Genomic DNA, 138,168 nt, shown 5'->3' with positions numbered 1-138,168 from the left:
ACAGGTTCCACTCCCCCAAAGACTCAGAAAGGTAACAAGTGTGCGAACATTCCCGAAGTTTCTGGTAGGAAAGGACCCCGCCCCTTAAGTGTCTTAAACCGGAGTTCCCCAGACCTGAAGGATTAGCAATGAGACCCTAGAATCTGTGATTATGTGGGGACCACCTGAAGCTGCAGCCAGCAGGCATTTTAACAGGCTCTGGTCTGGGAGGCCTTGGGAGTCTGCACTGGCTGCAGGGACTTGAGTGGTCACGGCTGGGAATGGCCTTCAGCAAGGCCCCGGGCAGCCTTGGACAAGGTTCCAAGGGTTCATCTGGCCCAGCCCAGCCACCTGCCTCCAGCTCTGGGCTCTCTGCTCGTCCTGTTGATGCCCCGAGAAATGAATATGGGAGTCATCATTAGTTCATTCCCAGAGAATGTGACCCCTGCCCCTCTACTGGGACAGCTGGGGGAGGAGGAGATAGGGTGACAGGATAAGGTCCAGTCTGGTCCAGCCAAAAGAAGGCAGGTGCCTGGGACCTGGAACACACATACACACACACAAACACACACATACACACACACACACACACACACACACACACACACACACACCTACCTCCTGTCAGCTATCACAACAAAACCCTGGGCTTTACTGAGGAGGGCTTAGCAGCCCTGGGGAGTAGAGCCCTTCCTGCCTCCTGTCCCGTTTCCAACAGCTACGGCACCCTCACCCACCCATCCATCCCTCTGCCCTACTTATCCAGCACTCTTGGCAAAGGCAGGGCCACCACGGTTTCCGTTTGTTTCTTTCAAATTGTTTCCATGTTCCCTTGACTTTGCTCTCTCTTAGTTCCAACAATTAAAAACAAAACAAAACAAAACAAAACAAAAAAACATGCGTACTTGGCTTCTGAGTTTTTAGCATTATGTATGGTGTGTGTGTGTGTGTGTGTGTGTGTGTGTGTTGCGTTGCAGTGCACGTGTGGAGGCCCAGGGCAACATGTGTATGGCGTTCAGGTCTCTTCTTCCACCATGTGGGGCCCAGGGATCAAAGAGAGGCCTTGAGGGTTGGTGGCATGTTCCCTTGCTCTCTGAACCATCTTACCAGGCAGCCCCCACGCTGCCGTTACCCTGCTGACACCCGGATGAAGGTGGAATTACCAGGCCTGGCTGAGTTCTAAACTGGATTTCACAGTTGGCTGAGAAAGTTGAAAGCAGAGAGAGAGCTCAACTCCCAAAGTCTCATCCTAAGACCTGCCCATGTATGCTGGAATGAACTCGGCCCCCAGAGAAGGAAGAGACATCCAGTTCCTGGCCACTCCCAGCCAGAAGTCCCCCTGTGACCTGTCACTATTTTAGGCTATTCAAAATCTACAGTTTCTACTCTATTGAGCCCTCATAGTTTGGTGACAGCCAGCTGGCTGGGAGGTAGGCCAGCATTCACATAAGGCTCACCTCCAGGCAGAGCCTGTGGTAACAACCAGAAAAGCATGTGGCAAGTCCAAGCCCTCCCCTCCCAGCTTCTGCAGCAACCACAATCCACAGGGTCTCGTATTCCCACTACCTGCCTTGCAATGTTTACATAGTGTCAAGGAACAAACAAGCCTATGTCATTTAAGCTACTGGGGTATGGGGAGTTTATCTTTTACATCATGGTCCAGCTCACCTTGACTGATACGACCTCTGAGACCCACTGGCTTGATGTAGAGACATCCTTCCGGGATGGCCGGAGCTCCCTTCTGGAGATCCGACTCCCGCCACAGACCAGCCAAAGTTTTCAGTGCCTGATAGTAGAGGGAGGAAAATCAGATCCAGACTACAGCCAAATTTCAAGTGTTGCCAAGCTTGGTCTTGAGAGCAGGACATGGGAGGTCCTGTTCTTGGCCACAAGGAGCAGAGGGAGGAGCTGAACCCTCAGGCTGAGCTCTCTCTATACAGAGAGCCGGAGACTGAGCTGGCAGTGGGATAATAACTAGGAAAACAGCAACCTTAGCATGCCACCTCCCCCCAGCATGCTTTACAGGGAAGCAGGGACAAAGGTGGTCAGTCAGGAAACCAGTCTTGCCCCTGTGGCCAAGTGTTCAGCCATATTTGTAAAGAATATTTATTTTTAGTTATTCTTGGACAGTTTCAAAGATGTAAACAGTGCAACTCAATCATGCATACCCCAACGACAGGCTCCCAGGAACCACCGAGTCCACTTGGGGCTGCCGGTTGGAATGTTGACTGTTTCAGATGGCTTGATCTTATATAGGTCTTGTGCAAGTAATCATAGCTTCATTGAGTTTGCGGGTGAAATAGGTCATGCCATGCCCAAAAGACAGCACTTCTCCCTATCCTCTGGTTCTTACATTCCTTATGCCTCCTCTTCCATGATGTTCCTGAGCCTTGCAGTGTGTGTGTGTGTGTGTGTGTGTGTGTGTGTGTGTGTGTGTGTGTGTGTGTGTGTGTGCACGCGCGTGCGTTGAGATAAATGTCCTGCTTAAGGCTAAGCACTCAATAGTAATTTATTCTCAGCACTTTGAAAAGTGAGTCTCTGCATTTACCAGTGACCACAGCAGAGAGAAGTTTCTCTGGCCAGATTGAGGGCAGCACTAGTTTACGAAAATAAGTATCAACAGTCAGGCCGGGCGTTGGTGGTGCACGCCTTTAATCCCAGCACTCAGGAGGCAGAGGCAGGCGGATCTCTGTGAGTTCGAGGCCAGCCTGGTCTCCAGAGTGAGTGCCAGGACAGCCTCCAAAGCTACACAGAGAAACCCTGTCTCGAAAAACAAAAACAAACAAACATCAACAGTCAGAAAGCTTGGTTTATCTATGTCCTAAAACCAAAGCTTGTTGTGTCTTCAGCAATACAGTCTCACTGTCTAGTTCTGGTAGGCAACCAAGAGTGATGGCAATAAACTATGCTTTGGGGGAGGCTCTGGGGCCTCTCTGGAAAACAACTTTAGGGAAGAATCCCACGCCTGGCACTGAGATCTTCTCAGACAGCTCTGAGGCTTGTGCCTGAATCCCTCGTGTTACCACCCTTGCCATCTTTTATGCTCCAAATGTCTGGACACTTCTTGGACCCCTGAGTAGTCAGTGTTTGCTGGTACAGGCCCTGTCCATACGGCCTCCAGAAGCCGAGTGAACTCAGAACATGCAGGCCATGGCCAGTGTGTACATGCTAAGGTGTTAATAATGTGTGCATGCAGCTTCCATACCACAATACGGAATATAAATGAGGCTTCATAGCGTGGGATGCAAAGGCGCACATACCCATCCATCCCCCTGTGGTTTTCATGCTATCTTCAGTCCCACTTGGGGTTGTAATCCCCTCCCTCACTAGGCCTGCCTGCTGGGGCAGTCCTTAATCAATAGCCTTTACTACAGAGCGAAGTTAGACAATGACCCCTGGACCTCCTCTATGGGCACAGCCCTCTACCCTGAGGACCCAGGCCTAGTAGGAAGGACCTACCCACGAAGGCCACCAGGGAGTCCAGAAGAAAATGAAAGGAATGGCAGGATTTGTGTGTTGCAGAGGCTCCAGCGGAAGGGCGTGCTTCCCCATGAGAAGGCCCGCACTGACTGGACACGTTGGCTCATGACCACATGCTTCTAGAATCTCTCTCTTTGACAGTGTCTGTTGCAATATTGGACTTCTTACAACACTGACCTTGTGTTGCTCCATCTACACTGTAAGAGCCCAGAGACCTACGGTGTCTCTGCAGGCCCCAGACAGGCCAGCTGCAATGCCGTGGCTGGCCCACATGTATTAGCATGCTTCCTCTGCTAGCGGGAAGGTTTCCCCCAGCAGGGCAGACAGCCACTGCCTCAACTGGGCAGGAAAAGGGAGGCTCCCACCTTCGTGTGGCTTCAACAGCTTGCCCTGCTGGCCTGTCATCGAAATGCCAAAGCAGCTTCTTCAAACGCTTCATTTTTCTGGGCTGGATCCAAGAAACTGTTGGACACACAGGGACTGTCAGTCACTTTCTCAGCTTCCTCCTCAAGAGTGTCTGTGTGTCAGAAAAGCTGTTATTAGGAATGTAAACACGGCAGACACACACGGTCGAGCAGAGATGCAAGCCCTCTCTGCTGTCGTCCAATGTAGTCTAAGGTAGAGTGTGCGCCTCAGAGAGCCCGGCCTCTGTAGAGGTGGTGAAGATGGCCGGGCAACGCTGAGCAGTGTGCCAGACAGAAGGCCTGCAGAGACGGCTATACCACGGTAGCTCCGTGTGTGCACAGGCCTGAGGACGGCCCCTTCACTGTCGTCCCCAAGACAGGAGAGGGAGTCTCTGCCTTCTAGACAAGTGGCTTCAGCTCGGGAATAGATTTCTAGATGTTTCCACTGAAATAGGTTCTTGTGAAGAAGCCCAGGCTCCCTGCCGTCCATCCAGTCTGCTGTCTCCCCCATGCAGCACTGTCCAGGCCTCTCCTTTGACTTCCCAGGAGTGTGGAGAAAGAAGCAAAGTGGAGGCTGGCGGCAAGGCCAACTGAAGGGCATGTTAGGAGCCAATGGGGGGATGAGTGGATCTTCTCACAGGACAGGACAAGCCATAAATCACTGGCCAGGCAGTCCCAACAGCAAGCAACTTATCTCCTTACAGTTCTGAAGTCCGAGTTCAAGCACCACCGGGGTCTGTTCCTGAGTGGCATCTCTCCTTTGCGCAAGGCTATCTCATGAATAATAAAAACCCAGAGACAGACATTGGGGTTCAAGCTGAAGATGAGAGAAGCAAAGCAGCCAACCAGTAGCTCTTACCTCTACCAAGGGCTGGGGAGATCCTCTCTTCTCTGTGGCTGGAAACTAAATCTCTCTGGAGACCCTCTGCTTCTTCCTGATATATCTCTCTAGTGCTGGGATTAAAGGTGTGAGCTCTGTTTCTCTTTTAGACTGATTCCATCTGGTATAGCCCTGGGTGGCTTTGAACTCAGAGAGATCCATCTATCTGCCTCTGTCTCCTGAGTCCTGGGATTAAAGGTGTGCACCACCACTGCCCAGCTTCTATAGCTAACAGGTATGGCTGGCTTTGCATTCTGGTCCTTCGGACAAGCTTTATTAGATCATAAACAATATATCGCCAGAGAAGGCTTCTCTCCCACTGCAAACACCTGTGGTGTTCCTCCACTTGGTTTAGAAGACACCACCGAGACAACGGTAAAGGCCGCCTCTGGGGATGTCTGGGAGGGCTTTTCCCTATCTGGTTGGTTCCATGAAGATCAACCAGTGGTTGAATCTACTGAAAAATCTGATTTTTGATTAGAGTACTGAGAGGTGACGGGAGTCAGTCTTGCTGGACAACGTGGGCACACTGGGAATGGGGGGGTTTGAGTGAGGTGCCCCCCCCATAGTCCGAGACACTAGAATACTTGGTCCCCAGTTGGTAACACTGTTTGGGAGGCTTAGGAAGTGTGGCCTCGTTGAAGAAACTATGTCACTGGGAGTGGGCTTTGAGAGTTCAAAGGCCTTGTGCCATTCCCAGCATGCTCTCTGCTTCCTGCTTGCAGTGTAAGAGGTGAGCCCCCGGCTTCTGTGTCAGGTGCTACACCTGATCCTCCTTTAACTCCACCATGGTGGATCCCGTCCCTCTGGAATCGTAAACCCAATAAACTGTGTCTTCTGCAAGTTGCCTTGGCCATGGTGTTTATCACAGTCCTAGAAAAGTAACTAATACGGAGGCATACCTTTGAAAGAATGCCCTGCCTGAGTCTCAGCCTTTCTGTCTCTGTCTGTCTGTCTGTCTGTCTGTCTGTCTGTCTGTCTGTCTGTCTGTCTCCTCTCTGTCTCTCTCAGTCTGTGTCTCTCCCTCTCTCTGTCTCTCTTCCTCTCTGTCTCCGTTTCTCTCCATGTGTCTCTCTCCCTCTCTGTCTCTCTGTCTGTGTCTCTCTCCCTCTCTGTCTCTCTGTCTGTGTCTCTCTCCCTCTCTGTCTCTCTCAGTCTGTGTCTCTCTCCCTCTCTCTGTGTGTCATAGATGAGCACCCCTGCTCTATCTCCACTGTGATGTTCACCCTCACAGAAACAACAGAGCCAGCTTTACTCCAGGCCGAAGCCTCAGAAATTCAAAATAGATTCTCACTCCCTGGAAATTTTAAGGCTTTTTGTCATTCATAGCTATAGAAAAGAAAAGAAAAGAAAAGAAAAGAAAAGCCCACAAGATTACTTCAACATGCCTGCCCCGAATGCCCTTCTAAATACACTAGTCAAATTGGAAGGCATTCGGGTGCAAGGGTCTGGGTGCCAGGATGATAACGGGTGGGCTTCAAATGGTTTATTTTATGTGTGGACATGATTAGGTTGTGGGATACCCAGATGTCTGGTAAGACATTACTCTGGGGGCCTCTGGCTGGGATTAACTCCTAGACTTAGAAAACAGACTTCCCTCCTTGGTGTGGGCGGGGCCTCATCTAGTGAGCTGAAGCCAGATGCGATAAAAAGATGGCCCTTCCGCAGCCAAGAGAGACTCCTGTGGCCTTCAACCTTTCTTTTGAACCTGACCTAAAGCAGTTCGCTGGCCCTGAGAACTGTGGTCCACATCCAGAAATTACAGTCAGCTCTCACTTGCAGAAGCATCCTGAAGGTCTGTGACTTGCCAGTCTCCATGATCATGTGACTTGGTGTTTTATTAGCTAGTCATCCCTGCTGTCTCTGCCATCCTCTCCTTCTCTCACCCTCTTGCCTGTTGGTCCTGTTTCTCTGTGAATTTGCAGGTCCTGCCTCTAAGAAGTCACACTGTGAAGCACTAGGGGTTAGGGTCTTACAGAGGAATGGAGGGGCACACCACTTAGCCCCTAACAAGCAGCCCTTTTATGGAGGTTCAGGTGCCAGAGTCGGCCTGGCTTATCTGCCCCAAGGCAAGGATGTGGAGTAAGGGGAACCCTCTCCCATTGTTGATGGGAGGGAAAACTTGTATAACCATGTGGAAACCAATGTGGTGGTTCCTCAGAAAACTGGGAATTGATCTACCTTGAGACTCAGCTATAACCACCCTTGGGCATGTACCCAAAGGATGCTCCATTGGTGTCAGTGAGCGGGATGACTCCATGTCCCAGACAGAGAGGTAAACCTGCCGCCACAGCCTACCTACAAAAGAAAGTAAAAATAAAGTAATAAAAAAAGCCACAAGAGATAAAAAATACACAGAGAATCTAGATACTAAATGCCATACTGCTGTCTTTACATTGTTTGATTGCCGAGGAAAGACTTACTGCCGCTAAAATACATTTGATTATAAATGCTGCTAAATTAATCCAACTTATACATTTTAAAAATGCTTTGACTTCAAAATTTAAGTCTAAAGACAGGCTACTTAGAAATAAAGGTTTTGCTTGTATTTCCACAGAAAATGAAAAGCTGTGGATTCCTTCCAGACTAATATGGTTTGATCAAGCAAGACCCCCTGAAGCTAAGATGATACAGCCTTACAGACCACAAAAACAAGGACTTGGTCACGTTTCTATGTTTTATCATGATCCCCATCGTATAGGAACATCGCCCCCAATCAGCAGGAAGCAGTTTAGAAAGAACGACGTCCATATTCCCAAATATTGTTTATAAATGTTTGTTTTCATTTATATGGGGTTGGTTATAAATGATAATAAAAACAGTCAATTTTTTTAAAGAAAAAAGGGGAAATAGGATATAGGAATGAATACTTTGCATTGGTATAGATTTTCATTTATTGATACAACTTTAAGGTCAATTTTGTGATATGTATGTCTCCTCTTGTTTAGGTATTGTGTTTGTACAGATCTTTCACCTATGATAGTCAGAACTTATAAATAGGTTAGTTAGGTTTTCTAGATATACAGAGATGTATTTGAGATGGATAGTTATTCTTCAAACCTTTCAAAGACCTACAGAGATATGGCATTTAAATGGTTTAGGGTTTATCTTGGCAGTGAGACACAACTGCTCCTGGCACACCTATTATGTCAGAAAGGAGGATGGGCATCGAAGAAACTCGTTATGGAGTTTGCTTTCAACATGGCAAGATTAGCCATTTGGGCAAGAAACTGCTCTTGCTTGGACTGTTTGTTGCTGTATAAACTGGACATGCAGGACCCACAAGAAAGTGACTGCTGAACTTACAAAACAAGACAGTACTGAAGGGTTCCTGTTGAAATGGAAAAGTGTGCCAGACACACTGTGGCCTATGGGGTGAAGATGGATGCCCCAACGTTACAGAGAAACTTTGGGCGACTGTCCAGGTAGTGAGATGTCTCTGTAAATTCTAGAGTTTATATATTATCCTTCTGTGGTCTTTGATAGAGTTGAAGACAGATAGTTATGGTTATAGTTTTCTTCAGTTATTATAAAAGATGAGTTATCCTTTTTATTTAGACAGAAAAGAGGAGATGATGGGGAATGTACTACTGTGTATGTTTATTTTATTGATTGTTAAATAAAATACTGTTTGGCCAATGAGACAGCAAGTTAGACGGGACTGGAAGTCAAAGAGGATTCTGGGAAATGTAGTAGAGAAGTGCTGATCCAGGCAGGAAGTGACATAGCAAGGAGACTCATATTTAAGCGAAGGAGAAACAGGAAGGGTCCCTCTTTTCCCCTTCGCTCCTCCTCCAGCGGCAGGATGTGATCCACAGCAAGGAGGGACGCCAATAAGGCGTCCGATAAGATAAATCTTATAAAATATATAGATTTATGATAGTTAAGACTGAGCTAGCAGATGAGAATCCTAGTCACTGGCCAAGCAGCATTGTACCTAATACAAGTTTCTGTGTATTCATTTGGGCCTAACTCGGGCAGGTGGCTGGCATAAAGCGTACATGTGGCGGTGGTGCATGGCAGCTTTTGGCAGAAAGATTTATCGTAACACTCCATCATATCACAAAGTCACTAGCGCAGCTATGTTCATAGCAGTATTATTCGTAATAGCCAGATACTGGAAACAACCTAGATGTCCTTCAACCAATGAATGGATAAAGAAAATGTGGTCCATTTACACAATGGAGTATTAGCAGCTGATAAAAACAATGACATCATGAAATTTGAAGGCAAATGGATGGAACTAGACAAAATATCATCCTGAGGGAAGTAACCCAACCCAGAAAGACAAACATGGTATGAACTCACTTATAGCTGGATATTAGCTGTTAAGTATACGATAATTATGCAACAATTCACAGACCCACAAAAGCTAAGTAACAAGGAGGACCCAAAGAAGGTTGGGATCTGCTTGGGAAGGGGACATAGAAGAGATTTTGTGAGTGGACTTGGGGCAGGTGGCATCAGGTTGGAGGGGAATGGAGAGAGTACTAGGAGAGACGGCTGGAATTGGAGAGCATTTGGGGGTGGGGGGTACGACGTGAAAACCTACTGCAGGAGAAACTCCCGGTATTCTATGAGCGTGACCCTAGCAAGGATTCCTAGTCATGGAGGATTCGAAGCCCAAACCAGCCATTCTCAGCAACCAGGCAAGGCTTCCAGGAATGGGACTGGGATGCCAACACAGCCCCAAAACCTGACCTCCAATCTATCCCACTTGCAAGATGTCCTGGAGCAATGGAGACACAGACTTGTGTGAATGGCCAACCAATAACTGGTCTGATTTGAGGTCCACACCACGAGAGGGCACCCATGCCAGACAATGCCTGGACGACTGACTAACCTAGAGACCTTTGATAGAAAAAAAAATCAACAAACTGATTCCTAGTGACATTCTGCTGTTCTCACAGATCAATGCTTAGCCCAGTTGTCATCTATAATCCTGGGACTACAGAAGCTGAGGCAGAAAGGTCCGAGTTTACCAGCCTGTGCCACACAGCAAGTTCCAGGCCAGTTCAGGCCATATAGCAAGACATTGTCTAAACCAAAGCAAAACAAAAGTTATTTCCACCAGCAGTCAAAGGGTTACTCCTGGCAGCTACTCCTCCAATACACAGTGGCCAAGCCATGAGTGTCATTCTGGGAGTCCTCACTGTAACAGTAACAGAGGAGCATGGGGGAAGCCATCTCCTTCCTGAATGTTCTACCCCTCACTCTGGTAGTACTAAGAAAGGAGCAGTGGGCAGTCTGCACATCTGGGCCCGGGAAGTCAGGCTTGAGTGTCGCTCTAGAGGGCTGGATGCATGTGTTTAGCCTCCGGGAGACAGAAACATGTTCTTGTCGGTATGTTGGCATCTAGATCCCGGAACTGCCATGATGCTTATGTTCCCCGAGCTCTCTTTCGTCTGAGGGACACGGGGCTGGGGGCAAGGAAACACAGGCACTGAGGTGTAAAAGTGAGAAGCCAGCCCCAGGTTAGGCAGGAAGACCCTGTCAGACAGTGGCCACGGGCCTGGGAAAGAGCCTGGCTGTATTCTAAGTTTGGTGGGAAACTTCGAGAGACTGACAAATTCTACAGTTCTCCGGGGCTGTGGGGCCCTTTGGGTGGCTGGTTCTTTACCTCCAGGCAAACACTCATGTCTGTGCCCACAAAACACGCTTCCCTCCACGTTCAAGGACTACTTAACATTTGAAAGGCAAACTGCATTCAGGAGCTGTATTAATCGCTTTCCTTATTTCGGCAACAAAATGAATTACAAAAACAACTTGGGAAGGAAGGACTTACTGTACCTCACGGTTTGAAAGCACAGTCCACCCTAATGGGGAGGGCTGGATGGTGGGAGCATGAGGCAGCTGGTCACATGGCCTCCACAGTTAAGAAACAGAGAGGTGAGCATAAACACTGGTGCTCAGCTCCTTGTCTCCTTCTTACTCTGTCTGGGACCCCACCCCCACCCCAAGGCATAGGATGGGGCTGCCTGTAGGCAGATCAGCTCTGTTCCACCAGCCACTTCCCAAATAACCACTCAGGGTCTTATTACTAATTATAAATGCTTGGCCGACAGCTCAGGCTTATTACTAACTAGCTCTTACAACTCAAATTAATTCATTTCTAGTAATCTATGTGCTGGCCTGAGGCTCGTGGCATTTACCTTTCCTGCATGTCCTGTTTCCTTTCCATCTGGCTGGCAACTCCTCTGACTCCGCCCTCCTTCCCAGCATTCTCTCTACCCCCAAAAGCCTTCTTAGTTATCGGACAATCAGTTTTTTGTTAACAACGAGAGCAACACATATTTCCAGTGTACAGAGATTGGTCCACGGCAGCTGCTTACATTCAAGGCGGGGCTTACCTCAGTCAAACCTCACTGGAGGCATGGGTAGACATGCCCAGGGTTTGTTTCCAAGGTTTGGGTTGACAATCAAGACTTACAATTACAGGATTACATCACAAAGACACTTGCTCAACTATGTGCATAGCGGCTTTATTCATAACAGTCAGAAACTGGAAACAACAACCTAGATGTCCTTCAAGTAAAGGGACAACCCTAAACTAGCCCTCCTCCTGTCCTTAACCTCCCATAGCCACTGCCCCAGCCTGGTGTTGACAATCTACAGTTTGGAGTTGGCTTAACTGACCTGGCACCTCATCCCCTACCCTTCGCTCCTGCTAATCCAGCTGGCCAGCCTTCATTTCCCCAGGCCTCTACCCCTCCCATACCTCAACTGAGGGTTCAGAGGCAGCTGTCTCTCATTGCCCGCTGAGCCTGCCGCATACTTTTCTTTCTTCCAAAATCCAACTCAGACCCCCTCCTTCCAGAACCTTCTATGAAAGCTGTAGCCCTCCTCTGTACTTCTGCAATTTCCAGACCCTTTTCCCTCTCCTCCACTCTTTCTGATGCTCTACTCATTTGGCTACCTTAAAAGCAGGTATCACGGCTTTTCTTTGATACCTCTTGCAATGCTTAGTCAAGATTTCCTCACTGAACAAGTGAGTGAAGGGATATTATTTAGAAAAGCAATAGCCAGCTGGGTGGTGGCAGCACACGCCTTTAGTCCAGTACTTGGGGGGCAGAGGCAGGCGGATCTCTGTGAGTTTGAGGCCAGCCTGGTCTACAGAGCGAGTCGCAGGACAGCCTCCAGAGCTACAGAGAAACCCTGTCTCAAAAAAAAAAAAAAAAAAAAAAAAAAAAAAGAAAGGAAGGAAGGAAGGAAGGAAGGAAGCAAAGCGATAACCTTCTGGGATAAAAGGCGTCATTCTAAAACCTAGAGAAAAAGCTCCAAGTGCCATCATAAGATCCCAGAGTTGGAAGTAACAGAAGCCCACACAGGTAGTCGTAAATCTTGGGTGGCATTATTTCCTGTACTCACCTTCTCTCGTGGCTGTAACCAATGACCACAACAATAGTAACCTAACACAAACGGGTCACCTCCGCATTCCACAGTCCAGAAAACTGACGCTTAGACTGGGCTAAAAACCACCACCGTATCAACAAAGCTATGTTCCTGGGAATTCTAGGAATGAACCCATTTCTGTGCTTTTCTAGTTTCTGCGGACTACAGGAATTTCTTGGCCGGCCACCTCTTACCCCGTCCTTGAAGGCAGACACACAGAATCTCTCTGGCTCCGACTGGTTCCACGTACCTCCACCTTCCAGTTGTCAAGACCCTCGTGATGGCCTTGGGTCTGCCTGGGTCCCCCCAGACAAACTTCCTGAACTCAGCTGCCTAGCAACCCTCTCTCCCCATTGCCACATAACCTAATGTGTCTGCAGGTCCTGGGTATTAGAACACGGATAACTCGGGTGGAGGTGGAGACTCCCTTCTTCCTGCTGCCCCTCAAGGTTTCCATGGAGGCATGAGAAAGGCCCTAGAGTCCAGAGAGGGCCTGAAATGATTCCCAGTAGCCAAGCAGACGACTGTTCTCTTCCTCGAGGCATCTTCTGTGCTTTCTCTCTGCAGACCTATTCCTCTGGCTTTCTACTTTAAAGCACACAGTGCCAGCTCCCAAGCGGCTGAGCCTGGTTGGTTCAGACAACTCTCTCTGACCTCCTCTACTCGTCTGAGGCTCCGGGCCAGCACTTAGGACAGGCCAGCTCTCCCGGAAGGAAGGGCGGGCAGCAGCAATGCTACCAAAACTGCAGGAGATGAAGCCACCCGGTGCCAAGGAGGAAGGAAGAATAAAGTACACTGGCATCTTCTAACAACTCCACCCCTCCAAGTCACCTATCCTCCCCTCCCACCAGGGCCCCCAATTCCTGCTAAAGTCTCCAAGTGACCGCAATAGGGGGCGGTGGAATTGAGGTGTCAGTCATTGGACTGCCATTTGGATCACTCAAGACATGCCTGTTAGCTTTGCCGGGTCCAAAACTCTAACTTAGGTCTGACTCAGCCAGAAGACAGAATCAGGGAGGAGAGAGCAGCCACATTGATGCAAGGAGGCCCCTGATTTGCTGAGTGCACAGCCCCAAAGCAGCGACGTTTTGTGGGGTTTTGTGTCCCTCTTGTTTCTTTGCTGGTTTGTTTCCTTTCCTTTCCCCGTAAGGCCCTGGAACTGCTGGGCAGAAATAAAATACTTCCATAGACGAAGCTTTTGGAGACTATCTTTCTGTAAACGCGAGCTTGTATTCATTCGTTAGGGTGTGATGACCCTCAGTTTCCCCAAAGCAAAGCCCATCTTTTATAAAACGTCATAGTCATACTGTACAGACGTTGGGAACATCTGACACTGGTGGCCTGATTCTTCGGGGACTGGCTTCTTCTGAGTTTCCATCCTACTGTATCGCAAGTGGCCTCTCCCGGGACTGACACTCTAAGCGGGGCTCCACCATAAAAGGCAAACGGAACAGCTGTTTCTAGGGCTGATGCTCGACGAGGAGCAATTCCACATCGCCTTATTAATTCCAGCTCCCACGGGCACTGGGCACGGTGACAAATGTGGGGTTCAGGAACACGTTGAGACCCTAAGGAAGCAAACAAGGGCTGTGTGTAGGATCACAGGGAAGAGAGATCCCAGCAGAGGCAACTGGATGGGCAGAGCTGGGGATGGGTGGGGGTCTTAGGGTCCAGGGATGTGAACAGAGCCAAGGGGAGCAGAGGGAGCCGGGCTGCCAGAGGACCAGGAGGTCACCGTGCAGGACTTCACGGCCAACCTGACAACCTTGAGAATGACCTTGGTAAGATCCTAGCTTCCATTTGGAGCGTGTAGATGTGTAAGAAAGTAATTGAGGGCCGGGCGTTGGTGGTGCACGCCTTTAATCCCAGCACTCGGGAGGCAGAGGCAGGTGGATCTCTGTGAGTTCGAGGCCAGCCTGGTCTACAAGAGCGAGTGCCAGGATGGGCTCCAAAGCTACACAGAGAAACCCTGTCTCGAAAAACAAAAACAAACAAACAAACAAACAAAAGTAATTGACAGAAGACATGTACCAGCTCAAATAACCAGTGAGGTTGGCCCCCTTGGAGTCCACACAGGACACACCCAGACACCAGATTCTCAGCACAAAGGGGATTTATTGCCCCAGAGGGACAAGCAGAGGGTCGGAGGGGGCTACAGGCAGACAGAAGCAGCCGCAGCAGCAAACAGGTGTTTTTGTTTGTAATTTGCGGAAGTGGGTTTTAAGGAGGAAAAGGGGGTGTGTGACAGGGAGGTGTGGTAAATGCTGGACATATTAGCCAAATAATGAATTTTGTTTATTTACTTTTTTTAAGATTTATTTTTGTAGCTGGGCTGTAGTGGCGCACGCCTTTAATCCCAGCACTTGGGGGGCAGAGACAGGCATGGATCTCTGTGAGTTCGAGACCAGCCTGATCTACAAGAGCGAGTTCCAGGACAGCCTCCAAAGCCACAGAGAAACCCTGTCTCAAAAACCAACAACAGCAGCAACGACAAAAAGATTTATTTTTGTTTTATGTGCATTGGTGTCTTGCTGCATGTGTCTGTGTGAGGGTATCAGATGCCCTGGAACTGGAGCTAAAGACACTTGTGAGCCATCACGTGGTCGCTGGGAATTGAACCTACGTCCTCTGGAAGAGCAGCCAGTGCTCTTAACTGCGGAGCCATCTCTCCAGCCCCAAATAATGAATTTTGATAGTTGGACTTTTGGTATTTTTGTCTCAACCATAAGTCAGTGGCCAAATAAAGGAATGGACCTTGGAGACTGGCTTTAGGAATGTGAGCTAATGGTTTAGCAAGGGTGGGGGAGGGTAAAAGGCAAAGCCTGTTGGCGCCATATTTGCCATGTTCGGGTCTGCCAGTGTCCTTCAACCAGGACAGAGTCCTATTGGGAGAAAGACTGAAGTGAGGACATCTAAGAGCATAAGGGCCTAGGACAGTTAATCTTCATTGTCAACCTGACAGGATTCGGAATCACCTCAGCCACAAACTCCTGGGTGTGTCCCAGGGGGCTTTTCTAGAGAGGTTTAACTGAGGAGGGGAACTCAGTGGTAAATGCCTTCTGCATCCTCACATGGGCGGAGATGCTAGACAACGGAGGAGGCAGGGAGCCGAGCACACCCCTCCATCTCTCCATCCTGTCTGGAGATCCAATGTGAGCAGCCGCCTCACACTCCAGCCCCCAGGCCTTCACTGCGGGGACTGTGCTCTCCAACTCGGAGCCCAAATGAACCTTTGCAGGGATTTGGTTACCACAAGAGAGAAGTAGCTAATTCCACACCCTCTGTAGCTGGAGAGCAGACAGTAACACCTGTGGCAGCCTGCGCTCGCTGAGAGTGATTCACTCATTGGTGAGAGGGTGGAGGTGTGTGAACAGACGAGGTGGAAACTCTTTCATTGCCTTCCCCATCTGTGCCGGAAATGATCGGGTAACTCGGGTGATGAGAGCCAGGTACCCTGGCCTGACTCCGCTCCCACCCTCAGGGACGGCTGAGGCTTTGGAGTTCGATGAGTCTGGCTCTCACATCAGCACCGCACTGCCAGGAAGGCAAGTGGGAGTTAGCTGTGTGTGAGATGTCATGGAAACCAGCAGGCCACCAGATGAAGGTGGAGGGAAACCAAAGCTCAAAGCATAGGTGAAGCTGACAGGGGCTAAGGCGGGGCTGAGCCCAGGGCTGGGGGAGAGCAGGAAGCATTTCCAGGCAATCTAGGCATAGAGTTTGGCTACGGAAAGAGAAACAGGCAGCTACTCAGACTGCCTCAGTCGTATCACACCTAAGGCCGATAGCTTTTATGCAAACCCAAAATACCAGCAATTCTAGCCCCCCACCCAGACAGGGTTTCTCTCTGCAGCTCTGAAGCCTCTCCTAGAACTCACTCTGTAGAGCAGGCTGGCCTCAAACTCACAGACATCCATCTGCCTCTGCCTCCCGAGTGCTACCACTGCCCAGCTAATATCAGCAATTCTCAAAAGCACATTTCCAGCTGGCGTTCTTCCTCGGGATAGAAGTGTAAATGAGGTAGTCCCTGGCTTTATGAAATTCTGATTCTATCACAGAAAACAGCCGTGAAAATAACAAGGGGAGGCCAAAACAGAGGGGGTCCTAGCATCACTTGGGGGTCAGGAAGACTTGTGGGAAACCAAACCTGTGGATTAAGATGGACAGGGCTCCATCGGGAGGCTAAAGGGAAGGACTTGTGGACAGGAGAGCTCAGGGGGCCACAGCTACACTGGGAGGGACATGGCAAGCCCTGTCAGTTCATATCCCCCAGGGTGACCCACTGCCGGACCACAAACTCCAGCCCACGTCTCCCCAGAATCCTACAGTGAGTGACACATATGAGCTCAGTAACCAATGGCTGAATGGGTGCGACATGGTTAACGGTTTCTAAAACCTCGATGCCTGTTAATTGTACAGTCTTGTTTCCCATTTGAGAAACTAAAGTCGCACTTGCTGGTCAAGCTGACCGAGTCACTGAGAGTCACCAGACTCAGCACCGCCAGCCCCTGTCTGTCTGGGGAAGGGCAGAGGGAAGGTGAAGCCAGCCAGGATGGGCAGGAACTCTGGGGACCTCACCCGGGGGCTGGAAACATCTCTCCACTGAAAGTCTAAATAAAAGACAGCGTGGGGCGAGGGCTACTTTATCACTTCTCCTAGAAAATGTCCTCTTGTAAATGCAGACGGTTCTGGGGACGGTGGTACCTGTGGCTAAAGGATCCAACTGAGATCTGGGCTACTCACTCACTCTAGTAATCTGGCCTCCCTAAGCCCAGGGTTCCTCTCCTGCAGGGCAAGTCAGTCATGTGTGTTATATTAATGCAGATTCACAGTGCATTCCTGTGTGCCCACACGTACAGCCAACCTCCTGGAGACCTGGAGGCAAAAGGAGCTGACACAAATATGCCTAGGCTCATCCTGCCTGCTGGGCCCTGAGTGATGGAATCCGGTCTCTGACTCAGTGTCCTGTCTTCTGTCAGCATCCAGGAAGCTAGCAAGGAGGTAAAACCCAACCCTCTGCAGCTCTTGACACAGCCGGTTTATTCCAGCATTTCAGTATTCTCGGCCATTTCTGACGGATGCACCTGAGCTATAGACTCTTGTAGTCTAGCTGCCTTTGACAGTAGAGCAAGAGCCTTTGCTAGGGCTGCCATATGGAATTCCAACACACTCGCCGTTGAGGGCTTGGTCCCCAGCTGGAGCGCACTACGAGGAGGCAGCAGAAACTCTAGGTGGTGGGTCCTAGCCGAGGAAGTAGGTCCCTGTGGGCATGTCCTTGAGGGCTGTATTGGTCCACACCCTCCTCTGTCTGCCTTTGCTTCCTGGCCACTGTGACTGAGACTTGTCCTCACTGTGATGACAGAAACCTCTGGAACCACCTGTCACAGTCAAGCCCCACTTAAAGCAGCGAAAGAAGCTGGCACAGCCTCCTCACCATTCTCCCAAGAGGGGCCCACTAAGGTGGCAGAGACCTTCAAGACAGTACTTGAGGACTTCAGAAACACGAAAGGAAGTAACTGAAAAGTTGAAATAACCTGGGAGAGAGGTTTTTTTAAACAATATAGAGAATCATCTGTATTTCCGTTTTCAGTGATTACACAGACCTTGTCTAAAATAAACAAGGACAATGCAGTACAAGATGTTTGGGTCCTGACAAGCTTTCTTAAGCCATGATCTGTATCTCCATGTGGAACTGATTTTCCAAGGGACAGAAATGGTCTTTGATCTTTCTGAACCACTTGTCTTCAAATTCTCTGGAGGACGCAGTCACCAAGGTAGTCAGGGCTTCGGGGCCAACACACTTCACCTCTGAATGAACTTCATCTCTTATTTTTTCTGGGGTAATATCTTCCCCCATAGCCTGTAGGAGGAGAGGAGAGGAGGAGAAAGACTAGCCCAGTTAAAGAGGCAGCAGACACAGAATGGAGATGATTTACCGGCTGGAAAGCCTTGCACATGAAACACTGGGGGAAGCACTCCACTGTACCAAGAAGGCCTGTTCCACAGCTATTCTCACAGATGTTAACTGACCTGTTTCCATGCTCACCCTCCCCAGTAACAGAGTTCCTAAGTCCTAGGGTGGCGGCTGCCCCTCCTGGGCTCCTGGGAGCAGAGTCAACCTTTGTATGCCAGGTTATTCTGCTGACAGTGTACCTTGGGCTCCTCCCTCCCCGCCAGAGGCTGAGGCTGGAAGGGTGGAGGCCGAACTGAGGGGGGCAGAGCTCAGGATGTGATGAGGGTACGATCTATCTCACTGCCCTGGAGAGTCCAACCCTCCACAGCCCAGGTTCTCTAGGGCTTTAGCAGGTCCCCAAGAAAGGCACAATACTGCCCCCTCCAGGTCCCGATCAGACGGCAGGGCACAGACTTAGACCCTGGGTGTGGCAGGCCTAGTTTGTCTTTGATGAGACAACATTAGATTCTAGGAGGCCTTTATGTGACCTCACTAAGTGACCCTTTGATAATGACAGTGAGCAAAGCACGTCCTACCAAGTGTCCTGCTAACCAGCACGAGAGTTCACACGCCATCCAGCAGGGGCGCTGTTCAGGGAATGGGAGACACTAACCTAAAGGTCCTCCAACCTTGAGATCTCATGTGGCCACGAAAGCCACACGTGCAACCCAAGAGTGGCTCTTCATGAACTACGTGCTTTGTGTGTGTACATGTGTGTGGGGAGAATGCACCCTGGCCTGTGCATGCCAAACCCAAAAAAAGAGTTCTGCTGTCACTCCTGGCCTTCCTCCCTTGAGGTGGCCTGTCACTGAACCCTAAACTGGCTGTTCTGGCTAGGCTGGCTGGCCAGCTCACAGACCCACCTTCTCTGTCCCCCAGTGCTAGGGTTATAGCATTTGTGACCATGCCTGGCTTGTGTGGGGATTCAAACCTAGGTCCTCCTCATTTGAGCTCTTCTCCACCAAGCCACCCCCACCCCAAATAACACATCTTTTGAGGTAACTGCCAATGAGATGCTCTATTCATTTACTGAACATTGCTAATTCATCCGTTCAGTGTCTCTGAAATCATGCACTGGTATGTCACTTTGTACACTGCATGATCTTTCTCTTTCAGTGACGTATCCTAGTGACCTGTCTCACAAGTGAGGACTTCCTGGATTTGGTGAAAATCAGTTTTTATTTGTTTAGAGACAGGGTCTCTCTATGCCATCCTGGCTGGCCTCAAACTCATTATGTAGACCTGACTGGTCTTGAACTCACAGAGATCCACATGTCTCTGCTGCCCACATACTGGGATTAAAGGAGCATGGCACCAGGCCTAGTCTTAAAGTCAGTATTTTAGCCGGGCAGTGGTGGTGCACACCTTTAACCCCAGCACACAGGAGGCATAGACAGACAGATCTCAGTGAGTTTGAGGCCAGCCTGGTCTACAGAGCGAGTCCCAGGATAGCCAGGGATACACAGAGGAAACCCTGTCTTAAGAAACCAAAAACATGGAAAACAAAAACAAAACAACAAAACCCAAATCAGTGTTTTAAGCTATGGGAAAACACCAGAAGTCATTATCTTAAAAAGAAGCTACTTAGGAAGCCAAGGCGTCCAATCTGAGGCCAGCCCAGGCAAAGCAGTGACAAGAGGTGGCTGAGGGCTGTCAGTCAGTAAACACTGCCTTGTGAGCAGGACCACCTGCTTTTGCATCACTGGGACCCGGGAGAAAGCATGGCAGCTTGACATGCTGAGCCCTGATGTGCTTAGCCCTGTAACTCCAGTGAGGACAAGACAGGAAGCTTCTGGGCAGGAAGCCTGGCTCACATAGCAAAGTCAAAAACCAGTGAGAGACCCTGCCTCCCCCTGACCTCCACATGTCCACACCCACAAACATTAAAAAGGGGGGGGGATCTTTGAACATGGGATGCATGATGGAATACAAGAAGCAGAATCCGATCCATGGTCTAACACACTGGATTAGAAACGGAGGTCCCCAACGGCACCCAATCTGATCTTAGGTGGTACAGGAATCTGAGGTTAAATATTGCAACGAGGAAGATGCATCCAATTTTAATTTTTGGATAATTAAAGGATAATTAAATGACTGAAATTGTGCTAATGTGACTTTCACACCTCTGTATACTGGATAGTTTTATGTCACTTGACATAAGATAAAGACAACTGAGAGGAGAGAAACTCAATTGAGAAAATGCCTCCCTAACACTGGCAAGCCTGTAGGGATTTTCTTAATTAGTGATCAGTGGGGGAGGGCCCAGCCTATTACGGTTGGTTCCATCACTGGGCTAGTGGCTCTGGGTTCTATAAGACAGCAGGCAGAGCAAGCCAGTGTGCAGCTTGCCTCCATGGCCTCTGCCTCAGCTCCTGCCTCCAGGTTCCTTCCCTGTTTGAGTTCCCGTCCTGACTTCCCGTTTCAATCTGTGTGGGTTCACGTGTGAGCATGTGTGGGTAGACATATGTACACGTCATTCATCGGGCACCCGGATTTTAACAAAGTCTCTTGCTTGGTCTAGAACCCATAACAGGCAGGGTGTGCTTGGCAAGCTCCAAGGCTCCACCCACCTGCTTCCGCCTCCCAGTACCTGCCCTGCCACGCTCCCCTGCCATTTTGATGTGTATTCTGGGGAGGAGGCAGGAAGAAAGCAAAGAGGAAGGAAGGAAGGCAGGAAAGGAAGAGACACTGACACGCACCTCTAGGTCTGACTACTCCCGAGGCTGAGACAGGAGGATGCCCTGAACCCAACAGTTTAAGAGCAGCCTGGACTTCACACAGCAACAAGAAAACTCACAAGTACCTGGCAATGATAACACATACACGGGGAGTGTTTCCTATCGCGCGCGCGCACACACACACACACACACACACACACACACACACACACACACACACACACAGAGTCATCTCATGGGACAGCACGGGGGCGGGGCCCAGCGCCAAGCAGACACTGGTGTGCTGACAGGCACCACAGTCAGCATCTCTCTGGCTTTCTTTGGGACCATACAGTGTGTACACAAAGTCTGGTGTGTACAGAAAAAAAGCAGAAGAGTTTCAACACACACTCTCTGATGTATCCTTCAATGGTGCTCTTCACAAAAGGCCAGCTTTAGAAAGGGCTGAGAGGCTCAAAAATGGCATTTCCATGTCTCTGTAAACATGAAGGAAGTGACCGGGTAGACAGAGCAGAGAACACTTCTCACATCTCACTTCTCACAACCTGCTGCTGGCATTCTAACCTCAGGGAGCCACACTGTCTGGGAGCCCTACCTCCAGCTCTGCCTGGCTCACCGGGTGGGCTGTGAGGACGAGTGGGACGGGCACAAAACTAGTTCACAGACAGGGAGGGACACTCGTCCACTAAAGTTCAGCGCCATGGTGACTCGGAAGCATAGAGACTGCGCAGCACACACAAGGTCCTGGGTTCGAGCTCCAAAACATTAATTAGTCAGTTAACCACCAACTAAGGATACTGAGGTGGCCAGGCACTAATGAACGCTGCTGCTAAGAACAGGAAAGAGAACCACAGGAAAATGATGGTGAAGGGCCACTTGGATGACTGGGTGACCCAAAGGCACACACCGGGGAGACAGAAGTCCCTCAGGTATGACACCTGGCCCTGCTTTGGTATGGGGACAGCACGAGTCAGCTCCACGGTTGTTCTGTAAAACCCTGAGGGATACGCACCTCCTCCACCAACAGCACAGCGCCTTCAGGGAGGCTGAGCTCCTTCACTTTCTCTGCAATCTCCTGCTGAGTCCTTAAGTTCCTCTCCAAAGCAAACGAGGTTTGCTGAGACTGGGTGAGCTGAAGCAAGAGCCTGAAAACCACAGAGATGGTGTGAGAGGCTCCACAGGGCAGCAGGGGGCACAGGCTCCCACAGAGCCAGGCACTCAGCAGCTGGAAGTCCTGCTGCTATTGCTCCATCACCATTCTAGGTCAGAATCCACCACTGACAACCATTGCCTCCCCACTGCTGTTCAAAGTTCCAAATGGCCTCTTCCAGCCACCTGAATCACAGCCCTGACCACACTCCAATGCAAAGCCTGTGAATACTCTCTGGGCCTTCAAGATAAGGACCAAACCTTACGACACCCAAGCACATGGCTACAGCCTAGACTGGAAAGGCCGGAGACAGAGGCATCCAAGTTCTAGGCCAGCCTTAGCTACATGGTGAGCACTGCCTCAAAATCAACCAACGAGCAAAAAGACACAAGTGTTAGGTTAGTAAAAAACCAAACCAATGAAAGTGCTTAATTAGCCTTCTTTTTGGCTCCTCTTGGGTTGGCTGACTACCCATCCCCCATCCCCCCCCTTTCTGGTAAATAAACTCCACGTGGGTTGTTCATCCGTTGTTCCTTTCTTTATATCAGCAGCTGCAGCTTAAACTAAAGAATAACATTTTGGCGCCCACACGTGGAAAGGCTCTGCTCTTATACCTTCTCCCGAGGCCCGCTGGCAGGCGCCTGTTAGGTCAAGGGTACCCTTAACACACGATTGACAACCCACACTCCATCTCACCGGTTTGCTGGGACTCTACATACAACACAGGACCCAATTCGGTAAGGCTACCCCTTTCAGTCGGCATAAACGTCTCCCTGAACCCGAGGGGCTGACCGTTGATCGCCTGGCACCCCTCTGGTGTTCTTGGAGGTGGGGGAGCACCCGGCCACGATCCTCACGGTCACGGCCGACCCCCTTCGCCGACAATCGCTCTTGGCTTATTTCCTACGGGTGACCCCATCAGTAGCTGCTTGCTCCCTCAGTGGTTAGTCGCTGTGGGACTGTTGGGTTCTTCTATTTTCTTTTTGTTCTTCGGGACAGCTGAGTCCCTATTCAGACCCGGGTCTATCGGGCTAAGGCCCCTCGGTACCCCCCCCCACCTGCCCAGGGCTGACGAGCATTCGGAGAGGGGCTTATGGGAAATAAGCCAACTAAGGAAATAAGCCCATCCACACCGCTGGGATGTCTTTTAGAGAACTTAAAACCCTTGCACACTCCTCTCTACTATTCCCCCAGGGACATCTCACTTCTCAGTTTTAGACCTTAAGGATGCCTTTTTCTCTATACCCCTCCACACCCGGTCTCAAAATATCTTTGCTTTCACCTGGACTGATCCCGATACTCATGCCTCCACTCAGCTCACCTGGACTGTCCTACCTCAGGGTTTCCGGGACAGCCCACACCTTTTTGGTCAGGCCCTGGCTTCTGACCTGCTCTCTCTTGTCTTTCCAACTAAATCCAAGTTCATACAGTAAGTAGATGGTATTCTACTTTGTAGCCCCTCCTTGGAAGTTAGCGGGACTGACACTTCCACCCTCCTAAATTTCCTGTCTAGCAGGGGTTACAGAGTCTCACCTTCTAAGGTTCAATTGTCTACTCCTCGGGTCACCTATTTGGGACTAACCATTACCCCAACCCACAAAGCTATTACTGTAGACAGGAAAAACTTAATCGGGTCTCTTGCAGTTCCTTCCACTAAAGAGGAGATTTTATCATTTCTGGGAAGAGCTGGCTTCTAACGCACCTGGATCCCCTCTTACTCCCTCCTTGCCCGGCCCCTGTATGAGGCGGCTCTCAGTCCTCCACATGGACTTCTTCTTAACCCTGTGACTAGGCCTTTCAGAGACTTAAACAGGCTCTCCTGAAAGCCCCTGCTCTTCATCTACCAGATTTAACTCGTCCTTTCTCCCTCTACGTAACAGAAAAAGAAGGATTTGCCCTTGGAGTTCTAGGTCACCAGCTAGGACCTTCCTTTGCACCTGTAGCTTATCTGTTGAAGAAGCTAGACCTGACCACCCAAGGATGGGCATCCTGCATACGTGCTTTAGCAGCTGCTGAGCTTCTCATCCGTGAGTCAAAGAAACTAACCTTTGGGTCGCCCATCACTGTCTTCTCCCCTCACAACCTGTCCCATCTCCTAACCTACAGAGGCTTACAAACTCTACCTCCTGCCCGAGTTCTTTCCCTCCAGGTGGCATTAGTAGAAGATGCCACGCTTACTTTCCAATCTTGCCCACCCCTTAATATCTCAAATCTTCCATCTCAACCTAATGCTAACTGTTCCCCAGCTCATTCCTGCATTGAAACCTTGGAGGAACTATTGCCCCATTCTTCACACATACAGGAGGGCACACGACCTCAGGCCACCTATACCTGGCACACAGATGGCAGCTCCTTTTTACATGAGGGGACCCATAAAGTGGGCTATGGCATAGTGTCGGACACCAGGGTGGTGGAAGCACGGGCACTTCCTGCCCACACTACTAACCAACAGGCTGAATTAATGGCCCTCACCCGTGCCTTCCAATTGGCACAGGGACATTCTCTAAATGTTTACACAGACTCTGAATATGCTTTTCATATCCTCCTGTCCCACGCAGCTGTTTGGAAGGAATGTGGCTACTTACTACAAGAAGAGGATCCATAACTAACTCAGGTTATATTATGGCCATGCTAAGGGCCTCTCACCTCCCCAAAGCTATAGGAATTATTCACTGTCGGTCACACCAGACTGGCAGCTCCGTTATCTCTAGGGGCAACAACCGGGCTGATAGAGCAGCTAGGGCTGCAGCCCTCCGAGGCCCAGATCTACCTCACCCACCACAGGGAGTTCATACACTACAACCCACATCCTCACAGCCACCTCCTGACATGAGACAAATTCTGTCCTACTTACACCAGCTTTTCCACCCTAACAGTAAGGCTCTCTCTCAGTTTGTCAAGGCTCACCTCAAACTTACTTCTGAGGACTTAAATTTCTTAAAAACTATCACTGCCTCTTGTAAAACCTGTCAGATGTCAAACCCTAACTCCAGGTATTGTAGCTCCCCTTTTCCCACACACCAGGCCAGGGGCTCTCTCCCAGGGACTGACTGGCAACTTGACTTCACCCACATGTCAGGCGAGTTAAATACCTCCTGGTACTAGTGGATACTTTCTCTGGGTGGGTAGAAGCGTTTCCTACTACTAACAAGAAAGCTCAGACTGTCTCTGACATCCTTCTAAGGGAAATTATTCCCTGGTTTGGGATTCCAGTCTCTCTTCAGTCAGACAATGGTCCTGAGTTCACCGCTCAGATCTCTCAAACCCTGTCTAAAGCTCTCAATATCCCTTGGCGTTTTCATATCCCATACCACCCCCAGTCCTCAGGGAAGGTGGAGAGAACTAACCGTTCTTTAAAGACTGTTCTGGTTAAAATGTCACAGGAACTTCACCTTGACTGGGTAAAGCTTCTGCCTCTGGCCCTTTTCAGGCTTAGGGCTCTCCCTAAACAACCGCTTTTCATCTCACCCTTTGAACTCTCTCCTAAGTTCTCCCCTCTCCCTGACCGCCTGCTTACACCTTTACTTCAATCATTTCCGATCCCTCCTTTGGGAATTTGCTGACCACTCTCTACCTCGACCATGTACCACCCCCTGTACCTCCCCAATTAATATCGGGGATCAAGTACTTCTTTCTCCTCCAGGCCAGAGCCCTCCCCCTGTCTCCTAAGTGGAAGGGCCCTTTCAAAGTAATTCTTGTCACTCCAACAGCAGCTAAGCTTGAGGGCCTTCCCCACTGGATTCACTTATCCCACCTCAAGCCCTTTCCTTCTCCACCTGAGACTCACCCTTCATACACAGTTTCTACAACAGGACCCTGTTCCCTTAGGTTTCAGAGGACACTGAAATCATCTACTTTGCCTCCTATTTCAGAAGAATAAGTCTCAATTTCTACAAGGCTGATTTAAACTCTCCTGCTTCTAATTACACCCTGCTCATCAATTTCCAAGTATCCCACAATAACTTACTTAAAACTCTTAATCCAACCAATTAGCTGTTGTTACAGGATTGCGAGCCTAAAAGCCATGGATCTAAAGATACAAGGACCACCAAGTGTTTGTGCCTTCTGGTTAAAGGTAACCAGAAAGATTTCATACCACCTAGATATGATCTAATATGTCTCATCTTTATGTTTTCACAAACTTTAAGGACTCTTATAAGTTCCAGGGAGCCGAATCAGATCCAAACAGGTCAGATTCATTCCAGGTAATATCCAACCTTTCCCCAGTCCCAATTTCCCTTCCCTCATCTTGGGACACCTCGGGAACCCCTCCCTCGCCTTACAATCTCCCCTCAAATACCAGGACCTAAGAAAAAAAATTTTTCTTCTAATCTTAACCTTGTCCTCTGCTCTGTGAACATCTTGCCAGGTCTAAAAGGCACCAGAGAATACCATACGGCCTGGACTGCAATGAAACAACAATCAACCCCAGGACGTGGCAGCACCCCAACCCCCCAAAGACGGTCAACGCCCCAGGCCAGCAGGAAGCAGCCTTGAGACTTCTTCGCCCCTACTTCCCTAACCTGCCATGCCCAGTTCTCCAACTTTTATAATAAACAACAGCTGGGATTGTAAGAACAATACACCTGGATGACCCCGCCCCCTAACAACGGGCACACACCCGCCATGCATTGCGACCTGTGAGGGCTCTTGCGCAGGTGCAAAACCCCCGTGCGCATATGCAACCCCCCCTTTAAAAGTCCTGCCTCCCATCTCCCTTCCCTTCTTTTTTGGCTCCTCTTGGGTTGGCTGACTACCCATCCCCCCACTCCCTCCCTTTCTGGTAAATAAACTCCACATGGGTTGTTCAAAAAATAAAAAAGAAAAAAAGAAAAAAAAGAAAGTGCTTAATTAACAGCTAGCACTTACCAATAGCTAGCATTTACCCATGGCTAGCATTTACCAATAGCTAGCTAGCATTTACCATGGCTAGCATTTACCCATGGCTAGCATTTACCAATAGCTAGCATTTACCCATGGCTAGCATTTACCCATGGCTAACATTTACCAATAGCTAGTATTTACCCATGGCTAGCATTCACGGATAACTAGCATTTACCAATAGCTGGCATTTACCCATGGCTAGCATTTACCAATAGCTAGCATTTACCCATTGCTAGCATTTACCAATAGCTAGCATTTACCCATGGCTAGCATTCATGGATAACTAGCATTTACCAATGGCTAGCATTTACCCATGGCTAGCATTCACGGACAGCTAGCATTTACCCATGGCTAGCATTTACCGATGGCTAGCTACAGATCTTGCACTGTAGGAGGTGTGTTAGATAACTTAATTCCACACCGTCAAGCAGTAGGCATTTTTCCTGTTCCTCTGTCTGCCAAGATGAGGAATCCGGAGCCCAGAGGTGATGTAACTTTGCAAGGCCAGACAGACAGCCAGCAGCACAGTCCAGACTCACCTTAGAATCAGATCTGACTTAAGTCTAGCCTTCTTCTTCCCTGCCCTGTTCTGTGGTTTACAGCCCTCCTTGAGTCTTTCCCACATGGCTGCTCTAGACACTGCAGTAGCCTGAATGAAGCCTGAAGCCTACAGGTTCATAGGGAGTGGCATTATTTGAGAGGATTAGGACTTATGGCCTTGTTGGAGGAGATGTGGCTTTATTGGAAGAACTGTGTCACTGGGGGTGGGCTCTGAGGTTTCAGAAATCCAAGCCAGGCCCAGTCTCTCTCCCTGCTGCCTGCCCGAGACATAGAACTCTCAGTCTCTCTCCCTGCTGCCTGCCCGAGACATAGAATTCTCAGTCTCTCTCCCTGCTGCCTGCCCGAGACATAGAACTCTCAGTCTCTCTCCCTGCTGCCTGCCCGAGACATAGAACTCTCAGCTCCCTCTCTAGCACCATATGTCTGCCTGTGGGCCCATCATGCTTCCCGCCATGATGATAATGAACTAAACTTCTGAACCTATAAGCCAGCCCCAATTAAATGTTTTCCTTTATAAGAGTTGTAGTGGTCATGGGGTCTTCCCATGTGCAACAGAAACTCTAAGACATCGGCAGACCATGGGACTGATCCTCTATGCCTTATAGCTGAGCCTTCTCTCTATCTCAGCAGACACAAGAGCACACCCTCCTCACCTAAGGAACAGTGCATGTGTGAGCAAGGTAACACAAAGAACTATGGACTGCACAGACGCAGGACCATGAAAATCACGAGGAATTAATACAAAAGAGAGCGGACACAGCAACCAGCACTTGGCAGCCAGCTGCTGAGCACTGCCCCTGGACAAAGCTGGCTCTTCCCTCGGTTGGTCTCCACAGGATTCTGCTCACACCAGGGTGAAGCCCTCAGCAGCTGTGTGCCAGCCACTGGCTACAATCATACCATCCTCAATAGGGCGACTGCTGCAAGGAAGAAGACTCTTGCTTGGGCTTTGTTGTTCTGCCCTGGGCTTTTTAAAACCATCTTTATGATTCTTGCATGCCGTATGTGCTTCCAAGTAAGAGTGACATAGTCACTAGGCAAGGTGGCATGTGTTTATGATTCCAGCCCTTGGAGGCAGAGGCAGGTGGATCTTTATGAATCTGAGGCCAGCCTGGTCTACACAGTGAGTTCCAGGCCAGCCGAGGCTACACAGTGAGACCCTGTACACAAAACAAACAAAAGGTGACACAATCGATGATAATTAGGCATCTGCTAATTGTTTTTAATTCTTAGTGAATTTCAATGGGTTCTCCAAATTCAGAAAAAGAACCTCTCTTCTGCTCAGGGTCTGTTTCCTCACTTACAAACCACAGAACCTGTCAAGGCCTCCTCCTTCCCCTCTCCCTCTAATCCATACATTTTAAGGGTCCAAAGTGCTAGCAGTCCCCAGAAGCCAGCACGGGAAGGCTCCGCGGCAGGAACTAAGTGCCAAGCACTATGCTTTGCACCACACACTGAGTCCCAGAGCAAGCTTTCTTCAGATCTCTGCCAGACACAAGCAAGAAAGCCCTCCTTCAGAAATGGCTCTTTTCCTCTTCAATGTGTAAACATTTTAATTGCTCTTCACAGACTTTTTGTTTGTTTCCAATTTTCACACTCTATCTTCAGTTAATAACAAGAGCTGTATTTTTTTTTTTTTTTTTTTTTTTTTGCTTTTTTTCAAAACAGGGTCATGATCATTGGGCAATTTCTGCCTCCGGTTTGCACCATCTCCCAAACTCCTAGTGTGAGCATTCTCTGTTTTCACTGAGCTGACTCCTACAGATGGGCCCACATCCTCCTGGCATCACCTGGGTCTGTGGGTTTCTAATCTAAGTGCAAGGGGATGTTTCTTCAGCCAATGCTGCCTGAGTCCTTCAGCAGTCCAACCCGTCCTGCCTCACGCCTCCAACTATGAGCCTTTGTCTTATTCTGTTGAGTCAGGGTCTCACTATAATATGGTCCAGGCTGGCTTTGAACTCATGATCCTCCTGGCTCCCAAGTGCTGGGATTCTAGGCCTACACCAATAGTCTTATGGAATGTTTTAACATTTGTTAGTGTCCTACTTTGCTTTAGAATTCATTTCCCCAGTGGCTGGGCTTCCTTGTAACAACAGAGCATTAGCAACAGTCATGTCCACTTCTTAATTGCTGTAAATAATAAACATGGACCCAGGCTGGGTGTTGGTGGCACACGCCTTTAATCCCAGCACTCGGGAGGCAGAGGCAGGCAGATCTCTGTGAGTTCGAGGCCAGCCTGGTCTCCAGAGCGAGTGCCAGGATAGGCTCCAAAGCTACACAGAGAAACCCTGTCTCGAAAAACCAAAATAATAATAATAATAATAATAATAATAATAATAATAATAAAATAATAATAATAAATAAATAAACATGGACCCACAAGTATCTTTGGGACATGTTAGCTCAGAGTGCTTCAGGTATACGCCATAGCTGGGTCATAGGGTAGTTTTATTTTTGGCTTTTGTTTTGGAGTGGATTTTTTTGTTTGTTTGTTTGACAAAGGGTCTCTCTACGTAGCCTGGCTGTCCTGAAACTCTCTATGTAGATCAGGCTGGCCTCAAACTCAAAGAGATTCACCTGCTTCTGCCTCCCAAATGCTGGGATTAAAGGCATGCACACCAGGCCCTTGCTTGGTTTTATTTATTTTAGTTTTGGAACCTCACACTGATTGCTAAGTGGCTGCACTGGTCTGAATTCTCCCAGCCTTGTATAGGGTTCTTCATTCTCTATATACAGAGCTAACTTTAAAAATTAACTTAAAGAAGCAAATCTTTCCTCCCTTAAAACAAAAAAAAAACAGCCTTTGTCCAAGCGCATGCAGTGTGCTGACGAACCCTCCCTGGCTCACCTGGCTCGAATCAGACAGGCACAGGCTTTCAGCCGGGCCTCCACCCTCCACGCTGCTGCTCTCTGTTTTGTCAGACAGTTCTGCAGACTTTTTGGAGCCATCTCGGCCTTCTGGATATTACAACCACTGGCTTCCGTGGAAAATACTGCACTCTCAGGCAAGGTTGCTGGGAAACACAAAAGACAGTCTGTTCCAGAATGTACAATGGAGGAACTGATGTCTTTGTTACTTGAGGTGACACTCGTCTGTCCCCGAGATGACGTACACAATGCTGGCAGGCCTGGCCCTGGACTCAGGTACGCCTCTGCCAATCTCCACCAGCTCCAAGGGTTCAGAGGATGCAGGGAAATGAGTTTTTGCAAGCACAGAATTGTCTTCTCCAAGCTCTGCAAACTTGAAAAGACAGCCAAGTGGAGGTACAGCACTGTGGTGAGATGGTCCGTGTTGGTTGCTTTAGTTTCCTGAGGAGAAGAAAAGGAACAAAGCCTTAACTACAAGATGTCTTCATATAGAAATAGAAGCACCTAGACGCCCAAGCTGTGTGTTATCAACCAGAAGTGTTTTTTCATGCTATACAGGTCAAGTGAACTTAATACTTACAAAGATTTTGTGTTTCAAACCATAACCCATGGCCAGTAAGAGAGCTCAGCCAATGAAGGCATTTGCAGCCAAATCTTAGCACATGAGTTTGATCCCTCAAACATGTATGATGGAAAAAGAAAACAGAGTCCTGCAAGTTGTCCTCCACATTAAAGGCTGTGGCTGGCTGGCACTCACGAGCACTTGTGTACATGTACATGTACACGCAAGGGCTCGCGCGCACACACACACACACACACACACACACACACACACACACACACACACACACACACGAAACCATATTCCTAGAAAATGATCCAGCAAATGGTCTCCAGAATCTCCTAGCCACCTGTCTTAGGGTTTCTACTGCTGTGAAGAGACACCATTACCATGGCAACTCTTATAAAGGAAACATTTAGATGGGGCAGGCTGACAGTTCAGAGGTTCAGTTCATCATCGTGGAGGGACATGGCAGCCTGCAGGCAGACACGGGGCTGGAGAGGGAGCTCAGAGTTCCTGAACTGCAGGCAGAAGTGACTGTGTCACACTGAGGGTGGCTTAAGCATAGGAAACATCAAAGCCCACTCCCACAGTGACACACTTCCTCCAACAAGGTCACACATGCTAATAGTGTGGACTATTTTCTTTCAAACCACAACACCCCAATGCCATAGTGCAGCACTCATGTGAAAGAGCCTGACAAGCCCAACGCCAACAACATAAATGCCGTGGACTGTTCAACTCCTACCGTCGTCCTCTATGGTTATCTGGGTATCGTGCTGGTGAGGGTGACTTGTGATGCTGTCTCAGCTGACAACCTGATGGCACTGAGAAGCACTCGGGGGGCGACATTAAAGGGACAATTCTAGACCGTACTAGTTAATGGGGAAGCCTCACAAGCTGGCTTCCTAGATGGAGTAACAGGGAGAAGGAGCGAGCCAGCCAGTGCCTCTGGCCCACAGCACCTTGGCTGCCAGAAGAGACCGCTGTCTCAGTTAGACATCTCCATCACGACACTGTCTCACCGTAGCCCAGAAACACAGAGCCCAGTGACCGCGGAGTGTGGACTCTGACACCGTGATCTAAGCATGCTCTCCTGAGTCATATCTGTCACAGTGGTGAGGTGGTCATATCTGTCACAGTGGTGAGGTGGTCATATCTGTCACTGTGGTGAGGTCACACTGTCACAGTGGTGAGGTCATATCTGTCACAGTGGTGAGGTCACACTGTCACAGTGATGAGATCACACTGTCACAGAGGTGAGGTCACACTGTCACAGTGGTGAGGTCATATCTGTCACAGTGATGAGATCACACTGTCACAGTGATGAGATCACACTGTCACAGTGGTGAGGTCACACTGTCACAGTGGTGAGGTCACACTGTCACAGTGGTGAGGTCACACTGTCACAGTGATGAGGTCATATCTGTCACAGTGATGAGGTCATATCTGTCACAGTGATGAGGTCACACTGTCACAGTGGTGAGGTCACACTGTCAGTGCTGAGGTCATATCTGTCACAGTGGTGAGGTCGTATCTGTCACAGTGATGAGGTCACACTGTCACAGTGATGAGGTCATATCTGTCACAGTGATGAGGTCATATCTATTACAGTGGTGAAGTCATATCTGTCACAGTGATGAGGTGTGACATGCATTTTCTTATCAGGCACTGGTCTAATGGTTTCCTCTTAATAGTTCAGGGTTTTTAAACCCTTGAGGACTTGGAGGAATCCATCTGTATCTTTAGCCCGGACTTCTTACCAGGACATGCGCTCGCTCGGCTTGGTACTGAACCCAATGCTGTCTCTGCTGTTCCTTGCCATAGGAGGCTGCTCTGTTTCCTTCTGATCAAAAAGCCCTTCTGAAGTCTCCATGAGAGCCACCATCTCTCACCTAACCTGCCATATGGCAGATGCCCAGTGGGTTAGAGAAAGGGTCCACTTTTCCCAGGTTAGTCTGCAGAGAGTTGATGGCAGAGAGAAATTACCTTCAACCTGATGTGAAATCTAAGGGAAGGCCATCCTGTCCAGGTCACACCCCTGCACAGAGCTAACAGAGTGTCATACAGGACAAAGTGCCCAGTACGCAGATCACAGGAACCAGTACGGTTCTCCGAGCACTCCTATACTGAGAGAGAAAACATGAAATAGACCCACATAACTTATCTGGTGACACCGTACCTACCCGAGCACTGAGCACACCGTACTTTAACTATTTCTATTGCTTACTGCTTTCCCTTCCTGAAAGAGCACTTAATAAGAGCCCTGGGTTCGAATCTGAGTGATAATATATGGTCACAGCACAGTGCCATGCCTCCCACAGATGTGACCAACTGCTGGACTGCCTTTTGACCTGGCCATGGTGTGAAGTGCTTGCTGCAATCCCTGGTAACCATTACATGGCAGAAGGAGAGACCAACTCCCACCAACTGTCTTTTGCCCCCCACATATGCCGTGGCATACGGTGTTTCTTCACAGCAATAGGAACCCTAACTAAGACAACTGGTATGCTAATTAATAAACAAGGGTTTGGTGGCATAGTTGGCATGTCCCTCTTTGGACATTAATTCCATTTAAACATGCTTCAATGCTGGGATAATAAGTGGGCACTACAGATGACTGGGTGATAGGAGAACGTGCTGCTCTTGCGAAGGACCCATCCCAGGTAGCTCATGTACTCCAGTTCCAGGGGGAGCCAGCGACTCTAGGCTCCTCGGCCCTGCACTCACACACCCACTCGTGGACCCCCCCCCCACCATGCATACACAAAATCAAAGTTTAAAATAGATCTGAAAAATCTAAAAAATCACTCATAATCCTACCACTGTGTGGACATATTCATCGTAAAAGCAAAACTTCTGCAAATAAGATTTCTAAGCAATAATTCTCATATTAGCACAGGAAAATATTCCAAGAAAATAATCACTTCCAGGGCTCCGAGCTTCATGGCAATAATTACACTGCTGACAGTTTCCTTCTGCAGTCCCAGCCTACCAAGCCTGCTTCCAGCACAAGTTTGTTTTTCAGAGAGGAAACGACTCTGATGTCCTTGGTACAGGAAAGCATGAGAGCAAGCAATGGAGCCACTCACCAAGTTTGCTGCGATCTCCAGCGCTTCCTCGTGTCTCCCCAGGTGAGCCAGACACCGAGCCTGGCCTTCTTGGACATCCCTTTTCATAGCAAAATTGGTAGATGGCAACTGTTCAGAGATACTGGCGTACTCCTGCAGCGCTTTCTGTCAGTTATTAAAGAAAGAGGGAGACATGGAGAGGGTATGGATCTAGTGTCGAGATGACCTTTCCCTACGTAGGAAGTAGCATTGTAACCAACCCTTCCAATGACCTACAGGAGGCCCAAGTGTTTCAACCAGTACTGTTAACGTTTTTTCTAAAAGGAAGAGAAAGAATGGCTGCAGGTCATAATGTCTACAGCTATGGTGAGTGTCACAGTATTAGAGACAGAACGTTCTAGAGGCAAACAGAATAGGCTTTGAGTCCTGGATTTACTGGGATGTGTGTGTGTGTGTGTGTGTGTGTGTGTGTTGGTGTGTGTGGGAGGGTGTGGGGTGTATGTGTGTGTGATGTGTGTCGGTGTATGTGTGTGTGTGTGTGTGTGGTATGTGTGTCGGTGTGTGTGTGTGTGGTGTGTGTGTGGTGTGTGTGTGTGGGGGTGTGGTGTGTGTGGTGTGTGTGGTGTGTGTGTGGTGTATGTGTGTGTGATGTGTGTGTGTGTGTGTGTGTGTGTGGTGTGTGTGTGTGGTGTGTATGTTGGTGTATGTGTGTGTGGTGTGTGTGTGGTGTGTGTGTGTGTGTGTGTGGTGTGTGTGTGTGTGTGTGTGTGTGTGTGTGTGTGTGGTGTGTGTGTGTGTGTGTGGTATGTGTGTGGTGTGTGTGTGTGTGTGGTGTGTGTGTGTGTGTGGTGTATGTGCATGTACGTGTGTTGAGGCATGTATAGCTCCAGCTGGCCTGGAACTTGCTATGTAGATTAACTATGCTGGACTTGAACTCACAGGATCCACCTGCCTCTGCCTCCACCTTCCCAGTATTGTGATTAAAGGCATATGCCACAAGGCCCAGCCATACACCTTGTTAATATTTGACAAAGATGAAGTGGACATGCGTGTGAAGCAATCTGGCATCTAACTGTTCCCTTTTCTTGCATACTCTGGGGTATTTTGTCCCTGTGACATGCTGGAGAGTCACATGTGAGCCCCTACAGAGCCGGGGGAAGCAGACCTATAGACTCCCAAAAGATTCTCTGGTTGGACTTAGGAAAAAACCAGAATGTAATATGGGCCCCATAGAAAACACCAGGACTTAGGAGTCTAAGATTAGCCACAGCATCGATGCAGAACAACTCCACGTCCACACAGCACACTCCTAACGGGACCCTGTTCTTTCCATGTGCCGTCTTGATCGCACAAGAGCCCATTTCAAGTGTCGCAGTCCGACGCACGCTGGCTCCCACCTCGTATTCCTGTCGTCTGTAGGCCAGGTCCCCTCGGAACTTCTTGAGAGTGAGAACTTCCATGTCATCACTGCTTGCCGTCTCTCCATAAAACCACTAGAAACCAAGAGGACAGCGTCATGATGAAGACTGAAGCGACGCTTTTTACTTCACCATCAAAAACAACTTGCCACAACTCAACCATCTCACCGCCAAGGACACACTGCTTCAGCATGAGACTCAGGAGAACACAGGGGACACACAATGGCTGCATTTTATTTGTTTACTTTTTGAAACAGGGTCTCATTGTATGCCCCTGCCCGAGTGCTGAGATTACAGACAGGACACACCAGACCAACTGATATGTGGTTGTATGTGCAGTGTGTGTGTGTGTGCCTGTGCCTGTGTGGCGTGAGGACCAGAGATCAATGCCAGTTGTCTTTCTCTATCAGTCTCCATCGTATTTTCTCAAGACAGGGTCTCTCACCCAACCTGGAGCTTACCAATCAGCTAGACTGGCGACCAGCAAGCCCTGGGAGACTCCTGTCTCCAGTGCCAGTTGCCATACCCTGGTTTTCACACAGGTGCTCAGGTCCACATGCTTGGTATCAAGCACTACCCACTGAGCCACACTCCTGGTCATCGATGACATCTTTTTCTTTTTCTTTTTTTTTTTTTTTTTTTTTTTTTGGTTTTTCGAGACAGGGTTTCTCTGTGTAGCTTTGGAGCCTATCCTGGCACTCGGTCTAGAGAGCAGGCTGGCCTCGAACTCACAGAGATCTGCCTGCCTCTGCCTCCCGAGTGCTGGGATTAAAGGTGTGCGCCACCAACGCCTGGCTCTGATGATGTCTTAATGATGGCCCGACTTTTTAAAAACATTTTTACTATATTGTATGTGTGAGGTCACGTCCATGCCACTGTGCACAGTGGAGATCAGAGCACACTTGGCTGAATCAGTTCTCTCCTTCTGGTGACAGAACTCGGGTCATCAGACTTGGCTGCAGTAGTCTATTTTACTTGCGGGGCCTTCTCACTGATGGCCCAGGTTTCTATTAAAATGATCAAAGAGTCCGTGAGACACCTCGGTGGGTAAAGGAGATTGTCACCAAGCCTGATGACCTGGCCCCGTGTGGCGGAAGAAAGAACCAGCACACAGTGCCATGACACTCTCACCCACACACATGCACACAAATAAATGAATACGGCTAAAAACCATCTTTTAATGGCCACAAGTATAAACATGTCAATAACATATTTGTGAAAAAAAGAAAAACAGCACACATCTTCAACCACATCCTGTAGCGTGCCAAGGACTCTTTAAAGTGGTGTCTGTTTTCTGTGAGTGCCACGGAGTGAAAAGGGACCGACAATCCTATGCCCCTAGGAGCCTACGATTATGGTGACATGCTATTGTGAAAATAGCACACAGACTCACAGAGGGTCCAAGCAAAGGAGACGACAACCTCCTTCCAGAGGCCCTGTGCATCCCAGGCGGACTCAAGGAGACTCTGAAGAGGTGGCGCCTCTAAGAACACTTCCCTATTCTGACTTCAACCCCCTGGGTACAAAGTGAGACTCTGGAAGCCCAGAGCAGCATATCCTACTGCCTTTTACAATAAGCCTGCTGAGGCTGAAGACAGTCTGTCTCCAAATTCTGCTCACTCAAATGTCCTCAACACACTCTGATGGCTTGGCTGTGTTTCCAAACACTTCACTGAGTATCCATTGAGACTCCTCGCTAGCCTGCTAAATCAGTTTCCCTCTCCAGAGCCGTCACAGTAGGGATGTTCTAAACTTTGTTCTATTCTTCTGACACCATGTCACTCAAGGCCAGACATCTGGGCCACAGTTAGCTTCCGCATTCTGCAGCTATCTAGTCACGAACCGTTTCTAACTAGCCATTCCCAGCTTCTTAATGACAATATACAAACCTCCACCCATTTTTCATTATCCTATTAGGAAAGGAAGAAACGAAATTGGCTTTAAATTTTCTTCTTCCAGGCAGCTGGCTGGCCTGCAAGAATGCGCTGTTGACCATCTGGGCAGGGGCTGGGGGCAGGGAGGTGTTGTGTGGCTCCAGCCTGGGGAAGCCCGCAGGACATGTGGGTGTGGGGTGAGGGTGGGGGTGTGGGTGTGGGGGTGTGGGGTGAGGGTGGGGGTATGGGGTGCAGGGTGTGTATGTGGTGTGTATATGTGGTGTGTATGCGGGGTGAGGGGTGTGTATACAGGGTGTGGTGTGTGTATGTGGTGTGTTTGTGGGTGTGTGTATGTGTGGTGTGTATGTGGGGTGTGTATGTGGGGTGTATATGTGGGGTGTGTATGTGGTGTGTATGTGTGGTGTGTATGTGGTATGTATGTGTGGTGTGTGTGGTGTGTATGTGGTGTGTATGTGTGGTGTATATGTGGTGTGTATATGGGGTGTATATGGGGTGTGTATGTGGTGTGTGTGTGTGTATATGGTGTGTATATGGGGTGTGTGGTGTGTGTATGTGGTGTGTGTATGTGGTGTGTGTATGGGGTGTGTGGTGTGTGTATGTGGTGTGTATGTGTGGTGTGTATGTGGTGTGTGTGTGTGGTGTGTGTGGTGTGTGTGGTGTGTATGTGTGGTGTGTGTGTGTGTGTGTGGTGTGTGTGGTGTGTGTGTGTGGTGTATGTGTGGTGTGTGTGTGTGTGTGTGTGTGTGTGTGGTGTGTGTGTGTGTGTGTGGTGTGTGTGTGGTGTGTGTGTGTGTGTGTGTGTGTGTGTGTGTGTGTGTGTGTGTGTGTGTGTGTGTGTGTGTGTGTGTGTGTGTGTGTGTGTGTGTGTGTGTGTGTGTGTGTGTGTGTGTGTGTGGTGTGTGTGGTGTGTGTGTGGTGTGTGTGTGTGTGTGTGTGTGTGTGTGTGGTGTGTGTGTGTGTGTGTGTGTGTGGTGTGTGTGTGTGTGTGTGTGGTGTGTGTGTGTGTGTGTGTGTGTGTGTGGTGTGTATGTGGTGTGGTGTGTATGTGTGGTGTGTATGTGTGGTGTGTGTGTATGGGGTGTGTGGTGTGTATGTGTGGTGTGTATGTGGTGTGTGTGTGTGGTGTGTGTGGTGTGTGTGGTGTGTGTGGTGTGTATGTGGTGTGTGTGTGTGGTGTGTATGTGGTGGGGTGCGGGGCGGGGCGGGCAGCCAGGAGGCAGGAGGACTGAGGCGGCGAGCCCACAGGCCCCGACTGCAGCGGGCGGGGCAGTGGCGGGGTTCCGGGGCTCCGGGGTTCGGGGGCTCGGGGCGGGCGGCAGGAGGCCGCCGTCTCACCTGCGGCTCGCACAGCTTGGCGCCGTGGGGCGCGGGCGGCTCGGGCCGCCGCTCCGGCCTCTGCTCGAACACGGAGTCCTCGAATTCGCCGCCGAGCACCCAGCCCCCGGCCTCCATGGCGCGCGCGGCCGGGCACCGAGACGACGCGGCGCCTAGAGCGGCGCCGGCCAGCGGCCCACCCGGAAGCGGCGGGCGGGGCGGGCGGCGCGTGGCACTCTGGGAGTGGTAGTCTTTTAGACGCGGTGGGGCTGACTCTCGGGCGTCCTGAGCCCCGCAGGGAGCTGGAGGGAGTGCTCTCCCCGCGTCCTGCAAAGGCCGGCTCCCCGGGGAGTTTAAACCCCGGCAGTTTTCTCGTGCATCGCCCTCCCCGTTCCAGTTTGCATTTTCCGTCTTCGCCAGGAGCCACCGCGGGAAAGGCAGCGAGCGACCCCGGTTTTGGAGAAGTGGCTGCCAGGCCGGCGTCTCCGCAGACCCGAGCTGCTCGGGCCGCCCTGCAGGGCTGGGAGACTTGCAGGAGCGTCTTGGCCCCGGGAAGTGAAGATCGCCACTCACTGTCTTTCGGGGGCGACCGCAGGCGCCTGCCCGGTTCCCAGAGCCCCGCTTCTGCTCGTGGCTCACACAGCCGCGTGCCCTGCAGCCTCCGATGGCTGGCTCCACCCAGGGGAAGCCAGGGCCGTCTTTAATACCTAGGTGAGGGCTTGTTTTGGTTTCCCATCAGAAATGTGATACTCCATGTTAAGAAAATAATTGGGGGAGGGGGGGAGTGCTGGAGAGATGCCTCAGTGGTTAAGACCACTGTCTGCTCTTCCAGAGGTCCCGGGTTCAATTCCCAACCCCCGCCCGCATGGCGGCTCACAACTGTCTGTAATTCCAGTTCCAGAGGATCTGACACCTTCACACAGACATACACGCAGGCAAACCCCAATGAACAATAAATAAATAATTGTTTAAAAAAGAAAAAAAACGGATATTATAGAAAAATATGAGAAAAAAATCCATGATACCATAACTAAGGAAAAACAAAACGAGGTCCTAAAAAGGAGAGATATTTGCCCTAACAGCACAGTACTGAAGGACTTCGAGAGTCTGGCTTCCTGATCCTTGCTTCACTAGCTGTTCAACCGAGTCTGTGGAATGGGTATTGATTAAAATAGGCTTGTAAAGCTTGTCAGACGGCCGGCGGGGTACATGAGCTCATTCAAAACCCCTGCTCCGGGAGCACAGTTAGAGCACAGCAAAGGCAGGCCCGGGTGGGGGGGGGGGGGGTTCCAGCCCTTTCCTTATGAAAGCTGTTTGTTCTCAGAATTCCTTCCCCTCCCCTCTGGAGTCAGTGAGCTCGAGCCTCCTGCCCGACTCTAACTGAGCTAGGGCTTGTACTGAGAGGGCAGCAAGTCCTTTTAGGGCTGCATGTGGGTGCTAGTTCTCTGCCCTCTGTGGGTGCTAGTTCTCTGCCCTCTGGACTCAGGATCCCTGGACTCAGGAGTTGCCAACCTTTTCCCACTAAACTTCCTTGGTTACTTTACTCCTGCAGCTGTGCTGTTTGTTGCACAAAATACAGCTATGTTTATTGACTAATAATTGCTTCCCTTTCCTATGAAAAACTGAACCCAAATCCCATATAGCAGCCAATCCAAGATTCCACCCAGCATTGCCTGGGTGTGTGACAAGATTCCAGTTGAAAGTGAGAATGTAGTTGCTAGGACCCTGGGAAGCCTGATGGACGGCAAATGTTAGAATTAGGACTTTGCCAATAAAACAGTTTCAATCTCCTATTGCAGTCTGTTGCGAGATATTTCATTACACTGTGTAAAGATATGTCACTGTGATTGGTGTAATGAAAAGTTAAATGGCCAACAGCTAGGCAGGAGGTATAGGCGGGACTTCTGAACAGAGAGAGTTCTGGGAAGAAAATAGGGGAGTCACTGGCCAGACACAGAGGAAGCCAGATATGCAGAAGGAGGTAAAAGCTACGAGCCTTGTGAAGCACAGGGATCAATAGAAACGGGCTAATTTAAGTTTTGAGAGCGGGTTAGAAACAAGCTGAGGCTAAGGCCAAGCTTTCATAATTAGCAGTGAGTCTCTGCGTCATTCTTTGGGAGCTGGCTGGTGGGAGAAAGATTCGCTACAGCAGCTGAGGAGCCAGGGTCTGGGAACCTGAGTTGTAAAACACTGCCTCACCTGATAAGCCCAAGACAGTAAACCAGTAAAGCAGGAGGGCATCAGACACAGTAACAGTTAAATCTAGGTAGGAAATGATTATCCTTGATACTTCATAACTCTAATTGTAATGTAAATATTTTTGGAGGTACTGGCTTGTCAAAGGGGTCACAACCCACGGGTTGACCTATATTTAGGAGTAAACAGGATTTCTACAACTATCAAACTGAGTGGTTGTGATTTTTCAAAATGTGTTTCTATAGCTTTATAGCCATACAAACTATGTTTTGATTGGGGTACAAGGCAGTTGCCACTGTTTCAGGCAACACTCTGCTGTTACTATTTCTCACTGTGGCATTCCACGAACTGTAGACTGTGGGAAGGTTAGGCGCTGTCTTTTTCACTCTTGTAAACCTAGCTCCCAGATAGGCCTTGGCCAGAGCAGCTTAGTCAATGCCCTCTAGACGGATGGGTGATTGTAAAGGAGGGGCAGCGAGGAAGGCAGGAGCAGTGCTTCTCAGCTGCGGCTCCTGTGTTGGTGTCCTGCCTGTGGTCTGGGGAGGGTAGAGCCGATTGTTCCTGGGAAATGTTTCCCAGTCTAGACCACGACCCTGCCCTTGCCGAACCCTGTGACCTTAAATGAGGCCTGCTCTCCAGCCAGCTGTTCTCAGCGTGCCTACCACAGTCCCAACTTGTCCTTCCCTCCTCTCGCAAACCTCCCTGTCCTCACCAGTTACCAACTCACCACTCCCATTACCAGGAAGCCACCCCACCCCCAGTGCCCTTTCTCTATCTGACTAATTCCCAGAATCCTCCCCTGCCCTCCCCTCTCCTCAGGCTGGCCCCCATTGCCCTGTCTAGGTTTGCACCACCATGTCCAGGGCACTTTGCGTTTCCAAAGGCTGGGGTTGAGGCTTTGTTTTTGTCTAATGCTCACGCGTCAGTCACCCACAGTAGGCCATGAGCTCATGTGGGTCTCTGACCTCCATGTGAGCAGTGTCTGGCACCCAGTCACCCCCCACTCCTGTTGAGTGGCTTCATCTACACTCGCTGGCTGCCACAGAGTATTCATGTGTGTACTCTTTGCACCGTTCTGTGTCTGGGGCCTACGTGTGCTAGGTAGAGAGCACTCAGGTGGGGAGGACGGACAGACAGACAGACAGACAGACAGACGACACATGGAGACAAGCAGGTTGTTTCCTACACATTTGACACTGCGCTGGGGTCAGGGTTTGAGTGGGAAATGTATCCCACAGCTCAGGGTTCGAAAGCTCCCTCGCCAGCTTGTGTGGAAGGCTGCCTCCAGGAACTGGGCCTGGCAGGAGGAAGTGAGCCACTGGGACAGAAGGTTGTAACTGCTTCCTGTTGCTGGTCTGTCCAGATGTGCAGAGCTTCACGGCACACTCCAGCCCACGGCACAGACACTTCCGCTATGATGCTCCCCTTGCCATGACAGACTGAAGTCCCTGAGACCATGAGCCCAAACCACCCGCTCCTCCTGGTCTCTGTCACGGTGACCAGACAGACCCTCACTGGGTTCCCTGACATAAAGGGCTTCCATGATGACGCTATCTCTTGCTCTTCTGACCCAAGCAGTTTTCCTTGAGCATGCTTTTCGGATCTACGGAGATGTGTAGATACTTCCATCTTTTCTCCTTAAACATTTATCTATTTATCTGGATGGGAGCAAATGTCACAGTGCACACGTGACAGTCAGAAGACCACTAACGTGAGTTAGTTCCTCCTTCTGCCAGGATCAAACTCAGTTCATCAGGCTTGGAGGGAGGGGCCAGTGCCATAATCCAGTGAGCCATCTTGCCGGCCTTTCTGTTTGTTTCCTTTGCTAAAAACTGTCCCTTCTGTTTCTGCTATGAGTGCTATCCCACTAAGCCCCATGAATAGTTTACCAACATACGTTTCTCATATTGTGCAGATTTTTTATAACAGTGCACTCATTGATTCAACTCAAGCCTGCTGTAAGAAAGGTACTGTTTTCAGAATGGAGCAGACAGTGGTAAATAAGACAGATGAGATCCCTACACCGAGGGCTGGAGAGATGGCTCGGCCCTCAAGAGCACTTGCTGTTCTTGGAGAGGACCAGGGTTCCCTTCCCAGCACCCACATCAGGCTGCTCACAGCCACCGCTAACTCTAGCTCCAGGGATTCTTGCGCCCTCTTCTGGCCTCTATGGGTAACTGCACACAAGTGTGCATACTGACAAACACAAAACTGTATCTACATATAGATCCTTGCTCTCTCGTAAGTCTATTTTAAAGAAGGGCAAAAAACAATTAGTCTCAGTGTGCGACCTACCTCCTAGAGATGCAGGAAAGCCTTCATTGCAAATTATTAGACATATCTGTTCTAATCTCTGGGGGCTGCTTTAAGAAAACAACCACCTACTTTATCTAACTTGGAATTTTGACTAAAAAGCAGTGGCTGTTGTTTGAGAGTATTAAAAAAACTGCCAGCTTTTAAAGTCTTGGAGCAGATTAGTCAAGACAAAACATCACAAAAGCCAGAGAGGAAAGGATGGGGAGATTGTTATTAAGAATCTCTTGTTGTTATTAAGAATCTCTTGTGCAGCCGGGCGTTTGTGGTGCACGCCTTTAGTCCCAGCACTCGGGCGGCAGAGGCAGGCGGATCTCTGTGAGTTCAAGGCCAGCCTGGTCTCCAGAGTGAGTGCCAGGATAGGCTCCAAAGCTGCACAGAGAAACCCTGTCTCGAAAAACAAAACAACAACAACAAAAAGCAAAACAAAAAGAATCTCTTGTGCATTTGGGAGCTATGCAGATGCTCAGAGCAAGATATGTGCACTGAGAAGACTCAGGAGGGTACTAAGCTCTTAGTCTGGGTGGGTTCTAGCTTAGTCCAAGCCTGGCTAAATGTCAGAGTGCTCCAACATGCTCAAAGACAGAGATGCTTGGGGCTTTATTTCCCCCTTCATTTCTTCTTTTATAATTTTAAAGTAAATTTTATTTTAAGCATTATTATATAAAAACACATTGCAAAAAAAATCCCCTTTCTTTCTGGTCACCCCCCACCCCCGCCCCTCTGCCCTGCGATTTTTTAAGTCAATGTTTCTTTCTATGTTGGATTCGTGCCTGGAACTTGCTCTGCAGTTCAATCTGACCTCATCCTCTTGCTTCGACCTCCTAAGTGCTGGTATAAGGACAGCATGCCTGTAAACAGAACACCTCTCTCTTCTGCTTGGTATTAGAGGTTACAGCCAAAGTAATGAGGCAAGAAAAATAAAGAAAGAGCACCAGACTAAAAAGAGCATCTATTCACAGATGACGTGATCCTGCGTATAGGAAGACAAATCCAAGGAGCCCACAAGAAAGCTAGTAGATCTAGGAAATAAACTGGGTAAGTTGCAACTTACCACATCAACAAACAAAAATGACTTATGTGATTCCAGGGGCTGGAGAGATGGTGTACCACTATAACCGTGCTAACTCCTGCAGAGGGTCCAGGTCCATGCTCGATTACAGCACCCATACTGGGTGGTTCAGCAGGCACCCAGACTCACATGTACATTTACACACACACACACACACACACACACACACACACACACACACACACACTTAAAAGAGAAAGCAATCCCATTAATACCAGTATTAACAGAATAAAATACATAGGGATAAATTTAATCAAAAAGTGAAAGACTTGCACACTGAAAACTCTAAAACATTCCTGAAAGAAATTTAGTAGGACCAAATACATATAATGGCAAACACCCTGTTTGGAGACAGGAAGCCAACACCATTAGCATGTTACTGCCACCCAAAGCAATCTACAGAATCAACGAGATCGCTATCAAATGTTCAACCTTCTGGCTTAAAATGGAAAAGCCAATCCTGAAATTTACATGGAATTGCAAAGGCAGCTAAACAGAACCCCAACCTCCAAAGAAAAAGTTAAATTTACACACACACACACACACACACACACACACACACACACATATATATATAGAGAGAGGTCATATTGAGAGGTTAAAGAACAACTTATAAGAGTTGGTTCTCTCTTTCCACCATGTATTTCTGGGGACCAAACTTAGGTAGTCAGGACTAGCAGCAAATGCCTTTATCTCACCAGCCCCCAAACAAAATAGAAAAGACAGTTGCTAGACTTATACTCCTGATTTCAAAGCTTATTAGAAATCTACAAAAATCTAAGTGGTGCAGGGCTAGCATAAGGACAGAAAATGTATCAACAGGATAGAGTTAAAGTCCAGAAAAGAAGCTTCAAGAATATTACCAATTAATTTTTGACAAGGGTGCAAAGTTTGCTTAATGGGGGGAAATAGTTGCTTCAACAGATGGTTCTGAGTCAACTAGATTATCATTTGCAAAAGTAGCAAGGTAGGAATAGTAAAGAAAACTATACATCTATATTACAAGATTCGTATCTCTCATTCTGCAGACATGCTCACACACACACACACACACACACACACACACACACACGTATCAGAGCCCTTAATTTGGGGCAAGGGAGATGACTCAGTTGGTAAAATACTTTAAAGCATGAGTGCCTAAGTTTGTCCTTCACCACCAGGTTAAATAACTGATTTCTTTGGGGGGCAGGGGTTGGTTTTTCCAGACAGGGTTTCTCTGTGGCTTTGAAGGTTGTCCTGAAACTAGCTATTGTAGACCAGGCTGGTCTTGAACTCACAGAGATCCGCCTGCCTCTGCCTCCCGAGTGCTGGGATTAAAGGCATGTGCCACCACCTGGCTATAACTAAATATTTTTGTTAATTAAAACCGTAACTGGGTCCAGTGACACTACCTTGGTATGGAAGCATTGGGGAGGCAGAACTAGGATTCCAGGGACTTGCTGGCCAGACAATCTAGACCAATTATTGAACTTGAGGTTCAGAGAGACCCTTCTCAAAAGTTAAGGTACAGGGCTGGCAAGAAGACACAAGTACAGGGACTTGCTACCAAAGCTGACCTGAGTTCAATCCCAGCAGCCACATGGTGGAAGGAGAGAACTGGTGCCTGCAAGCCCTTTGACCTCCACATACGCTTATTTAACTTATGCATGCTAAATTCAGGGTGTCAGAAAGACTAAAATAAAAACTTCAATGTGAAGAATGATTGCGGAAGACATCCCCCACACAAACACACACAACATATAACAAAGAGAAAGACATCCACACACAAACACACACAACATATAACAAAGAGAAAGACATCCCCACACACAAACACACACAACATATAACAAAGAGAAAGACATCCCCCACACAAACACACACAACATATAACAAAGAGAAAGACATCCACACACAAACACACACAACATATAACAAAGAGAAAGACATCCCCACACACAAACACACACAACATATAACAAAGAGAAAGACATCCCCCACACAAACACACACAACATATAACAAAGAGAAAGACATCCACACACAAACACACACAACATATAACAAAGAGAAAGACATCCCCACACACAAACACACACAACATATAACAAAGAGAAAGACATCCACACACACAAACACACACAACATATAACAAAGAGAAAGACATCCCCACACACAAACACACACAACATATAACAAAGAGAAAGACATCCCCACACACAAACACACACAACATATAACAAAGAGAAAGACATCCCCCACACAAACACACACAACATATAACAAAGAGAAAGACATCCCCCACACACAAACACACACAACATATAACAAAGAGAAAGACATCCCCCACACAAACACACACAACATATAACAAAGAGAAAGACATCCCCCACACACAAACACACACAACATATAACAAAGAGAAAGACATCCCCACACACAAACACACACAACATATAACAAAGAGAAAGGCATCTCCACACACAAACACATACAACATATAACAAAGAGAAAGACATCCACACACACAAACACATACAACATTTAACAAAGAGAAAGGCATCCCCACACACAAACACATACAACATATAACAAAGAGAAAGGCATCTCCACACACAAACACATACAACATATAACAAAGAGAAAGACATCCACACACACAAACACATACAACATATAACAAAGAGAAAGACATCCACACACACAAACACATACAACATATAACAAAGAGAAAGGCATCCCCACACACAAGCACATATATCATATGAACAAATACATACACATCTCTGAGACACAGAGAAAATTTCAAGATAGACAAACAGGCACAAACTTTCTGAAAAGCACTCCGGTAGTAGCCAGGTGTTGGTGGCGCACACCTTTAGTGCCAGCACTGGGGAGGCAGAGGCAGGCAGATCTCTGTGAGTTCAAGGCCAGCCTGGTCTGCAGAGTGAATTCCAGGGCAGCCAGAGCTGTTGTAGAGAAGCCCTGTATCGAAGGATGTATAGTCTCCAGAATTGGCAGATGAGATTGCATGGAGACAAAAACAGTCCACAGGGCACAAGAAAGCCGTCGTCAGGACAATAGACAGCCTAAGAATGGGAGAAAAACTTGGCAAACCAAATATCTGATAGAGAATTGATACCTAGAATCAACAGAGTCCAAAAACTAAACAAACAATATCTTTACTTATCAGATAAACGTAAATAAAAACATTGAGATTCCCTTTCATCTCTGCTGAAAAGGCTGTTATCAATAAAACAACAGGGACTGGAGAGCTGGGTCAGTGGTTGGATCCCTGGCTACTCTCACAGAGGACCTGGGTTTGATTCCCAGCACCCAGAGGACAGAAGACAAGTGTCTGTAATTCCAGTCCAGGCCACTGGCCTCCAGGGGCGGCAGGCATTAACACGGTGCATTTACATAGACAGGCAAGCCACACCCGCATTTTTTTATTTATCTTGTTTTGTTTTTCACAGCAGGGTTTCTTTTCACAGCCCTTACTGTCCTGCAACTCCAGGCTGCCCTCCAACTCAGAGATCTGCCAGCCTCTGCTCCTGTGTGCTGGGATTAAGTGTGTGTGTCATCAAGCCCTGTTCACCCATGCTGGGTTTTTTTGTTTTGTTTTGTTTTTAAAAGGAAGAGCAATTGAGGCAGATGCCTGAGACAGGCGTACTTACAGGCAAATAAACAATGTCTGAAAGAAAGAGAAAGCAGCACGTGCATGGGGCTGTGTGGAGAGAGACCCTCCCTACACTGCTGGCGAGAGGTGGGACTATAAATGGATGCAGCCACTACGGAGATCATCAGGAAGTCCCTCAAACAACTGAGCTGTGCTGTCTGTCCGCCACGAGGCTCGGTGGGTGGGAGTGCTTACTGTGCCTGGAACCCACCACCCAAGCTTGTCCCCTGGATTCCACAAAGTGGCGGCAAACAACAACCACTAAGAGACGTCCTCTTTTCTCTACACACGCATGCCATGGCATGTGCACACCTGCACACACCTGCACATACACACAGACACACACACACACACACACACACACACAGAGAGAGAGAGAGAGAGAGAGAGGGGGGGGGGATAGAGAGAGAGATTGATTTTTAAAAACGGATTAACTACCAGAAACCATTCCTGGGTATACATCCAGAGAAACGTAAGCCAACACAGCACAGAACACCAGTGTTTCCTGCTGTTCCACTCACACCAGCCAAGCTGTGCAGGCAGCCTGGATGGCCACAGACAGACCAACTATTAAAAATGTGCCATATCTCACTCATCTGTAGAGAAGAATAAAATTCTGTCACTTTCAGAAAAACAGACAGAACTGGGGATCTTCATGTTAGGCGGAACAAGCTAGGCTCAAACAAATATTGCATGTTTCCCTCATAAGCGGGCTCTATGCTTTAAACACAAACCCATCCATGGCATGAACGTACAGGGTGGGAGGTTGGGGCTCCAGAGGGAAGGAGCAGATCTAACCGGGGAGGAAAGAGGACAAGAGAAGACAAGCATGTATTGTCTCTGACGTGAAGTGCACATTAGTGTGTGTCTGTGTGTCTGCCTCTGTGTGTGACATGAAAAGAGACAGGGTCTGCGTGTGGGGAGAGGTCTGGCAGGAAGTGGGGAAGAAGTCTGAGGGCGGGCAGACATGAACAAGCTGTAATGATAGATACATCTGGAGATGTCATAATGGGCCGGCAAGCTGGTTCAACTGGAAAAGGGGCTTGCTGGCAAGCCCGATGACTGGAGTTCCACCTTTGGGACCCACAGAGTGGAACGAGGGAACTGATTCCAGAAAGGTGTCCTCTGACCTCTATACATGCATCAATCTGTGCACTAGATAAACAAATAAATTAACATCAGAGTGTCAAAATAAAAGCCATTGCTTTATATGCTATAATTTTTAAAGAAAAAAATGGAGTTGGACACTTTAATCCACACTATATACAACTAGAAATGATATAATGACCTAAATACAAGACCCCCAAATCACAAGACACTTAAAATATATGGATTGACATTGACTTTCAAACATGATGCTAAAATCATAAGCAATAATAAAAAATTGAAAATCAGACTCATATAAATTTAAAATTTGTGTTTTACCAATAAAATGAAAATACAACCAACACAATGGAAAAATCACAACCAGTTCTCAATTTTCTCAATGATTATGCTCCACAAGAGCACATTAGAATTACTGAATTGGGGCTGGAGAGCTGGCCCAGCAGTTCAGAGCATGTACTGCTCTTTAGACAACCTGAGTTCAGTTCCTGGTACCCACAACTGCCTGTAGCTCTAGTTCTAGAAAACCTAATGCCTCTGACCTCCTAGGCACCTGCACCGTGTGTACACACCCATACAGAGACATACATGCACATAATAAAAACTAATGCATCTTAAAAGAAAATTCTCAATAAGAAGATACACGTCTTTAATCCCAACACTCGGGAAGCAGAGGCAGGTGGATCTCTGTGAGTTCCAGGACAGACTCCAAAGCTACACAGAGAAACCCTGTCTCGAAAAACCAAAAAAAAAAAAAAAAAGAAAGAAAGAAAGAAAGTGTGTGTGTGTGTGTGTGTGTGTGTGTGAGAGAGAGAGAGAGAGAGAGAGAGAGAGAGAGAGAGAGAGAATACTGAGCAAGAAGTTGTGATACATGTCTTTAATCCAGAACTTGAGAAGCCGAGACAAGGAAGATAAAGAACTCAAGCCATTGTTAACTACGCAGTAATTTAAAAGCCACCCTGGGCTATATGAGACACTGTTTCAAAAAACAAACAAACAAACAAACAAACAAACAAAAAACCAGAAAACAAAATACATATGGTCCTTCCATATTTTCACCAATTAATCCCTACACTTGTTGTCTGTATTATTTCTTTTAAAGACACCTTAGATAACACCACTATCTATTGATTAATTAACACTGAATTAATGGCTAGCAGCATGGTGGCTTCTGCTGGAATTAAGCTTAGCTAGCAAGCATTTCTCCGCATGGCAAATTGCAGACTTGCTGCATTTATTAGGCAGCACTCCAGCATTACATTTGGGAACTATTTTAAACAACGAAATCGCCATCAAAAAGCACAAAAACACTAACCACAACAGCACATTGTGAAAAGGCTGTTTGTTTCTTTGCATTGGGAGAGATGAAGGGTACCTAGCTGACCTCAGCTGGGAATGTGCGTGCGCACACACAACTCAGATGTTTGCTATTCTGTGTACACAGAGGAAGAGCCGCACACATGCACCGAGAATTGAGTTGGGGTTTGCAAATCAATTTTAATGAGTAGAAGCATTTGCATATATAGAATCTACAAATAACGAGGACTGGTTATATTTGCAAACTATCTCAGATAAGACCATAACACCCAGATTATACAAAGCATTTCTAGAACTCAACTACAAAAGGGTAACCTAATTAAAAACTGGGCAAAGGTGACAAGTGCTTGTCACCACATGAAAAGATGATGTCACTATGGAAATGCCAATCAAACCCGAAATGATACACTTCACATCTAAGATGACATAGAATTTATCCTGTAACTCAGAGTACTCCAAGACGTATACCTAAAAGACCTGTAAACGGGACTCAAACAGACTCACAAGCCTGATTTCATTGCAACATTATTCGCAACAACCCGAGGGCAGAAACAACCCGTGTCCAGCAACAGACAAGAGGACAGTTAGAAATCAATGCACAATGAACTATAACCAGCCGTAAGAAGAAAATGTTACCATATATGTCACAACATGGATGACCTTGAAAACATCATGCCAAGGGAAAGAAGCCAGACACAGAAGGAAAACCTGTGTACTTCCACTCACTTGAAATATCAAGAGTAGGCAAAAATCATAGACCAGGAAGTAGAACAGAGGTTACCAGGCGCTGAGGATGTGGAGTTATTGCTTAATGGTTACAAATCTCTGTGTGGGGTGACAAAATGGTTTTGGAAATAACAGTGATGGTTGTGCAACACTGTGAATATAATTTAGTGCCATTAAACTGTACACTTAATATTATAAAAGCAAATTCTAGGCATATCTTACCACATTTTTTTTTTAAAGCTGGCTCAATAAAATAGAAAACAATCACTCAAAACTGCTCATTATTGCTAACTTTTATTTTGTATTCAAGGACACAGTCAATCAGGAAAGAAAGGTTCTTTTGCGCTGACAAGTAAATGTATTTAAAAGCTAGCAAACATCAGAGCAGACTTTCATCCAGCCTGCCAGAGAGATGGGAAATCATGGAGTTACTTTCAGCTATACAAAGTTAGCATAGCACAAAGGAAACATAACGTAAATATATCCAATCCTTCATCTCCAATCCTTGACGCTTAAAGGATCAGATCTTGAGAACACTGAAATTACTGTCAAATGAAACTCAGACCACATTAGCAATGGTTTTAAAAAGGGAGCGATTTAATCATTATAATACAGGGTATTTAAGAAGTTTTTAGACGTGTAAAAGAAAAACAGCTTAGTGCATTCAATTGTTACAGTCTTTACATCACTTCTTTTTTTAAAAAAGTTAACAGTAGTATGAAAAAAGCCACCCACCAAGCCAGCTGTCTGAGTGAAAAGATCAGCAAATTGCAGCATTTGGGAATTGCTAATAAAGCTATAGTTAAAAAATAAAAAGTTTATAAAAATGAAAGCAGCATGCATATTCGAGGCTTTTCCATAACAGTTTCATTAACTGACAAACATTTAACCAAGAGCTTAGTATTCATTATTCATTAAATTAGAAAACAAACTGGCCAAAGCTACTACGTGTGATCATTCAAAAACAATTTTTTGAGTCCAGATCTAATTAAACGACAATTTGCTCTGTGAGGAAAGCACATTTTGAAAGGTGGTCCGATGACCACAAAAGAAAGGGCCCTGTCTAGCATGAGTGAATGTCAGCACCAGTCCTCACTTACGAGGGTTCTGATACAGCAGGCACCGTTAACACCCCTCCGGTTCTTACATGAAGGCTAATTTTTAACCTTAGGATCAGTTCAGAATTGCTTTTCTCTGTTCACTGAAATTGTTACACAAGGCAGAATTTCATGAAAAGTTAATTCTTGCAAAATCTCATCTGTGCCAGTCTGACATTCCCGATCCCCTCACCTGTCAGAACCAACTGTGTGTGTTTTACTGTGGGACTTTCCCACGTTTGGAACAGTATTTGGAATTTCTCTCTATTAAGCTCTTTTTCCCTATGGGGTAGTATCTTCAGTCAAATTTGGACAGAGAGCAGTCACGCAAGTCTGCAAGTGGAAACAGTGGTTATCTGAGTGTTTAGTGGAGGGTCCAGTCATGAAGGCCAGCAAGTCTTCCTGTCCCAACATAATACGCACGGGCTGCTTTTACACCGCAAGCGGTGTAAGCCCATGCACAACTTTTCATTTTGGTGTAGGACCTGATAAATAAGACACAGAAGTAAATTAGGGTTTGGTTCCCTCCCCCCACTTCCCAGTTCTAAGAACTTTTACTCTGCAAAATGTTTGGTCACTCAAAGCTATAAGCTTAATCACATGTCAAAGAAAACAGGCAACACGGCCTATCTTATACAGTGGTAAGCTGGAGTAAAGTGAGGACAAGCTCTAGTGGTCATTAACCCCTTAAAAAGTCAAAGGTTCACAAAGTTCCATCCTAAGAATAAAAGTGTGCGGTATTAAGCTTTCACTTTTTACAAGTCGTGTCTAACCAGCGCTTTGTTTCCATTGCAGAGCTCCCCGGCGGCAGCAGTTTGACTTTGGCACAACATCAAGCTGCATTTCTTTTGGACATTGGATCCTGTTTTGAGAGTATGCACGCCCCAAAGCATTTCAGTGTCAGCAAGGATTGGGCCCATTCACAGTAATTCAGACATCTTGAGTTGAAGAACTTACTCTCCTTCAGAATGTTAAGTAGCTATAAAAGAAAACAACAACAACAACAAAAAACAAAATCCTCAAACTTTAGAGACAGACATATTTTAATTTTTGCCTTTAGAATAAAAATGGCCGGTTAGCCACAAATACATTCTGCATTCTCTTTAACAGCGAGGTCACTTAGCACACCCCTCACGTTGCAGTGTGTGTAAACCATGTGTGTGTGTTCTTCATGTACCACCTTTGCTTTTAGACACAAACGCCTTTCTGTAATCATTTATAACATTATTATTGTTAGGATTTGTAACATGAAATCTAAAGACCTACAGTATTTCTGCTTGTACACAAGATTAGCATGTGCAGGAGGAAAGATTATATAGAGAGAATGTTCCACAGTATCATTTTATATTCCTTCATGTATTTATCAAAGTCCATATTGAACACTGAGTTCTGAGTTGTAAAGGAGGAATTATTTTTGTTCCTGTCTTATGTAGCTTTGCCCAGTTGCAATGACTATTTTTGGGAAGGTTCGGGTAAGTATTTTTGTAAGCTGAACCATATTTTCAAAAGCTTTTAAGAGGAAACCTATGCTGAATCCTTTGGTAAGTGAAAATTATTTTGTTAAATGAATCATAACCTGTTCATCAGTGTGTTTCCAATTTTCCACTTCCAAGCATTTCTTCACTTGTGTCCATAGGCTGTGTGCTGTGGGCTTGCTCGAGCTCATGGGGATGGCCCATGCTTCATGCACTATGGACCAGCCATTGGCAGGGGTCTGGTGTTCCAGAGACAGGCTCTCTCAGTAAAGCCAGCAGAGCTCTGATTCAGCTACCCTGGCTGGCCAGTGAGCACCAGGGACTCACCTTTCTCCACCCTCCCTCCTAAGTGCTGGGGTACCAGGGCCAGCTATTGTGCCCACAGATGGGTGCTGGCAAACACTCTACCCAGTCATCCACTTTCCCAGCCCTGCTTTCTCTGTACTCTAAAAGCAAAGGATACATATACCACATACAATATAAACCTCTGAAAATTGTGAGTTTTGTGACCATAATCAGTATCCGTAACCATGTTATTATAGAATTGGAAGTCAGACACAAGCAAACTGTATGGAAAAGCCCACCTATTTTTAGACAATTACAACTCCCCAGAAAATGACTGCAAAGCTGCAACAACAATTCACTGCAGCAGCAAATTTGCTGATTTAATCTTGGCTGAGTACACATTCTTGTGTTTAGCAATAAAAAAAAAAAAAACAAAGGCTGCTACAAATATTTTATGCATCTGGGTTAGAACAAAGCCTGTTGTCCTGGCGTCTTCTGACCTGAGGAAGAGCAGGGCTGCATGTCTGGATAGTGCTAGAGACCTCTTGAGAGTCTAGTGACTTAAATGATGGCATGACACTCTATGGCCAGCAATGAGGCTTACACTGCTGGCGTAAATAAGTGGAGCTTTAGCATCTGACTTTCTGTCTTAAGAATGTTAATGAGAAGAAAGCTGGAGAAAGAACTGTTAATGTGTAAGACTAGTTTGTAGCCTTTACTAAGGTATCTATAAATAATTGCTAAAATAAACAAACCAGGAGGATGCTACTCAGGGATTAAGGAAAAAAAATACTGTGCAGAGCAAGAGGGCATGCAAGCAGGACAGAGAGGAAAGTAACTGTGCTCACACACATGCTAAAGCAGCATAGAGAGGAGATAAGTAACTGTGCTCACACACATGCTAAAGCAGCATAGAGAGGAGATAAGTAACCGTGCTCACACACATACTAAATTCTATGTTTCCTTTCCTCCCTCAGGGTTTGAGACACTAGAGCAATTTCTCACAAGATGCTATTTGAACTACAGAGAGACAGACATGGGCATTTCATGATAACTACATTGTTTTCAAAACAGTGTGCTTTTATCCTGGAATACTCCCAAAACAAAGACCAGAAAAGAATAAAATGATGCTCTTGAGTTTCCACAAGGATAAAGAATTGAAGTCCCTGGCTGCGAATATAGCTTAGTTGTAGTGCTGGCCTCGCATGAACGACCCCCCTGGTCAATGCCCCAGGATGGGAAACTTCAGCAGAGAGAACTCAAGTCCTGATTGCAGGAACTGTTTGCAGCCAGTTATCTAATTTAATCTACAATCTATTAAGGAACTTGCCAAAACTTTTCGAGTTTAAACTACATATGTTTGCACTTTTAAGACGACTACAGAGATTTTACATTGCTTTAAGAGAGGGTCTTGCTATGTAGCTCAGGCTAGCCTCAAACTTGAACTCCTGCTGACTCAGTTTCTTAACGTTAGGGTCATGGGAATATGGAGCCATGTCCAGCAGGAAATTTAACTTTTTAACCAAACCTAGTACTTAGATATTTTGGGTGACTGAGTTAATTTATACCAAATATCAGATCTGTTATCTGCCTTTTGATCTTTGTGACAAAGAATTTATATTGTGGCTGCTCAACACCAGACATCACCTCAGCACACATGACTTTGCACAGGACCTAGAACAGGCTTTCGATCTCTAACGGAAAAAGACACTGAGTGAGTAGCACAGTCTGATGAAGTTCTGGGGGAACAATGGAGAAGACAGTGTCTGCCTTCATGAGGGTTTCTAAGACCCAGTCCTCATGTTTGTGCTCTCTCCCTTCAGTAAACCTGTCCTCCTTCACTCCAGTTTGAATTGCCTCCTTATGTAGGCAAAAACAAAGCACCAATAGAGAGAAGGTTACAAGAAATACTCTTATTATCTTTAGTGTTTGTTTCCCATTTCTCTTCTCTTTTTTTCCTTTAAAACATTTCGTATGAAAAGTAAATAATTAAAGGGACCATTAAGACATTAAAACCTGTATAATTGTCAAGCTACACTAATAATAATACATGTCACGACTAGCGACACCTGGTCCTCTTCCTAGGAGAAAAGTTTCATAGAAATTAGTAAAGGTGAAGGTGAGGGCTGGGTGGCTGGCTCAGGTCACGACAGTATGTTCATAAAGACACGAGAGCCCTCGGAAGAGCACGCACAGCAGCACACACCTGTATTCCTAGTGCAGATGCACAGAGAGGTGGGTCCTTGGAGCCACATAGTACTGCACACACATTCTCGGGTGTGTGCACACACACATACACACGCATGCACACACATGCACACACACATGCACACATGCGTACCACACACACAAGTGAACATGACTGAACCAATCAGGTGGTTGTTAAAATACATACATGGCTGATGATGAATACGAAGGCTAAACACTTACATTTCAGTCATCCGATTTAGAAAGCTTCCGCTTCACATGTCGTGGGGGTTCCCAAGTGTCACTATCATCTGTTTCTTCTTCCTCTTCTTCCTGCTCATCGATAACTTCCTCCTCCTCCTCATTTTCCTCAAATAATTCTATGCCTAACTCAGATCGTCTCTGTCTTTCTGCAAACCACTCTCTGACCTGCTCGTAGCCCATGTGTGATCTGTTGACAAGTTCATCAAGGTCTTGCTCATTAAGGAATTTGTGCTTCAGGTAATAGTCCTTAAGTATTGCCGTTCCAGTTTTAAACTTTATGAGCGATGGTACCCTGTCCCAGGTGTTCATTCTTTTGCCTCCTCTAGGCCTCCCACGTGGTCGGCCTCTGCCCCGTCCTTTGGGTCTGCCTCTCCCTCTTTTCCTAAGGGAAGACAGACCGTTCAAACTACTTGAATTGGAGCTTTGATAGTAGTAGTACCATTTCAAGTTGCCATTCTTCCAAGCATAACGGGTATCCCCAAACCAACTAACTATGTCTGTTCTGGCAAGCCCACTCTCCTCAGCCAGCTTGTCATACTCCTCTGGTGACGGCCACTGTGTTCGCACAAACGCACTTTTAAGTATGTGCAGCTGCTCCGGTGTCTTCTTACATATCTTGCCCGTCCCTCCAGACTTAGGTGCAGCTGCTTCGTCTCCAGGAGAACTTTCTCCAGGTTCTTCTTTGGAACTGCCTACATTACTTTCATCTACTTCTTTTTTGTCATCCTTTAAAGCTTTTGTTTTATTCTTCTCTGTAAACCAAGCATCAATTTCTCTTCTAGTAAGTTTGGTTTGCGCTCTTAGCCTATTTAACTCTTCATCTGTAAGCACAGAACTGTTGAGAAAACTTGCCTGGAGGACACGGAGCTGCTCTGCTGTTTTCTCTTTAAACTTCTGGGGAGCAAAGTCAGGAAAGGGATTCCAGGACTGTTTCTGCTGTGAAGTAACTGCAGCTGGGGGTTCCGGGGTATCTTCACTCGAGTCTATAATGACAGTGGCAGAGGAGTCATTATTGAGATGTAAGCACTGATTACTCTTTGAATTTCTCTGGTTGTACCTTGTGTCGCTAAACCATTTTTTAATCTCGCCTTTGGTAAGGCCTGTTATTTTCATAAGCCTGATGATTTCTGAGTCATGTGGAAATTGGTTTTTAAGATAGCTAACCTTCAGTTCTGCCAGCTGTTCTTTAGTCTTTTTGGCCCGAATTCCAAAGGAATCTGGGTTCACTAACGCAGTTTCAGGTCTGACACTTGGCGACGATGGGACTGCTGCTGTGGCCACTTTTGTTTCTGTAGCAGGCTGAGCAGCGGGCACTTGACTCTTTTGTACACTTGCCTGATTTGGAACCCCTGCCACTGTCAGGGCGATTGGTGCTGATACCGGCAAGGTATTTGTTCCAGCTACTTGAGTAAGAACCAGGCCTGGCTGACCAACTATTTGGCATGTCTGTAAAATAGACGGTAGCCCATTATTCCCCGTGGAAATGTGTGTAGGAATAACAGTTATGGTCTGAGGTACAGTATGTACTGTTCCATTGAATTGCTTCCTCCTCGCCTCCTCTACTTCTTCAGGAGTCCAACTAACACCGTGCTTTAAGCGCTGGGCTGAAAACCAGATCTTGATCTGTTCCTCTGTGTATTTTGCTTGAGCAGAAAGAACTGTAATCTCTGACATTGTGGGGTACGGGAATTTGTTGTAGGTGTTGAGTAGAAGTGGGTTGTTATCCAATGCAGCGTTGTAGGTAGGAATGCTATTGACAGGGATTAAGACTTTGGGGACCAGGTTGGAGCTCTGTTGAGCAGACACTGCAGAGATGACCTGTGCTAACCCAGGAAGAACAGCAGAGGGCGTCACGACAGTGCGGGCAGGATTGGGGTGCACTCTGCTGATGGTGGAAGTGCTTGTACTGGATTCTGAGACTGAAGAACTCGCACTCTCCCCGTTTTCTTCCCGGTTTACTTTCACTCCGTTTTCTTTCTCTTCGGGAGTGTCCTCAGCCGAGTTATGATGCACTGTGATCCGTTTGTTCTCGACCTTATTTTTCATCATTTTCATGATGGGAGTTTTACTGATGGAGATTCCCGAAGAAGAAACATCTACAGATTCTCCTTGTTCTGTATTCTCCTCTTTAACAAAACTACCATCGAAAGTCAGATCGTTTATTGTTTGTTCAAAGATTGTCTGGTTATTACGCTTCACCATAGTCAGCTTGAAACTCTCTTCTCCTGGGTGGTACTTCAGATTATGCTCAGAAAGTGCATCATACCTTTTGGTGAGAAAGTTGCATTCAACACAAACATAGGATGAATTCAGTACAACATTGGGGTGTTCTGAGTCTACATGGAAAGTAAACATGTTTAGATCTGGGGTTTGGAAAGTACAGTATTTACATTCATAGCCCCCTTCCACCTTTTTGCTTGGCTGATTGTCACAATCCACAGGGTCATGAACTTCTTCGTCACTGGGAACACTCTCTGCTCTAGCATTCTCTACAGGTGTGAGGACAGGAGGACCTTCATCCAAATCTGATATCAACTCAAGGTCTGGATCCTGCTCACTGGCCAGGACCATGCAAGGCGTTGTTGACTTTCGTCTGCTTGCCATTTTGATTTTAGGGGGGAATCTCAGTGGTGATTTAAAAGCACTGAGGCTTAACCCTGGAATCCTTCATTTGAAAACAGTGGCTTCTGGCTCTTCAAGTCCACTTTTGTGCTCAACAAGTCTCACTAGTAGCATTTCCATGGTGCAATCAAGTAAACAGCTTAGTCGGCAGGTAAGAGACCGCTGAGCTGCTGAAGTGTGTGAGGCACAACTCCAAGCACCTACATTGGGATAAATTTAAAATGAGTAACTATGGTTTTAATGAGATGACGTTATCATGTGTGCTCATGTTATGCTGTGGCATATGTCCATTATACAGATCTACCCTGTGGATCAGGAATCAGGAAAAAGGGCTCTAAGGATCTAAACAGATGCCTGTCTCCAAAGTCAACACACTGAAGACCATGTGATACTTAGGAGCAACCCCGTGTGTGTTTAGGGAGTCTCTCAGTCAGTCAATAGACTCCATAGAAAGAATAGGGCCGGGCCTGCTATGGAAGCACACTGTTACCACACTGTTAGCAGGGGAGGAACTGGAAGGGCAGCCATAGTGGCATGGACACGAAATCCAACCTATCAGCTAGGCCTTCTCCCCACTCGCCTGGCTGCGCTCAAATGCTGAAGGACTGGAGTTGAAGCATCTTACAGCTTACGCCGTTCCCTTCACTCTCTGGCCCGAACCTCATTTTTCTGCTGCATCTCTTGCCATCATCTTCTTATCTCCTTGGGAGATGGCAGTCACTCCAGGAATACCTGATGTGCTTTCTCCATTTCACTCAGGCTGCTCTTGATTCCAGGACACTTGTCTGTACACTTGATGGAATATCTCTCTACTTTATGAGTCACCTCTTGATATACACCTCTGTATTTCTAGTCTAGTGCTAACCACATTGTTGCATAGCCCTGCTAGCATTTCTGTTCCTGCTCCCTACCTATACCTGCGCACTTATAGGTGGTCTCCTTAGAAGTGATACTGTGTCCTCTTCTCTTTTTTCCCCAATAACAGCGTCATTATGATAAAAGTCTCCCTAACTCTAGACGAAGCAAAAGACCTCAGTATCTTCAACCTAACACTTTCTCAGTTGAGCTACTCCAGCTGATCTCTCTCATGTTTGACTCACTGTGCAAACAAGTCAGTGCTAGAGCAGGTAAACACTGTCAATTAACCTGAACTGGCAGGAATAGGAAAGTAGTTCCAGAGAACCCAACTGGGTCAGAGCATATCACTCTAGTCAATAATAGCTGGAACTCATAATACTGATACTGAATCATCAACATATACACTCTTGAAAATCACTGAATTTTATATATGAAATGGGTGGATCTCATGGTATATGAATTATAGCTCAATAAAGCTATAACACTTTTATTTTATTTTTTGCTTTTCGAGACAGGGTTTCTCTGTGTAGCCCTGGATATCCTGGAACTCACTCTGTATACCAGGCTGGCCTTGATCCACCTGCCTCTGCCTCTGCCTCCTGAGTGCTGGGATTAAAGGCATGTGCCACCACTGCCCAGCTATAAACCTTTACATTTTTAAAAACTACATTCAAATAAATTGGCAATGAATATTTATAGTAAAATTTTTAGGCTAAGTCAAGGTTTATGTGCTTCTGATGTCCAAACCAAATTCAAATAAATACAATTAGTGGTTACACTTATTTGCCAGCATATTTCGAGTGGTTTTCATTTAGTAGCCATCCGTGCCATAGTTGAAGGATGGAGAGTCCACTTAAAGGCCTTCTAAGAAGGTGTGCTGGCAGTGCTTGTCAGGGAGCACAGCTGTGCGCTCTGATTTGGGTGTGGAGACCTCCCCCATCTGCTCATTCAGATACGAACTGCATAATCATGAGACAGATTCAAGCAGCACACTCAGCGCTGCACTAACCATCCCAACAAAGAGCATCAGCCCAGCCATACGGAGTATTCACAGTCCAATCTCCACTCGGAAAAATTAAAATCACGGTGACTCCTCATGGGAAGCCTGACCCTCTCTGAGAAGTGGATAGGGGTGGGATGGGGGAAGGAATGGGGAGCAGACGGAGGGGAGAGAGTGGGAACTGGGATTGGTATAAAAAAAGAGAAAAGATCCTTTTTAAAACAAAATAATGATTAAAAAGTGAAAAAAAAATAAATCATGGGCTGGAGAGACAGCCCAATGTTAAACAGCACTGATTGCTCTTCCAGAGAATCCGGGATTCAAATCCCAGCACTCACATGGTAGGTTCAAGACCACCTATAACTTTAGTTCCAGAGGACCCAACACCTCTTCTGACCCCTGTGGGCACTGCATGCATGTGGTGCCCAGATATCCATGTAGGCAAAACACCAATCCATAGAAAATATAACTACAGAAATCTTCAAGAATGAAATGGTGATGTTTGCAAGAAATTGTCATTGTGTTAAACAGTGTGAGAAGAGCTAGAGTTACAAATACTGTACCCTCTCTCTCTCTCTCTCTCTCTCTCTCTCTCTCTCTCTCACGTGAAGAATCAGGGTTAGAGTTCCAGATATGGGGTAGGCATGTTGGTGTGTCATGCAAATAGAAAGGGAACCATGAGTAGAAAGAAAGGATTCTTAATGGAAAGGAGGAAAAAGAAGGGGTAGTGGGGTATGTGTAGCAGGAAAGCACAAGGGGAGACTATCTGGAGGTAGGAGACCACCAAGAGGGAGAGATGGAGAGTACGGTGAGAGGCAGATCTGAATAAGAACAAAGTACAATATCATGTGTACCATCTAGCCGGGCGTTGGTGGCTCACGCCTTTAATTCCAGCACTTGGGAGGCAGAGGCAGGTGGATCTCTGTGAGTTCGAGGCCAGCCTGGTCTCCAGAGTGAGTGCCAGGACAGCCTCCAAAGCTACACAGAGAAACCCTGTCTCGAAAAACCCAAAAAAAAAAAAAAAAAAAAAAAAAAGAAAGAAAAGAAAGAAAGAAAGAACCATCTAACTCCTGATCTGTAAGAGATGATAAAGAAATCTCAGAAACTCAAAACTATTAACTGTTAGAAACTAGGATCTCCTAATCAAAGAGGAATCATGGTATTTAAAACTGTAACTCACACAGCTATTTGATAGCTGTTTATCATTAAAAATGGGATTCTCAGGGTCGAGTGCTCACAATGAGACTCTGGGTTCAATCTTCGGCGCCATAAAAAGGAGAAGCAAGAGCAGAGACTCCCCAGTGGCTCCACTAAGGGGAAGAGAATGCATGCCCATGAAGCAATGTGAGGGGGCAGGAATAAGCCACCTTGTGACTTCATTCTCCTGGCTCAGAGAGAGGCTGTCTTTAACTGGGGTGAACTCACAGCTAGAGATCAAAGACAAAGGGATTTGCTTTCTGAAAGTAGCAGGTTTCAAAACGGATCTTTTAAGGAAAGGATCCCTTTCTTCAAACAAAATTACTCTGAAAAGCAAAAATGTAAGTCAAATTTTGTTTATTAATGTGCACAACTAAAGATAATCCTATTAAGTGAAAGAAATCTTTCTCAGAAAGACAAACATGCCATGTTTTATCTCTTCCATGGACACTAAGTTTTGCGCAGGCCCATACAATCGTATATTTATATAGGACATGGAACGGAAGCAAAACTAACGGGGAGAATGCATGGGAGTAACAGGAGGGGGACAGAAAGAACAAGAGGGGTGCCTGTGGTCAAAGCCCTTGGTGCACAAATATGAAAATGTCTTTTGAAGCCCATCGCCATGTACAGTGAGTGTATGTCAGTAATCACATTTTTTGAGGAGAGAGAGAGAGAGAATCTAGCTGATTGTAGGAAACAGAGGCTAAGCTACTCCCTGACAATAGTGGAGGGTCCCAGGACCCCACTTCTACTCTTAGAGGCTCTAAGAGGTGTTTGAAAAACTGCACTTTACAAACTTAAAACACTTTCAAAACAATGTGTCAATTCCATCCAAATCCCCTCATTATACCACTGCTGGGCAGTGGTCTCTGCCACCAATCAAGAGTGAACTCAGCGTGACTTTCATTTAGCTGAAGAAGGCACAAGTTTGAGGGCAGCCTGAGCAATTCTGCAAAACTGATAAAAACAAAGTGTGAACAAACCAAGTGAGGGTGGCTGAGACTTGCTCTCAGGGGTAAGAGCACCCACCCAGCCCACAGTAGGGTCCTGGGTTCAAGCCCCAATGTGAGAAGGGAGAAGCAGAACTCAGGGAACTCAGGGGTAGAACAAAGCAGCAGTCAGTCATAAGAGCTGCCAAAGAGAGACTGAGTAGCCCAGGCCCCTTGACCTTTCTGACTTGTCAGAAGATTCAACTTTTTGGGTTAATGTCATATGTTTTTAACCTTATATAGCACATAATAAGAATATGCTATCAGAGGCTGGAGAGATGGCTCAGAGGTTAAGAGCACCGACTGCTCTTCCAGAGGTCCCGAGTTCAATTCCCAGCTACCACATGGTGGCTCACAACCATCTGTTATAAGATCTGGTGCCCTCTTCTGGTGTGCAGATATACATGGAAGCAGAATGTTGTATACATAATAAATAAATAAATAAATAAATAAATAAATAAGAAACTCAGTTGTCTTTGCCTCCAAAAAATTAAAAAAAAAAGAATATGCTATCAAATCATTACTTTTACTTCTGTTTTCTTTCTACAAGCTGACTAATTGAGATTGGTAAATGAACATTGAAGCAGATCTCACTGAATTTTACTTTATCCTCACATTCAGTAAGTGAGCACTTGTGGACATCAGGAGACAACATTTAGGAGTTGATGCTCTCCTCCCACCACATGGGACCCAGGGGCCCAGCTCAGATCATCAGGCTTGGCAGCAAGCACCTCTACCCACTGAGTCATCTTGCCAGCCCTAGATCTAAACAAATTTTATAAGCTTAAGTATTTTTACTAAAGTCATGAAAGATATACTTATGCTTATAATCTATATCTAAGTTGTACTTTTCCCTCTGAAAATATTGACCTTAGAAACATATATAATTTAATCCAAGTTACTGAATGACAGGCAGAGAGAGAGAGAGAAAGAGAGAGAGAGAGACAGAGAGAGAGAGAGAGAGAGAGAGAGAGAGAGAGAGGCTGGAGAGCTGGCTTAGCCATTAAGACTGCTTGCTGCTCCTCCAGAGGACCTAAGTTTGGTTCCCGACACTCATGTTAGGTGGTGGCTCATGACAACCTATAACTTCAACTCCAGGAGATCTGACACCCTCTTCTGGCCTCCACTTGTACTCTTGACCACAAGGGTAGCATATACTAACATAGACACATACACATAACTAAAGATAAATCTTTAGGAAGGAAAAACCAGGATTCAGCTCAGCATATGGCACACACTATAAAGCCAGCACTAAAGAAGCTGAGGTAAGAGAATCACCAGTTAGTTCCAGGCCTACCTGGTCTATACAGTGAACACAAAGCCAGACTGGGATACAGATGGAAACTGCCCCTCCCCCCAGTTTGTTTAAAGGCTTCTGTTTAAAACACAGAACAAGCTGCTTAGCTAAGACACTTCAGGGTGTTTCAACATCAGGCTCCTTCTGAATCTAACTCGACAGACCTAGGAGACTCCTAGGCTGACTCTGCTCACTGCAGTTTGCCTTCCTTAGGGCCTCTGCTTCTGCTAACCCAACTGGACTCTGGATATTATTTAAATAGTCCTGTTGTGATTAGAATGAAAATGGCCCCCAGAGGCTCCTATGTCCTCAGCTGGTGGAACTGCTGGGGAAGCGTTAGGTGCGGCCTTGATGGAGGAGGTGTGCCACTGTGGGTGGGCTTCGGGGATCAAAGCCCAAGCCTTGACAAAGGGGAGGACTACCCTTATTCTGTGGGCAAAGGACAAATGTTGACTTAGTAGGGTGGTAGCTGTAGGTTTTCCTCAAGATCCGTAATGGGGAAAGCCCGCCAGGCGCAAAGCCACATAAAGAACTGCAGGCCACTAAGGAGTGCTGAGAATGGAAATAGTTTTCTCCAGGAAGAACACAGCAGGTTCTCTGATACCCAATGGCACTGTTCAGACTAAGAAGGCTGAGTTTGGGAATATATTCATACACAAATATACTTAGAAGCATGGGAATACACGCACATATATGTAGAGGCATGCAGCAACAATTAGAAGAGAGACCATGAATTTGAAAGAGAGCAAGGAGGGGCATATGGGAAGGTTTGGAGGGAGGAAAGAGGGGAGAAATGATGTAATTATATAATAATCTCACAAACAGAAGTGGGGGAAAGCCCCCACCATTCACTCCCAGTTGGCACTCTCGGCTCACAATTGTGGATCCCATGCAAGCTACTGCTCTATAGCACCAAGCCTGCCTGCTTGCTGCCCCACCCCCACCCCACCCCATCCCCACCCCCACCGTGAGGGTCATGGACTCTCACCCTCCCCAACTGAATAAAGACTCAGCTCAGCACACTGGCACAAACTTACAAATTAAATGCTTTCTTTATATAAGTTGCCTTGGTCATGGTGTTTTGTAACAATAAAAAAGTAACTAAGACAGTGCTTAAGAAAATATGAGAATCCCTACTCTCCCCAAAGCTTCAAGATTGGGCTAAATGGTTCGATTCTACATCTGAATTTAGCCTAAAAATAGATCAAAAAACCAAAAAGTGGAGCATGGAGATGGTTAAGTATTTGTTGAGCAAGCACAAGAACTGAGTTTACTCTCTAACACACAACAACAAAGCCAGACGCGGACATGGTAGGGTACTTTTAATTCCAGCACTGGGAGACAGAGGCAGAACCCTGGAGCTCCCTGTCCAGCCTAATGTACTTAGCAAGTTCCAGACCAGTGAGAGGTCCTGCCTCAAAAACCAAAGTGGACAGCACCTAAGAAATGACAGCTGGGATTATCCTCTGTTTTCTAGCTGCGCGCACACACACACACACACACACACACACACACAGCGAGACACGCTACCAACAACAAAAAAGAATCTCCAGTTATAATTCTGTAGGAAACAAAAGTTTTAGTCCAACTGACCAATTTCACGGAAGAAGACAGTCAGACACAGACTAATTAATTCACACAAGCTGTGTGGGACAGCATAAAACCACAGGATTTAGAGTTGTTCTCTCAGTAAAGTATCAACTTCATTCTAAGTCTGCCTTCTCACCTATAAAACCAAGATTCTTCCAAAAACATATTTAACAACGTGTGGAATGTCAGCCACCTGGCAGGTACTGCACTAGGGATGCAGAGGTGACCAAATAGACGGCCCTGCTCGGTCACCAACAGTGCAGCAAGAGAAGCTGGCACTCAAAGGTAACAACAAGAGAATTATAGGAACTGTATGAAAGCACAGTGTAGGAGCTTTCCAGAAAAACAGCAGAGACTTCTCTAGGGACAGAGGCAAACAAGGCAAACAAGGCAAACAAGGAGTGTGTTCTTCACGGCTAGTATGCAGTGAGAGGTTAACTGATGCTATCTTCCATTCTCTCAAAAGTTCTTTAGGAAAATAAGAGATAGCATTTGCACATTATAAAGTTTTTCTTTTTGAAAGTAGCTTAGCTGACAAGACACAATTGAATTAAAAAGCAGGAATAAAGATCACTACTATGAAGCCGGGGGCATGCTTGTAATCACAGCACTTGAGAGATACAAATGAGCCTGTGGTGGTTTGGAAAAAAAAAAAAAAAAAAAAGGCCCCCAAAGGGAGTGGCACTATCACAACATGTGGAGCTATTGGAGTAGGTGTGGTCTTGTTGGAGGAAGTATTTCACTGTGGAGGCAGGCTTTGAAGTCTCAGATATGTTCAGGCCATGCCCAGTGAGACAGCTGTTGCCTGCGGTATCTAGACCTCTCAGCTCCCTCTCCAGCACCATGCCTGCCTGCACGTTGCTGAAGGGGTCTATGTTCCATCCAGTAAGCAGCAGAACTTGGCAGCTTTGGCCATGTGGTTCTGGAGTGAAGGATAGAAGGAGAGCTATGGAATTTGCCTCCCTGACTAAGAAAAGCCACAAGGCCATGCATGTGCCAGGGGTGTCCCTAAATGGAGGCCTAGAAAGACCCCTGCATGCAACAGTGAAGGTGAAGCCCGGATTGCCTTGGAGACCCCAAGATGCTGGAGAAGCCAGTGTCGTGGGATACCGGCTGAAGAGAGCTACTAACAGGGCGTGGAACCAGCCCAAGGGAAAGAAGTGAGTTGCAGCCAACAAAGCTGAAAGAAGTCGCAGATCTTAAGAGCCATCTGACATCAGACATGGGGATGCAGAGTCTGGAGTTTGCCCCGCTGGTTTTCTGTCTTGCTTTGGTCCTGCATTTCCTCACTATGCTCCCGTCCCTGTGTTTTGAAATGGTGAAATGGTAATGTATAGCCTGTGCTATTATGTGTTGCAAGTATGCGATCTGCTTTTTTATTTTAATTATAAATTAAAATAAAGGGGATTATAGTTAAGAGATTGCATGAATCTCAAAAGAGACTTTGAATTTTAGACTTTTAAATAACTTAGAGACTGTTACAGTCTATGGGGACTTTTGAATTTGGGCTGAATGCATTTTTGCACTATGATATGGCTACAAGCCTTGGGGGCCAGGGAGTGGAATGTGGTGGTTTGAAAGAAAACGGCCCCCAAAGGAGTGGCACTATTAGGACATGCGGGCTTGTTGGTGTAAGTGTGGTCTTGTTGGAGGAATGGATCACTATGAAGATGGACTTTGAAATCTCATATATGCTCAAGCCACACCCAGTGAAGACAGTGCACTTCCTGTTGCCATAAGATGTAAGACTCTCAGCTACCTCTCCAGCACCATGTCTGCCTGCAAGCTGCCAAGTCCCACCATGATGACAGTGCTCTGAAACTGAACTGTGAGCCAGCCCCAATTAAATGTTTTCCTTTATAAGAGTTGCCATGGACCTGGTGTCTCTTCACAGCAATAGAAACCCTAACTTAGGGCTGGAGACAAGGCTCAGAAGTTAAGAGCACTGACTGCTCTTCCAGAGGTCCTGAGTTCAATTCCCAGCAACCGCATGGCAGCTCACTACCATCTGTAATGGAATCTGATGCCCTCTTCGGTCATGCAGGAATGCATGCAGACAGAACACTGTATACATAATAAATAAATAAATAAATAAATAAATAAATAAGAAAATAAATCTTTAAAAAGAAAAGAAACCCTAAGACACTACCTATCCCAATTTTAAAAAATCATTAAATAGGTCGAAGAGGTGGCAGGTCAGAGGATAAAGCACCTGCCATTAGAGCATGAAGACCAGAGTTCAGATCACCGGAAACCCCCAAAAGCTGGGGAGGCAAGGGGACCCACCTGAAATCCCAGAATCACACATACATACACAAAATACTATTATGATATGATGGTCCCAGTTAATCTCCCTTGTCATGAAAGGCAATGACACTGACACAGGAAAACTGTTGTAGAGAAATCACTGTTGGTAAAACATCTCTTCCTCTTGTTTGGAGTCCAACTAAAAGGGTCTAAAACCAATCTGAGGGCGTTGTACTATTTACTATAGGAAGCAATTAGAGGTCAGTGTCACTGGGCCCTAAAACATGGAAAAAGGTATCTAAACACATCAAGTATTATATGTATAATTAATTTTGGAAACTGTTTCCAGTTCATAGATCCATAGAGAAATGCTTCTAAAATCTGATTAAATCAGTTGTTATACTGCTATTAAAAATGATAACAGTAGGGGCTGGAGAGATGGCTCAGCGGTTAAGAGCACTGACTGTTCTTCCAGAGGTCCTGAGTTCAATTCCCGGCAACCACATGGTGGCTCACAACCATCTGTAATGAGATCTGGTGCCCTCTGCTGGTGTGCAGGCAGAAGACTTTATACAGAATAAATAAAAAAAATCTTAAAAAAAATGATAACAGCAAGAAACATGAAAAGAATATTATCCAAATGATATTTTTAATCTGAATAAAATTTGTATTATATTATTAATAATTAAGAGAATATGTAAATTTTGGATAAAGACTATATGAAAATATTAAAAATGGACTTTTCATGTGTTTCAGGTGGAATGTTTATGATATTTATACATTATCTTTAATATTGTTTGAAACTGTTCTTCTATAAAATATAACAAATAATAGTTTTAAGGACTTAAAATTGCAAACAGAGGATAACTTACTTTTACATTTGTGTTAGTTCTGACCTAGGATCAACTGAAAAGCAAGTTTTTTGTTTGTTGAAGCAGGGTCTTGCTATAAAGGCCCAGACTGGCCTCAACGGTAAAACCCTCATGCCTCAGTCACCCGGCCTTACTTTACTCTGAGTGCTGGGACTGTAGGAAATGCAAGCTCAAGCTGGAGACAAGTTTTCTTTAAGACAAAGTAAGACACTGTGTTTTACTTTACAGATTACCTGAAATAAGCCCATATTGCTAAAAGTTACCTTAGTCATCAGAATATGAAAATACTCCCCAATCTAAAGCATGCCAGTTACTAAAATGTAACATCAGCATTCAATAAACATTTGCTGACATCTAAATTTTACTAGTAATAAGTGAGTTTTATATATGAATAGTGTATATAATTTATAGACTAAGAGTGAAACAAGAGAGGAAAAAACATTCAAAGGACTTTTTCTGCAGAGAAATTCAAGTGAAAACAGCATAGTTGCTGGGCAGTGGTGGCGAATACCTTTAATCCCAGCACTCAGGAGGCAGAGACAGGTGGATCTCTGTGAGTTCAAGGCCAGCCTGGTCTACAGAGTGAGCTCCAGGACAGGCTCCAAAGATACACAGAGAAACACACTGTCTCAAAAAAAGAAAAGAAAACAGCATAGTTCTTGCAATGACAGCAAACATTATTGTACTTAGAATCATGACTTCTGCTCTGTAAAAAAACTATAATGATAAAATACAGTTTCAAAATATTAAAAAGTAGGATTTTTTGTTTTTGTTTTTTTTTTCACATGGAAAGGGAGCAGATTTGGGATGGAGAGATGGCTCCGTGTTCTTCTAAAGAACCCATGTTGGGGACTCACAAACATCTGTCCTTCTGCCCCAAGGGATCCAAAGCCCTCCTCTGGCCTCCACAGGCATGGATGCACATATCGTGCAAAAACACACATACAGGAAAAAATACCCATATTTATAAGAATAAATACTAAAAATTTAAAGTAACTATGCTTCTAATTAAAATGTTTATAAATTAGACAGAGTCATGTCTGTACTGGATTTCCAGTTCTTTTTGGATGTCTTGTATTTCAAATTAAATGATTAACAGACAATAAATAGTATAATGGCCTACTTAGTCACAAAAGATGTTATTTTTGTTCAGATTGTATATGAATAAAAATAATATTTTTATACCAAATCTGGGTCAAATAAAAACATTTTATGTTTGTTAGCTTCATATTAATTTTTATCTAGTATCACCTAAATAAACAAACAATAACTAAATAATAAGTTTCATTTATTTATTAATTTTTATTTAGTTTTTGTTATTTTATATAAATATTATATTTATTATTTTTATTTAGTTTATAATTTTTAATATTTTATTATTTGCAACCAAATAAATAAATAAAAGTGGTATTTTACTTTTTTTCAAGGTTTTATTTATTTTTATGTACATTGGTACTTTGAACACTTGTATGTCAGTATGAAGGTACCAGATTCACTGGAATTGGAGTTACAGATGGTTGTGAGCTGCCATGTGGGTGCTGGGAATTGAACCTGGCTCCTCTGAAAGAGCAGTCACTGCTCTTAACCTCTGAGCCACCTCTCCAGCCCAATAAAACTGTTCTTAAGAATCAAATTCTATGTACTAGGAATCCTTAGGAATCTTCATTCATATAGATTTCCTGAGAATTCTCAGAACTCTATGCTCCACTTAGTTTCCCTTTTTCTTCGAGTCAGAATTCTATTTGGCTAGCTGTAAATATTCACTTTCACATGTTTTACTTTCACATTCAAAGTAAAAATTGCAAATCCAGTGAGGTCACAAAATGCTTAAGATAATATACAAAGAATGGTGGGGTCCAATGAAAACAAAAGGCATGAGGACATGCAGAAATGGACAGTGGCTTCCTACAGTTAAGGTGTCCTCACATTTCAAATATAAACACTCAAATAGTCCAGTTCTTAAAAATATTAACCTAGGAATCTGATAACACAAATGTGCACCAGTGTGGCAGTCTGAATGTAACTGCCCCACAAGTTCACAGGGAGTGGCACTGTTAGGAGGTGTGGCTTTTGTTGGAGGAGTGTGTCACTGTGTGTGTGTGTGGGGGGGGGGTTAAGGTTTCCTATGCTTAAGCTTCACTCAGTGTCACAGTCCTACCTGCTGCCTTCTGATCAGGATATAGTCAGCACCGTGTCTGCCTGCAGGCCGCCATGCTTCCCGCCATGATGATATTGGACTGAACCTCTGAAACTGTCAGCTGCCACCTCAATTAGATGTTTTCTGAAGGGGGATGTCCTTCAGTGTGCTGTGAATAGGTTTCTCTTATTGGTTGATGGATAAAGCTGTTTTGGCCAGTGGACAGGCAGGATGGAGTCAGACAGGCAATCCAAAAAGGGCTAGAGAAAGGTCGTAAGTGGAGTCAAAGAGACGCCATGGAGCTGCCGAGGAAGCAAGAGACCTGGGCATCACCAGTAAGCCAAGACCATGTGGAGATACACAGATTAATAGAAATGGGTTAATAATTAAGAGAGAGCTAGTCAATAAGAAACCTGAGCCATCAGCCAAACAGATTATAAATAATCTAAGCCTCTGTGTGTTTATTTGGGACTGAACGGCTGCAGGACCGGGTGGGACAGAAACTTCCAACTACCTTTTTCTTTGTAAGAGTTGCTGTGGCCATGGTGTCTCTTCACAGCAACAGAAACTCTAAGACACAAACCAACTTTTAAAAATATTACTGGCACTTAGAATCCTTACCTAAAAGATAATCGCAAGAAAATGTCAAAACCAAAAGAAGTCCAGTATTAAAGTGACTCGAGACACAGAAATGATGGACAAAAGAGAAGGCTTCTTTCAGAGGATGCCTTTGCTAACGCTAATGAAGGCCGAGAAGTACGAAGCTCTCACTGCTACCTGTCTTTGTTCAAATCAGAGAAAGGACCCTAATGACACTGAAGACTAGAGCATCCAAGTTGGACAGGTTCCTGCTAGAAAGCTCTGATCCTAGATTCGGGGAAGAACATGTCTCTAGGACAGTGACAGCCCGGTTTGCCACCCACTGTGAGGCAGGAAGGTGTGCCACACTGAGTGGCGTAACCTGGCTCTACCATGAAAAGTGACTTGTTGGTAGTTTGCTAATGTGACCCCCTAAGTGCCTGTCTGCAGCAGACAGTTTGCTCCTAGTGTTTGCAGTAAGGTGTGCTGTGTCTTTCACACAAGAGTGCTGCTCTTAGATCTGAGGTGGGCTATCCTTAAGAAGCTAGAAAATCATTCCTCTGTCCTTTACAGTTCCTGTTTATAAAATAAGGCAACTATTACCTACTTCACTGAGGCTATGTTAATTTTACTTAAAAAATATTTTAAATAACTGTACTAAACTATCTCAAGCACATAGTATGTAACCTAATGTTTCCTGTAAAAGCCAAAATTAGATAAAATATATGAGTGTAAAGTACAATTAAATATTTAAAAATTGGTATGGTTAATATAAATCACCCTAATTTGCATAATTATGATTCACTATTACTAGTGGCCTGTATATTTACAATATATTTTCAAGTATTTATGTCTTGAGGTTATTTTTTAATTATATTTCTTTTTAAAATTTATTTATTTTATATGCAATGGTGTTTTGCCTACATGTATGTCTGTATGAGGGTTAGATCCTCTGGAACTGGAGATACAGACAGTTGTGAGCAGCCATGTGGGTGCTGGGAATCGAACCCAGGTCCCCTGGAAGAGCAGCTGGTGCTCTTAACCGCCTAGCCACATCTCCAGGCCTTAACTACACTTCTTTATGTTCAGTCTGTGAACCTGTGTGACCCAGCAAATGTGTGAATGTCAAAGAACAGCTTGCAGGAGGGGAGTCGGTCCTCTCCTTCTGCACGGTGGGTTCTGGAGACAAACTTAGGTCATCAGACTTGACAAATGACACAGCCATTTCACTGGCCTTAAATTTGGTTTTGTTTTGTGTTTATAATAGTCTCACTATATAACCCTGTCAGGCCTGGAATTTGCTATGTAGAACATGCTTCTCTCCAACTCAAGAGATGCCCCTTAGTTCTGGGATTAGAGGCATGTGCTACCACGCCTGGTTACATTTTTAAACATAGACAAGGGAGTGGCAAATGCTTAGGTCCATTTCCCACACTAAAGGTCTCCATGGTGATGTCCCTTGCCTTTGCACTCCGTTACTAGAGCATCTGGGGAAGTACCTGACACATGGCAGATTTGGGAAAATATTAGTTAAAAAATAAACTATAAATACCCTAAATAAGTTGTGTTATGAGGGACTAGAGAGATGGCCCGGCAGTTAAGAGCACTTGCTGTTCTTGCAGAAGCCTCAGGTTTGCTTCTTAGCTCACAGCTCCACTTCCAGGGAGACCTGACACCCTCTCCTGGCCTGCACAGGACCTGCACCTACACAGTGCACATACAGTACATGCGCGCGCGCGCGCGCGCGCGCGCACACACACACTAATCTCTAAAATATAACATGATTAAATATGTTTTGCCTTTGAAATTAAAGCAGTCAACATTCATAATTGTCAAAGTTTGAAAGGAAAAGTGCTCTTTTTAAGTATTAAGTTTCCGGTTGCTTTTCATTAGAATCTTTGTTTCTTATCCATGTGGATGTGGATGTGTGTCTCAGGGTGACTATATGCTACAGGTGCAGGTTCCACATGGCAGCCAGGAGGTGGCATCTCATTTTCTGGAGCAGGACTTACAAGTGGTTGTAAGCCACTGGATGGCTGCTGGAACTGAACCCAGGTCCTCTAGAAAAACAATAAAGGCTCTTTTTTGGGGTGGGGGGAATTTGACACAGAGTCCCACTGTATAGTCCTGGCGCCCGCACTCCCAGAGTCAAGAAAGAGGCATTAGATCCCCTGGAATCTGGAGTAGAGACAGCTTTTTAAACCTTAGCCTACCAGAGTATTGTGGAGTCTTGAGTGAGTGCGTCTGTATGGGGCTTTACCAGCCCTGAATAATGAACACATACCTGCCATAGCTTCCTCAGCATTCTGGTCATTAGAGCTGAAGGTTACCCCTTCAAATGAGGTACTTGTCTCAGGCCATCCTCACAGATAGTCCCAAAGGAGCCAGCAGTCTTCTCCTACAAAAGAAAAATACTATTATTTTATTATTCTAAATATGACTTAAACTTACTATTACAGTTAGGCCTTGGCTTTTTAAAAATGTTTTAATTCTGAGGGAAGATTTATTTCCTCACAGAAATTTATATATGTGTGTGTGTGTATGTATACACATATATATTTATAAATGCCGAACTCAATACTGATAGAAAACACAGAATTTTAAAGGTGCTTTAGAAATCTACTCATACAGAACAACCCTGTAACTATTATACTATTTTCAATATAATTCCAAAATGTTATTGAAACAAAATAAGCGACAGAAGCAACTGAAGGAAAAGGGGCTTCTTCAGGCTCACAATTTCATAGTGGGGAGTGTCAGCATTCATGGCTGCAAACACATGACAAGACTTGCTCACACATCCAGGAACCCAGAATGGATCAGCTAGGCCCTACCTACTAAAGGTTCACAACCTCTCAGAATAGCACCACCCCAAGTGTTCAAATACATGAGCCTACTGGGACATTTCACATTAAAGTCATAAGAGCTTCTAATTAGAAAGTTGCTACAAAATATCATTTCAGTGTGTTGTGTAATCAAAACAACAGAATTGTTCCTCCTGGTAGCTTATGGCTTTAACCGCAGCACCTGAGCAGTCGGATTTCTATGAGTCCAAGGGCAACTGGATCTACATAACAATTGCCAGGCTATCCAGAGTTACATAGTGAGAGAACCCTGTCATATACAAACAAAAATTTTAATTCATCATTCTCTGAAAATTCAAAGAAATCTCTAAAGCTGTTTGTTGTATTTCCAAGAGTACCTAATCTACTGGGGAGATTTTAATAAAAACGACAGCTGTTTCTTTTGTTAGAATAACAGCAGCACTTTTGAAGGTAAAAATGTTTTTGATGTTCTTAAAGCACAGATACTCTAATACATAGAAAACCAGAAAATCATCTTTTATTTTCTCAAATACCTCCTCTTCTTATTACTGCCAGTGTTAACATACAAGCTTAAAGAGTCTTCTTAAGAAATAATGTAGATATATTAAAACATCCACTTTTCTTCTTTGTTTTGTTTTGTTTTTCCAGGCAGGGTTTCTCTGCATAGCCCTGGCTGTCCTAGGACTCAGAGATCCACCTGCCTCTGCCTCCCAAGTGCTGGGATTAATGGCATGTGCCACCAACGCCCAATAAGACATCCACTTGTAAAACTTCTAAGCTGAGTAAGAGCTTAAGCCAAATAATGTCAGCACTTGCTGCAAGTAAAGGAGCACCTTCCTGGCAGAGCCAGGGAAGCACTGTGTTCTCCCTAAGGTTTAGGACCACAATTCTGTTTTCTAGTCTCTCCATATTCAGCCACTCCTTACCATCCATCTACAGGACGGGAACTAGAAAACAGAAAACAGCTGCTGAAGAGGGAGGTTCTTTACAGAAGTGAATTATTAATACTGTAGGAAATCAGTAACCAATTGCAGTTCATTCTTAAATCACACCGAAAGGGCAAGACGTTTTACTGAACAGGTCTCTGGAGATGAGCTGCCAAGACACGTGAGGGCACCGCATAACAGAGGCTCAACAGATGAGCTGTTTGATTCTTCTGAATGGAAACCGAGTTTGTCTGAAGCTATTCCAGTTCCCATACAGAGATTCCTTGAGGACACTTCTAACTCAGAGATGTTTTTAAATTTAGGGTGAGCGTGTTTCAGAAAAGAAAGAGCTCAACCATGTATATTATATAATAAAAAAGAACAAGCTGTTCTGGCAGTAACTATAAAGCCCTGAAAGCCGGAGCTCTGGAACAAGCTGAATTCAAATCCCAGCACTGACCCCTCACTACCTGCCTGGTTTTCGACAGACAAGCCACTCTGCCTGTGGCCAGTGCCTCAGCCTCCCCATCTATAAGTGGAGCAAATGATAGTGCTTTGATAACTCGGTGGCTATCGGGATCAGAAAATTAATATGTTTAGTTTTTAGACTATTTTCTGGAACTTAGTAAGAACACAATGAATTTTGTTTGGATATATGTTACGGCATTACACTCAAGTTACATAATAAAAGAAGTCTTTATTTAGCCAGGCATTGGTGGCGCACGCCTTCAATTCCAGCACTCGGGAGGCAGAGGCAGGCGGATCTCTGTGAGTTCGAAGCCAGCCTGGTCTCCAAAGCGAGTGCCAGGACCAAAAAAAAAAAAAAAAAAAAAAATAAGTCTTTATTTCAAATTGGATCAGTGCTAAAAAATTATAAAATATGTTTAAAACCTGGGTAACAGTCAATCAGTACACTGTATTTCCCATTTATAATCCCTATATATTAATAAAAGTTGGCTTTACCAGTAGACAACTATGTCGTAACTCAATTCCCTACACAAGTACATACAAATAATCTTACAGTAATGAGGAGAAATAGTTCTTGCTAACCTTTACACTCCCAAATACAGCCCTTGCCCAGTGAATTGGTTCCTGGGGTTTTTTTTGGGTGTGTGTGTTGTTGTTGTTATTGTTTGTTTGTTTGTTTGTTTTTCAAGACAGGGTTTCTCTGTGTAATCCTGGCTGCCCTGGGACTCACTCTGTAGACTAGGCTGGCCTCGAACTCACAGAGATCCGCCTGCCTCTGCCTCCTGAGTGCTGGGATTAAAGGCGTGCGCCACCACCACTTGGCCAGTGGAGTTTTAACGACCTTGTTTTTTAAAATTCTAAATCTAAAAACTGAAAACTCAAACACTATGGAAATAATCTATGCAGGGAAGCAGTCAGCAGGGCACTCACACGGACCTCGCAGAACTCACTGTAATGCTCCAGCTTCTACAGAGTGGAATCAGGAAGACCAGTTTAATGTCCTCCTTGGCTACATATGGAGCTTGAGGCCAGCCTGGGCTACGTGATGCCCTCTCAAAACAAGAGCTATTCAAACTTAGCCACATGTCTGTAATTCCAACACTCAGAAGGCAGGAGGACTGAAAGTTCCAGGCCAGCCTGGGCTACATAGCAAGGCTATGGCTTAAAAACACACAGAAACATTTATTCAGCTGAATTCTTTGAACAAATGTCATTCTGAAATTGCCCATATATATTTTTTTCTAAAAATTTATCATTAGAGTTGTTTAGGACAAAGGTACGTATTGATTGTGTGTGTGTGTGTCTTCATGACTCTTAAATATATTAAAGAATATTGATGAAACGGCCTGAAGAGATAGCTCAGCAGTTTGGAGCACCCACATGGCAGCTCACAACTGTCTGTAACTCCAGTTCCAGTACATCTGACACCTCACACCAATGCACGTAGAATGAAGTTAAATAAAAAAGAATACTGCATATAGAAAATGCCAAGATTAAGTACCTTTTAAGAACAAAACCTGAGCGGGGCGTTGGTGGCACATGCCTTTAGAGGCAGGCGGACCTCTGTGAGTTCGAGGCCAGCCTGGTCTCCAAAGCGAGTGCCAGGACAGGCTCCAAGGCTATACAGAGAAACCCTGTCTCGAAAAACAAACAAACAAACAAAAAAAGTTTAAAAAAAAAAAAAAAGAACAAAACTTGAGCCAGGCATGGTTGTGTACATCTGGAATCCCAGCACTTATTGAGGAGAGTTGAAGACAAGCTTGGTTTACATTGCAATTTTTTTGTTTGTTTTTTTGAGACAGAGTTTCTCTGTGTAACAGTTGTAGTTGTCCTGGAACTCCCTCTGGAGACCAGGCTGGCCTCCAACTCAGAGATCCGCCTGCCTCTGCCTCCTGAGTGCTGGGATTAAATGCATGCGCCACCACACTCAGCTTCTAATTTTTATAAATTTACTTATTTTTTATATTATGTGTATTCATCTTTTGCCATGGGTGTTGGGTCCCCTGGAACTGGAGTTACAGGCAGTTGTGAGCTGCCATGTAGGTTCTGGGAATTGAACCCAGGTCCTTTAGAAGAGCAGTCGGTGCTCTTAACCTCTGAGCCATCTCTGCAGCTCCTACATTGTAATTTTGAAACCCTTTTAAGTTAATACAATGAGACTGCTCAAAAAGCCAAAAAGTAAAAGAAAAAAATTTTAATGAACAAAACCCAGTAAGCACATAAAATTTTTGTATACTTATATAAAATACAGATTTCCAAAATGTAAACTCAAATGTACATTATGATTAGTAATTAAGTCACCAACTTTATTCAGGCAAATCTGGTTTTTATGACTACAGATATATCAGAACAACAAGGATACAATAAATATTATAAAAACAGTGATATTACAAAAACAGTAGCTGTTATTCAAGAACCAGTATCAAAGCTCTAGAAGTAAATACAGTTTAGATTACTTTTAAGATTACATAGGATAATTTTAAAGAACTTTATTTTTGGAAAAAATTAAAAGTAAATACGCTTCCCATGCTGCAACAGTAATAGTGATTTTAGTGTACAGTAGCGCTGGGGAGACGGCTGAGCTGGTAGTGCTCCCTGCACAAGCATGAGCACCTGCCTTCCACCCCAGCACCTCCGTACACCACAGCCCCGCACTGGAGGGCAACAAGGGGCCCCTGGGGTTTGCTGGACAGCCACCCTAGCAATTCAGCAGGCTGCAGGTTCAATGACAAACTCTGTCTCAACAAACAAGGGAGAGTGACTGGGAAAGGCTTCCAGTGTTGACCCGTGTACTACACATGCATGCACACACACACCTGCATACACACACTGTACCTGCACACACCTGCACCTGCACACATGTGCACACAATCTGCACCTGCACACATGTGCACATACATTCATCTGTACACACACATTCATCTGCACACACGTGCACACACACATTCATCTGCACACACACATTCATCTGCACACATGTGCACACACACATTCATCTGCAAACACACATTCATCTGCACACATGTGCACATACATTCATCTGTACACACACATTCATCTGCACACACGTGCACACACACACATTCATCTGCACACACACATTCATCTGCACACACGTGCACACACACATTCATCTGCACACATGTGCACACACATTCATCTGCACAAACACATTCATCTGCACACACATGCACACACACATTCATCTGCACACATGTGCACACACATTCATCTGCACACACACATTCATCTGCACACACGTGCACACATTCATCTGCACACACGTGCACACATTCATCTGCACACATGTGCACACACACATTCATCTGCACACATGTGCACACACATTCATCTGCACACAAACATTCATCTGCACACATGTGCACACACACATTCATCTGCACACACACACATTCATCTGCAAACACACATTCATCTGCACACATGTGCACACACATTCATCTGCACAAACACATTCATCTGCACACACGTGGACACACACATTCATCTGCACACACGTGAACACACATTCATCTGCACACATGTGCACACACATTCATCGGCACACACGTGCACACACATTCATCTGCACACACACACACACACATTCATCTGCCCACACGTGCACACACACATTCATCTGCACACACGTGCACACACATGCTTACACACACAGAGACAAATATGGGTAACATTGGCTATTATCCTAAACAATACAACAATGCAAGCCCCCACCCCGAATAACTGCATTGACTACAATGCTTAACTAAAACTAGCTTAGTACTGAACTTTCAACACATTTACAATTCAAATAAGCAGGGCCTTTTGAACCCAAATTCATAATGGTAAGGCATAAATAAAAAGGCTATTTCTGCAACTATATTTGTGATCTGTTGTTGTTTATTTGTTTTTCAAGACAGCGTTTCTGTGTGTAACAGTCCTGGCTGTACTAGAACTCACTTTGTAGACCAAACTGGCCTCGAGCTCACTGAGATGCTCCTGCCTCTGCCTCCCAAGTGCTGGGATTAAAGGCGTGAGCTGCCACCATTCCCACCACCGGCTGATTTAATTATTTTAAAAGCATTTTCATTTAAGTATTAAACCATAACTTACAGAAAACTAAGTCTCAACTATTACGTCTTTTGTTCAATGTAAAATAATACAATGTGGGGACTAAGCACATTTTTCACTAAAAGCAAAGTGAAAAAGGAGGCTTGGGCTGCAGCACCAGCTCAGCGCTCTAGGAGCACTGGCTACTTCCCGAAGGGTCCCTGGGCCCTACACGGTGGTTCACATCTGTCTGTAACCCATTCCAGCAGACCCCACACTCTGTTCTGGCCTCCAAGGGCACTGCACACCATGGTGCACTGCACAAGCAGGCAGAACACCCAAAGGCAAGGACAGTAATTTTTAAAGCATGCATGACAATAAAAAGAAAACACTTCATCACGTCAGCTTTCCATCTGAATGTGGAGTAAACAAAACAGAAAACTTCAGAACAAGCTCCACACCTGCGCGATGAACTATTTTAGTAAAAAGCCAAGCTCTGCTGCTTTTCAGCACAGAGAAGACTGGTGAAAGGTGGGACCAGGGTGGCGTCCTGCACGTCCTACCGTCCAGCCCAGTGTAAAGCAAGCTTGGCGGTGAGGGAGCGAAACCACCGATGAGCATCTTCCGCGCAGACACATTTGTGTTTTCGGCCTTAGCATATTTTCAAACCATCTGGCATCTGCGCCTCTCTGCTTTGCCAGACTAATCTGTTCAGAACTGGGTAGAACACCAGAGCCGTGTGCATTGTGGGGAAACCAAGGAACAGCACATACTTAGACAAGTGTTCCAAGTTATACAGCTAGTTATACTTGACCTGTATCCTCAAAACATTTCCAACGAAAACAGTAAGCTCTGTTAAGAATACAAGCACAGCTCGGGACATCTGTATGAATTATAACTGTCTAAGTTACCCAAGTCACTAGCGTGGTTTTTTTCCCCCCTCATTTTAATCTAAGCAGTCAAATATCAAAGGTAACTGTACAAAAAAATCACTGATAAATGAAATACTGTAACACATACACACACACACACACACACACACACACACACACACACACCACGTCTTTTTCCTTATATGCCCTGTTACCAAACTTGTGTTATTGGCAGCACTTAACCTTTCCTCACTAAATCTGGAGTCAGAATCGCTTCTTTAGAAACTGAAATAATCTATGTGCCAATAGCTCTATTGGAACAAACTTTCAGTTTAGTTTAAAATACTGACTTTTTCAGGGCATTAGTTACTACTGCACACAAATCACAGCTTTCTTTCAGACAGAGACAGAGATACAGTGACCAACACCTCAAACAAAAAGGTGCACTTATATCACTCTGCAACACACACACACACACACACACACACACACACACACACACAAACACACAAACACACACACACACACACACACACCCCTCACTCCTCCTGGGGGTAGAGGGAGGGGTTCTTATGGATTTTCAATTGCTATCCTGTTAACCTCTGAGAGCACTGCTTCTGCCAGTTACACAGACTCCCACCTAGTCATGTCACAAATTCTCAGCCAGCCTTTCTTACAAGTTTCTCCTATACAGTGTCCCTTCACGGTGTGGTTTGGGTTTTGTCTCTTAAACAAGGGCTGGCGGCAGAAAAGTGCCTTGGCATTCTACTCTAGCCATTCAGTTTCCCCAGGGGCTTGGTCCCCCTGCACTAAGGACAGCAAACAGAGTCCCTTTCGTCGGTCGTGCTCGTTCCTTGCTGGTCCCCTTGGACAAAGAATCCCAAGTCCCTTCTCTTGCAACTTCGGTGTCAGGGCTGGGCTTTCCTGCCTGTCAGACCCCAATTCTTTCATTCCCTCTTTGTAGCCATTCACCCGAGTCAAGGAATCAGCAGGTCGTTCCCTTTGAGCCCCAGGCATAGAGACTCCCCTGGGCCAGCACGCTCTCTCCCCAGCCATGGCTCCACAGAGAGACAGTGTGTCCCCCTCTTCCATTAACTTCTCCCCGACACCCAGGCATGGAGACTCCCCTGGGCCAGCACGCTCTCTCCCCAGCCATGGCTCCACAGAAGGCAGTGTGTCCCCCTCTCTTTTATTAACTTCTCCCTGACACCCAGGCATGGAGACTCCCCTGGGCCAGCACGCTCTCTCCCCAGCCATGGCTCCACAGAGAGACAGTGTGTCCCCCTCTTCCATTAACTTCTCCCTGACACCCAGGCATGGAGACCCCCCTGGGCCAGCACGCTCTCTCCCCAGCCATGGCTCCACGGAGAGACAGTGTGTCCCCCCCTCTTTTATTAACTTCTCCCCGACACCCAGGCATGGAGACTCCCCTGGGCCAGCACGCTGTCTCCTCAGCAGTGTGTCCCCCCTCTTTTATTAACTTCTCCCTGACACCCAGGCATGGAGACTCCCCAGGGCCAGCACGCTCTCTCCCCAGCCATGGCTCCACAGAAGACAGTGTGTCCCCCCCTCTTCCATTAACTTCTCCCTGACAACCCTGGTCTTCCTCACTCAGGGGTGCAACTCCGCGTCCCCCCTGCCGGCCGAGGCTCCCCGGGGCTCCAGCCCACGCGGAGACCCTCGCGGACTCTTCTGCGTCCCCGCCAGGTGGCCCCACGCCCGGGGCGGCCAGCGCTCGCCGCCTCCCTCAGGTCCCCAGGCGCAGTCAGGGGGGTCCTCCCCGGGCACGGGCTGCCACCGTCCCTCAGCGCCCCAACTCACTCAGCGCTCTCCCGCGCCCCGCGCTCGCCCTGCCATCCCCGACAGCTCCCGGGAGGCGCGAGTGCGCGGGGCAGGCCCGCCGGGTGCCTCCGGGTCCCACGCGGCTCGCACGGACGCCGTGGGCTGGGTCCCGGGGGAGCGGAGGGGAGGGGATGGAGGGGAGGGGAGGGGAGGGGAGGGGGAGGGGTGAGGTGCGGGGGGACGTCTGCCCCGGGGCTGTCCCCTCCGCCACGAGCTCCGGGGAGCTCGGCTCGCGCCGCTCGCCCGCCGCTCGCCCGCTCGCCGCAGCTACCTGCAGGGGCCGCCGCGCCTCAGCGCCTCGCCGCCGCCGCCACCGCCGCCGCCGCCGCCGCCATCTTGCATTTGAGAGCGACTGCACTTTTCAGGGAGTCAACTCTGACCCGTGAACCCTAACCCCGGAACCACTCGGACGGCCCTCACGCGGGGGGCCCACGGAGCCCCGCGGCCCGGCAGCAGCGACACGCGGAGCCAGGGTGCGAGGGGACGCCCTCGTCCCCCCACCCCCCACCCCCGAGCCTTCCGGGGCCGCGAGGAGGAGCCAGGCGAGGCGGGGCGAGCCGGCGCCCCACGCGAGGACTCCTCCGCTCCGCCGCGCCGCGCTCCGCTCCGCTCCGCCGGGACGAGACCCAGGCCGCTCCCCCCCAGGGTCCCCGCGCTGCGGGAGGCGCGCGCCGCCCCGCCCGCCCCGCCCCTGTCAGCGGAGCCCCGCCCCCTGTCAGGAGGAGCCACGCCTCTGTCCGCCCAAGCCCGCCCCGTCAGGGAAGCCCCGCCTTCCGGCGGCGCGAGGCCCCGCCCCTCTCAGGCCCATTGCTCCGCCCACCGCCGCCGCGGCGCGGAGCCGGCTCCCGCCTCCCACCGCGACCTCTAGTCACGTTCTTCTTCCACGGAGGCCCCGCCCTCCCTGGACCCTGACTCCGAGGCCCCGCCCCCTCTCTGGACCGTGACTCCGAGGCCCCGCTCCCACCGCCACGCCACGCCCACATCACCGTCCCTTCCTTCTCAGCCCCGCCTCCCGCCTCCCACCGCGACCTCTAGTCACTTTCTTCTTCCACGGAGGCCCCGCCCTCCCTGGACCCTGACTCCGAGGTCCCGCCCCCCAGCCACGCCACGCCCACCTCCCGTCCTCCCCTCTCAGCCCCGCCTCCGGCGGCCTCTAGTCACTTTCTTCTTCCACGGAGGCCCCGCCTCCCTGGACCCCGGGACTCGAAGGCCCCGCCCCCCTCCCTGGACCGTGACTCCAAGGTCCCGCCCCCACATCCACGCCACGCCCACCTCCCGTCCCTCCCCTCTCAGCCCCGCCTCCGGCGGCCCTCCCGGCTCCAGCCACGCCCCCTCCGGCTGTCAACAGTCCCGCGCGCCTGCCAGCGGCGGCTCCGCCCCTCCCGGCCCGAGCCGGCCCGAGCCGAGCCGAGCCCAGCCGAGCCCAGCCGGGCAGCGGCCGCCGCGGCTCCAGCTCTCTCCGGATGGACGGATGGGGAAAAGTTGAGCGTCCCCCTGCGAGCCACGCAGGGACGCTGAGCTCTCGTGGGCCCCAGCTGAGGTCCTCAGCGCCTTCCCCACCGCCTCTCCCCTCCCACGGTTAAAAGGATGGTGCAAACGAAGGCGAGAAGCAAGCACTCACCCCGAGGGTGCTCACGGCCCCGGACGCACCCCCATCCCAATCAGAGACCCTCTGTGCTTTGGTAGCAGGGTTCCTCCACCAAGCCGCACTACCCACTGCTAAAATCTGCAGCCTGCAATTGCTTGAAGGGGAGGCCCGGCTGCTGAAGTCGACGTGCACAATACTTTAATTGTATCCCAGATTCTAAAGCTCGTGCACCCCGAGGCTCGGTGATCTCACCAGCAGAGGTGCTCAACCCTGTGCTGCTCTCACCCGGTTCTTAAAACAAACAAACAAAATTTGACAGCGCTTTGGCTTCTTGGAACTAAATTCAGAATGTAAACTGCTCATGCAAATGGTTTAAGAAACCAGTAAATTGCGGGGGCAGTGGTGGCGCACGCCTTTAATCCCAGCACTCGGGAGGCTGAGGCAGGGGGATCTCTGTGAGTCCGAGACCAGCCTGATCTACAGAGCGAGTTCCAGGACAGCCTCCAAAGCTACACAGAGAAACCCTGTCTCGAAACACACACACACACACACACACACACAGAGAGAGAGAGAGAGAGAGAGAGAGAGAGAGAGAGAGAGAGAGAGAGAGAGAGAGAGAGAGAGAGAGAGAGCAATAAGTTTATCATGCTGCACTAACATCAGTAAAAATGATAAAACAATACATCCCACAATGTATTGAAATGCTCTCGTCACAGTTTATGCTCACCCAGAGACAATTCCAGGTCCACTGAGAATCCCAGTTTAGGATTTAACTCTGAGCAAAGAAGTATTTCTAATACAGAAATTCATTCTCTTGCTCACACATCCAACCACTGGCACTGTAGGATATGTAGAGCTGAGTTAGACCATCCAGTTGTCCCCTAGTATCTAGAAGGAACAGCGCTGGAACCTTCCGCGATACCAAAACCGAGGGCTGTTGAAGTCCCTCAAATGAACTGCTGTGGTATCTGCGTATCACCGTCGCACTGCCCCCAGGTAGCTACACCATCTCCAGCAGCACAACGCAGATGCCAGGCAACTGTGACAAGGACAAAAGTCGATGCCTTCAGCAGACATGCAGCGGTTTGGGTTTGTTGGTTTGTTTGCTTTTTCAGAATATTTTGGATCCACAGTTGGTTGAATCGTAGATATGGGAACCATGGATCTGGAAGGTTGTGTTCTGGTTTTCAGGAGCTTTACAGACTAGATGCTAAGCAAAAACATGCCCATAAAACACATCAAAATGAAATTTGCAAGAGGGAGAAGCAAGCAGTGGAGGCATATGGTCCTCACCTCTCCTCCCCACCCCTCCCTCTGGCTTCTTCCTTTTCTCATTCCTTCTTCTTGGCATCAGTTCATACATAGTCTCAGTCCCCTCTGAAGCAGTCAGCCTGCTCCAGTCCCTAAAGCCAACAGCCCAGAAACTTCCCAATTTAAGGTCACTCCCACAGGGCATTTCTGTCCAGGAAAACAATTTCAATGGCCCAGTGCTGGGAACAGTATCCCTCGCTGAAGTGCTGCCAATTAGCTGGCATCCTTGCACAAAGCAAGCCTGTTACCAGCACTTGAAAAAAAGAAAAGAAAAAGGGTTGCAGACTTAAGCAATATGCATATATGTTTCCATAGCAGATTGTGGCAGCCCACATAAATCTGTCTAGGACCATGCTTACAGAGCAACTTGTTTTTATTAAAATAAACTCATTTATAAAAATTGTAAATATGACTGATTTTAACAGCTGCGCAGCTCCAGAAGTAAGTTTTACCCATGGATTGGCACAGTGAAAAGTCTAGAGTTTTTATGCATAAGCCTGGCGGCTTGTCATACACAGACTGGCATGACAAAACTTCAGTTCGGTTAGAGATGAGGAGTCATTCCGTAGGTTTTAAAAAGCACAGCACTTTTAATCTTCAGAGCCTCTGCCACCTTTGGAACAGCGAAAAAAGTGTTTGTAGAAAATAAAGCACTTTGAATAAAAAGTGGCAAGTAGCAGGCTGGTCCTGGAGAGCAGGCTCCCAGCAGCTCTGTTTGCAGACGCTTCCTTCTGTTGCTCGATTCCTTCTTTCTACCCTTTGTGCAAAAGCCATTTTTCAAGCACGATGCCATGAAACAGACCAAAAAGACATCAAACTACAACACTTTAAACATTGGACTCTAGTTAGGGGAACTTGAGAATTTTGCCCGAGCTGAAAGGTCCTACAATTCTCTGATGGCTAGCTAGTTCAGAAGGTGAAAAAAACTGGCATAGTCAATGTTGTTCCCCCAAACACACTTTCAAAGTCAGTTTTGGCCAAGTCCTCTCCTGTTCCTCTAACTGCCTGTTCCAGGTAAATAATAAACCTATAGTTGCCGGGCAGTATTGGCGTACGTCTTTAATCCCAGCACTCGGGAGATAAAGGCAGGCAGATTCCAGTGAGTTTGAGGCCAGCCTGGTCTACAAAGTGAGTTCCAGGACAGCCAGGACTGTTATGCAGAAAAACCCTGTCTCAAAAAAATGGATAAATTAATCCCACTTGAAGGGATGCGCTCTGACTCTGAACGCATGGGGAGGGGCCTAGGCCCAGCACAGGAAGATTTGGTGGACTTGGTGGAGCCCCGGTTGGGGGCCCTACCCTGCCTGGGGAGTGGTGGATGGGGTGGGGGGTAGGTTGGAGGTGGGGGAGAAGGAATGGGGGTGAGGGGAGGGAGAGGGAAAGGGGAATTACATGTGAAACAAGCCTGTTCCCTAACTTGAATTAATAATAATAATAATAATAATAATAATAATAATAATAATAGAAAAATGGATAAATTAATAATAATAATAATAATAATAATAATAATAATAGCCTATGGTACTAGCAGTAGAAACATGCACTATGCTTCTGAACTCATAACAATGCCCTCATCACTTCATCCTTCCCTTCCTTTACCTAGCATAGAAGCATAGCTAGGAACACAGGACAAGAAACCCCAATTTCCCAATATTGAGTCAAAGAGTAGCACAGTATTGGACGGTATCATTTAATTGTGGTGCCACGTGGGTTGGTTCACTTATTAGGATGTAAATTTATTTCAACCAAAAAAAAAAAAATGTAGTGCATGTCAACACTAAGCAGGCCTGGAAAACAAACCAGCAGCGTTTTTTGTTTTGTTTTGTTTTGTTTCTTTCAGACAGGATTTCATTATGTAGTTTAGCTGTCCTGGAGCTCACTAGGAAGACCAGGCTGGCCTTGAACCCACAGAGATCCACCTGCCTCTGTCTCCCGAGTGCTGGGATTAAAGGTGTGTGCTACCACACTGGTTTGAAAAGCAACAACTTAAAAAAAATCTGTGGAAATATGCATGACTACTGAAAAAAAATACACTCCACATCACTTAATATGGTGTTAAATCTCTTTCCTTGGTCCACTGATGATTAAAGGTCAGGAATTAAGCTTTCTTCCTGTCTTCCTGAAGTATATATTTTTTGGGGGGGGGCGGGAGTCTAACATCTTAGAACTGGGCATGGTGACTCATGCCTGTGATTCCAGCCTGGTCTACAGCATAAGCTCCCAGGCCAGCCTGGACCCTGTTTTAAAAAGAAACAAAATTTTAAAAGCTTAAGATACAGATAACCTTAGGGAAACAATACAATTAGGAAGCACCATGTGAATTAGGAAACACAATGATTCTCTGTTTCAAAGGCGTAGCAGAAGATACCAAGTAGCAGTCCTTAAATTTTAGTGTGAAATAGGTAGTCAGATCCACCCCACTCCTGGAACAAAATGCAGACTCAGTGGCTTTCAGATGAGGCTGTGAATTTGCTTGTAGCATGCAGCTGTGGTAACCTTTTTATAACTGAACTAAGGCTCATATTAATAAATATTGGTCTATACCGGGCGTTGGTGGCACACCCCTGTAATCCCAGCACTCGGGAGGCAGAGGCAGGTGGATCTCTGTGAGTTAGAGGCCAACCTGGTCTCCAGAGCGAGTGCCAGGACAGGCTCCAAAGCTACACAGAGAAACCCTGTCTCGAAAAACCAATAAATAAATAAATAAATAAATAAATAAATAAATAAATAAATATTGGTCTACAGGCTAGAGAAATAACTCAGTGGTTACTCATATGGCGGCCCAAAGCTATCTGTGACTCCAGATGTCTGATGCCCTCTTCTGGCCTCCACAGGCACCAGGCATACACATGGTACGCAGATACATATGCTTGCAAAACACTCATACACATAAAATAATAATAAAATAAATATTGGTCTAAATGTTCTTGATTAACGGAAGATACTGTGTTCTTGTAGAACCATTGGAAGAATACATGATACACAAAGTCACTTTCTCTGAGTAGAAGAAAAACCCATTCCTAAAAATATCAATGAGGTGGGGGTCAACCTTGGAAAGGAAACTGCTTGTTACCAAGAACTTTGGAACAGCTACAGGGTTGCATGTCCCACAAAAACTCACAGCTGCATAAACTCTGCATGTTTTTTGATGTGTTATCTGACTTTAAGCTCCCACTCACTGTCTGTGAGGTGCATGGTGTTTTTTGCAGCCAGCATATGAGGAAGCTGACGTTTGAGAAGTTGACATGCCCAAGCTAACTAAGCTGGGATCTGAAGCCATCCTGACCTGCAACCTAACATTGTATTCACCGTTCCCAGGAAAGCAGTGGTTACACCATTCCAGTCCAGTGTGCACAGGAGCTAAAGAAACTCACGGGTGTTAAAGTCAAAATGGTTACTGTACAAGTCCCCAAATCCTCTGCCACTTGCTAACTGTACCCAACTGTTTGTTGCAGAACAAGCTCACCAAACCAAGCTGCAGAAGAGACCAAACATGGGGTGGGGGAGACAGCTTCGGGGTGGAGTGTTTGTCTAGAGTGCCCAAGACCCTGAGTATGATTCCAGAGAATACCAAAATGTTCTTTAACTCACTAGACTGTGGGGGCAGTTGAGTGGTTCTGCTTACCTAGACCGGGTTTGAGTGATCTCTGCTGGGCTTGCTCCTGTCTCTGTAGTTAACAGGTGGGTTGTCTGAAGGGCTGTTTGGTTTGAGAAAACTGTAGTCGTGTGACTTGGAGGTGCATCTAGAATGGCCTTACTCATACTAGGAGTGGTCATAGGTATGAATAGCTATACATCTCCTCTTCTAGTAGCATAGCCTAGACTTCTTCCCGTGCATTCAATTGGAGCCCAAACAAGCAAGAAGCAGGGTTGAGAGTCTCTTGACTCTTATGCCACCTTCAACTGGCCGTCATCTCCAATCATAGGCCAGTCCAGATTGCACCCCTTAGTGAGAACAGCTGCATAGCTACATTGCAAGAGTGAAGGTCCCCTTATATCCATTTTTGTCGTCAGGTTTACCACACTCTGGGATCAAGTCAGACTTCCTGTCTTTGCTTTTACTGGTGTGTAAAGTTCAGATAATGATACAACAGATGTATCCATCGTGTCTTAAAAGGTTGATGGCTTGTGCAAGAGTCCTGATTTGTCCTGACATCTCAGAAAATGTTGGCCATGGTGATGCTAATGCCCTCTAAGGCCCCTCAAGTCAGACAGTCTTGAGGACCTGCCAGGACAAGAAAAAGAGGTATATAGATCTTGGGGAAGGGTGCTGATCCTGCTTTCCTTGCTCTTGGTTTTCTTCCGGGTGACAGTTCTATAGAGATGAGAGAACATTCTTTCATTCCCTCAATTCACGGGCCAAAGCCTCTCTGCATGGCCACTCTAAAGGGATCAGCTCTCCTGATCCCTTTCCAGACTCCTCTACAAGCCTGGCACGGTGGCACAGACCTTTAATACTAATATTTGGGATGCAGAGACCAGTGGATCATTGAGTTGGAGACCAGCCTGGTCTACAAAGTAAGTTCCAGGACTGCCAGGGTTACACAGAGAAACACTGTCTCAAAAAACAAACAAAGGCTCCTCTGGCTGGCTTGGACTGACAGCTCAGTCAGTTAAGTACTTGCTGAGCAAGCATGAGGACTTGAGTTCAGATTCAAATAAAAGCCCAATATGGTGCCGCACACCTCTGTAGCCGGAGGACTTGGCAGGGTGGGTACACTAGATAGAGACTGGTTCGCTGGCTAGCATGTCTAGCTCTGGACTCAGTGAGGGACTGTCTCACAAAACAAGGCAGAGAGCAATAGAGTACACCCAGTGTTGACACTCTGACCTTCACATGCATGGGCTAGACAAAACAAAAACCCTTCAGGCTTGGTTATGAAGGTTCCTTTTCCCTAAAAGGCTTGGTCCCCACTTGGTGGCGCTACTGAGAGGCAAGTGGATCCGGAAAGTATGAAATTCGCCAATAGATCAATCCATTGATGAATACCTAGCTGGATGGGCTAGCAGGAGGAGAAGTCCAGGCACTAGTGCCTGTTGTCAAAGGATATGCCTTGCTGCTGTCTCTCCCTGGCTTCCTAGCTGTCCTGAAGTGAACAGCTTCCTCTCTTTGCTCCTTGCACTGCAAAACGCTCATTATATGAAGCCTTGCCACAGAGCCGGCTGAGCATCGACTAACAACTCTTCTTCTTTTAAATGGTCTCAGCAGAGAATGGTCACAGAAGAGAAAAAAAAAAGTGACTAACATCCATAAAATTCTTAGGAAATAAAATAGAATTTGAATTAGGACACACACTATTTAGGGACAATAGGCAGAGAGCCATGCTAACTAATTAATTCCAAATCCTCATAGAGAACCTGTGCATCCCAGTACATTTTTCTTAAAGGTCTTTAGAGAAAATAAACAAACAAGCAGTACTCTGGAGGCAGAGGCAGGCAGATCTCTGTGAGTTCGAGGCCAGCCTGGTCTCCAGAGCAAGTTCCAGGACAGCCTCCAAAGCCACAGAGAAACCTTGTCTCGAAAAACAAAAACAAAACAAAATGAAAAAAACAATAGTATCTAGAGTTTCCCCTATTTCTTTTCCTAGGAATTTTATGAAGCGTGTAGTCTGTGTTTATTCTCCTTTGTAGTCTAGGAATGTAGCTCAGTGGTAGGTGCTTGCTTAGCGTGAATGAAACCCTAAATTCAGCCCCTAGCACTGAAAAAGCAAGTTAGTTCAATCAGCCGGCAACCCTGGAAAGAAAGGGCAGACCTATGTGGGCTGCACGCAGGCAAGGGAAGTTCCTTTGGATGACAGCTGCTAAGCCAGCTCACACAGCAGCTCACATCCCCTGGACCAACACAGCCTCCTCCTCTCACGTTGGAAATTACCCTACTGTCAAATAGTAAAAAACCAACAAACAGCTTCAAGAAGTTTTCTCTCATCTATTTATTTTACATCCCGGCCACCCCACCTCCCCCTCCCCTCAGCTTTAAGATCTTATATCCCCTTTCCATCTGGATTTCTTGAAAAAGTGAGACAGTGTCTATTTCTTTCACCAAACGCCCACCTCACGCTTTAGCTTTCCCTCAGGTGTGTTACGCCAGGGCTTCATTTAAAAAGTGCCACAGGCTGAGGGCCTTCAACAACAATCATTTTTTTCTCCCAGATGCTGCGTTTTGTTTTGAAGCATCCAAAAATGATTTTAAAAAGCAGTTAGTAATTAGCCACTGGTCAGGCTGGAGCGATGGCTCAGAGGTTAAGAGCACTGACTGCTCTTCCAGAGGACCTGAGTTCAATTCCCAGCACCCACATGGTGGCTCACAACCATCTATCATGAGATATGGTGCCCTCTTCTGCATACATGCAGACAGAACACTGTATGTGTAATAAAAATAAGTAAATAAATTTAAAAAATAGCCACTGGTCTGAGGCAAAGAGAGGGCAAGCCACTCTCAAGGACTAACTCGACCTCATAGGCTCTGGGGCCAGGCTAAGAGATGTGAAGCTCCCCCCAGACAGCCCCGTGGGTAGTAGACTACGTGCTCCATTGTTTTAGATGAGGAAACGGAGAATCATGACAATGCACAAATTGTAAAATCAAAGGTTCAAATCTTGGGGAGCCTCACAGAGGCTCAGGGTCTGTCGGGACATTTCTGTTCTTTGTGACAACTCCATAAAAGACAAATCAGTGTCTTTTTGTTTTGTTTTTCTGAGACAGAGTCTCACTATGTAGCTCTGGCTAACCTAGAACTCACTCTATAGACCAGGCTGGCCTCAAACCCACAGAGATCTGCCTGCCCCTGCCTCTTCAATGCTGAGATTAAGGGCGTGCGCCATTACACCCACTACAAAATATGCAGCCCAGACTGGCCTAGAAGATCACAAGATCCTCCTGTTTTTATCTCCTTCAGCAAGTCCTACTGGTGAGGGCCACCACAACCAGTTTTTGACAACTTTTTTTATTTAAAAACATTCTTATTTTTCATGTCACATACCAACCCCAGTTCCCTCTCCTTCGCCTTCTCCCAGCCCTCTGCCTCCCCACCTTCCTGCTCCCCCTCCCCAGTCCTCATAGGGGTAAGGCTTTCCTTGGGAAGTCAACAAAGACTGGCATACCAAGTTGAGGCAGGACCAAGCCCCTCCCCCTGTATCAAGGCTGAGCAGGGTATCCCACCATAGGGAATGGGCTCCAAAAAGCCAGTTCATGCCCCTGGGATAGGTCCTGGTGCCCCTGCCTAGGGCCTCCCCAACAGATCAAGTCACATAACTGTCACCTACATTCAGAGGGCTTATTTTTGTTCCATGCAGGATCCCCAGGTGTCAGTCCAGAGTCCGTGAGATCCCACTAGCTCAGGTCCGCTGTCTCTGTGGGTTTCCCCATCACGATCTTGGGCCCCTTGTTCATGTGACACCCCCCCCCTCTTCAACTGAACTCAGGAACTCAGCCCAGTGCTTGGCTGTGGATTACTGCATCTGCTTCCATCAGTTATTGGATGTCGGCTCTATGATGACAATTAGGGGAGTCACTAATCTGATTATAGGGGAAGGCTGTTCAGGCACCCTCTCCACTATTGATAATTGTACAGGATTGTTTTGACTGCTTGTAGGAACAAATATCACATACGCCTATAATTTCTATCAATTTCTCAGTCTTAGGGTCAGTGAAAATGATGTGAATTTACTCACTCCTTTGTTAGGACAGCGAGTACCGCCTCTGTAACAAGCCCCAAATACACAAGCCTGTTTCTTATTGCTCAGAGATTGTGAGTGCACCAAGGGACTCCGGTTCCGCTCCCCCCCGCCCCAAGCACAATGCAGGCACCCAGGCTGCTGCTTCTTTTTGCCCACACAGAGAAAAGATGGTCTGAAGATGAGAATGATAAGTGGCCCCCATTGTTTGGCGTTTGAGACTTGGTCCCCATGGCACTGTTTGGATAGGCTCAGGAGGTGTGGCCTTGCTGGATGAAGTCTATCAAAGTCTTGCCTACTGCCCGTTTGCTCTCTCAGCTTGGTTCAAGGTGTGAGCCCTCAGCTTCTGCTCCAGCTGCCGTGCCTGCTGCTTGCTGCCAGCTCCCCCATTACGATGGACTCTTATCTGTGGTGGTATATCGTTTATGATCTAATACAGCTTGCCTGAAGATCAGAACACAAAGCTGGCGGCAGCCACAGAGGTCAGGCAGTGGTGGCACACACCTTTAATCCCAGGAGCCTCACTGGTTAGCCATAGAAACTGGGCCATGGTGGGTGGTGCACACCTTTAAGTCTATAAGACAGGAGCTCTGGTTGTCACTTGGGTATTCAGTATTCAGTCTTTGGCATCCAGCCTCCCGCCATGCTGAGGATTTGTGGGGACAGGATCACCCCTTCAGTCTGAGGCAGAGGTAAGAGCTAGTGGCCAACGGCTTAGCTTCTCTCATCTTCAGCTTTAATCCCAATGTCTGTCTCTGGGTTTCTATTGTTCCTACTACACTTTCCCCTGTGGAGCTAGAAGCCTCATAAACACTTAACTTCTGTCAGTTGCCTTGGACAGGGTGGTCTTATCATAGCAACAGAAAAGGGATAATGCAGGCAGGGAACAGATGGGACTAAACGCCTCTGTCTGCTTTCTTGCCAAAGGGGGTCCCTTTTGGAGACTGGTCCAAGAAGAATGAAACGCGTTTAACGTCATTGCCCCATCAAGCCCACAATGGGGTAACTAACAGGCTTCCCTGGACAGTCTTGAAAGACAAAGAAAGCAAAGGCAACCGAAACTCCAGTGAGGTGCAAGATAATCAGATCTTCACCCATCTGTCTAAAGGTAGACTTCAACGCAGTTTGATTTATTTTACTGTATTGCAAACTCCATGGTGGTGTGATGGCTTTTTTGGTTGTCAACTTGACTACATGTGGAATTAGTTAAAAGCCAAAGCTGGAAAGCACAACCTGTGTGGGACTTTTGCTTAATTTGATATAGGTAGATCCATTCCTAATCAGATCTTTGAGGCAGGAAGACGTGCCTTTAATCTGGGCCGCACCTTCTGATGGAAGCCCAAGTAAGGGCATGGAAGAAGGAAGCTTTTGCTCTTTGCCTGCTCGCCCATTCCTTCACTGGCATTAGAGCCTATTTCTTTGGGTTTCTAGTGTTTACTGAAGACCGCTGGGACATCTTACTTCTTGGACTGAGCAACTTTTAGATTTGTGGACTTCCTGTTTACAGCCAGCCATTGCTGGATTAGCTGGACCACATATATATATATATATATATATATATATATATATATATATATATATTCTATAAGTTCTGTTACTCCAGAGAGCCACAGAAGGGGTACACATATCTCATTTCCCTTTTTCTCCTTATAATCCTTGAAATTATTTGAAACACCTAAAAATAACTATGTTCATTCCACCATATCTTTGTTTGTTTGTTTGTTTGTTTGGGGGGAGGGTTTCAAGACAGGGTTTCTCTGTGGCTTTGGAGGCTGTCCTGGAACTCACTCTGTAGACCAGGCTGTCCTTGAACTCACAGATCCACCTGCCTCTGCCTCCCGAGTGCTGGAATTAAAGGCGAGCACCACCACTGCCCCTCAAGAAGTGAACAGTTTATAACAAGCAAGGTAACATAAAACTATGCTTATGGGACTAGGTAGGAGATAGCTCAGGGGATGAAGGCACTTGCCACCAAGCCTGTCATCTCTGGGACCTGAAACATGGTGGAAGGAAAAAACAACTCCCACAAGTTGTCTTCTAGATCAAGTGCATGGACATTCATGTAAACACATTCATTTGCATGCACTTGAGTACACACACACACACACACACACACACACACACACACACACACACACCACACACACACACACAGTGAAGCATTTGGTTAAACTCCTTTTTTTGTTTTGTTGAGACAAGGTCTCAGATTGATCTTGAACTCATGATCCTGCAACCCTAGCTTCCGGAACACTGGGATTACTAACATCTTCACACCAGGCTTTAATAACTTTCTTGAAAAATTCCTACCCAAAGGTAGTTGAGGAAGAGGATAAAATGTAAGGAATACCTAATTTTTCAGTTTGGTTATATACGGATTATTTTCCCATTTTTTTTGCCATCCTTTAGATATTTCAAACTTTATAACTGTTAAAATTACTAAAAGTAACACAAAATTTTTATGTTTTTATTACCAAAAACAGACAATTGTTGCAGAAACTTTAAAACACAGAGCAGGGGATGGAGAGCTGGCTCATCAATTAAGAACATTGGCTGCTCTCCCAGAGGACCTGGGTTCAACTCCCGGCACCTACACGACAGCTTACAACGGTCTGTAATTCCAGTTTCAGGGGCTCCCACACCTTCACACAGACATACACGCAGGCAAATGGGTGCATATAATATAAAAATGAATTAATAAAAAATAATAAAACGCGGAGGATCCATTTATGTTTTCCTTCTCTTTGAAAGGATTAGTGTTTCATTATGTTTCCAGATTGGCTATTTTTAAATGAAAGAAAGGGCTAGGTTACCAGTTTCTTCTCCTGCGAGGCTGTCTGGGCTAAGCCGGTAACTTTGGATAGATTATAGTTCATACAACAGCTGGGAGGTGAAGGTTCACATGAAACCAGAGGACTCAAGCAAGACAGCTATTTTACATTCACCCTAGTGAGGGGGGAGCCTGGGAGATTTTAAGGAAGAAACAGAAGACACATATGCTGTGTGGTCCTAAATATAAAGCATATTAAACTGGGAAAAATTAATTACAGAACAGAAGATTAAGGGTAACCTATTTTTCTTCCTAAATAATTAAAGCAAAAGCTTGTCTCTTCTCAAGACTTTGATTTTCCTAAATATTCACCCCAGTAAATAGCTATAATTAGGATTCATCACACGTAATCAGCTTCCAAATTATTTCTCGAATACATTATCTATTGCGACGCCCCCCCTTTTTTTTCTCCCCCTAGTCCCACAATGGGCTTTTTAACAAGCCCCTTAGCTCTTAGCTCTTAGCTCACAATGCCCACATGCCCAGGGAGGGTACCCGGACCCGGCTCCCTTTGATCCATGAACCTTTTCCATCCCGCCTCTTCTAAATCATTTTTATTCGGCATGAGCTCTGAAGACAGATGCCTTCCAAGGCCCCTCTCGCTGCATGTTAAGTGTTGTTCTCTGATTCCTAGCCCAGAGCTCCGATGTTGGCAAAGTTGGGCGCTCAAATGCAAGCGGTTTCATTCCCAACCTTTGCGTGCTAGCAGGCTACAAACTCTGTGTGATTATCAAATGAAACAATCTTTACAATGGGAAGATATTTGACAATAAAATGGTTATGTCGCCACAGTGAGATATGGAGGAAATCAATGCTGGTTTGTGAAGTTTAACAGCTAAGTGTTATGGTTTGAATCTGGGCTGTTCTGGGGCTTTGGGAGATGGGACCTAGCTTGAGGTGGTCACTGAAGTAAGCTCCTGAGGTATGTCATCCCTGGCCTCTCCCTGGATCCCTTTGCTTGCTCTTTTTTATTTTTCAAGGTTTTTTTTTATTAATATTTACTTCCAATCCCAGTTTCCCCTCCCTCCTCTCCTCCTGCCCCCCCCAACATTCCTCTACCCCACCTTCCATCTGCTCCTTGGAGAGGGTGAGGCCTCACCTAGGAAGTCTACTAAGTCTGTCCCATCATCTCCTTGAGGCAGGACCAAGGCACCTCTCTACTTCACACCCCTGTGTCTAGGCTGGGCAAGGTATCTTTCCATATAGAATGGGCTCCACTAAGTCAGTTTGTGCTTTAGAGTCAGATCTGGACCCACTGCCAGTGGCCTCATATATTGTCCCAGCCACACCACTGTCAGCTATATTAAGGGAGTCTAGTTTGGTCTCATGCAGTTTCCCCATTTGTCAGACCTGAGTCAGTGACCTCTCACTAGCTCGGGTCAGCTGATTCTGTGGGTTTCCCCAGCATGGTCTTGACTCCTTTGTTCATATTTTCCGCTCCTCCCTCATTCTGACGGTACTCCAGGAGCTTGGCCCATTGGTTAGCTGTGGATTTCTGCATCTGCTTCCATCTGTTTCTGCACTTCTGCTTGCTGTGATATGAATCCACTCAAAGGCCCAGGACCCCTGCAACCACGTCTGCATTGGACCCTTTGAAACGCCAGTCAACATAAATCTTTCCTAAGCTGTTTCTGTGAGGTATTTTGGTCATCGAGACACAAAGGTAGCAAACACACCAAGAACTAAAGTATATAAACAAAAATTGTAGCTCTTATTAGGTATTTTGTATCTTTCAACTTCTATAAATGGAAAGGCCGGGGCCAGGCTCTTCCTAAAACAGCCCTAAGCAAAGAATTGGAAAAGCAAGAGGTTTCTTTGGCAGGTGACACCATACAGGCCTTCTAAAGAGGGAGGTGACACAGGAAGAGGAAATGGGGCTCAACCAAAGCAACAGCTTCCAGTGGGGTTTGAACTTGGAGACGCTCCGGTGAAGAGGATATCTCAGACCTATCCAAAGGGAGAGGAAAGGCTTCTCTTTCTCTCCGGTGTGGATTTGCAGTGTGCGGGCTCCTGTCACCCAGCCAGCCTACCTCAGGTGGCAGGTTCCCAGTGCTTGAGGCTGCTGCTGACCTGTCCTGGAATGCAGAAGCCAAAGGGCGAAGGCGTGCGCGTGCGTAGTGGGGCAACAATCCACACGGTGGGTTTGCTGGGGATGATGTGGTTTGGCGGTAGAACGCTTACTTAGAATGTTCAAACCCCAGCAAGGCTACAAAACAAAACAAACACCTCTCTCTCTCTTTCTCTCTCCCTCCCTCCCTCCCTCCCTCCCTCCCTCCCTCCCTCCCTCCCTCCCTCCCTCTCTCTTTCTCCCTTCCTCCCTCCCTCCCTCCCTCCTCCCTCCCTCCCTCTCTTTCTTTTTCTCTGTCTCTCTCTTTAGTGCTGGAGCTACAGTCAGCACCCACAGTGTGGCTCTCAGCCATCTGTAACTCCTCTTCCAGGGTATCTGACACCTTTTTCTGGCCTCTGTGGGGACACTGCACACAAGTGGTATACAGATATGTGTGCAGGCAAAACACCCATACATACGACTTTCTTTTCTTTTCTTTTTGTGGTTTTTCCAGACAGGGTTTCTCTGTGTAGCTTTGGAGCCTGTCCTGGCACTCGCTCTGGAGACCAGGCTGGCCTTGAACTCACAGAGAATCTCTTGCCTCTGCCTCCCAAGTGCTGGGATTAAAGGTGTGTGCCACCACTATCCGGCACAAGACAATTTTTAAAAGAAAAAGGAAAAAGAAGAAGGAGAGGAAGAGAAAGAATTTGGGTCTCAAGTCACACAGGTTTGAGCCCTGCTTCTTCCTCTTTCGTGGAGCAATGCCTAAATGACGTAAGCTAAGCCTGTTTCCTATTTGCAAGGTGGTACTAGAACCTACCCACTAGTCCTCGGGAGACCTTTTGTGAGGATCGAGAGATGGGGTGTAGACCACAGATGAGGGAAGACTTCACTGTGTGTTTTTCAGAACTGACACAAATGCACATTGGAGACTGTGTCGGTGAAGTGTGGCTTTGTTATCTGTGACAGAAAACCTGGGCTGGCTTCTGGGCTCACACACTCTTACAATCTGAGCTCCACACAGACTGAATCATGCAACATTGGCCCCTCCACAGAGAAGCAGACGTGTGCATTTTGAGGGTGGCGTGGGAGAGCTATTGAGTGATTGAGACAGCATCTCACGTATTACGGCTGACCTCAGGACTCACAGGATGGCTTTGCAATCCTAATCCTGTTCCTTCCTCCCAATGCTGGGATTATAGGTGTGCCACTATGACAGGTTCATACAAAACTGGGTGCCGAACCCAAGGATCCATTTACGCTAAGCTCACCCTCTTACAAGCTGAGCCCTGAGGCACGTAGGCCTTTCAATTTACAACAGAAACTCACCAAGCCTTTGTTGTGACTAGGCTTTGTTGAGTCACACTCATGACAACTATTTTATTTTCTTTTATGTTATTTTTTTTAAAGGTTTATTTATTTGGGGCTGGAGAGATGGCTCAATAGTTAAGAGCACTACCTGCTCTTCCAAAGGTCCTGAGTTCAATTCCCAGCAACCGTCATGGTGACTCACAACCATCTGGAATGAGATCTGGTGCCCTCTTCTGGCATATAGGCACACAGGCAGGCAGAACGCTGTCTACATAATAAATAAATATTGTTATACATACTAAATATTATATAGATAAATATACAAATACACAATAAATATCATTATACATAACATCACATAAATAAATATATAAATGCATATTGTTATGCACACTAACTATATAAATATATAAATACATAATAAATATTATGCATGCTAAATATTATCTAAATATATAAATGCATAATAAATATTATACATACTAAATATTATCTAAATATATAAATGCATAATATTGTTATACATAATAAATATTATCTAAATACAAAATAATAAAAATATTGTTATACATAATAGATATTACATAAATATTTATTATGTAGACAGTGGTCTGCCTGCATGTCTGCCTGCAGGCCAGAAGAGGGCACCAGATCTCATTCCAGATGGCTGTGAGCCACCGTGTGTTGCCAGTGCCCTTAACCACTGAGCCATCTCTCCAGTCAGCCTAACAACTATTTTAAGAACTGCTGATGACTTGGAGGAGCCGTGGTTCTCTTCCACTGCCCTTTGGTTTTTCCAGCCATCCTCTCAAAGACAGGCCTTTTGGCTAAAGTTAGCACGGGAGAATTTCCGTTACCTTGCAACCTAAGAATCGCAAACCAAATAAAACCCATCTGTTTCTAACCCAGCAAGTAAGCTGGTGGCTGCTGTCTGCCTTCATCACCATCTATGCATAAATTTAGAATTCCTGTATTTTGCTCTTGTTCTCAGAGCGAGGGGGGGGGGAACCGCCTCAAACCTTCCAGCCCTTTCTGCAGCCATTTTGCAGAATGACAATGTAAAGCTTACACAATAGGATTAATTGGTTGGGTTTCAACTTCATGAGGATGCTTACTATGCAAACAAAAATAAGCAAAGCTCACAGCCTTAGAATAGCCAGTTTAGTAGAGCAGTTTCTGGGAGTGTACTAAAAAAACGATCTGGTGTGTTTCTGAAAGACCGCTACGTAGGTCCCCCTCTGCTTTAAAGACACTATTTTAGAATTTTTATTTTCTGTGTATGAGTGTTTTGTGTTTTGCCTTTTGCCTTGCATGTATGAATGTGCATCACAGGCATGCCTGGTACTCTTGGAGATGAGAGGGAGAGAGAGAGAGAGAGAGAGAGAGAGAGAGAGAGAGAGAGAGAGAGAGAGAGAGAGAGAGAGAGATTTTCCCTGGACGTGGAATTATGGTTGGTTGTGAGCCACCAAGTGGACACTGGGAACTGAACTCTTAACTGCTGAACCATCCTGTCAGCCCCTCCTCTGCCTTTTAATCCATTTCACATTTGTGTGTGTGTGAGGGGTGGGGTGTGTATATATGTAGGTGTGTGTATGTTTGTGCATCTGGTGTGTATGTTTATGTGTGATGCGTATGTGTGCATGTGTGTGTGGGGTGTGTTTATGTGTGTGTGTGTGTGGTATATATATATGTGTGTGTGTGTTATGTGTGAGGTGTGGGGTATGTTTGTGTGTATGTGGTGTGTGTGTGCCTGTGTGTGGGGGGTGTGTTTATGTGTGTATAGTATGTATGTGTGGGATGTCTATGTTTGTGTATGTGTGGGGTGTGTATGTGTGTGTGTGGTGTGTGCATGTGTCTGTGTGGTATGTATGTGTGGGGTGTGTATATCTGTGTGTGGTGTGTGTGCACACTGTGTGTCTGTGCACACAGGCATGCTGAGGTGTACATGGGGAGGTCGGAAGATATCAAGTCACAATGGGGTCTCTCCTTCACTTTGTGGGTTCAGGGGCTTGAACTCAGGGCCTCAGGTTCAGCTCACAGGCCCGATGGCAGGTTCCCTTAACTGCTGAGCCATCTTACTGGATTGCCAGCTCTACTTCTCCGAGATCTGAGCGCCCTTGCCCCATGGCTTTCATTTTCTACTGACCCCCTACTTTCCTGTCCTCATTTGTAACCCTCTCCTTACCTGACACTTCTTAGTGTCCACTAAGGACCTGTTATGGTAGATATTGGCTCTATAACCCCAAACCAAACCAAACCAAACCAAACTAGGCTGGTGCCCTTAAAGGACCTATGACCTGAGCCAGCTAGGGACTCCAAATGCCGTCAGTTGCAACACTTGGGGGGCAGAGACAGGAGGATTGCAGTAAGTTGTAATGAATGTAGTGCCAACGGGTGGGAGGCAGAAAATGTTTTTGAAGAAATCCACAGGTTGGGTGGTGTGCAGGGAAGCTAAACGACACAGTACAAAAAGCCAAGCGGCATGGAGCGTGGGAGAGAGGAGAGAAATGGCTCAGTGGTCAAGAGACTTGCTGTTTTGTAGGCCAGGCTCAGTTAGTTTCCCATAGCCGTATCCAACCACCGCTTCTGGCCTCCAGGGGCATGGTGTGTACTTGCTGTACAGACAGACAGACATGCAGGCAAAGCCACCTATGCACATAAGATAAAAACAGCAGATCAAAGGAGGAGGAGGAGGAGGAGGAAAAAAGGGGCTAAGGAGGAGGAAGAGAAGAAGCAGGAGCAGCCTGGGACTTTGAGACCTGCCCTGCCCTTTCCAGTCACGGTGCTTTCTTCCTAAAAGTACCAACAGCAACAGGAAAATCAAAACCACTCTCCTGGTGCTGTGTGTGTGTGTGTGGGGGGGAGCGGCTCAGCAGTTCAAAGGACCTGCTGCTCATTGATGGGGTTTGAATCCCAGCACCCGCGCTGGGTAGCTCACCAACACCTGCAGCTCCCAAGGTGCGGCTTCTAGGGACACTCAAATATACTCACACACGCGCTAAAACAAACTTAACTCTAGCTTTCTTTGAATCTTGTAGCACGCCTGTCCCAAAGTGGGCAATCCTTCTTCAGAGAAACTAATGAGAAACCCATTCTACCTCCTTTCTCGTCTTAAGACGTACCTCCCATCCGGACACTCACTTTAAGATGAGCTTAAAGCTGGGCAGTGGTGGCGCACACCTTTAGTCCCAGCACTCGGGAAGCAGAGGCAGGAAGATCCGAGAGTTCGAGGCCAGCCTGGTCTACAGATCGAGGTCCTTTTACCATCATTATTTCCAATCAAAACTCCTGCAATATTCTGCTAGTACGATGTCAGTATTAATTCAGTTAACCAACACTTACTGTTCACGGTCTTCGAGGAGTATATAATTTTGGAGGCAATGGTTACAATGCTCTGTGATGGGGCAAGGTACAGTTGGAAAATAAATAGAAATTATGCCTCAGAAGACAGACAGACAATACAGAATTACTGACAATGGGACCAGTGGAGCACCAGTGAGAGATACTTGACCCCTTTCCATGGGCGGTTAAAAGTCTGACAAGTCCTCACAGAGGAGCTGTGCATCTTGTCATATTTTTTTTTTTAAAGATTTTGTTTATTTATTACGTATACAACATTCTGCTTCCATGCACATCTGCACACCAGAAGAGGGCACCAGATCTCATAACGGATGGTTGTGAGCCACCATGTGGTTGCTGGGAATTGAACTCAGGACCTCTGGAAGAGCAGTCAGTGCTCTTAACTGCTGAGTCATCTCTCCAACCCGCATCTTGTCTTATTATTTATTACAGATAGAATTATTTTCTTCTGGGTGAGCTACTGGGAAGCACCAAGAGGGCACAGAGCAAAGTCGGGGTTTTTATTCTCATTCCCTCTGTGCTTTCTGTGCACTGGTCAAACCCCCTATCTGATGGCTACTGATTGTGTGAGGGCAGCCGGGTCACAGTGGCAGCTTTCTGCTCTTACAGTTTCAGCAATGACTCTGTTTTTGCTCTTCTGAGCTTAGGGGTGGCAGCTAGCAACTCACGAGCGCGCGCGCACACACACGCGCACACACACACACGCGCACACACACACACACACACACACACACACACACACACACATCTAAATGCTCACCACTGGAAATCCCATGCTAATACACTAATACAGTAATTAACCTCACAAAGGAACCCAGGTTAAGACACCACTTGAGACAGAAACTGCAACTGGGTTGTTTGTTTGGGGATCATGTGCATCTTGAGAATGTAAAATGGTATGACCGCTGAGAACAGCATGGTGGCTCCTCAGACAGCGGCGGTTGTGGCAGTTGTGGGTATACGTGCAAAACTGAATCTTAGAGATGCCTATTCCCCCGTTCATTGGACACGACTTACACAAAAATGTAGAGGTAACCCAGGTATTTATGCATGAGCTTTAGCTGTGTGTTGCGTTAATAAAACTGACACTTGGGCCAGTGAGATGGCTTAGAGCATAGTCACTTGCTGGTAACCCTAACAGTCTGAATTCAATCCACAGGACTCACATCGAAGAATAACACGAACTTTTTTTTTTTTCCTTTCAAGACAGGGTTTCTCTGTGTAACCCTGGCTGTCCTGGCACTCGCTCTGCAGGCCAGGCTGGCCTTGAACTCAGCGATGCACCTGCCTCTGCCTCCTGAGTGCTGGGACTGAAGGCGTGTGCCACCAACACCTTTCAAGTTGTCCCCTGATCACCACACACACACAGTGGCAGTGTCCACACACGTACAATAAATAAGCAATGTTACTAATGTAAGAGAGACAAAATTATCGGAAACTGGTATTTCATAGAGAAGATGTTTATTTTCCGCTCACAGCTTTGGAGGCTAAAAAGTCCCAAGTGTAAGCCGGGTGTCGGTGGCGCACACCTTTAATCCCAGCACTCGGGAGGCAGAGGCAGGCGGATCTCTGCGAGTTCGAGGCCTGCCTGGTTTCCAGAGAGAGTGCCAGGACAGCCTCCAAAGCTACACAGAGAAACCCTGTCTTGAAAAACCAAAAAGTCCCAAGTGCAGGCAGCTGTGTCGGCATGGCAGCCGGCAGCCAACAGCACTGGTGGGGATTTGAGAAGAGTGGCTTGTGGATGTGGCTTCAATGGCAACCTGTCCTGGTAACTCCTTAGTTTGGCAAGATTTCAGCCACTCTTTTTTTTTTTTTTTTTTTAAAGATTTTATTTATTACGTATACAGTCTTCTGCCTGCACACCAGCAGAGGGCACCAGATCTCATTCAAGGTGGTTGTGAGCCACCATGTGGTTGCCGGGAATTGAACTCAGGACCTCTGGAAGAACAGTCAGTGCTCTTAACCGCTGACCCATCTCTCCGGCCCCTTAAGCCACTCTTGAAACAGGCCTCCGAGACCTAATTATTTTCACTCCTGAAAAGCCCAACACCTCTCAATACCATCCCTGTCCATTAGGGGCCAAGCTTCCAGAACGTGAACCCTTGGGGTACAATCAGTATGAAAGGATCAGCAAATGTGCTACATAGAAGAATATTACTCCTTTCAAAGGAGGGAATTCTGACAGGTTGTAATACGAATCAGCCCTTAGGACACCACTCTAAAGTGAAATATGCCATTGCTTTCAATTATAGTGGGTACAGTAGTAAAAATTCATGTAAGATAGCAGTGGCCAGGGGCTGGGGCAGGAAGCAGGGGTGTTCTAGCTTCGATTGTGTGGCTATGACAAAATACTATGTTAAAAATCAACTGCTCAAACCTAAGTCCTCACTCATGTTTTTCTGGCAAGCACTTTATGTATATTCTTAGCAGGTCTTTCTGGGGGAAAAGAAATTTGATATGCTGAGCTGAGCTTAAAATTCTTAGGGAAATCAATCTAAAGGCTACAGAATGATCAATATATCACACACACACACACACACACACACACACACACACACACACACACACACACACACACACACACGCAGGCACGCATGCATGCACGTTTCACCAGTAAAATACCGTAGCTTTCAATTACAAACCTTCGGCAATCAACATAGTGATATAACCGTCAAGTAGATCAACACAATGGAAAAGCACAGAAACAGAATCAAAACTAGATTTTGCAAAGGTCCAATGGCAGGCCGTGCAGAGAAGGCAAGAACTGTTCTCAGGGCATGGGTACTCAAAACACACTTCCCAGTGACCCAGTGGTTGCTGGACTTCCCTGGTGTCCAGGTCTTAAGGGTTTTCTTTTGGACAAAGACTGTAACACAGACTACTCACTGATGCCACCCTGTGAACAGAAAAGTCCAGATGTCCCCAGCATTCAAGTGAGACATGAAACCAGCAGCCTTTGTCACTGTCATTCCTCTCTCTGATTGGTCTGCCCTTTCTCAGGCATCTTCCTCAGAACAGTGCTTTCAGGTCCGTGGCCCATCTCAAAACCGGACACCACTATCTGAGGCTCTTTTGCTTCACTTCATGACTGAGTAGGGTGAGCAGCTTTCCTATAGGCCTTAAAACAATAGAGCCAACTAAGCATTGCTTAACAGCATTCAAAATGGTGAGCCAGAATAAATCTTTACCTTTTTCATTCTCTGCTATTTTGTCCTGGGAAATGATGGAACTGAATGAACTGCCTTTTGGATTACTTACTAGTGTATACAAAACAGCCAGTTTTTACCATTGCTTATAGTGACTAATTCACTCAATGGCTCTACCAGTGTCTTCTGAATTTGATTTCCTAAATGAGATTATGTAAGCTGTAACTAGGTATTTTTTTCTTCCTTTTAAATCTGAACGAATTAACTTGCTTTTCTGTAATTGCTCTAAATAACAGCTGGTACCTTTTCAGCAAGAAAAAAAAGTTAACAATCTACCTGGGATTTTTAACAGGTTTTGAAGTGTGCTTAGGATGCAGACTTACCACTTCCAAACTTTAATGCCACAGAAAGTGGGTTCTAGTCTCTAAATGGATGCAACCACATAAATATTTGAATGTCAAGGGTAATTAGTCTGGTCTGAAACTACACTTTAAGTGACCCTCCTGCCCCCAGCCGCTGCATCCGGCAAGCCCCCAGCATTTTAACGTACACACTAGTATATGAAAGAACACCTGCATTTCTTCTACACTGAGTTACTCATCTGTCCGTCCGTCCGTCCACACATCCATTTGATGCCTGTGTTGCCTTTGCTGTCCCAAACTATTGAAGACCAGGTTGACCTTGAACACGAGGCGATCCTCCTGCCTTTAGCCCTTATGGGCTGGGATTATGTAAGTAAGAACCATGGTGCTTCGCTGTCCTCTCTCTATTCAGATTTTAAAAGCTGAAGAGGGGGCAGTAAGATGGCCCAGAAGGTAAAGGCACTTACCACAGGCCTAAGAGCCTAGTGTGCCCCCTGAAGCCCTGCAGAGGGGAAGGAAAGACAGATTCCAGAGCTGTCCTGACCTCCACATGTGTGCTATGATGAATACACACTTACACAATGTTTCTCTAAAGTAAAACTAAAAACAAATTAATGTTCCAACTTTAAAATTTATTATACAAGATGCACAATGAAAGGATACATCTGGAATAAATTATAATAAACTTCAATAAAAACTATTAAACATCACCCCCCCCCCTTTTTGGTTTGTTTTTTGTTTTTTGTTTTGTTTTTTTTTTTTTTTTGAGACAGTCTCAAGTAGCCAGGCTGGCCTCAAACTCACTGTGTAGCTAACAAATGACCCTGAACTCCTGATCTTTGTGTCTCTGCCTCCAGGGCTGAGATCACGGATGTACACAGCCACACTCAACTCGTACAGTGTCATCTTTAGCAATGTGCACAAGTTCAAGTGTTATTGGTATTTGGCATTTTTAATAGGTATGTAAGGCAGCATCCACTAATTAAGGTATCTGTATTATTGAATCTTAGAAATCTTTTAAATATTCACATAATAAAACTATACTAAATCTAAACTCTCGAGCTAGGCATGTGCTCAGTGTACACTGGGCCCGGGGTTCTATCCTTACTTTACCATCACCAATAAACCACAGCCTTTCACTGTAGTTAGCATTTTTTCTATTTTTTTTTTTTTTGTTTTTGTTTTTGTTTTTTCCAGACAGTTTCTCTATGTGTAACAGCCCTGGCTGTCCTGGCACTCACTCTGTAGACCAGGCTGGCCTCAAATTCACAGAGATCCACCTGCCTCTGTCTCAAACAAACTTTCTAACTGATGCTGTTCTGCAAGTAAAGGCTTTAATGTCTCACCGGATAGCGAATAGAAACAAATGGTTTCAATTTTAAGAAAGAAATGTACTTTTGGTATCAGTAATACAAAATTTGCATTTATAGTCATATATGCATATAAAAAGTATTTATAGAATATAACCTAGATACAATGGTAGAAAGATAAACAGTTGTGAAATACAAAAACTAGTCACTAATCCATTTGTTGTATATATAATTACAAATTAAACAATAAAATTTTAAAGCTTTATTAACCCAAATTAGAATTATAAAAATGTTTATCTAAAAACATTAATTTTTATAGTAAGTACAGAATTGTCTCTGAGGCCCCCTTGCAAATCACAACTTGAATTATGGCAGTTGGAAGAAAGGCATTAAAGGAAAACAAACACAAAGAGATGGCAAACATACAACAGACGTAACTCTAGTCTGACACAATAACCTACTAGGAAGTGTTAAATTAAAAGTGCTTAAGCTAAAACAACAAAAAATAATTAATAAATTATTAATTACCAAAACTGTAAGATCTAGCCAAACTTGAACAATTACTATTGTTACAGTGTTCTGCTCAAACATCCAAGACTTATCAGTTATCTTACCACATGTACATAAGTACCAGGGAATTAAAATACTTTCACTATTTTAATTTTTCTTCAAAATGCAAGATTTCATTTTATCTTGCATCAGTTATGTGGACATATCTGAAGACAATCAAATAGGAATTGAATATAAAAATACTTGGTGCAATGACATCATGATCTGGAACAATTGAAGTTTTCTACTGCTTGCTCCATTTTCTATATAAAAGGCAGGAAAGAAAAATAGCTAAGTTTCAATATTTAAAAAAGCTAAAATATAATTTCATTTTTTAAAAAAATAAATACCCTAAGAATATTAATTATTCATGTAAATATCTGGAAAGTTACTGGTACACTCTTATATAAATAATGCAAACAACAGTATTCTACACATTGCACTACCCGTCCTGGTGACTAAACACTGCACACACACCCTCCCCATACACTAGATGGGGACAGGAAGCTAACATTTTTATTTTACATAAGTAGCCCCCAGCATATATCTTTAAACATTAATATTTCTAGACCTTCTACAAAGATCAAGTAAAGACAAACAGGCTATCTTTATTATTTCTGAGAAAGGGCCTTACTATGTCACCAAACGGGACTAAACTTGGGACTCTTGTGTTTCAGCTGCCCAAATCTGGGACTACAGACGTCCACCACCATACCCACCCCTGAAACACTATCTTAGGGAAAGAAGTCATACATCTAAGGTAAAATATACAAAATAGGTTTCCGCTTCATCGATACTGTGCAGCCATGCTTGCTATACAGACCTATGATACACTGAGCTTGTGGTCTTTGGTTCTGACAGTTAGCCCACCTGTCCTTGAGCATGCTATACAGCAGAAGATGACTTTCACTCTGACCCTTCTGTCTGCCCCAGACACTGGGATTACAAAGGTGTGCCACTGCACCTTGGTCGGTCTTTACATTTTTACAAGTTCAGGGCTTCAGTCATTTTTAATGGCGATATTGTATGGCAAAAGGAGCATAAAATGTTTAAAGTTAGCTAGGCATGGTGGCGCACACCTTAAACTCCAGCACTGGGGAGGCAGAAGCAGGCAGATCTCTCTGAGTTTGAGGCCAGCCTGGTCTACAAAGTGAGTTCCAGACAATCAGTGTTACATAGAGAGACCCTGTCCCCAAATAAACAACAGAGCCAAAACTTTACCTGAACAAGAGCTGTTTTGTCATAGTCCCTGCGATGCTCATAAATGCACTGGCTGATAACTGCATACAAGTTTTCCAGTTGGAATATATTATATTCCTGACTTTTTTTAACAACAGTCTCCAAAAGATTCTAAAAGAAAACAAGTATTTATATGTGCTAGATTAATTCCTTGCAACAAGATTTTTAAAATTCTGAATGCTTGGCTGAAGGCAGCATGTAGGCAGACTAAGCCACTGCTGAGATAAGGCAGCTTCTGGCAATGATTCTTTTAGATTTCCTTCATTCTATGACACCTGCTTTAGCTCTGGGTAACTCTCATTATCCCCAACACTACAGCATAAGTTGCTAATTTCAACTGTATACAGAAACTTCTCCAGGCATTTTTTTTTTTTAAAGATTTTATTTATTTACTATGTATACAGTCTTCTGCCTGCATTGCCAGCAGAGGGCACCAGATCTCATTCAAGGCGGTTTTGAGCCACCATGTGGTTGCTGGGAATCGAACTCAGGACCTCTGGAAGAATAGTCAGTGCTCTTAACCGCTGAGTCATCTCTCCAGCCCTCCAGACATTTGTTTTTTTTTTTTTTTTTTTTTGAGACAGGGTTTCTCTGTGTGGCTTTGGAGCCTGTCCTGGCACTTGCTCTGGAGACCAGGCTGGCCTCGAGTTCACAGAGATCCGCCTGCCTCTGCCTCCCGAGTGCTGGGATTAAGGCATATGCCACCAACGCCTGGCCAGACATTTTTTAAAGACATCTATTTACTTAAATATTTAAGGTGTTCCATGTGCATGCCTGATGCCTAGAGGCCACGTGGGTGCTGGGGATTGAACCTAGGTCTTTAGAGCAGCCAGAGCTCTTAACCTCTGACCCAGCTCTCCATCCCAAGGACAAGGAAGCTAAGAGAAGTCTCTATGTAGCTAATGCACTATTAGTCTGCAATCCTTCCTCGCTTGTGTGAGGAAGAGAACATGCCAAGGGAACCCTGTAATTTCAGTCTGACGTACTTTTAAGCGCCTATGGTCCACAACAAGCGAGGGTGTGGGCTGAGAGAGAATCGCCAGGGCCTTCTCCACACTGATGAGCTGCTGCTGCTCTACCTGGGAACGTCTAGCTCGAGTCATTCGCAGAATACACATTTCTAAAGTGAAAAATCAGGCTATTATTATTCGGTTCACAAACAAAATGCCTAAGGCAAATAATAACGAGATCAATAACAGACTATGTAGTTAGGACACAAACACTGATTCTGGGTTAATCTTATAAGATTATGACATGCCATTTACGTTAAAAAATGCCATACAGTGTAAGAAATATTTAGCTGGGCGTGGTAATGCCTGCCTTTAATCCCAAGTACTCAGGAGGCAGAGGCAGATGGATCTTCAAAATCCAGGTTACATAATGAGTTCTAGAAGGGTTGAAGCTACTTAGTAAAACTTTGTCTCAAAGTAAAAAAATAAACCCCACCACAAGCAAAACATAACAAGTATTCCTCCAACTGAATACTTAGGGGATTCTGGACAAGTACCTTGAAACTGGTAGGAAGACACTGCTTTCTCTTAACAATGAAGAAGATACAGATTACTAAAGAAGTTAATAGTAAACTGGGTGCCCGTGTTACAGTATCGCTTATTTAAACAATGTCTTTTCAGGACTGGGCATTTACTCAACACATTTTGCATCCCCTCTGAAGCATACGGCTGGGAGGAAAACAAGCCTGCGCCTGCATCTTCGCTTCCCTCTTTCCTCACACCCTCCCTTTGCACACGGGTTAGTGGTTGGCTTCCATTCTCTTTTGTGCAGTAGTTTGCTGTAATGCTGTGGTTTTCCTTAATTTAATAGAAGTTTTTAAGATTTTATTTATTTTTAACACACACACGTTTTGGTCTACCAGCTGAAAGGGCAAGTAAAGATAACGTTATTTTTCTACCTAGTTAACACTTGTGCTCTGAAAGAGCAAGAAACCATTGAACTGGTATGTGATGACTGGTTTAAGATTTTAAGTGAGACTTACCTTTGGATTCATTTTCATCAGGAATGTCTATGACCTGGGAGCTAGAAGCATCTCCACTGCAATCAATGTTCTCTTTTCTCAAGTCTGTACACTCTGTAATTTCATTAGATTCTTCAAGCTCATTCTCAATATTGGAGGTACTCGAGGTATTTTTCAGGTCTAGGTTGTTTTCGGAGACATTCTGCTTCTCATTCTCTTCTACGGAAGACTCTCCCGTGTTTCCCAGCTCATTGTGCTCTGTGCTTGTGGGCTGACTTTCCTCCGTATCACTACTCCTGACTTGATTATTCACAGCAGTTTGGCCATTGTCTTTTGCTTGTGAAAGTTTCCTTCGCTTTATTTTGTTACCTACATGCCACTTTGACTTATTATGAACTTTCCTCTTCAACTGAGCTTTAAGAAATTTAACAAAAGAGAAAAAATAAAGACTGTCTAAGGAAGAGTTTAAAAAAGAGAAAAGAAGATGAAAAGGTAAAGAAGTCAAGAAAGCACAGTACTTAAACAAACAAGCAAACCACAGTACTTTCAGATGATTGGAACATATAGACTGTGAAGTACCATGACAGATGGAGAAGTGGCCAGGTGGCGGGGGTACACGCCTTGAATCACAGTTTGAGGCCAGCCTGGTTTACAAACCAAGTTCCAGGACAGTCAGGGATACACAGAGAAACCCTGTCTCAAAAAAACCAACTAAACAAACAGCTGAGGAACAATATGTGATATACACTGAATAACGGAAAGGCAAGAGTTAAAATCATCTACCCTCATACTGTAAAGATATGCTGCCCATATTTTTAAGCATGGCACGCATACTAATTCATTGGAATTCCACCTTTAAACAGATGAGGTTTGCTACCATTGGCACCTTCACTTTACAGTGGAGGAAACTAGAGTACAAAGAAAACTTGAAGATTCTGTCTAGGGGGATACAGTAAAACCATGCTTCATTTATCTTGGGAAGAGGTGAAACTTAGCAGAAATTGTAATGGGAGGACACAGACTATTACGGGAATACGTTTAATAGGACTAGGAAGACAGCGGAGTGTTTGGGTGATAAAAAGAGACAGAACTTCAGCACAATGCCAAGGCTCTGCTGCTCAACTAACTGTATTCACCAAAACGTATATGGGAAAGAGAAGGACCTGGTTATTTAACAGCTTAGTTGCTTGACTATCATCGAAACAGATGCAATTTACTGTGTTAATAAAGCAAAGTGCAAGACACAGGACATGGGGAGAGGACAGAAGAACTCCACAAATGAAGATTACTGCAGACTACTTACCAGGGGTACTGCAAGCCACAGGAGGACACGGTGCCTTCAGCTTTTCACTGGGCTCTTGAGCTGACCTTTTATCACCAGCAGGAGGAGAATTCTGCTTTGGCATGACATGGTAATAAGATGGTGCATATTTGGAGGAACTACAACCTTATAAATAGACAGACAGCATTTTAAAATTATTTCAGAACTCAGAATCATGCAAAGAATGAAAGGCTTACTAAAGCATCATCTTCAGATGCCCGGCGTGTCCCTACCTCGTTTCTTCCTAGACTCCTGGATCTCTTCACAAAGCTGCTCAAAGTCTTCATCAAGCTCTTCTTTAATTATTGCATAGGCGGTGTCCCTTAAAGCACAGGCTCTATGCCTAATAAGACGATCTGAGAAATAAGGAAATATAATTATTAATCTTCCCAAAAGTGAACTTACTAGTTTGGGTAAAGATAGCAATCATTACAATTTCCTAACTTCATACAAAGAGTAAATTTACTAGAACTTTTATCTTCATTGGGGTGATAACCCAAGGATTTGCTATCTGATTCAATATAACAACTATACCCAAAGCGTTTTATTGCTGTGCTCTAGTAAGATCCCCATAAGATATCAGAAAAGGCAGAGGGATATAGCTCAGTATGCTTTCAATTGTTTTAAGAAACCCTTCCAATGAACCTTAAGGCCAGCATAAGAGACTGAAACGGGAAGCAGGAGGAGCAGGAGCTCATGGTCACTCTTAACTACAGTCAGGTCAAGGTCAACCTGAGCTACACCATATTAACAGGAGGCTGGCATTCTTAATTCCCAACACTGGGGAAGCAGAGGGAGGCAGATCTCTGAGTTTTAGGCCAGCACGGGCTACATGGTAGGACCCTGTCACAAACAAACAAATCCCCAAAGAACAACAAAAGGGAACTTTTAATAGTTCCCTACATAAATCATTCTAATTTATAAGTACTACTTTTTAGAGGTCTAATGATAGCCCAATTAACTCTACACACCCACTTTTGGATACACTTTAAATATTACTCTTACTATTAGGCAAGTTATGTAATAAAAAATGTGTCCAGGCGTAACAACACAAGCCTGTAATCCCAGCACTTGAAAGACAGAGATAGGATTGCCCTAACTTTGAGTTCAGTTAGGACTGTCTCAAAAAAAAAAAAAAAAAAAAAAAAAAAAAAAAAAGTATGTTTTAACTAAAAGAACATTTTGATGGCTCAGTTAAGAGCATAGGTTCAATTCCCAGAACCTACATGGCAACCCACAAGTATCTGCAACTCCAGTTCCAGGGGATCTGACACTCTCAGACAGGTATACATGCAGGCAAAACACCAATGTACATAAAATAAGAATAAATACATCATTAAAAAAATTTTAAAACAGGGCGAATACTTTGAAATTCATTCTATTAGTGTTTACCTTTCCACTTTCAGAAAGCATAAACAAGCTACTCTGTCTCATTAGACCCCACCGAGGTTGCTTATCAGACATCCTGCATATCAAATATTTACATTACAGTCACAGTTATGAAGAAGCAATGACGTAATTTTATGGTTGGGGTTCACCACAACATGAGGAACTGTATTAAAGGTTGATGAGATCACTGGTTAAAAGATGTATTATGTGGTTAATATTTGGGGATTTGAGTGAAAAAACATGCATGCAAATTCTGCCCTTATCCTTTCCTGGCACTGTGACCCTGAGCAAAGCTGTAATCTCCCTAAACTATACCCCCTTTCAGCTGGAGAATGGGATAAAGCTCTTGTGAGAATTACAGGGTATTTTAACGTAACACCAACCACCAACCCTTGCCCACACCACCCCCTGAACAGGAATTCACTAGTGCTCACCTCCAGGGTCTCTATCTGGATTGTATTCTAAAGCATTGCTACAGATTAGATCAATGTCCCTCAGATAGTCTTTCACAGTCAGATACTTATGTAAGTCAATTTTACTGATTACAGATGAAAGGTCCATTGGTTGCTTTATTACAGTGACATAATCAGGAACCTAAAATTCAAGCAAATGACCAAATCACTTAATAAACTGCATACACAGAAATAATTAAGTTTTTCTGCAAAGGCAATACAGAGGAAACAGTATGAGGACACTACATTTATATAAATACTTTCATTCTATTTTAATCTATCTCTGCTTTATATTTACTCTTATTCTTTGTCACTTATATCCTCTACTAATAAATACCCACTATCTCTTTCCTCATGCAACTGTCACCCATCCTTCAAAGTCGACTTAAGAAAGGACTGCAAATATTGTGACACAAGCCTGTAAGCCCAACCTTTAGGACATTAAAACAGGAGGAGTTCCATGTAGCCTAGACTACACGGTAAGTTCCAGGCCAACCTGAACTACACAGTAAGTCCCTGTTTCAAAAACCAAAAACCTGCCTCTAAGCTCAATTTTGATTCTATAAATAATGGTAATACCATGTGGAATTAAAACTTTCTCAAATTCCTTTTGTCTAGATGGAAAGAAAAACTGCAACAAAAGAAATATATTAGGTAACCCTTGAAATCTATACATGTTTAGGGCACTGAGTTCACATGTTCATATAGAGAAACCAAATTCAGAGTACAGCAGGACTCCTTCATGAACTATTCAAACGTTCTGCTTTTCTGTCATTATGGCTTGAACATATTTCATCCAAAGAGGAGATCAGTAATACCTCAACAGGGTCAACAGGCTTGGTGAAGACTCGGAACCGCTTATCAATAGCAAGCCTATGTGTGACATTTCTTAAGAAAATCCTGAGTTCTCTAAATGTATCTTCTTCTTGTTCCTCCAGCTGTCTGACTTCCTCTGCTGTCAGCGGTCTTGGTTCAGGTGGTGGTGCTACTGGAAGAACCTCCAGGGCCTGCAAAACTTCACATGGATGGGGGTTTTAGTTAATGCCCTCCACATATGGAGGGCAACAAATGACCCAAAGAAACAGAATAAGGCTTGGGGGGTTATTTTCTTTACAATTGAAAGGAAACCAAGAATTTAGAAAAATACTGCCATAATCTCTATCACTACACACATCCCAGAAATAACTTGCAATTTGCAAACTTTGAAAATACCATTATTCTTAAAACAAGAATATTTTAACTGGGAAAAGATTTTTCTTTGTGGCCTAATGAAAAAAAAAAAAAGTGATGCTCCAAATATAGCAAATTTTAAGTTCCTTTAAGGCAATGAATACTCAGGGTTAAGAGAAAACGTGAGAAAGGGACTGGAGGTGACTCAGTGGGTAAAGGTGCCTGCCGCCAAACCCTGTGACCTGAGCATGCACACACACAACAAACAGATGAGAAGTCATTTAAGCTGAGTGGTGGTGGCACACACCTTTAATCCTAGCATTCAGGAGGCAAAGGCAGGAAGATCTTTGTGAGTTAGAGACCAGCTTGGTCTACAAGAGCTAGTTCCAGGACAACCTCCAAAGCCAGAGAAACCCTGTCTTGAAACCAACCCCCCCAAAAGAACCAAAAGTGAAACTGTGATGCTGTGTGTATTTTAAAGACAATTTGGTTTTTAACAGAAAGAGGTAGGATAGGTAAGAACACTGTACCAGAGCTGGAGAGGTGACACAGTGGTTAAGACCACATTCTGATCTTACAGAGGACCTGAACTCAGTTCTCAGAACTTAAATTAGGCAGCTCACCACCTATTCTGGCCTTCACTGGCACCAGCACTCACTTGTACAAACCTCCACACAATTAAAAATAGATCTTGAAAAGTGAAAACATAGTTCTAAAAAATGAGCCTGGAACAAGAGGCTAGGGCTATTCTACAAAATACCTTACGAGCCTTAGCAACATTTTAGCAGGAAGCAGAAGTATTTTAATAGTAAACATGTCACCTCATAACTGAGGGTTTGAGTTTGTGCTATCAGGTAGATATCAATTATATTAGCTGTTATTTAGTTCCATTTTCTTAAAATTATTCTCTATTAACTGAGACAACTAACCTGCTTTCTTTTTTGACACAGGAGGCTTTGCAGCTTGTTTTAAAATTAAGTCTTCAAAAAATTTGGTCCGTTCTTCTTTACCTGGTAACTGGACATTAAAAATCTCTCCATAATCATGGGCAAACAATTCTTGTACCTTAAAAAGAATATGTATATGTATATATATATATAAATATATAAGTGTAACATATACAGAATACACATAAACGCAAACACAATGTACATTACTGTACTTAATCCAACAGTATGTTAAACACATATTTCCAATAAAAAATAAATTAAAGTCTTGAGAGTATAGAGGCCCAGGAGATGTTGGAGTGGGGAACAACACTTGCAGCTCCTCCTGAGGACCCATGTCTGATCCCAGGACCCCCATGGCAGCTACAGCCACGTGTAACTCCAGTTCCAGGGGATCAATGCCCTCTTCTCCACACATGTGGCACACAGACAGGCAAGGTACGCATACATAGAGAACTACGCATAGACACGTGTACGATAGATTAGTAACTAAACATCAGATCATCTTTAGAATTCAAGATTCATCCCAGCACTCAGGCGGATCGCTATGAGTTTGAGGCCAGTCTGGACTACAGAGTGAGTTACAGTTAGGGCTGTTACACAGAGAAACCCTGTCTTGAAAAACGAAGAAACAAAAACATTCCAGCATGAATGAATAGGGGAGATTGGCCCTTCTAAGGGATAAGTTATTGGCAGTTGAGGGAGCGTCATCTTCTGAGAAAATGGACACTGACAGGCTGCTCAGGACCTGGTGGATGGTCACAAACCCACACACACATGAGGAGCAGCAGTTAGACTCAGAGGGTTATTAACACATTTTTTAAGTCATGAAACTGAGAGGTAGATGAGGCAGGTGGTAATATAGATGATATGATCGATACACATTGTATAAATATATGAACTTTCAAAGAATAATAGTAAAAATCTTTTTTTGCTGGAACTATAGCTCAGCGGTAGAGACTGTGGTTAGCATATACTAGGCACTCTATTAATGCTTGGTACCGCCCCCCCCAAAAAACCCAAATTCATATTTATTGCCAAAAGTATAATCTCCTATCTTATTTATTTTTGTTTTTAAATTCTGGTTTTCCAACATAAGGTTTCTCTATATAACAGTCCAGGAACTTGTTCTGTAGACCAGGCTGGCCTTGAACTCAGAGATACACTTGCTTCTGCCTCCCCAGCACTGCGCTGAGATTAAAGGTGTGCTCCACTACTGCCTGGCATAATCTCATTATCGTTAATGCTTCTCACCAAGAGGCAGGAGAAACAGGCAGATTCTAAGTTCAAAACCAGCCTGGTCTACATAGTGAGTTCCACGACAGCCAGGACTACAAAGGGAGACACTGTCTCAAAAAAAAGACAGAAACAATCAAAATACCTATTACAGGGATTTAGACTTATAGGTTACAACTCGTCATAAGATAATGAAAAGAGCATGCAAGTCACAAAGGAAGAAGACATAGACATTAAATATTGATTAATTCAGAAGATACACAGAAGGCACTGCAGTAATCGAGGTACATGCCTTTAATCTGAACCTTGGAAGGCAGAGGCAGGTGAATCTGTGAGGTGCAGGCTGGCCTGGTCTACAGAGAGAGTTCCAGGCCAGCCAGGACTATGCGGAGAAACCATCTTGGAAAACAAAACAAATTGAAAGGTAAATATAGTAGACCAGTTGGCTATGCAACACCATTTCTGTAACAGAAAAAATATGTATGCCCTTACCAGATATGCCCACTGTAAACAGTGAGCACAATCCAAACAGCTAAGGATGGTGTATCTGATAAAGAACTATTTCTATTGTTTACTTCAGCAGCACTTGAAATTTTGTAGGGTTTTTATTCTGGCATAAAAAAAAGACCAGCAAATCTCCCCATAAATTACCTCCTCAGGCAAGGCTGAATATGGTTTGTCAGAAGTTGCAAGCAGTAAAACTGGAGCAAATGAAGGTATATTTTGTAATAATGTCATAAATGTGGCTTTGAGTGTTGGTCCAACTATTTCCCACCACAAGTGGATATGTGCGACATAGACTATGCTGGGTGCTGTCCTCTTAGCTTCACGAATCATCTAATAAAAAAATAAATTACAAAGTAAGCACATTAGTGATACTAGTGCCATAACTTCCCAGATTTTTCACATAAAACCTTCAAATTTCTTAAATGCTTCTTTCAAAAAAAAACCTCACAACTCTTTTAAAGTGTTTAATAGTGGTGGCGCACGCCTTTAAGCCCAGCACTCGGGAAGCAGAGGCAGGAGGATCTATGTGAGTTCGAGACTAGCCTGGTCTACAAGAGTGAGTGCCAGGATAGGCTCCAAAGCCACAGAGAAACCCTGTCTTGAAAAACCAAGCCCCCACCCCCAAAGGTTCAATTAAAAGCTTCACTTGGGCAGAACCAATTTATTCAAGCAACTAGAAAGCATGCCAAGAAAACCACAAGACTATTCTGCTGCATAACCAAGGCTAAGCAAGTATACAAATATAAGTTTTATATTCACCAATTAAATCTAAACATAACAGAAACAACAGAACATTTGAAAACTAAGTTAGTCATTGTCTTAAGAACTTCAATTCTCACAACAGCCAAATTTATTATCTCATACCTTGCAAACAGGAAAAAATGAAGTAGAGAGATCTAATAACAAGGTTATACAGGTGTTACGTGGCAGATGTGAGAAAACGTACACTATTTAATAACTAAGCAATTATACACTTCTATTTTGTAAGCTTTAAGTCAGATTTTCTTTTCAAGTTCAAATTCAAAAAAACCGAGTCAACTCTAAACTGGTTTCTGAATGACCGGAAAACAACTTACCTGGGAACATGTCTCTTCAGGAGATGTAGTACTGATGCCAAAAAGAACAGGAATGTCTAATGTATACACGGTAAACTTTTCCAAAGCATGGATGACAGCTGGTGCCAAGTGAGAGCTCTGTCCAAATCCTGGTTCTCCCACTATTAGTAATCTTGGTCGAAAAGACATAGGTTGGTAACAGGCATTTCTGAAAAAAAATTAATAAGCTGTATTTTGGGGAAAAATTAAAATGTTTCCCTTAAATTGCCAATTCTAAATCTTCAGAAACCTTGCCCATTTGACTAGCCAATTATAACATGGCAGAGTTTCTCACAATGATTGTCCCAGATTTAAGAAAACTTTTACATCATAATGACAGCTGCAACAACATTTTGAATTTTTTTTCTTCTTTTTTAAGACAGGGTTTCACTACGTAGCTCTGGCTGTCCTGGAACTCAATGCAGAGTAGGCTGGCCTCAAACTCATAAGAGATCCACCTGCCCCAATCTCCCAAATGTGGGATTAAAGGAGTGCCATCACAGCTGGCCAAAACTTGTTACTAAAAAATAAAATAAAATAAAATAAAATTTGGGCTGGAGAGATGGCTCAGCAGTTAAGAGCACCAACTGCTCTTCCAGAGGTCCTGAGTTCAATTCCCAGCATCCACATGGTGGCTCACAACCACCTTGAATGAGATCTGGTGCCCTCTTCTGGTGTGCAGATATACATGGAAGCAGGATGTTGTATACATAATAAATAAATAAATAAATAAAATCTTTAAAAACTTATGTGCTTGAGTGCTGAATGCATGTTTGTAGCACCTGCGTGCAGTGCCTGTGGAGGCCAGAAGCTGTGCCCTCTGGAACCAGAGTTACAGATGGGTGTGCGCTGCCATGTGGGTGTTGGGAAATAAACCCAGGTCCTCTGGAAGAGCAGTCAGTGTTCTTCACCACTGAGCCATCTCTTCATACCCAAACTTTTATATTCTTTGTGTGTGGCATAGGTGTCGCCCTTGGAGTACTAATCACCTCCACTGAGACTGGGTCTTACTGGTCTGGAGCTCACCAATTAGGTTAGCCTGGGTGGCTCCTGGCTTCCCAGTACCGGGATAACATGGGTACACCACCACTCTCAGCACTAGGTGTTCATGTTTACAATGCAAGCACTTAACCAACTGAGCCCTCTTGCCAGCCCTGCTATTCTAAGTAAAAAGCTGATTGGCTAGCATCTTTTACCTTGTCAAACAAATTTCACTTTATTTTTTTATGGAATTTACACAACAAAACATTCATTTGCAAGGAAAACATACCTATTTAAATGAAGGAAATTTAAATTTTCTTTTGCCTGATTAAAGGGTTTTTGAGAAAGTCCATTTTCATACATCGATGGTATATCATCATCACTGTATGCCAAATCACTTTCTAGCAAAGGGCAAGAAACATCTACAAAATAATAATAAAACCTGCCCATTAGTAATTTTTCTTTGTCATACTTTCTTTCTTTCAATGGTTAATCAAGTTTTATACCTGAATTTAAAGTTTTGCTTGTTCCAACTTCCACATGTGGAAATACTTTCTGTAAGGCTTCTAAGATCATATGAAGAGTATTTTGCAGGAGTGGTTTCACAATGGCAGACAGTGCCTGTCCAGGTGATACCACAGCTCTCTGGGAAGCTGGTATTATCTTCTGCATAGCAGTCTCAAAATCCTTAGCGGAGATATTAATTGAAGAGAGATCCAACTGCAGCTTCTCACTGGTGGTGTAGATCTGTGGGTACCGTCGACGCAGGGCACACAAAGCAGCCTCAGCACATATTGACTTAATGTCTGCACCGCAGTATCCTATCCCAATCAACCAAGGGGGGAAAAAAGCAAAACCCTCAAGAAAAATTCAAAAATTACATCTTATATTAGTAAAATATTTACAACAAAACCAAATTTCTATAAAGTGAACTCAGATGGCTTCAACACATCAGTAACACATGAATGAAACATGTAAGTACTAAGTATGGGATAAGGGTTAAGAGCAAGAACTCTGTTGTGTTGTTCTGGTTTTGAGACAGGTATCACTGCAGTTCTGGTTGGCCTGGAACTCTCCGTGCAGACCAAGTTGGCCTCAGACTCAGAGATCCACCTGCCTCTGCCTCTGGAGTGCTGGCATTAAAGGTGTGCGCCACCATATCTGGCCAAAATCAGATGAAACTCAAGCTCTAGTTTGTCATGTACTGTGTGATCTCTCAAGACTCACTAACAGTCTGCAGAGGGTCCTTTATCTGCCAAATGATAATACTGTCTAATTCACAGGGATGTCACTATTTTCTCTTTTTGTTGTTTTTTTTTTTTTTTTTTTTTTTAAGATTTATTTATTAAATACATAGGTTCTGTCAGCATGTAACCCTGCAGGCCAGAAGAGGGCACCAGATCTCATCACAATCAGCCATCATGTTGTTTCTGGGAATCGAACCTCTGGAAGGCCAGCCAATGCTCTTAACCACTGAGCCATCTCTCCAGCTCCCAAGGTTAACACTATTTTTATGTCTAATCTGCTCTAAGATTCATTCAATCATCAATTTGCCCCCCTCCACAGGGTTTCTCTGTGTAGCTTTGGCACTCTCTCTGGAGACCAGGCTGGCCTCGAACTCACAGAGATCCGCCTGCCTCTGCCTCCCGAGTTCTGGGACTAAAGGTGTGCGCCACCAACACCCAGCTATTCCAATCTGCCCACTTTGAAAAGGACTTGTTTAATTATGTGTGTGTCTGTGTGAAGGTATGTGCAGGAGTGCAGGAAGGGACATTAGATTCTTTGGAGCTGGAGCTACAGAGAGCTGTGAACCGCCTGACTTGGGCTCTGGAAACAGAACTCGGGACCTCTGAAAGAGTAGTATGCACTTGTAAAATCTAGGATCTTGGAGGTTAACATGTGCCACAAAGCAGATGAACACAAACGAGCTGTGTTCCCTGTTCAGATCAGCCCCTCCTTCCTGTACAGTCGAGGATGGCCGTAAGCATGCAGTCGGTCTCAGCTGCCACCAGCACTGCGTGTGTGTGCGCTGCTTTGCTGTGTGTGAAGATGTGTGGGCACACAGGTCAGAGGGGAACTAACTGTGTGCAGCCAAATTATTTCCCCACCTTCTGTGTGTTCCATACGAGGCCAACTCACCAGCCTTTTAAACTAAACTTTAAAGCAAAACCCAACTTGTTCCATCCTCGAAATGAACACAGTATTTTTCACATGTACTCAAAACAGTGTTTACCAACGCAGTTTTCTGCTAGTTCTTCTAGGAATATGTCCAGTGGTTTTGGATTCCAATCTCTTGTATGAATCTTCAGAATCTCTTTTCGAGCCTGTTGGGGAGGACAAACTTCAATTTTAACTTTTTACATCTATAATCAATCAAGTTACTTCAATTAGAAATGCTTCAATTTAAACTACTTTTGATTATCTAAAAGTTTAAAATAACCAAAACTTAATATAAACAGAAATATGACACCATGAAAATGAGGGAAAAGCACCTATAAGCATTTAACAAAATTAAGATTTCCATTTAATGTGCCCAAGTTATTCAGACAGATCATTCATATAAATTTAAAAATTAAAGTTGGGGCTGGAGAGATGGCTCAGAGGTTAAGAGCACTGGCTGCTCTTCCAGAGGTCTAGAGTTCAATTCCCAGCAACCACATGGTGGCTCACAACCATCTATAATGAGATCTGGTCCTTCTTCTTGTCTACAGGTGTACAGTCAGGCAGAACACTGAATATGTAATAAACGATCTTAAAAAATTAAATATTGTTTACTCTGGAGTACATTAAGAATTAAGAGTACTGACAGCTCTACTTATAATTTCTTTGTTAAGAATATATATATTTTGGCTGTGTGTTGGTGGCACACGCCTTTAATCCCAGCACTGAGGAGGCAGAGGCAGGTGGATCTCTGTGAGTTAGAGACCAGCCTTGTCTACAAGAGCTAGTTCCAGGACAGCCTCCAAAGCCACAGAGAAATGCTGTCTTGAACCCCCCCTCAAAAAAAAATATATATATATTTTTAATTTAAACATATATTTATTTATTTAAATATATCTGGAGCTACAGGTGGTCCCTAGCCACCTGATGTCTAAGATGTAAGTTAACAAAACCCTGAGTCATCACTCCAGCCAGCTCTGCTCATATAGTATAACACGCTTCTCAAAAGTATTAAGTGGCTCTAGTCTAAGCACTGCAGTGCAAAGGTGCTCAGGAAGAAGTGGACGCTCCTGAACTGGCTAAGGACTCATTACGCTACTAAAATGGAACTGACAACGTCTCAAGGATATGCTTAATTTAAAACAATTTTAAGAGAAGTTGGAAAGGAGATGTACTTAAAGACAATCAATTAATTATCTATTGACTTCTTTTAAACAATCATGATATAAAACCAGTCTTCAACTTTTTATTGTATCAGAACTTGTTACTGGAGTGGAAAACAGCTCAGCAGATTAAGGCAGTTGTGATCAGCTGAGTCCTACCCTCTGGATCACATAGCACAGGGAGAAAACTGACTCCTTCATACTCCCTGCCTATTTCTCCACCCACCCCTGCCATATAAAGGGATATAATTGTATGAAATTGTTAAAAATAAACTATATTTAATTTTTTCTTACATCTTTATCAGGTAGACTAAAAAGGAATTCTCTGTCAAATCGACCAGGTCTTCGTAAAGCAGGGTCTATGGAATCTAGTCTGTTGGTAGCTCCAATGACCACAATTTCTCCTCTGCTGTCCAAACCATCCATAAGAGCTAACAGCGTTGAAACAATAGAACTAAACATAAAAATAAGAAAATAAGTTAGTAGTATGAACAAAGAGTCTATCACTCAGTAATAGTTATTTTGATAAGGTCTACTGTATAAACATGCAAATGAATTCTTATGGAACCTAGCTACTTTTCAATGGAAAACAAAACAACAGAGGAAACTGGAGAGGTGACTCAAGGGGTTAAGAACCCTTGCTGAGAAAGAGGACCTGAATTCAAATTCCCCAGCACCCATATAACAACCAAGAACCACTGAGAATGTTTATCACTGAAGCAAGAGACAAGTGAATCCCCACAGCTCACTGGCTCACCAGTCAGCCTAGCTTAGCAGTGAGCTTCAGGTCCAGTGAGGGGGCCTGTCTCAAAACTAATGTGGGGTGAGAAGACGGCTCAGCAGTTAAGGTGCCTGCTTTTCAAGAATAAGGGTTGGAGTTCAGATCCCAGAACACACTCAATTGCCAGGCCGAGTGTGGCAACCCTGCCTGCGATTTCTCCTCATGAGGCCAGGACATAAGGGCTCCACAAGTTGGTCAGTAGCTAGCCAAACTCCAGGTTAAAATGAGAGACCCTGCTTCAATAAATAAGGTGGAAGGAAGAGCATTCAGAATGATTGGCAACATTAACTTCAGACTTCCACATGCACCCCCAACAGGGCGTCTACACACATGCACACGCACTCACTCGAGCACGTGCACACACGCACACACAATAGAGAAACAAAATAGGAAAATGTCAAGTGGAAAGTAAAAGAGGGACACTCAACATGAACACACAGAAGCACCCCTGTGCACATAAAAATAAAAACAATACACTGAAAATAAAAACAAATACACTGAAATCAAGGGATGGATGGGTGTTGTTGAGGGGCACAGTATTTACCTAATAAATGCAAGGCTGTGTGTTCAATCCCAGATCAGGGGGAAAAAGGACAGAAACCAACCGACAATGTAAATAATCTTTAGAGCCACAAATGGATCCTAGAGGTTAATTTTATACAGCACATTTCACAGGGGAACTTGTAAGTTCCAAATCAAACACTACAACATGAAAAAACATTAGTACTTTCATCTAAGACAAATTACCTAAAAATTATAAAACATACTCATGTGTACGTTGGCAAATAAGGTAGAATATACATACATACATGCGGATCTCTGTGAGTTCGAGGCCAGCCTGTCTACAGAGCTAGTTCCAGGACAGCCAGGGCTGTTAAACAGGGAAACCCCTTCTCAACTCCCTGTCTCCACAAAACCCCAAGAGTTCCATATTCAAGAGAGTTCAAAGTGTTACTGATACGGATAATGACTTGTTCTAGAAAAGAACTGATAAGCACAGGCAGTACAAGGTAAGTGCAGCCTCTGACACACCGTTCCACGTAAGTACTTCATGACAGTGACTTCAGCTTTACCCCAAAGTGAGTGGCAGTGCTCTTGCACCATCTAATACCTAACTTTTCCAGTTCCCCCATATATGCAGTAGAAAGGATCAAGCTCTTGCCTTGTGAACTGAGCTAGACCCCAAACCCCCAAAACATCTTTCATGCTCGACATCAATCCAAGATCTGTAAGACCCCCATACCGTGTGTGGTTATTTGTATCTAGAATCTGTACGTTCCCACTGTGCAATCTCCTCCTCCTCCACACCGTTTACTTGACCTAAAATCTCCTTCTGGATTGGGCTGACTGTTTGCTGAGGGGGTCATTCAACTTCCTCTTCTACCTTTCAAAGCCTCTTGTAAACCAACACTGAGACCCCAGAAGCTTAGCTTGACGCAGGTTAAATGTCTCATATGCCGTGGTTTCTACTCAGTCATGGTCACAGATACATGCTACCAGTTTCTCACTTAACATCAGCTTTATGAAATTGCTCCACACGATATCTATTTCCCTGGTTTTATATTGTACATAGAGTGTGGCTAGTGGTACTGACAGAGTGCTTGGTCTAGCCAAGTCTGGCTTTGAACTGACCTTCCTCCTGCTTCTATCTCCCAAGCACTGGGATTACAGGTCTGTGTCACTATCCCTGGTCCCCTTTAAATTTATTAGCTAATACTGTCTCAACTATTGAATTACCCTAACCTGCAACTTAACTAATAAAGATTTTTTAAGTTTTTTTCTGTAAGCAGGTGGTAGTGGTGCATCTTTCCCTGTAAACTTTCATAGTCATTATTTCTCTAATCTGCAAATTGCCCTACATCAGCCAACTGAAACCCCTCCAAACCTGGTTCCCCAGCTTTTCTTCCTTTAATGCTACAATCTGTTCTAACTTGCAATTAGATGACAGTTGCTCTCAAGCCATCTTGGCATTCAGCCCCAACCCCCCATACTTAGTAAAAGAAAATTCATTGAGAGTTCCTGCTATTTCAAATTCAAATTTAAAAAGGAAGGGGGTGCTCTTTAGGTTTGAGACATGTCTTGCTTTGTACCTGAGGCTGGCCTTAGACTCACAATGTAGTAGCCTAAGCTGACCTTGAACCTATGGCAATCTTCTTGCTTCAGAGTACTGGGACTAGAGGCATTCAGTACTATACTATATAAGGCCTTGCTAAAATTTTAGCGTTCTAATTATTAATATTTAAAAAAAAAATTGAGGGCTAGAGACAGCACAGCGGTCTTCCAGAGGACCTAGTTCAATTCCTAGCACCCACAGTAGGTGGCTTACAACAAGCCTGTAAATCTAGCTCCAGGGGACCCAACAACTGTGGCTTCTGCTGGCACAACATATACTACTCACAAACAGAATTTTAAAAAAATCTTTTAAAAACCAAAAAAAGTACTGTGTGTTCATGTCACAGAGCACATGGAAGTCAGTATGTTACACCCTTCCACTGTGGGATCCAGGGACAACCTCCAGATGCCACACTCATGCTGTGAGTGCACCCAGAGTCATCTTCCCAGGGTCTATGCTTGGATTTTTAATTCTTTTGGTTTATTGAGGCAGGGTTTCTCTGTGTAGCTTTGAAGCATCTCCTGGCACTTGCTCTGGAGACCGGGCTGACCTCAAACTCACAGAGATCCGCCGCCTGCCTCTGCCTCCCAAGTGCTGGGATTAAAGGCCTGGCTATGTTTTTAATTTTATACTCATGAAAACCTTTGTTCACAACAGCATTCAAATATTTACTCGTAGTGATCTACGTGCTAAGACACAAAGCACCATCTCACTGATTTCCTTTCTTTACTCAGGGCTGGCCTTGAATCTGTAACTATGGCTTGTACGTACACTTGAGGGTGAGCGCTACTATGGCCAGGTAGTTTTGTCTTTAATGCACTAAATTCTTTGAAAGACAAACTCAGAAATGTTTACTGTAAAAATCTGAGCTTTCCAGAAAAAAAAATACAATTACTAAATTTCTGTTAAAATATGTATGTACATATTTGGAATGGAATGTTCCTGCTTGCTACAATTACTTCTTTTTTGGTTAAAATTTATCTAATCCCTTTACAAAACTACTTCAAAATATAGTAAATAATCAGTTCACTTAATTGTAACATGACAGCACTATTAAACATTTCTCTAACACAATGAAAAGCGAATAATGTGTTATATAACGTTCATACGATTACTAAAAATTCACATATAAATCTATTCTACCATGGCATTTAACAAATCAGTTAACACAGCAACAACAAACTATCATTAAGGCCAGTAATAAATTCTACACACACACACACACACACACACACACACAGACACACTCACACACACACACACAGACACACACACACACACACACACACACACAACACACCAAACTATCATTAAGGCCAGTAATAAATTCTACACACACACACACACACACACACACCACACACACACACACACACACACACTCACACACACACACACACACACACACACACACACACACACACACACGAAAAGCAAAACCAACCTATCAAACACATTAGTACGTCTTGCTCGTCTTGCTCATCTTCTACCCTGTATATAACACACTGGCCTGGCATATATGAAGGTATGCAAATGTGCTTTAGGGTATCTCAAAAAAAACTGGGCAATCACATGTAGTTTGTGACACTTGAAAAGAAGCCCTGAAAAAGCCAGACAGAGACTGAAAATAACTGATAGCTGGGTTCAATCCCAATGCCTCAGAAGACCTGAAACAAACAGAAAGCTAACAAACTAACTTAGAGTTGGGATACATATGCAGCTCTCTCTAGCCCTGGGTAAGGGTCACTCAGTACTGTGGCCCCTCCCAGCCCTTCTCACCCTGCCCCCTCCTCCCAGCTTCTGATTCCCATACAATCCAGCCATTTGGGGCAGGCACTCTTGGCCTGTTGGTCCCCTCTCCTCTCCTGGTTCAGTCTGGACACTTCCAGATGTTTCTGGCTGAACCCTCCCTCATTCTCAACCATACATAGGAGCAGCCATGTCCTCATCTTCATTCAAAAAGCACAACTTTTCTATCTTTTGTTTTCAAGACTACATTTCTCTGTGTAGCTCTGGCTGTCCTGGAACTCACTCTGTAGATAAGGCTGGCCTTGAACTCAGAGATCCTCCTGCCTCTGCCTCCGAAATGCTGGGAATAAAGGTGTGAGCCACCATATGCAGCTTAGTTTCACTTTAGGAGATATTTTGTGCAAGTTAAGATTTCTGTTTCTTTTTTAAAAATTATTTATTGTGTAGACAGTATTCTGTCTTCATTTATGGATACAGGCCAGAAGAGGACACCAGATCTCATAACGGATGGTTGCGAGCCACCATGTGGTTGCTGGGAATCGAACTCAAGACCTATGGAAGAGCAGCCAGTGTTCTTAACCTCTGAGCCATCTCTCCAGCCCTAGGAGATATATTTATTTGGCCCAGGTGGTGGCTTGAGTGAGAATGGCCCCCACAGACTCGTATTTAAATGCTATGCCACCAGGGGGTGGAACTGTTGGAAAGGTTTATAAGGATCAGGAGGCGTGGCCTTGTTGGAGGAGCCCATCAGGACCCAGTCACTCTTCTGCCTGTGATCAGGATGTAAAGTTCTCAGCTACTTCTCCAGTGCCTGATTGCATGCCACCACGCTCCCCGCCATAACAGACAAACCTCTGAAACTATAAGCAAGTCTCTAGTGAGATATCCACCCTACCCGCACCTGTAGCATAAACCACGCCCATTTGGGCGTGGTCACGGGTGCGGACATGATTCGGAGTGGGGTTAGGTCTGGGGTAGGGACAGGTGGCTCTCTCTTGCTTCTGGTCTGGTCACAGAAGGCAGCCTGCGTGAATCCTTGGAGCTGGAACTTGCGGTGGTCACGGTCACCCACTTCTTGTGTTAGTGCATTCTCCCGGAATAAACTCCACTTAACCTGTACTGAGTCTAGTGGATCTTGATTCCCGAGCAACCAAAGCCCCCATTAAATGCTTTTCTTTGTAAGAGGTGCTGTGGACATGATGTCTCTTCACAGCAACAGTCAGGGACTGACACCTGAGGGTAGAACTCTAACTCAGTGGTGAAGAAGCAGGCACACAGCAAGCTTAAAGGCTGAACAGTCCCCATACTGAAGGAAGGTTAGAAGGGAGAAAGCATCCGCATTAGCTGGCAACATTTAAGACATTTAATCTAATTCTCAGATCTCAATTGTAGACAGCCTAGAACTACAGATAACTGGCTATGTCAGCCACATTCTATACCACAGCCTTGTTCTCATCAATGACCTGTGAATGTATGTTTGGGTCATAATTTAAATCTTTTGTAACCAAGACCTTAAAACAATTGATAATAACCCAATTCTCAGAATAGGCCCACTTTAAAAAAAAAGTATGTATTTGGGTTTCTCTCACCATTTAATACTTGTCTTTCATATAACATCAGCACAAGCAAGTTTTACCTGTGAATCTGATCTTGCCTGCTAGATCGTACTGGAGCCAGACCATCGATTTCATCAAAGAAAATAATTGCTGGTCGCATCTGATAGGCCTACAAGAAGGTCCAGTAGTCCTGTGTTATCATAAAAAGCCTCATATAGACTTAATACAAAGCCTTTCAATCTATTTTCATTCAATTTTGCTTACCAGAATGTCATTTGTAACTATTTATAAAACCAATATAAATTCCAAAGACTTTTTAAAACTTTACATATTACATTATATTAACATGATTTTATTTATATTTTTAATTGGAAACATCCAAAATATCCTAGTGGTTACGTATCTTGGATTTCACAGTTACAGTTACTAGACACACAGAAAAATGTCATTATGGACTATGCAAACAAACAACGGAGGACAGCGACCCTCTCCCTCCACGTTAGGTTGTTCAAACCCATTTGCAGTGTCAGGCATGGTGGCGAAAACCTTTAATCCCAGCACTTGGGAGGCAGAGCGCTGATTTCAAGACTAGCCTGATCTAAATGAGCCAGGGCTACACAGATCTTGCCTAAAAAGCAAAAACAAAACATCTCCAAAAAACACACACAAAACCCTTCAGCAGCATATCCTAGCAGAGCAGAATGTATTATTTCACAATGTACTGTCAATATAATTTGGCATATGAAACTGAAAGCTATTCCAGGGAAGAGTTTTATTCGGTTTCCCTACTGTGAAATAATTTACCATTATTAAACTGCTCAGGAGAAGACAACTCCACCTCCTTTACTAGGTATTAGCTCTAATACTTCTAAGAACTCATTCAATTATTCCTATCTATATAGTTGTTTGCTGTATTAAACATTAGCATTAAAAATATTGACATTTAAAAAAAAGAAACAAAAGCATTGCTGCTAATACAATTCAAAGGTGGCTAGGTTCACCCCATGCTGGTAGCCAACCTTGGCAGTATTGTCCATATGGTGCTAGCTTTAGAGGCAAGGGTGCGAGCCTAAAGGGAGGGGCCGTGGGTTCTCCCTCCACAATGTCGGAGGGCTGCTGAGGCAAGAACACACGGGGCAGGGGAGTTCCTGCATGAAAGCCCTCAGAGGGCAAGAAGCTAAAAGCCCATTTTGTGAAACTGGGAAAGTGAAGTCTAGGTTGCAATGTTAAGAGCTGCAGAGCTGTGATAGTGACAAGGGGAATCTAAGATGTGAGCCCCCCCTTCCTATCCCTGTCACCATGCCTGCACTTGCTGCTGTGTCGACTTTTAACCCTCTGCAACAGTAAGCCCAAATAAACCTTCCATAAAACAAAATCAATCCTTATACACCCGAATCTGCAGATTAAAATCTATATAGGTAGATTCTATTATCATACCTGATCAAAAAGCAATCGCAGCTGCCTTTCCGATTCTCCAACCCATTTACTCAGACAATCAGCCCCTTTCCTCATGAAAAAGGCCACTCTTTTATCCCCTTGGCTGCACTCATTGGCAAGTGCTCTAGCAACCAATGTTTTTCCAGTTCCAGGTGGACCATAAAACAAACAACCTCTGTAAAACATGTCAAACACTTTTAGTAGTAAATTAAAAGGTAGACTACTGAAACAAAAATTAAGAACAAATCTCATAACCACTAATTAATTAAAAATATTAAATTGAAATAGTTTCATTATACAAAAGTGCAGGTTAAAACTCTGGGAGTTAATACCAACACAATAAAATTAATACCGAAACTAAACAAATCCCTTTATTTGAAACATTGCCCTTTATGACTGACTGGGTCATGCACATCACACAACACAATCATACAATTCTCTCTTGATTTCTCTGTGGAAGGGATAGTATTTCAAGGAGAAATCTCGAGAAACTTGGGTGTGCTGGTGTAAAAATTGTTAGTAATTATGTGTGTGAGTAGAAGACAACTCTGGAGCTGGTTCTCCTCTCCCACCTTTACAATGGTCTTGGGGGTCAAACTCAGGTTGCCAGGCTTGTGATTAAGGACCCCATGCTCTTTGACAAGACCAGAATTTGGTTGCCCGCATCCAAGTCTGGTGACTCACAACCAGTCTGTAACTGCAGCTCTAGTTAGAAGTCAGAATCCAATGACTTCTGGCCTCCACAGGCACCCCACACAGGTGGCACACACTCATATCATACACACACATCAATAAAGAATAATTTAAAAAGGAAACCAGGAGCTAGCACTTTCAAAGGAGCTCTTCAGCAAAAACGGCTTACAGTAAAAACACTGGCCATATAAGCTTGAGCATCTTAGTTCAAATGCCCAGAACATATGCAAAAAGCTCGTCGTGGTTATGTGTACACCTGCAATCCCGGGGCCGTGGGGGACGGGATAAAAGGATTGCTGGAGTCTGCTAGCTGCCAGCTAGCTCCAGATTCAGAGAGAGCCTCTCTCGAGGAAGTAAGACGGCAGGCATCAGAGCAGACACCCGGCATCCGCATCTGACCTCCACAGGCTTGCGCGTGGGTCTGCACACCCCCCTCGCTCATATACATCTCACACACACAAAGCCATGAAGCCGTGAGAAGTCAGAGAAGCAACATCTCTCACACAAAACCTTGGAGCCGTGAGAAGTCAGAGAAGCACGGCACACACTACGGCTACAAGTGAAAGCATATTTAGGTACCTGGGGGGCTGGATTTTAAACTTCTCGAAGACTTCCGGGTACAGTAAGGGAAACACTACCATCTCCTTTAGTGCTGCAATGTGACTCGACAGGCCACCAACACTGTCAAATCGTACCTGGAAGGAGACAGGACACAGATCTGAGTTAAAATTAAAAACACTGCCCTGTATTTTCACAACATCATCCATCCCACAACCAACTGATTAACAATAATATTGCAAGATTTTTTTTAAATGTTTATTTTCTGAGTCACCATGCGAATGCGAATCAAACTCAGGTCCTCTGTAAGAGCAACACATGCTCTAAAGGCTGAGCCATCTCTCCAACTCCCCGAAGATTTTTGTTTTTAAAATGTATGTAAGATTTATTTTTTTTTAACTTAAAAGTAAAGTGAACAAAATGACACGAGTCAAGCATGAATTTTAAAATACTCACTGAAGAATCTAGTTGCATTGGGTCAACATCAGCAAGGTTTGCTCCAATTTTCATCCGATCTTTATAAATCCCTCTTATTTCATCTTTCCGAAAATTTAGTGGAAGGCACCTATTAAAACAAAACAAAACACACACACACATATAAAGTCACACATCATCAAATCACCCTCCTCCCTAAATTTCATGTTACAACATTATTTTTCTTATTAAAAAATGTTTGGGGTTGCAGAAAATGGCTCAGTGGGTAAAGAGGGCTTACTGCCAAAATGGAGGACAGGAATTTAGTAATCGCCCACATATATTAAAATCTGGGTAGAGGTGGCAGGCCCACCGTAATCTCAGGGTCCTGGAGGCAGACATAAGGAATCCCCAGAGCAAGTTAGTTGGCCAGCTACCCCAAGACGGAGCCCCAGTTCAGTGAGAGACCCTGTCTCAAAATAGGAAGTGGAGAAAGACTATGGAACACAACCCATGCCAGCCTTTAGATTCTACATAAACACAGGGACGTGAGCTACAGACTATTGTGAGCCACCATGCGGCTGCTATAAGGGATGTTGGTAGGTGCCTGCAATCCTGGCACTTAGAAACAGGAGCTCAAGATCCTAAACCACATAGAGCAAGTTCTAGGCCAGACTGAGCTATGTGCGACCTTGTCTCAAGAACACTAAGCAACCCACCAACCCACCAACCCAATCCCGTTTCAAACATTAGTTTCTGCTCTGAAAATACTTTATTATCAGAATCCAATATTGCATACCTACCCACCTAGCTATGAAAATTGAATTGGCTAGCGTGTGGGCTTAAGCTACAATTAAAAATAATCAAACCTTTCAATTTCAATTAATAATTTTCCAATAAGTGTACAAATATATTTAAAATAAAAGTTATTCCCTCAAGCCAATGTTCACCATGAAACATTAAAATCTTTCCCAATCCCTTTTACCATCTTGGTGTCTACAGAGCCCTGCTGGGAACAAGGACTAGAAAAGGCAAACACAGCTGGAAGGCTGTGGGACAAGGACATTTTTGTTGGCTACAAGCAAGGGCTCCAGAACCAAAAAGAACACATGACCTTTTTAATCAGCTAAGCTGTTTTCTTTCTTCCCTTTTCTTTCAGTTTTCTGAGACAGGGTTTCTCTGTGTAGCTTTGGAGCCTGTCCTGGTACTCGCTCTGGAGACCAGGCTGGCCTCGAACTCACAGAGATCCGCCTGTCTCTGCCTCCCGAGTGCTGGGATTAAAGGTGTGCGCCACCAACGCCACCGCCACCACCGCCGCCTGGCAGCTATACTTATTTCTAAGTTATTCTACTTTCTCATCACCCATAAAATGCTATCTGAGGGTCAACCACATGGCTCCGGAGTAATGTTAAGCCTGGCATCTGGAGTATGATTTCTGGAATCCACACAAGAGGAAGGAGGAGCCAACTAAATCAAATCCTTTGACCTCCACAGGCACATCATGGCACGCATGTACGTGTCCTGTCTCATGATAAATATATGTTTGTAAGGAAAAGTATTTTAAAAATATATTTGGGAGTCTTAAAACTCATCCATTCCACCTCTTCTCCCTCCAATTTTCTGTTTGCTTCTGTTGGAATCAGGCTTACCACATAGCCTAGGTGAGCCCTAAAAATTTTTTTTTTTATTTTTTTCGTTTTTTTGCAACCCTAATCCTCATATATTTATTTAGTTTTCCAACTGCAATATAATATTTAGATAACAAAACCTGCAAAATATGAACCATGGGCTTTTCGTGCTCCAATCTACCGACTCCGAGCTAAGCCAGGCAGAGCACGCGCTAGGACAATACAGGCCTATCAGCTACTGTGGACTCTACTCCTTCCATGACTCTGGAATCTCTCTTCTCCCTTCTCTTGCTGCTTGAGCCCTAGAACTCTTACGTTCCAAAGGTCTTAAATTAAAGGTGCAAGCCACCAAACCAGGGTCAGAGCTCACCTGTTAATAGCTCTATTTCGGTTCCTTTTTCTTCTCCTTTCAAAGTGCTCATCTTCAGAAGAGGAAGAGGAAGTCGAGTCGCTGCTGTGGATTGCATGCCTTCGCCTAAACAGGGAGATTGAAAGCACGATGAGGGAAACAGGAAAAGGGGAGAGGACATAAGTATCAGAAATATCTAATGATATAAAAAGACTTTAACTTAACATAGTCTCTAAAATAATGAGCCAAGAGAAAGGGAAGAAAAATAAGACCATCAAATGTTCATTAAAGATTAAAGATGATGTAGGAAGTCTGGAGACAGGGTCCCTGTGTAGTCCTGACTGAGATGAAAGTCACCATGTGACTCAGAGATCCACCTGCCTGTGCTCCCCAAGTGCTGGGAGGAAAGGCGTGTGGCGTCATGCTCGGCTGAACATGCATAGCCAATATTATATTGAGTTTTACATTAGAAATTACCCAGTTTTGAAATGACAAGTAAGTTTTTAAAAGATAATTTTTAATAAAAGAAAAAAGCTTTCAAGAAAGAAAGGTAAGCAGAAGTGCCCTGGGTAAGGGTGAGCTCAGTCAACCAAGGCTGCCTGCCTGAGTTGTGATTCCTGGGGCCCACAAAATCAAAGGAGAGAACCAATGTCTTCAAATTGGCTTGGCCTTTGTATGTGCATAAAGTTACACTGGCACACACTAAATAAGTGTACTAGATATTTAAAATGCTGTGAGGTCTAAGAGTATACCTTAGTAGCACAATGGTTACTTTTCTCACGGGGAGCCCTGGGAAAGAGTAAAGCTAAGAGGGTGTCAGGCATAGTGCAGCACACCTTTAATCCTAGCAGTTGGGAGAGAGAGACAGGGTGCTCTCTGTGAGTTCAAGGACAGCCTGGTCTACAGGGAGAGTTCCAGGACAGTCAGAACTGTTCCAGAAAACCCTGTCTTGAAAAACAAAAACAAAAAAATTGGGCTGGAGAAATGCCTTAGAGGTTAAGAGCACTTGTTGCTCTTTCAGAGGACCTGGGTTCAATTCTCAGTACTCACACAGTGGCTCACAACTGTCTAACTCTAGTCCCAGGGGATCTGACACCCTCACAGGTATTGCACAAATGGTGTACAGGCAAAACACCCGTACGAATAAAATAAACAAACCCCTATGAACTAGTTATAATTACTCAGCAAAGGAAACATGACCTGAAGCAGCACAAAGCAACCTATCGTCTCTGCACCACTCACTGGTGGCTCATAGATTTCATATTAGGAGAGCTAACATCTTTGACTATGCAGTGCTGGCTTAGGAAGCTGGAGATTATAATGCTACCTATTACTGGTTACATGATAACTCTTGTAAACATTTCCAAAAACAATATGAAATTTCAAACACAAATGGTCTCTAGGGTTTTGAGTAAGGGCTTGTAAAGCCAAAAAAAAAAAACAAAAAAACAAAAAAAAACAAAAACAAAAAACCACCTCTCTACTGACCTATGTACCCAAGAACATTTCTGTGATCATGCTGTAGCCACATTACCTAGTACAAGCCTGAATGTTTAACACTACCATCAATACTCTAAGTTATTCCCACTATAGGTAAGCTTACTATATATCCACAGAATCAAGACACACTGCATAATTTCAAGAAATGTGCTATTTACTGACTGTTTTCCATACACCCATTTAACATATCCCCACTACCCACTAACCCAATTAGTGAGTGCTGAACCCGGGGCCTGCATACGTTAAGCAAATGCTCTACCACTGAGATACACCAACCAGCCTTCTCATTTAGTCTTAATTAAAATTCTGTACAACATATATTATTGGTAGGCTCATTTTGCTGATATTACCTGTTATTAATTACTAAATTACTAATTTACGTATATTATTAGTAGGGTCAATGAGGTTCAACTGGCTCAAACTATCAGAATAAGTCAATGACGTTTGAATTCAAACCTACATCTATTCCAAAAAGCCAAATATTACTGTACTGGTGGTGGTTTCTAGTTTATTTCATAAACCAGTAAAAGTTATAAGCAAACAACAAAACGTTGTAGACCAACATAAAATACTATATCTTGTAAATAAAAGAACTCTCTGACCCCAAAGGCTTAACTATTAAAAGTCTGTCACAAACAAAACAAAACCAAAAACCAAAAAAGGCAGTGGTGGCTCATGCCTTTAATCCCAGCACTCGGGAGGCAGAAGCAGGCCCATCTCTGAGTTTGAGGCCAGCCTGGTCTACAGAGCAAGTTCTAGGACAACCAGGGCTACACAGAGAAACCCTGTCTTGAAAAACAAAACAAAACAAAAGTTTGTCATCAGATGGTGGCACGATTGAGAGGTAACGAATCCATAAGAATGCTGACCTCATCAACAGATTACTCCATGGATGAGTTCATAGATGAATGGGCCACTAGAAAGTGGGGCCTAGACTGAGGAAATAGGTCACAGGGGATGTGTCTTTGAAGGATGTATTTATTTATTTATTTATTTGTTTGTTTATGAGCAGGGTCTTGCTAAATGGACCAAGCTAGCCTTGAACTTGCTCAGTATCCCAGGCAGGACTCAGTATCCAGCTGGGATTAGAGGACAAACCACCAGGTCTAGCAGTAAAAGCGTTCATGAGAATGCTCAAAGTTCAGAATCCTTTCCAGTATAATTGATCTTGAGAGGCTGACAGGTGCAATTGCCTTCCTGATCCTCCATCCTTCAGGGTTGGGTGAAAAGGGTTGACGGAAAAAAAAGGAAACTCAGGTCACTGGGCGTTGGTGGCACACGCCTTTAATCCCAGCACTTGGGAGGCAGAGGCAGAGGCAGGCGGATCTCTGTGAGTTCAAAGCCAGCCTGGTCTCCAGAGCGAGTGCCAGGATAGGCTCCAAAGCAATACAGAGAAACCCTGTCTGGAAAAACGAAAAAGATTCTTCAACACCTGAAGTTTTTGCTTTCCATGACCAATGCATGACCAGATCCTGTACAGATTCTCTGAGAATTGTTTAAATAGCTGAAAACTATGATTTCAGTCTTATTTCTGAAAATTAGTATTTTAAAGCTATTTCATACCAGTATCATTCTTGTCTTGTTAATACTACCCAAACCTTGGTTATCCTAATTTATCACAAAACCTTAAACTACTCAGGATGGGGAACAAGTATAAGTTACCTCTGTAAACTTAGATCTGAAAGAAAACAACTGTTGGGACATAGAAGAAAAAGAAA

The 138,168-nt window shown here is 45.2% G+C and overlaps 3 protein-coding genes and 2 long non-coding RNA genes across 10 annotated transcripts in view; 1 reads left to right on the top strand and 4 right to left on the bottom strand.

Moving 5' to 3' along the window:
- The window catches only part of LOC118239364, a 7,240-nt gene extending 179 nt beyond the window's left edge, over positions 1-7,061 (bottom strand). Inside the window, exons 1-3 of one of the 2 annotated variants that reach the window (XR_004771292.1) lie at positions 6,925-7,061; positions 3,439-4,680; positions 1,648-1,765 (exon numbers count right to left, since the gene is read on the bottom strand). This is a non-coding gene — a long non-coding RNA (uncharacterized LOC118239364). Of the gene's footprint in view, positions 1-1,647; positions 1,766-2,042; positions 4,681-6,924 lie in introns of those variants that run through there. The other variant, XR_004771291.1, reaches the window with a different exon arrangement.
- A 10,601-nt stretch (positions 7,062-17,662) lies between these two features.
- On the bottom strand, positions 17,663-38,667 carry LOC113837489 (uncharacterized protein C8orf76 homolog). Its single transcript, XM_027431657.2, has 6 exons — positions 38,508-38,667; positions 35,257-35,352; positions 33,881-34,024; positions 30,207-30,667; positions 21,776-21,908; positions 17,663-17,992 (listed from the first exon to the last, which is right to left on the bottom strand). Exons 1-6 carry the CDS (start codon positions 38,622-38,624, stop codon positions 17,795-17,797), a joined length of 1,149 nt encoding a protein of 382 aa, XP_027287458.1. The 5' UTR covers positions 38,625-38,667; the 3' UTR covers positions 17,663-17,794.
- Zhx1 (zinc fingers and homeoboxes 1) lies at positions 35,257-83,147 on the bottom strand. Of its 2 annotated transcripts, none has more exons than XM_035449680.1 (4): positions 82,829-83,147; positions 73,859-73,972; positions 56,163-59,005; positions 35,257-35,352 (listed from the first exon to the last, which is right to left on the bottom strand). In XM_035449680.1, the coding sequence occupies exon 3, from the start codon at positions 58,785-58,787 to the stop codon at positions 56,166-56,168; it is 2,622 nt and encodes an 873-aa protein (XP_035305571.1). In that variant the 5' UTR covers positions 58,788-59,005; positions 73,859-73,972; positions 82,829-83,147; the 3' UTR covers positions 35,257-35,352; positions 56,163-56,165. The 2 variants fall into 2 exon arrangements, with proteins under 2 accessions (XP_035305571.1, XP_027287453.1); XM_027431652.2 differs by lacking the exon at positions 35,257-35,352 and adding an exon at positions 51,151-52,951 and having other exon boundaries at positions 82,829-83,143.
- Positions 39,432-53,358, top strand: LOC113837490. The gene is made up of 3 exons (XR_003488090.2): positions 39,432-40,467; positions 43,958-44,033; positions 52,768-53,358. It is a non-coding gene; the product is annotated as an uncharacterized LOC113837490 (long non-coding RNA).
- A 23,646-nt stretch (positions 83,148-106,793) lies between the features above and the next one.
- Positions 106,794-138,168, bottom strand: part of LOC100756717 (ATPase family AAA domain-containing protein 2) — a 51,649-nt gene continuing 20,274 nt past the window's right edge. For 3 of the 4 annotated variants that reach the window (XM_027431650.2, XM_027431646.2, XM_027431649.2), the window contains exons 9-28: positions 134,972-135,076; positions 133,016-133,124; positions 132,581-132,696; positions 131,309-131,483; positions 129,952-130,040; positions 123,967-124,126; positions 122,583-122,673; positions 120,856-121,170; positions 120,639-120,771; positions 119,351-119,537; positions 118,419-118,604; positions 116,514-116,649; positions 115,233-115,429; positions 114,397-114,556; positions 112,807-112,929; positions 112,556-112,699; positions 111,274-111,666; positions 110,267-110,400; positions 109,263-109,391; positions 106,794-108,304 (exon numbers count right to left, since the gene is read on the bottom strand). In XM_027431650.2, the coding sequence (XP_027287451.1) occupies positions 108,260-108,304; positions 109,263-109,391; positions 110,267-110,400; positions 111,274-111,666; positions 112,556-112,699; positions 112,807-112,929; positions 114,397-114,556; positions 115,233-115,429; positions 116,514-116,649; positions 118,419-118,604; positions 119,351-119,537; positions 120,639-120,771; positions 120,856-121,170; positions 122,583-122,673; positions 123,967-124,126; positions 129,952-130,040; positions 131,309-131,483; positions 132,581-132,696; positions 133,016-133,124; positions 134,972-135,076 (3,127 nt within the window). In that variant the 3' untranslated portion in view covers positions 106,794-108,259. The remainder of the gene's footprint in view (positions 108,305-109,262; positions 109,392-110,266; positions 110,401-111,273; positions 111,667-112,555; positions 112,700-112,806; positions 112,930-114,396; positions 114,557-115,232; positions 115,430-116,513; positions 116,650-118,418; positions 118,605-119,350; positions 119,538-120,638; positions 120,772-120,855; positions 121,171-122,582; positions 122,674-123,966; positions 124,127-129,951; positions 130,041-131,308; positions 131,484-132,580; positions 132,697-133,015; positions 133,125-134,971; positions 135,077-138,168) is intronic. The other variant, XM_027431647.2, reaches the window with a different exon arrangement.

This window comes from Cricetulus griseus, chromosome 10 (assembly GCF_003668045.3).
Source record: "Cricetulus griseus strain 17A/GY chromosome 10, alternate assembly CriGri-PICRH-1.0, whole genome shotgun sequence".
Classification (NCBI taxonomy): Eukaryota; Metazoa; Chordata; class Mammalia; order Rodentia; family Cricetidae; genus Cricetulus; species Cricetulus griseus.
This window is presented reverse-complemented; position numbering and strand designations above follow the sequence as displayed.

Excerpts from the sequence above, each read along its gene's own strand:
- LOC113837489 (XM_027431657.2), bottom strand. The coding sequence starts at position 38,624 with ATGGAGGCCGGGGGCTGGGTGCTCGGCGGCGAATTCGAGGACTCCGTG. Across the intron at positions 30,668-33,880 it reads TGGAGATCGCAGCAAACTTG|GAAACTAAAGCAACCAACAC; the intron begins GTGAGTGGCTCC and ends TCTTCTCCTCAG. Across the intron at positions 21,909-30,206 it reads GCCTGTCTGATTCGAGCCAG|GCTCTTGCTTCAGCTCACCC; the intron begins GTGAGCCAGGGA and ends TGTGGTTTTCAG.
- Zhx1 (XM_035449680.1), bottom strand. The coding sequence starts at position 58,787 with ATGGCAAGCAGACGAAAGTCAACAACGCCTTGCATGGTCCTGGCCAGT.